Source organism: Barbus barbus (assembly GCF_936440315.1).
Source record: "Barbus barbus genome assembly, chromosome: 26".
In the NCBI taxonomy this organism is placed as follows: domain Eukaryota; kingdom Metazoa; phylum Chordata; class Actinopteri; order Cypriniformes; family Cyprinidae; genus Barbus; species Barbus barbus.
Window position 1 is genome coordinate 23,740,446 of NC_136754.1, and position 144,179 is coordinate 23,884,624.

General features: G+C 38.1%; 3 protein-coding genes across 12 annotated transcripts; 2 read left to right on the plus strand and 1 right to left on the minus strand.

Annotated features, from left to right (window-relative positions):
- The first annotated feature begins 1,328 nt into the window (after positions 1–1,328).
- LOC306846385 (discs large homolog 1-like protein) lies at positions 1,329–103,603 on the plus strand. 8 transcript variants are annotated; one of them, XM_079379743.1, is made up of 27 exons: positions 1,466–2,062; positions 2,470–2,601; positions 10,597–10,760; positions 16,423–16,494; positions 37,965–38,132; positions 46,017–46,133; positions 64,524–64,622; positions 65,186–65,239; positions 73,261–73,311; positions 75,216–75,340; positions 78,850–79,019; positions 80,443–80,579; positions 80,663–80,807; positions 86,853–86,979; positions 89,386–89,542; positions 89,716–89,818; positions 90,400–90,514; positions 91,082–91,258; positions 91,578–91,644; positions 93,652–93,748; positions 95,263–95,304; positions 97,157–97,207; positions 97,314–97,415; positions 98,281–98,453; positions 100,156–100,265; positions 100,534–100,625; positions 101,922–103,600. In XM_079379743.1, the coding sequence occupies exons 1-27, from the start codon at positions 2,044–2,046 to the stop codon at positions 102,026–102,028; spliced, it is 2,973 nt and encodes a 990-aa protein (XP_079235869.1). In that variant the 5' UTR covers positions 1,466–2,043; the 3' UTR covers positions 102,029–103,600. The 8 variants fall into 8 exon arrangements, with proteins under 8 accessions (XP_079235868.1, XP_079235864.1, XP_079235865.1 ...); XM_079379742.1 differs by lacking the exon at positions 16,423–16,494 and having other exon boundaries at positions 1,329–2,062; positions 64,527–64,622; XM_079379738.1 differs by lacking the exons at positions 16,423–16,494; positions 46,017–46,133; positions 93,652–93,748 and adding an exon at positions 94,004–94,037 and having other exon boundaries at positions 1,329–2,062; positions 101,922–103,603.
- On the minus strand, positions 102,383–115,079 carry LOC306846401 (protein NCBP2AS2-like). Of its 2 annotated transcripts, XM_079379766.1 has the most exons (4): positions 114,965–115,079; positions 112,643–112,718; positions 111,827–112,557; positions 102,383–104,438 (listed from the first exon to the last, which is right to left on the minus strand). In XM_079379766.1, the coding sequence occupies exon 3, from the start codon at positions 112,548–112,550 to the stop codon at positions 112,236–112,238; it is 315 nt and encodes a 104-aa protein (XP_079235892.1). In that variant the 5' UTR covers positions 112,551–112,557; positions 112,643–112,718; positions 114,965–115,079; the 3' UTR covers positions 102,383–104,438; positions 111,827–112,235. The 2 variants fall into 2 exon arrangements, with proteins under 2 accessions (XP_079235892.1, XP_079235893.1); XM_079379767.1 differs by lacking the exon at positions 114,965–115,079 and having other exon boundaries at positions 111,827–112,679.
- Positions 115,080–117,357: 2,278 nt separating this feature from the next.
- tfr1a (transferrin receptor 1a) lies at positions 117,358–127,837 on the plus strand. 2 transcript variants are annotated; one of them, XM_079379768.1, is made up of 18 exons: positions 117,358–117,445; positions 119,539–119,589; positions 119,914–120,148; positions 120,295–120,469; positions 120,568–120,790; positions 121,447–121,569; positions 121,656–121,751; positions 121,839–121,978; positions 122,816–122,985; positions 123,080–123,199; positions 123,331–123,416; positions 124,098–124,161; positions 124,241–124,308; positions 124,415–124,485; positions 124,607–124,691; positions 124,791–125,018; positions 125,137–125,289; positions 125,739–127,837. In XM_079379768.1, the coding sequence occupies exons 2-18, from the start codon at positions 119,557–119,559 to the stop codon at positions 125,979–125,981; spliced, it is 2,313 nt and encodes a 770-aa protein (XP_079235894.1). In that variant the 5' UTR covers positions 117,358–117,445; positions 119,539–119,556; the 3' UTR covers positions 125,982–127,837. The 2 variants fall into 2 exon arrangements, with proteins under 2 accessions (XP_079235894.1, XP_079235895.1); XM_079379769.1 differs by having other exon boundaries at positions 117,373–117,445; positions 119,542–119,589.
- Positions 127,838–144,179: the final 16,342 nt, after the last annotated feature.

Consider the following 144,179-nt stretch of genomic DNA (forward strand, 5'->3'; position numbering starts at 1 on the left):
GGCCATCATCACATTAAGAGAATAAAATCAAATTATATGCCATGCTGCTGTACGATTATCATAATACTGAAAAGATTGATTATAATAAAATGAGCAATACTGGTAATAATGACTTCAATGCAGCAACACAAAAGCATCACATTATCATTATTGGTGACAAAGCAAAAACAGCTAAACAAAACAGTCACAAATGATTACATGCAGCACTAACAGCCCAGAGAAAATCCTACACCATTTCAGTTTTATTTCCCTTGTTGTTGACAAAATTTTGTGTCATTACGCTTACCAACACTGCTGCCAAAATCCTGATTTATGCCAAGATTAATTGTGAGCAATTTGTCCAGAGATGACAGCAAAAACAGCTGCTATAATCACTGTTCGGTATGAGAGAGCCAGACGGGATGGACATGTGCTGGGAAGCGCCAATGTCATATTGCTTACAGATCCACATTCTGTCACAGAGAATATGCCCAGTCTCAAATGGTAATACATGTTGATTATATTGACACAGTTCATTAATATTAAACTAAAACAACACAATTTAAACAAATTAAATTAAGCAAATGAGACTCCCAAGAACTCATGCACGAAGAAAGCATGCACGTCTGTCACCGAGATTGATACGCTGGCCTAAAGGCAAAATCAAAATAAATACTCATAGCAAATCAATAATGTTCATAAGATACAATGCAAACCTGACTGCTCTTGTATACTGTGGCAAGGAGGAGGTAGCCTCTTCAAGATCAGAGAGGATCATTCATAAAACATGACCATCTAAAAATAAAATCCTCTTTTTACTGTGACTACTTTCCAATCTGGGCCACTGCTTTGGTTGTTTGTGTCGATATATGTCAGATTTGATTTATTTAAACCACATCAGATGCTGATTCATTAAGTGTTTGTGGTGTCAGACAACCTTAATTATGTGCTCAGGGAAGGAAAAACATTAATATGTGAGAAAATTAATACATTGACCTGGTTTAGGTTATTTCACTGTTTATTTTTGTAACGCATGCAGCATTTAGCAACAAATGCACACAAAATATAAAATATACATAATATACCAACCCCAAAATAGTTGAGCATTAAACCCCTGGATTAACTTTGTGCAGCCGCGTCTCAAGATCAGGTTCTGGGTGGCTTTACATAATGCCCCTCAGTTGAGCTTCCACGTGAACAGCTACTACAACTTCTTGCCAGCGGATTGGTAAATCAACAAAGACAAAGTCTAGGCAAAGCAATGTTAAATCATAACAAGTCCCGCATTAACTTGTAAGAGCCTATTTCGTCATATGGACCCTTGTTTATACCATTTGCCTGCTTGAGTTAGTGAGTCTCCTTTAAGATAGTGTCAAGTCTCACCTTCCCAACCCTGAGCTGAAAGGTAGCTCAGTCGCATGATTGGGCGGTCAAGGGTAGGGTCTATAATCACGTGACATTCTTCCAACCCTGGGACGCCATTTTGGAGGAAAGTTTGGAATTTCTGACACATAGGAAGAAAAAAAGAGGAGGAGATAACGAAAGAAGTTTGACGTTTAGGAAAACAATCCTCATTGCACCGAAGGCGAAGAAGAATGTAGCAAACTGCGGACGTGAGGATTTGAATCGCTTGTGTTCACACGGCAGGGAGGTGTATATTTGCATTTTGGGGAGTTTTTGGAAGCCCTCCTGCAACTGGCGGCGACATATGTTCAGTTTCCCCCCGCAGACGCGGAGCAGAGTGTGAGTCTGTGTGTCTTTGAATGGAAGCGCAGGGCTGTCAGTGGAGTAAAGCTCAAGTCTGTGTCGCGCGACTGCCAGCTTGAAGAAGTGCAGCTCTCGCTCTGCTCTAAACCCCAGCGGCTCGTTTTCATATCAGCCTCAACCATCCCCAATGTTTACCGGATAAACATTAGAGTTTCATGCCAACTGCGTCTGACTTGCTCCTCTTGGACACTCCGGACAGACTCGTGCTGGGAGAGGAGCGTTTTATTATCGCGTGCGTTGTTGATTTCTATCGCGTGCTCTGCTGGATTTGTTATCGTGCAAGAGCCCAAGCGAAACATGCCAGTAAGGAAAAAAGGTGAGATAAACGTGAGAAAACTCTCATTAAAACTCAGATATACTTTTACACAGTCTGGCATTGTAGTTGGTAACGTTAACTCACTGATTTGCGGCTTATCTGAACATTTCACACTGTAAAATGTTAAGATATTGTCGTTTACCGAGCTTTATCTCAAGGTAACTGAATGTAAAGTAGCGTTACACTAATTTTTTTTTTTTTGGAAATGAGGACTGTCATTTTTGTTTTGTCCAGTCAACACCACATAGGTTTTAAAAGTTACAGTAAAGTCATTTATGTATTATTTAAACTTTATTTACTCACAACGTCAAACGTAGAAACGAGCTTTAGATATTTCGCGTTATGCTGTCTGCTGCAGTATCGTGTTATTATGTAATTCATGAACACTTTCTGTCTGCCTGGTATAGATGCACAGAGGGCTCTTATACTGCTGGAGGAATACCGGTCAAAACTCAGTAACACTGAAGACAGACAGCTGAGAAACTCCATCCAGAGAGTCATTGACATCTTCCAGAGTAACCTCTTCCACGCGCTTATAGGTACAACAGCACTGTCCTAGTAATAATGAAAGTACTGTGTCATGCTGTCACAGCTGCTATTTATCGCCATGTCTATCTATCTATCTATCTATCTGTCTGTCTGTCTGTCTGTCTGTCTGTCTGTCTCGTATCTATCTATCTATCTATCTATCTGTCTGTCTGTCTGTCTGTCTCGTATCTATCTATCTGTCTGTCTGTCTGTCTGTCTGTCTGTCTCGTATCTATCTATCTGTCTGTCTGTCTGTCTGTCTCGTATCTATCTGTCTGTCTGTCTGTCTGTCTGTCTCTATCTGTCTGTCTGTCTGTCTCGTATCTATATGTCTGTCTATCTATCTGTCTGTCTGTCTGTCTGTCTGTCTCGTATCTATCTGTCTGTCTGTCTGTCTGTCTGTCTGTCTATCTGTAATTTAATGTTACTTTCATAGGGTGACACAAGACAAGTGACTTTGTTGTGAGCACTGTAGGAAATAATCAGTATCAGTTTTTTATTCATGGGGTGTTTGTATTCAGTCTGTGAAGGTTGTGACATTCTCCCTCCAAAAGTTTGGTGGGTGCTTGTTGTTACACAGAGGTGTTGAGTAGTAAAAGCCAATCGGGGATGTGTTACTCAAGCTATACTGATATTTAATTACCATTGCCTCAGTTTTCAGAGGGGCGAGAACTTACTGACATCTAGGTGACCATGATACTAAAGCATTTAACTTTATTTCTTGACTTTAACAGCTTTCCTGCCTATTCATATATTGTCTGAAGAGTACTTTAGTACTGTGCTGTCAATAGTAAATTTGGAATGAATGCTTTGAAGCAGTGTTCATATTTATTTTAAGTATAAACTATTATCTAACATATTATTTCAGGAAGTTGTCTGATTGAAGAGCTGCAGTATAGTGTTTCTTAGTTCTCTTAGGCCAGCCATTGCAAACTAGGTAAGAAAGGCAACCACGAGGAATGCTGAACAGCCTGTTTGAGTTTCTCAGGGGTTTGACTGGCCATGTGCCAGTGACTCTCTGTGTTTGACCCTCAAGGTGTGGAGGTTTCCTGTAATAATTTCATCCTCTGCTTCCTATTCTTTAGAAAAAAACATGGAAGCTTTTGCTTGAGTGGCTGAAACTGAAGAGTAATAGTTAAGGCATGCTTAGTTACATGTTTTAGATTTGTCTACTGAAATGGTCACATGTTTTAGGACAGAGACTTGTAAGCTTCCTCTTTGTGAATGATTTCACTCATGTGTCTTGCTTCAGTTTTAAAAGCCAACTCGATTTGTAAAAAGCAGAAAAACTTTGTAATAGATGAGGGAATGTAACAGATTGCATATCACAAGACAACAAGCTGTAAATATTTGCTTACATTGTCCAGGCAGAAGTGCTACGCAGTAATGTTATGCGTGTCTCAACACTGTTCTCAGAAAACCATCTTACTCTGAGCTGCCGTGATGAATGTTTGTGCTCAGTATTGCTAAGTTCATAAACCATACATGTGTAATCACTCTCATGCATAGCGTCATTCACGTTCACACAGTTACGTGCAGAAATACCTCTTCTCATATATGTCCTACATGCACGTGTTCTTAAGAGCGCCGACTAATGAAAAATGCTTTGGAGTGACCGTTTCCAATTTGACTTTTCTTCAGATATGTATTCTAAAGGACAAACAAAGTGTAATCCGTCTGTTGACATGATTACCCTAGTCCTAATCCGTAGGCTGATGATTTATGATGGTTTCTCTGAGAGAGAGCATCACTGCAGTCTCTGTGCATGTATCTCAACGATTAGAGACCTAAGATCGCTCCCTGGATGCCAGAGAAGAAGAGTTAACCGGAGTAGGGCAGGTCTCCTCCTGAATGCAAAATGTGGGTCACAAGATAGACCAGGTTTACCCTTGACAGAACCCACCTGCCTCATGAGTTCCTAGGTAATTGTTTTGAAAATGAGATTCAGAGTAAGAGTAAGATTAAATGACATTATCTAAAGTAGATAATGGCCAGGTTTTATTCACACACAGAAGAACCTTTTTTTAAAAAGCTCTTAGTGCTTCATAAAGAGCTGGAGTGGTGAATTTGATATCTCACTGACAGGCCGATATCTTTTTCCTAAACTTTAGAGGTCTTGTCTGAAACAGAATATGTAATGGATTAAAATAACTTCCTCAAGTACATAGGAAGCATCTCCTAAAGCACATTATAATTTTTGCGAGCATCAATCCAGCTGAGCTATATTATATATTTTTTATTATTTCCTCATGTGCTTATTGTGGTGCTGTATTGTAATTTCCGAAGCTGATCATCACAATCATTTTATTAATTATCTACAGAAAGCATTAGCATTCCAAAGTCTCTAAATGAGCCATCAGATAATGAAGATGTGTCAGAGTTAAAGAGACTCGGCAGACTTGGTGAACTGCGGAAATTCTATCCTGTGGCTGCAGAGGTCTGTTAATCGGACGTCAATACAGCACTCTGTTTAAGGGCTGCTTTACCACAGATCTCATTCCACAGGGAGAAAAGTGAACATGAGACTCAGAGAAACCTGGGAATCGGCTCTGTTTTGACTGGTTCAACAGAGAAGTCTCCGATGAACTGTAACAGTCGTCTCCACTATAGCAAGTATGGGGAAGGGGTGGCGGAAGTCGTGGCCTAATGGTTAGAGAGTCGGACTCGTAATCGAAAGGTTGCGGGTTCGAGTCCCCGGCCGGCAGGGATTGTAGGTGGGGGGAGTGAATGTCCAGCGCTCTCTCCACCCTCAATACCACGACTGAGGTGCCCTTGAGCAAGGCACCGAACCCCCAACTGCTCCCCGGGCGCTGCAGCATGGCTGCCCACTGCTCCGGGTGTGTGTTCACGGTGTGTGTGTGTGTGTGTGTGTGTGTGTGCATTTGTTCACTACTCACTGCTGTGTGTGTGCACTTGGATGGGTTAAACGCAGAGCACCAATTTCGAGTATGGGTCACCATACTTGACAATACGTCACGACTTTATAATTACTTTATAATTTTATAGCAAATTTAAGGAAATTAAGTCTTTTTTGAATCCACTTTTTTATATTCAGTTTTGTTAAACTTTAGTTGTAAAAGATCATATAGAGTTCTAATCTAGTTCTCTAATAGTTGTAAATTCTAATCTCTATCAGATTTATTTGTGATGGTTCCATTGATCATTGTGGACCTTATAAATGATTTTAAATTACTATATTGTCTGATACAGCTTGTGTTTTCTGATGACTCTGAACAGTGCACCTGGACACATTTGGGCTGTTGATATACAGATTTTGTGTGAAACAGGACCCTTTGTATTATGTTTCATTGTAGTACTACTAAAATAGGCAGAGATTAAAAGAGCTCCATTTTTATCATGCACATTGCGTACTCGCAGAGCATGGATGGGGTCACTGAACTGACATGAATAAACAGAACCCCTCATAAACCCATGACACTGGTATTATACTAAGGGCAAAATAAAACATTCAGTATTAACCTCTTAATAGCTGATTCTAAAACAGTGATTAAAACTGTGTACCTCACTCAGAATTGCATGCTTATTAGTCATTTTTCAGTCATAACTTCATCTGATGCCAGACTGATTTGCCCCAGAGACCAGATTAAAGATCAAACTTAAAGCTCCCTTACTTTCTTTCATCATATGCATGTTTTGTCCTGGCTGACCAAAAGTTTGAGGATGACCATGTTGTTGTCTGTACTGCTTACATAGGCGGAGCCACGGGGACTTGGGGCACAAATGCCCCTGCACCAACAAATTATATCTATTACGTCAGTCGCTAACAAAGTAAAAATTAATAAAGTGTCAATTGCAGCATTAAATTAAGATCTGCTTATGTTGCACCGTATTTCATTTTAGGTATTTTTACAGTGTTGCGCATTATAACCAATCACACACGATTCTGTTGAGTTTAGGAATGCAAATGGCCAATCAGAGGCGTACAGATGAGTCATCACCAAATCTCATCAGTTTTGTTGAATGCACATGCGTTTGCTGACTGAATTCCATCCTGACTCTTGTGAATTCTCTCATCATAAACAACAAAGCGCAGATGTACGTATAATATAAGAGATTAATTTCACAGAGTAGACAGCTTCAGTGATTATAATGATATTTTTTTTGAGAGTGCTTAAACTGACAATATATCAAAGTTAGTGATAATTGGTGTTATATTAAGTTAGTGATGTTTGGATTATTATTCATTATTAATGGAGGCCGTCTGCAGTTTTATACGCTGATTGGGATTGGGATTTCTGTGTCTGGTTGTGGCTTGTGGAATATACAGAAGGTAATGTGCTCTGGATATTTGTGTCACACAACTCATTCAGATGAACAATTCATATATGTGATTATAATAATGACATTACGTGCATTATTTAGGGGATGAATTAATTAAGATGATGATCATACCTCACACGGCTGCTCCAGTGGCCTTTGTGAGTAGTTCTGTGAATCTCAGACTCTCCTATCCAGATGAAATTCGATTTCTCAATTTTCCCCTGTAGTTACTTAGAAAACAGTTTGTATTTAGCCCTTTAGTTTGATGTTGATATCATACAACATTTGATTTGCAGTTAAAATTGCAAAGTACATTTGAGAAATATGAATTCATCAGACCTCCTCAAGGAAAAATATGAAGTGTTGATTGCCACCAGATGCATTGAGAGAACTTTTGCTGGTCGGCATTAACATCATTATGGAAAAGAATTCTGATCATATATAGTGCAGGAGCAGTAGATCAGATTTATGTCCGTTTGCAGAGACTGAATTATGTGCCCAAGTGTAATGAATGTGTACCAAGTTTAAATACCCCACAAGTGATTGTTAGCAAACATACAAAATGTGTCAGTTATGCTTGTTCAGCAACTGTACGTAAATGATTTGCTTGCAAATGAGGGTCTTTCACCATCTGCTTCCTGAAGTTATGAAATATTTTGCTCAGATAATGCAGCTGACTCCGCTAGAGTGCTGTAAACGCACACTCTTAGATGATGCATTTTTTATTTGTTTGATGCATGATGATTCAGCACTTGAAAAGTATGCTGTCTGTAGGACCTTTGATTTATTTTGTCCCAGATTGTTTTCAATATCCCTAAAAGGGGCAACTATCCTGGGGGATAGAAACATTTGAGAAGCTGTGGGGAGAAGCAGTGAAAATGTAGGTCTTATTTCTTGGTTTCATTTTGAAAGGGTATTTGTTGTGAATATGTAGATGAGGTGACTTTTGTTTCTATATTCTTTGTTTAGCTCACAGGAAGCATTTAATACTGCATGGCCACCTGTAGTGGGAAATCTACAACCCTCCAATAAAAGTTGATCTAATTCACATGTTGGAGGGAAGCTGTTATTCAGTATTAGGTTACATTGGAATTTTATGAATTAAATGTTTAATTTTTTTGTAATCTGTTTTTGGGGTATAAATCAAGATATAATATATATTAGACTGATTTTTTGGGAACAAGATAGCACAGTTTGTTCTCATTTTTTACACTACTTTTGGACAGGTTGGTTGCAAATTTCGAGCTGCTCTTGACATCTTGTTCTACCATTTTTATTTTTTTTTCCTAACACTTTAAAGAGTTGTCACATAACCAGCAGTTACCTGCTGTCAGATGTCACTACATGTTATAAACAAGACATGCTTTGGAATAATGTCAGTCACTGGCACACAAATACAAATGTCAGTTTCTTAATGTTAGAAGTTTCCATTTCCAGGTAGTCAGAGTCAGAAAAAGACCTGTGATCTGTGATCACTTGAATGGTTTTTCAAAACCCAAACAAAGAATCAAACAAATCAAAACATTATTTTCAATAATGTGAAGTGAAGGCCCTTGTATTTCACCTGAATAACTTTAGTTTTCAGTAAACAGACTCAGTATTTGTTTTATTTTGGGAGTAGCTGCCTGACTGAGAGGTCATTCAGATGTTAAATGGTTGGATTCTGTGACAAACTCTATAGCTTCTCTAAGGCTTACAGGGGAACTGACAAGTGAAAGAACAGCGATTAATCTCAAGAAATAAATCCTGGATTAGTTTACTCAATCAGAACTTTCGTGTCTGTGGGACAAAAGTTTTATTTTATTTTTGGCCAACCTTAAAGGTGGAGTATGCAGTTTCTGCATTAGTAGTGTCACAGCATTTTTTCACAGCATGCCCCTTTTGTGCTTCGCATGTCTATAAAGACATGTCTTAACAGGTAAAAGTAGGCTACTTTCAATAAAAAGGTCCAACAACATATTAGAAAATTATTTAACTTGAAGTTGAGCTTGCCTGTCGAGAAGAAATGCTGCAAGTTTGTCGTATCAGTTGAAACCCAAACATTCCACTTAAATTCCTCCATCTTGTAAAAACACTGCCAGTGTTTACCCTTGTTTTACCCCATTGTCTATCTCTGTGTATTTTGGCAAGTCTTCGAATTTTGACTTGCACTTTTGTACTGGTATCTGAATTGCTTTCTCCACACTGGCTAAACACCCTCTCGCTATTGGGTGCGTGGAGGTAAGTAGCAGATACATATAAGGACAGGCGGTTTAGACATTTTACCATTGCATTTGGACGAAGACTTTAAGGTCCTGAGACTTCCACAGAAGCTATTGCTATGCAGATTTTGAACCAGTATAACAAAAAAAATGTTTAAGAAAAGCATTACATATAGGGCTGCACAATAAATCGCATGTGATATCCAATGCACATCTTGTCAGTAAACACAGAGCGTTGTTCACTGACACTGAGCTTGTCAGCGAACAACGCTCTGTCATCAACTGACAAGATGCGCATTGGATATCACATGCGATTTATCGGACAGCCCCTACATACCCTAACATTGCGTAAAATATGCTCAGCTCCAAGCCTGCAGTGGTTTTTCAGAGGGGTTGTGAAGTCGCTGGACTAAGTATTTCAAAGGGAAACCAGAGATGAGGGAAACACCCCCACCAGCATGCGTTATAAAAATATTTATTCTCATTGCTGTGTAGCTCCATGTGATCCAGCATGTATTTTCAGACCTGTTACCCAATCTCTGACATGCATAGAAGAGCTATATCCCTCTGCTATTTTCTCTCTCGGCCGAGTGTCGAACAGCATAGCCAACCCCAGCGAGCCATTCTCTTAAATAGTCATTTCCCCTCTACTTGTGGAAGAGACTAGTTCCCTATTTTATTTTAAACTGCACACATGCCTTTTGTGTGGATTGCTACTGTTTGTTTGATTTTAAAGTGGTTTGAGCTTATGTCTTATATGCCATGTACATACATAAATATGCACTGTGTTTACTCGTTAGTGGGTGGTGGCTTTCAAATAAGAGCAATAAATGTTCAGAATAAAAAGTTCCTGTGGGGTCCATCTGTTGTTTTTGCTTGCTGACCCTTGTATCATTACGATTATAACCTGATGAATGTTGTAACAGCTGTCAATGACCTTTAAATCTCCCATGACCTCTATCTTCAGTCCACACTCTTTTTTGTAATCTTTAAACTGATGTTCACTCTAAGATGTGTATTTATAGATGCTTGTCATTGGCTACTAAATCACATCAGTAAAGATACCCTGATCATTATTGTTCATTTAATGACCTTCAAAACACTTCCATCTATCTATCTATCTATCTTGCAAATACAGTGCCCCACTAAAAGACATTTGGACACTTAATACACAATTAAAAATGTAAGAGTTTTTGGGGCACTTTCCGGTTGTCAAACGTTAGTGAAACACATTCCTAGTTAACGTGATGAACTACACCTGTGGCTGCAATGCCCTTTGTGAACTTGAATGGAAATGACTCCATGGATCCACAAAATCTCAGTGGTGCTGGTTGTTTGAATTAATAGCAAAAATTCCTTTTTGAAATGAAATTGTGTATGCAGTGAAATTCATACATTTATATGTGGCCTAAGTGTCTACATATTTTGTGGGGCCACTGTATCTTGCTTATCCTTTTGTTTTTAGTAAGCTCACTCAGATATGGGTATTACAGAAAAAAGGAAACAAATCTTTTCTTTTAACAGATATCCAGGAATTTTATGAAGTGTCCTTATTGGATAATCAGCGATGTGGGAAATCAGTGAAAGAGCCCGTTGCAATACCCCCAGTGAACCTGTGGGATTTTTCCAGCATTCAAAGCACAACGGTGACTTCAGACACCCTGCCCAGCCTTAGCACCAGCATAGAGGTAAGTGTTTTAGGTCAGATTGGCGCTTTGTTTAAAACTTTGTATGTCATTTGTTGTCTGAAAACACATTTCTAGCATCTCACAAACATCTCGGTGTAAACACATTTTAATGTTATTTTAAGAAATTCAGAAAATGGCATGCTGCTTGTTTTTCACAAGTCATGAAACAATCATGCCACAACATGGTCATTTATTTATATAGGCTAGTATTCAGATTACAAAGCAACAACCAAACATGGCTTACTGTTGATTGACATGTTTATTGGGAATTAATGGCAGTCTTACAAACTTTATTTGTAATGTTCTGAATGGGGAATGGGCACATGCTTTTACAGTCACACCCCTCTATGTAATCATCAGTCAGGCTTTCTGAGAATTTGACGTCCTGCTTTGCATGCTATCACAATTATCATTGATACTAAAACGTACTCTAATCCATCTTAAAAGGGTCTGCCGGTATGACACTTTCACAGAAACTGTCAGAAAAGACACTCTGTCTTCCTGGATTCAGGGAGAGCAAATTGGTTTCAGTAACTGTGCGTGACGTGGTTGAAAACAAATACGACGAATGAGTCTTCACGCTCCGTGGCTCTAACTCAGGGGTCACCAACGTAGTGCCCGCGAGCACCTGGTAGCCCGCATGGAGTCTCTGAGTTGCCCGCCAGCCTGAATTAGCGCCGGGCGATAAACGATATCATATCGAGATTATGATAACAATTATGTTAATAATGATGATAAGCTGGACATTTTTACTCAATATGGATTAATGTAACATCATATCACACACCATAAATGAATGCTTCAGCAGCCAGTCAGTGCATGTCGCTAATAAGTCTGTTCTGTGTGTCTCTGTGTCTCTGTGTGGAGTAGTTTCGTCTGATACACAAACTCAAACACACATGACTCGCGGTGTTTTCAGCATCTGTGTCTCAATATATGAGGACATGAACACACTTCATCTCCAGAGCTGCTCTGAGAATCACTTCACCAGCTTCATGCAGTTTCATTTGAGAAAAATTACCATCAAATACATGCTGAAACTAAAACTGAAAGACCTTCACGACAATCCGCCAAAATAAAAGCCCAGTTTAACTTTTGTATAGGTTATATATTATATATTTGACTTTTGTAATATATTTTGACCGATTATATTACTACTGTATACTAAAATGCAAGTAATAATAATAATATTAATAATATAATTAAGGAATATCATACAACCAAGTTATTTTTTTTATTATTATTAATTTATACAGTTCCGTTGTGCAGCATCTTATCTGATAAAATGAAAATGCTTTTTTTTTTTTTTGTACTGAATCATAAAACACAGAATCCATAAAAAATCAAAAGGAAAACACATCATTTAGGGAAAAATGAAATGTATTTACTGGGGCCCTAAATTAAAAAGTAGGTCCTCTGTGGAATTTAATTGTGAACAAAGTTATGTTTACCTTCATTGTCAAGGTCTAACAAACGTGGAAAGCATTTCCTTCCCCATTAATGGTAAATTAATATCATGATTAATATTGTATTACATGGAAAAAAAATGATTGTGATATCATTTTCACAATCATCAGGATAAATATTTTCCTGGATTGATAAAACATTGACAATGCTTGTGAGAAAACAGTAATGTCATGTATGTATGTATATGTGACAATGATAAATAAAATGATATTTATTTATTTATTTGGAGTATATTAAACAAGTGAGACCATTTTATCCCTTGAGGGAGCCCTCACTCACAAAAAGGTTGGTGACCCCTGCTCTAACTGCAGTCGCTGTGCATGCTGTTTGTGCACTTGAATACTTTAGTAGCAGATGTTCTCTTTCCCTGATGCAGAGGAACAGAATACTGTACTTATGCAGAATATCCTGAAAGAAAGCAATTTTCAGTCATTAAATGACCTCTTAAAAGCATAACAAGATAGATAAGTTGGTACAGAATTGTGACTAAACTGAACAAGCAGTAAAAATCTATTTTTTAAATGTAGGAGTAGATGTATGGAGACCTTCAGACTTTTGCTGCTTGATGTTTGTTTAAAGTGTCATGAAAACTATTTCAGCACCGGTCATTTCTCACCACAGTTATGAAAAATGTGGAAAACAGTGGACGTGGTAAGCTGCGAATGGGAGAGAAGACAACACAACAGTTTTCTCTTCCAGTCAGTTTTACTTCGCTTTCAGTTAAAAGTATAAAAGATTCTTACAAATGCGTAATGCACGCAGAAACAAAATGAACAAACTTGTTATGCATAGTTTTGTAAGTTCACAAGTCATTATGCTCCAATAATTTTATATCTGTAATTTAATGGTAAATGGCAAATATCACTAGTAAACAGTATTTTTTGTGCATTTCTAATCAAACTGCAATTTTATGCACAAAATTTGAAAATATGAAGTGTATAAAATATAAATTTTTATTAGGGCTGGGTAAAAAAAATATTGATTTCAATCGATTCTCATTTTTACGAAACAATATCTATTCTTAAATTATTCTTAATCTGTTCAGTTAATGAACAGAACATTATAGCGCACCTCCAATCCAATAAATGGCAAAAAGCTTTATGCTTTGTTACTTTTGATATGAAACAAAGTCTCGAAGATTTCAAATTCTGTCCATTTTATTACAATATTCATTCAAACAAATGGCGTTTGGGTACTGTTTACTGTGGAGTGACAGATCACTGTAGCACCTCAGTTCAAGAGAAGCAGCAGCGAAATCCTTATCCTGTTTCATGTAATCACTCCATCAGTGTTTCAACCGCGCAAAGACATCCGTGTAATGGCTTGTAAACAATGTCAGGCAACGTCACATTTACCGCCGAAACAAAAAACATGTTTTGTGACCGTAAACCCATTAGTCAGCTAGAAACATGAACTCTAGAACAGCCACCATTTAAATTTCAAAAAAACTAATTGGAGTAGAAATAGTATGTAATTGTAACGTTATTATCATAAGAACTTCATTGAGTGTAATTTAAGCGTTTGTATACAAATCCGTTCATTTTAATCTTCAATATTATAGTAATGTAGAACCAACTGACTCTCATGTATATTTTACAGCATTATTTAGTTGAGAGATTTTTTTTTCTTGAGAAAATTTGGCATGTACTGTACCTCATATATATCCAAAACAATCCTGAATCGAATCAAATTGGGAATCGTATCGAATCGCAAGCTTGAGAATGGGAATCGAATCGTGAAATTTGTGTCAAAACCCAGCCCTAATTTTTATACAATGTAATTGCGTTTTTAGGACACTTGCTAGCCGTGAAACTAGCTTTCTAGCCATGAATGTGTATTCCAAAAATGTTTCAAGTGTCATCCCACCACAAAATGCTTTGAAACACTGCAATGACAGAATTCTCATGTGAAGTATGTCCATTGTTGTACGTTGCTAGTAGACAAAATACTGACAGTGAGAAATGCACAGGACCACAAGTGCCCATAGTTGAAGAAACATTCCTGTATGACTGAATGTTTGTTATGGAATTTTAGTTTACTTGCTGGACAGATAAGCTTTGGAATTCTAAGGTAACTCCAAAAGTTTTACCCTGTAAGTTTTACTAAAGTTTACTAAATGTTTTGCGATACAATAATGTCTAACAGAATTGTGAATAAACTAAATAGATTAATAAAAACAAAACATGCTTTGTACCCACTTTCTCATATTTCTCGAAAACTGCATGAATTAATCACTTGCAATAATGAAATTGAGGTTGGATAGTGACTTGTCAGACCACTATCTTACTAGTGTCTTGCAAAAATCTGGTTGATTTTACAAAATAAAACTGGCACCTGTTGTTGTCAGAAGAATTATGTAAAAATGTAAAACAGCTTTACAGAACAACCTGTAAATATTTACAGCTTAAAAATGTAAAATGAAAAAATTTATAATCACACTGCTACTAAACTGTTTTGTACCTTTAACATACTGACAACCACCATAGTAACACAGGTGGGAATGGGAAAGCCACGTGAAGAATCAAAGTTCATCACAAGTAGCTTTTCCACAAGCTGAAGTAAATACTAATATAGAAGGTGCACTGTGTCATACACACCGATACAAATCAACATCATAGTAAAGCTGCGGTCATGCTAGACTTTGAGCACACTACATTTCTACTGACACCACAACAGTCTTAATATGGGCACTCTTTGTCACCAGAGTTCACCAAACTTGAACATTGGAACACACTAAATTCGTGTGAGCTTGCGTTTCCTGTCTCTTATGTCTGCATGCGTATGAATGGACGTCAGTGGAATGAAAAGTGTAGCATGACTGACCCTTAAAGATATAGTTCACCCAAAATATAAAATTTTACTCACCCTCAGTAAAGACGTTTTTAGCTGAAACCACGGTCCTTGGTGATTCATAAAATGCAAGCGGTTGTTTGCCTGATGGTTAATAATGTTGTGAATTATGTTCCGTTTCTTGAACAGAGCAACCGCTTCAGAAGACCTTAATATATCATTGTTTTAATGTTGAGTTCTTTGATGTGCTTTTTTTATTCTCAAATACGGTCAGATGCTGACTTGCATTTTATGAATCACCAAGGAACATGGTTTCAGCTAAAAATCTTCCTTATTGTTCTACTGAAGAAAAAAGTCACCTACATTTTGGATGGCCTGACGGTGAGTCAATTAACAACTAATTTTCATTATTGGGACAACTATCACTTTAACACACGACATAAAATAATGCAGTCAGCATGAATTTTACAACAAAAGATGAAACATGGAACCCTAATGCACATAACTGATAAGAAGAAGCTAAGCTAAGAGGAAATATTTATTTCATTGAAAAATATAAAATGTGAAGTGTCACAGGGAATTCTGTAAGTGTTAATTATTATTATTTTTTTCATTGTAGGACATTCACTGCTTTTTCATTGTAGGACATTTTACTTTAAAATCTCATTAAATTTCCTTTTAGATCTATTACATTTTTCCACCATATATGAAAACATTCAAACAGCAATTAGACTTAGATGTGTGAACCATGTTGATGTAATATGTATGTTTGTAGCTGGACCAGTCTATTTTTTTTGTTTTTTTGAAGGCAGTTGTCACAATACCACCACCTGCCTGCAGTGTGTAGACATGTACAACATGAACAGACACTTTTGAATATATTTATAAAAGAACAGAATGTTCTTTTTTTTTTTTGCAAAGCAGCATTGGCTCCACACATTAGCTTAGTTTGAAAAAGGACCTTTACCGATCGACTGATGTTTCACTAACAACAATATAACATTTTCAGAATGATCTGTGTCACAAGACAAAATGTTGTTTATTTTTCTGTGGGTGAGTTAGTCATTAAACTGGTCTGATTCTATAAACTGGTACATCTTTATATCACTTGGAAATCTGAGCCCAAAAGAAGTGACTTGGAATGATCTGTCATACCATTAATGCAGTAGTCACTTATTTAGGTTTATTCTCATTTGTCTTCCACTGTAATTTACAGTACTCTCTAATATTTTGTTTTGTATAAACAAAATATTAGTTGCTGCTTTTTTCAGGCTTTTGAACTTCATATTAGTGGAATATAGGTAATTTTAAATAAACTTGCCTAACTTGCCCCTCTGCTATGTATTTCAATGTCCTTTTTCTTTTCCCTCTTGTTTGTTTCTGTTAATAAAATGGCCACTCTCAGGACTCTCCCCTCCTAAATGAAATTCTTCATGTGCTTGCTAAAGCGAAATCCTCCCCCAGTGAGCTGGACCAAGTAAGTATCATACCGGCACGGGTCTGGTGGGTTGGGCATCCCCCATGGCCGCATGTCTGGGCCGCTCATTTCCTCCTACTCTGTTCCCCAAGCCTTGTCGATGGGGTTTACTCCAAGAATAGAGGGACTTATGTGTCATTGCGCTTCATTCATTTAGGCTCGCCTTATCGATGGGAAAACGTTTGGTGGCCAAAAGCTGTGGGTGGCATTTTCACAATTTTGAAACGCAAAATGTGTTACATGCATTGAATTCTTAATCTCTGAAATGTGACATTTGTTTCTGAATGTAATCAGCCTGATACAGCTGATAACTTTTTATAATTTCTGGAATTGGACTTAAAAATATAATTGTGAAAATGTCAGTTTGGTGTTTTGGTTTCAAAATCTCCCTTTACCAATGTGTATTTAAATCTCTTATCAAAGGGCTGTTTTTTTTTTTTTTTTATATATATATACCGAAACCTGTGTATTTTGCATTGTTGACATTTTGCCTTTTGTGTAGAATAATTATACCTTGATGTCCTTGTCAAACTAAATTTCACTGTTGACCCAAACTGTGATGACACATTTCTGTTGCAATAATTAACATTGCAAAGTTTTAGTAGTAAACGCTAATATAGCTGAGCTTGAGAATGACGTATCAGAAATGTAAAGAGCTTTATCCAAGTATGTTTACACACACACACAGTGAATTTGTCTTTGGTGACAGGAGCTTCTAGGTGTATGGAATTTAAGCGATTATATGAAATCAAATATTGCACTAATAAATAAAATATTAAAAAGATGATTAAAAAAAATTCATGGAATTGTAATTCCATTTTCATTGGCAATTTCCAAAGTAGTATTTTTTAAGGTCTCTCATGTACCCCATATATCCCATTAAATGTTATTATGCAGAAGTTCACTTTCATGTTCCAAATTTGAAATTGTGAAAAGGGTTCATTATGGAAAAACCCAGGTCACAGGAGATTGTGGGGACTGTGGAAGATAAGGGATTCAGTTTAAGGTTATTAAAAACATAGCTTGTAAAAATAAGATAAAACTTAAAGGTGCACCATGCAGAATATTCAGAAAAAATAACTGTAGATCTATACAAAAATAATCCCTCTCAATCATTACTTGGTGGTATTTGTGTCTGCAGAGACGATGTCCTGTGTCTGTGTAGCCACCAGCCAATAACGATGCACAGCACGGGGGAGTGCCGGACTTTATCGTGAAGTTATCATTTATTTTAAATCCTGAAGCTTTGCTAATTTCTCCTGTCTCAACACAAAAACAATTAGTTTGTTTTTATTGGTTTATTGACTTTATGTAACTCGACTGATTACTAGGCATTGTAATTACATGTTTATGATGACGTAATAATTGTTTATTAGTGAGCTAGACAACTGATCTTTTATAAGAGATCAGTGAGCTAGACTAAAGATGGCTAAACTGCTTGCAAATTACAGCCAGTCATATAATTAGGGTAACTTTTCATTTATATAAAAAAAAGGCTATTTATGCATAATAAACGTGATGTTTTCGAAATGCATCATCACTCCTCTTCCCACAGTTTTGTGAGTCGGTTGGGCCATGTGTTCTAGTAACTATCACGTCAGGGGTTGGGTGTGTGGCTTCTGACAGTGTTATACCAGTGAAAGAAGTATTAGGTCTCTTAAAATTATTTCCAAATTTTAAGGCATTTTCAAACAACATAGGCGTTTTTCAACCTCGTTAACTGATTTGCTGAAATTGACCCTTTGCAAAAACCCACCCTCCTTAGTTACTGTTGCTATGTCCGAAGCCTTGTACTAAGCCATGCCGCTCTTACACTACACATCATGTTCTCATGCAGTAAAAATACATTGTGGAGCAAAGAGGGAACTGACAACACGCAGACAGACAAGACAAAGCAAGTTACTTCTGGTATGAAACAAGGTCTTTGTTTTCAAATTTAGTCTTTTTTTTTTTTTTTTTTTTTTTTAAGAAATTCAAACAATAAATACCGATTGTTGGCTCTTTAATGTGTTATAACAGATCGCTGTATTGTACGGTGGCCGAGAGAGCTCAGTGCGCTGCCAATAGAAAAATTAAAGGAACACTCCACTTTTTTTTGAAAATAGGCTCATTTTCCAACTCCCCAAGAGTTAAACAGTTGAGTTTGACCATTTTCGAATCCATTCAGGCGATCTCTGGGTCTGGCGGTAGCACTTTTAGCGTAGCTTAGATCATTGCCGTACCATGGGTGCAGCAGGCGCAATATTACTCAGCACCTGAAAGTAGTCCTCAGCTATATCATAACTAGTTACCTAGCTGGGGACTACTTTCAGGCACTGCATAATATCATTGCACCTGCTGCACCCATGGTACTGCAGCAAAGTTCCTTGATTATTACGCCAGAATGAGAGTATACTTCCTAGCCATATCAGCCTGGAAACTTTTCATTTTCTGCCAGTTCAAGCAGCACGCGAACTTTTTTTATATTTACTTAGTCCCCCTGTGGTAAAAATCAAGTTTTTAATGTTGTTTATTTGTCTATGTGGTGTTTTTAATATGCCTTTAGACAAACCATGTGCCAATCCATTAATCAACACCATTGCTGAGTATTTTCTCCTTAAAACTGTAGTTTCCCAAAGGCTGACCCAGAAACGCGGTTTGAAACAGCCCTCGGTTTGCTATGCCACAAAATTCAATAACCAATCACGTCAAGGGATAGATTCCTAGCATGCAAAATAGTCACTATCACTATAGAAAAATAAATTAGATCAAAAACCCATGAAGCCGTGGTTTAATGTGAATTTAGAACCGCTAACTTGCGTTATAACCCACGGCAATAGTGTAAAAGTAGCTCGGAGTCAGACCCACCTCTCCCGCATCGGCGTCTGCACTTCACATGCGTATGCACGCGGGCATGAATTGGAATCACAAACGGTTGAATTCAGTCTTAAAGGCATTTTAGGACACAACATCGTCAAGTGCCATTAGTGGATCAGTCTGAATTTTATGAAGCCACAAGAATACTTTTTGTACGCAAAGAAAATAAAAATAATGACATTTATTCAACAATTTGTCTCTTCTCTGGCTGCATCCGAAAACTGAATTCTGCTGCCTTCGGAGGCAACATTCAAAGGCATCAAGGCACGTCCGTTTGAAGGCAGCATTGATGTATCCCTCGCTGCCTTTGATATCCCACAATCCTGTGTGTTCCATTCCGTGACGGTTGAGCTAAAGAAATAAAGATGGCGTCTGAAAGTTGCGTTTGGTAGTTAGTGTAAATGTATATTTCTGATTAACTTTTTGCACTTTTGAAGTTATTTCTAGCGAGAAATTTGTATAGTAATTAAATATTTTAGCTATCACCAAAACTCGTTCTATTTTGTTGTAGATCATTAAACCGTTACTCTGCCTCAGAAGCCTGTCCGAAATCAGTTTCGTGAGGTGCCTTCTTGCAAAAACGCAGCCTGCAAAGTCATTGCCTCATAAGGCAGTAAGACAGCAAGTCAGCTGCCTAATTTTTCAGATGCAGCCTCTGTCTGTCTGTGTCAGCGTAGCGCCATTTTGAAAAACGTATCGTACGTTTATTTACGCTGATTTGAACGGAAACTGCGTATCCATGCGTTACTGATGACAGAGAATAGCGTACACACTTTGTGTCCATCGGATGCTTTTCAAAATGACGCTACGCTGAGACAAAGAGGAGACGAATTGTTGGATAAATGTCGTTACTTTTATTTTCTTTGCGTACAAAAAGTATTCTCGTCACTTCATAAAATTCAGACTGAACCAGTAATGGCAGATGGACTATTTTGACGATGTTTTTTATAGTTTTATGGACCTTGACAGTGTAATTTACTATGTAGTCAATGGGACAGTCACAAGCCTCCGGTTTTCATCCAAAATATCTTAAATTGTGTTCCGAGGACAAACAAAGCTTTTACGGGTTTGGAACGACACGGGGGTAAGTGAATATTGACGACAATTTTCGTTTTGGTGTGGAGTAACCCTTTAAAACGAAGACTAAAATGTTTCCATGTCTTTATGAACAGATTTTCAGAATGCATTTTCCCCAGTTTTATGGAAATAAGGCATGCAGCATTATTTTTTTATTTCTTGATTTCTCATGATCTAGGCATAACAAAGTAGTTGCAATCATGAGAAATCAAGAAAGAAAATAACAATTCATGACACCTTTGAGCTTCTGTTTGTTGATTGTTTTTTTTTGAATACTTGGGAAACGCACTTTACCTGCAGAGGCCAAGTTTGAATGTTGTGCTTGCAAACAGCAATTGAAAATTTCTGCATAGTGCAACTTTTAAATGCACAAAACTAAATCACTCCAATTATGAGCAACAAAGCTAAGTGCCCTGAGTGTTGATGCAACACTCGCTTAGATGTCAGACATCTTATTCTTATAAACGGTATGATTTGTTATACGGTAATAAAATATAATATTCTATTATACTGTTAGCAAATACAACATGTGCTTTTCACTTTTGTGAATCTCAATATTTTATATTTAACCCATAGACACTGAAGTTACTTTGGATGTTAAAATGTTTAAAAATGTTAAGAATAAGATTCTGACACTTGTTTTTTTGGACTTGGTAACATCAGCATTCATCTCGCAAGTCAGAGGAAAAGTGAGCTATTTCTAAGTAATTTGTTTCCCTCCCCAGCCAAGTTCTGGCTTCAACATGAACACCAGCACTATTTTGTTAGAAATCGGGTAAGAGATGTTTATTACCCAGTGTTCTTTTTGTTTCCTTTGATCCAAAACCCTTTATGCAACTGCAGCATGCACTAGTACAGAGGCTGCTTCTGAAGGGAAGGGCTAATCACTGTGCGCATCAAATATTTATTCTTACACTGCATTTCAGGACAATCTACAGTATGAGCTATATAAAGGCTGCTTTTACACTGTCAGCTCAGTGTTAAAACGTGTGTGAGGTGACTGATGGTGGGGCTGCATCTACTGGGAACATACTTGAGATCTGCCAAAACACTTTCTCTGTGGGGTGTCTGGATTTCTCTCCTGTATGAGATGTCACTTTCAAATCTGCACTTTTCAGTCTTTACAGAATATGAGACACTCTGTTTTGAATGAAATATTGCAGTATAATTTTATGTTCATGAATATAGCATGATAAAGTTCAGGTAAATTCATTAAGTTATCCTGAAAAGTCTTCTCCGTTCCAGCAATGCCATTAATCAGACTATAGTGACAGCTATGAAAAATGTTTGCTCTAATATGAGTTATTACCCTCCCGAGATCCATGCAGATCCATGAAAAGGCCTTATAACGTTTTTTTGCTTGCTAATGTGGTCTTTCACAAATTGGCCTAAAAAGTCAAATCTGGATCGCAACGCACATGCGGCACTAGATGTCTTTTTCGATTTTATCAGGTGCTGATTGAGCTATAATTAAAGCTGTCACGGACCACTGAATATTGTTATCTTTATTAGACATCGCGAAAACCCACCATTTGTTTTTAGATAATGACCATTTTCCTGTCGTGGTTTAGTCTTTGCGCAGAATCCATAAATGCGTGCACGGACTTCCAGAAAGTGTGAGGCTGTCTCCAGCGCTTCAATTTAAACAGATTTGATGGTCGCGAAGAAGTAAATGCATTTACTCGAAGTGAGATGCTTGGAGCAGCAGCGAGAGAGTAAAGCGGCGTGGTGTGATGCAGCGCGCTCTCTCGTTTGCGCTTTCGGGATCATTTGGAGACGTGCGCATCTCTCTCTCCCTCTATGTGAACTTCACTGACATGGCCAACATGGAGAACAAATACAAACACGTGGATCGCTCTTGTTTTACTCTCGGTTCTTAAGGAGTAGCTTTGAGCTCCGCATTTATGAACGGATTCAGTGTGGTTCTCGTTAAAGACGAGAATTGCGAAATGACATGCTGAAAGGCGCGAGGTCTCTGTCCGATATGAGAGAATGGACTGCATTTGTATTGTTACGACCAAGGTAAGCGCACAGATTAACGGTGAATTACTGCGACCATCTGAATGAAGGCATCTACCGCATTTTATTGTTATTTATAATTCGGTTTATTGCTGTGTACACACTATAATAGCCATACTTTGCTAATACGTGGTTATGGCAGTTTTATGATCTTAACTTGTCCAGTTTGAGCACTCTTAAATGCATTAAATTTGAGACATTGTTACCAACTTTCTTTGTTGTTGAAAGTCAATAAATCTCTGCTCACAAGACAATACAGTGTGATAATGGAAGTTTATAGTAATTTGTCATTTGATTTCTTTTGATGGTATTGTTTTAACCAACATTGTACTTAAACATTCAAGATCGTGGAGACAAAATCAAATGATAAGTTTTAGAATATGCCATTGAAAACCTATATTGATTTACTGTTCAGTGTCCCTGCTTGCTCCTGTCTGGTTATCTGGGTTTTCTCACCTTGTGGTTTCTTGGAAACTTATGGGTTGAGGCTATGTGCTATTTAAACTCATTTATTTGTTTCATAGCATCCCCATATTTTCAGCCTCAGTGGTCTGCTCACGTTTTATTTTTCATTTATTATATTTATTTATTATGGATACTACCAATACCAACAGTTTTAGGGATGTGCTGTCATTATATTACCCCTGTGATGTCACGACACTTTCATGGTTTCTCACTGTACTGTAGTCAAGTTCTTTTATTGCAGTACTTAATGTCATATCTGTTATATGACTAAACAGCAATGCTGAATTGCTCATTTTTTGCTGTTTTGTTTGAGAGAAAGAAAGATGGCAGCAGGACGTCTGGACAACATCTGGCATTCTGTACGCAAGTCTTTTCCACCCTGCTTTAATGCTGTTTATCTCAAGGGCTTTGCTGTCATTTATCTTGACCTTCAGGAGGCTGACATTCTGTCTTTGATCTCTGGTACTGTCTCTCATAACTGTGGGCTGAAGTGATACCTATTGTTTGATTTATATTGGCCTATGACTCAAACTAATTTATCAAAACAGTATATGAGTAGTATTTTTTTTGCTCCATTCTGTAATAATATTCTTTTTTATTGTATGTTAAACTGATTTGAGCCAATGTATATTATATTTAAAAAATGAAAAGTAATGTTTGAAAATACTGCTAGGCAGCATGCTGAACATTGTGTGTCACTGTAACTTATGTCTTGGGAAACAGGGCAATATGAGGCGGTCATTGTGACTGGACCAGAGCAGATATATTATCACCCATAGTTTGAGATTAGTAACTTCAAGAAATTTCAAAGAAAATGTACCATTGTCAGTGTCAATATATGAAGCACAGCTCACAAAAAAGTCACTTTCATATCAAGCAGCTTTCTGTTGGTAAGCTTATCTGCGTGACCAACTTAAACCTGTTGTGAAGACTTCATAGGGAACTCGTTTGCCCTCATTTGAAATTTTCAGTTGTGTGGATTTCGATTGAAATGGCTAAATTTCGCCCATGAAAATTCACCAAATAATGGTAAATCTGACTGCACCTATGAAATTTGTGATCATTGCTGACTGACTGCTCCCAGTTGCTGCTTTTCTTCTGTTTTGCAGAAATGTAACAATTTTTACAAGAAATCCAGACTGTAATCTGGACCTTTGATGACTAGGTAAAATAAGTTGGATTGCAAGCTACAGCAGTTTATGCTTAGTTTATGAGCAGTTTGGCTCAGCCTGGAGTAATGTTTTGCACTGAACTGAACTCACAAACTGCTGTTTATTTAATTTCTGAAGAGTTTATGGTTCTTTTTTTTTTTTTTTTTAGTTGCAGCATATGCTTACATTTCTGATCCCTAAATATAGACTACTCAAATGACATTTCTAAGTAAACCGATGAATAACCTATGAGCTTCTGTTGTCAGAAATGTTGCAGATGAGGCTATTTCTGCTCAAGAGAACGGGGTTTGTGTCCCTGTTTGGGAATTCTCAAAGAGTTCTCGCTTTCTATCTCTTCTCCTTTCTTCCCAACCTCTGACACACTCCGCCCCTTGTTCAGAGGGCCTGGTTTTGAGGCGTCACAGAGGATGGGCTCCAGTTGTGTGCAGTGACTGCATGTTTTTTGCATGCATGACTGCTCTTGCTCATGTCTCCTCTGGTCTGTGCCAGCCTCAGGGCATATCAGACTTGCAGTTAAAAGCACATAGATTTCCATGTGGACTTTGCATCGACTTCACCCAGGACCAGGAGACAAAGTCAGGAAGAAGCTCTTTTTCTATACACTCTTGGTTTTCTCACAAAAGTTTATTATATTATTAGAGTTGAGTATCATTTTACTCCCTAAACTACTCTCTTAAACATTTTCATTGCTTGCCCATCACATTACTGACCCTACCATCCACGTGATATTTGCTTGTCAACATTATGCACTCTGAAACATTTAAATCAGGGTTTACAGTTTGCTTTTAATAGTTTCCAGGCCTGCTAAACTCAGCAGTGCCACAGAGCTCTGAAATAAAAACTAGCCATAGACTGGCCTAAGGGATTAAACAGGCACAAGTAATTCAGCTCATTTGTGCTTTTGTATGCACGGTTTAAATCTGGTTTAGTGGGGCTGTGTGGGAGTCACTGTAGCGTAGCCTGCATCAAATGTCACATTATCTCAATCCATGCAAATAAATGACTCATTGGCTTTTATGTGGACTGTTCTCCTCTGGGCATTACAGTCTGCGCTAATCACTTCCTCCAAATATACAACATCTTTGATGTCAATCTACCATGACTAGTTCTTGATAATGTCTTGAGAGGTCTCACAGCATTAATATATTGAAATAAACGATGGAAGCTCCATTGTTATCTAAATGTGAAGTGCCGTACTGTATCATGTGTCCTGTTTCTCAGGTCCCTGTTACTCTTGTCATTTTTATGCATGGTGGTGATGTCAAGCTTTTTCTTTCTTCTTGTACTTTTATGCTGAATTATGCATTTAGTGGCTCTGCAATATCAGGCTGGAACACAGTTTCTCCTCTTCTAAAAATACATTGGTTGTTTTTTGGTGCCAAGAACCTACTGGTCAGATCTGATGGTGTAATGCCTCTGTGTACTAACAGGTTAGGCTGTTGAAGTAATTATAAAAATGTAGTTCACAAAACCACATTCTGATGTGTGTTTTCTTCACATCAGCTGTTAGTCCATATGGACCCACAGCTCTCAGTGGAGATGTGGTGTAGGGTGACGAAAAGCACCTACTCTATTGATAAAGCCCTAAATTCACTCATAGCGGGTTCTTTGGATTTTGAGTCTGTTTTCTTTTGGATGCAACAATCACTCTTAATACCTTTCATTAGTAAATGTATTTTTGTTTAATGTCTCAAAGTAGAGGTTGACCGATAGTGGATTTTAGTGATGGTGATGACTAGATTGGACTGCAATATCTCTGTGATTTTGAGAAACACAGCCCATATCTGATAGCACAAAGATCATTTATATGAGTATACTCCTCAAAGTTGAGACAACTTTTAGCAAACTTAAAATATCATTTAAAAGTTTTTTTAGTTTTTTTTATTCCTTTTATTTAACCAGGGGGTCATATTGAGACTATAGTCTCTTTTTCAAATGGTCCCTGGCCAAGAAAGGCAACACTTAAAAATAGAAATAGAGAAAGAGAAACCTCATCTACAACAAATAAAGCATACCACATTATGCAATAACATAACAGCACCACAAAAACAATACCACAACACCTAACAAGAACAAAAATTAAATACAATAACAAACAAAATATAACAAAAATATATCATATAACCAAGACATCATACAACAAGCAATATAAGAAGCCACAGGCAGAATACAAAAACAAAACGGTAACCTATATACAATCACGCTTATATCTGAAGGTTTCTGTGACATAATTTAAAATCATTAAGTGTGATAAAAGTGCTTAGCTTCAACTGTTTCTGCAGAGCATTCCAGGTTGAAGGGGCATTGTAACGGAAGGCAATTTTACCAAATTCAGATTTTACAGCAGGTACAGTAAAAAGAATTCTATTTTTAGACCTAAGATTGTACCTATTGTTTTCTACAAAAGAGAAGACTGATAAATAAGAGGGTAATAATCCTATCACTGCCTTATGAATAAAAGTAAGCCAGTGATGCTGTCTACAAATTGAAAGTGGAGGTCAATCTGATAAACTGTATAAACTACAGTGATGTGTAGAATACTCAGCCTTAATAACAAAGCGCAAGGCAGAATGGTAAACAGAATCCAGTGAGCGTAATACAGACTTTGCTGTATGCATATAAAGAATATCTCCATAGTCTACATCAGACAAAAAGGTAGCAGCAACAAGTTCCTTTCTTTAAAATTAAAACAAGCCTTATTTATATAATAAAAACTTAATTTCTTTTTTACCAAGTTGTCTACATGGGGTTTAAATGAGAGCTTTTCATCTAATAAAAAACCCAAGTAATTATATCATGACACTCTCTCAATTTCCTGGTCTTATAGAGTAACAATTTGAGGCAAATCCTGTACAAATTTCTTTGTTCTGCCGAACACAAATCTTGAAGAAAGTTTGTAACCAGGCTGTATTGGGGCACCATTGACTTCTAAATACTATGGTAGTCAATGTTGCCCCCGAACTGCTCTGTTTCCCACATTCTTCAGAATATCTTCCTTTGTGTTCAGCAGAACAAAGACATTCATACAGGTTTAAATTTAAACTTGAGGGTGAGTAAATGATGACAATTTTCATTTTTGGGTGAACTATCCCTTTAAGTTAAATATGCTGAATATATAGGCTATTGTACAAATAGTAATAATGCTATAGACTGCGAATAAGATTGCAGTTTCACATTTTGCATAGCATAGTGAATTATGTTTTAACATGCAATGATACAAAGTAAAACTAAACGATATTTGTAATGAAGAAAAAATATTTAGACAAATAAGAAAGAATATTTGTCCTGTGCATTTCTGGCCCGCACAGTCTTAGGCTCAATCTCCACGATGTTCTCGTTGTGAATGCAATTTCTTACATGTTAGAATGAATAAATTTTTAAATTGTTAAGCATGAAACAGATCCCAGCAGTATAAACATACACAGTCTGTAAGTCATCAGCAACGAGGTAAATATGTGTGCCAGTGTGTATTTGATTTCATATGTAACGTCCGTAACGCATTTTTATGGTGGATAAGAGCAAAGAATGGAGATGAATTGTCGATCATAATTGGCATGGCCATAAGTTAGCTTTGTACAGAAAGTTTAAAGTTAATTGCATTAATAATTACTATAAAATATAAACTTAATCGTTAAAATATTATGGACGTGACAGCGCTTAAGCGTCCTGACCTCATAAATCTAGCCCTTATAAATCCAAAAATCATTGCTGTTTAGACAAAGTGCGTTTATTTACTTTTCAGACAGGCCTCCCTCTTTCTACAAAATACTTACTGTTGACATAAATAAAAAAATGGGCAGTCTTTGATCTCTCATTTGAAAACATGAAATACAGACTAGTGAATGTAATTTTACTTTAGGTGCACCCCTCATATATGGTGGATAAACATAGCGATTTCCTTCAAATTTATATTAAAGCACATTAATGCAGTAAAATACAGACCTAAATGCACAAGTTAAACAGGGTTTTATTCTTTTGGTAAAAACTTTTTCAAGGTAAGGATGACTTTTACATGGAATTGTCCTATATTAACATTATATCAGTTAAAACCGTAAAACCTAAAATGTTTTTTATGGTAAAATTCCGGCAACCACAGCTGCCGGGTTTTTTTTTACCGTAAATTTGACTATTTTTTTTTTTTCAGTGAATATTAGCAGTTACACCGTCTGTATTAAAAAAATATATGAAATTAAAAACTATTAAAAAGTTGAACTGAATGCATTTTATTTTTTATTTTTAGTAGTGTGGCTACTAGGGTAACAATATTAATATAGTTTGTTGTGAACACATCTGAAAATGAAATAAACAGCACAAAGTGAGCTGCTGCAGGAAAAATGCCCCAAATGTGAGACGTGCTTTATAATAGGAGTTTCAAAATGAATCCGCGTACAGTTTAAAGCGACTTGTCGTCCTGACAGATGGGTGTGCCGCTTAATGCATTTAAGATGTGTTTTCCTCAGTGCGTAACTTACATATACTGTTTTTATCCTTATCTGTAAATTAGAAAGTCTTACAGATATGTTTTGCTAAATTATTTTGCATCCTAAAGTGGAAGAACTTTAAATCTCTTTCCCCATTTACAGCAGCACAATAAACTGCAGTATGAAGAGTTGCAGCTGGTTGCAACAGTGATTACAGACTTCATTTAGAGACCGTTTGTACAGTAAAGTGTTTATAAAAAAAGAAAAAAGTTTTTGACTTAAAAACTTTCTCGCACTGTTTGAATATGGCAAGATCATCCATTTGTGTTCATAAGATAGTGTGCTAGACATAAAAGAAGACAAATTTTGTAGCCTAGTCTACAGTGGGTTAGCAGTGTGCATGGTCTGCTTGATTAAATTCTTAAATGACATGCTAGTTTGGTCACTGTGTTCATTTGCATTCACTCTCCTGTATTTTTTATGGCATTACATACTGAAAATCTTTAGTTGTTGAATAAAATGAATTGAAGGCATGTCCAGCTTCTTGTAAAGGTGTGTATGTGTGTGTTTGTACTGCACAAGCTTGTTTCTAATAGTAAACTAAGAGTAGATCATCTACTTTTATTGCTTAAAGTTAGATGGAATCTCTTATTGTCATCTGATAAATAATGCTCACCTCTGTGCAGCAGGTGCAATAGAGCGTATGAAACTCAGATTCTTGAGCTATGGATACAGTCCACAAGGTGGAGCTGTGTGCATTTATTTCATGCTCCCCAAAGGCAACATACTTGTCTGCCAATCACTGCATCGTGTTCAGGTGGAGATTTGCAATTAAGATAATTACTTGGTTAGATTGGTGGAGTGTTTTACTGACCTTTTAAAAAAATAGGGACCTGATTAATAGAATTTTTTTTTTTTTTTTTTTTTTTTGTATAGAGGGTGAATATTAAGCTTGCTGTGTCACAGTGTTGGGCTAGTAGTGAGAATTGTGCTAAATTATATTTCACTGGAAGTGCTTACATGCTCATTAGAGGCTAAAACCATGAAATGATTCACTGTAATTGTTTGTAGTAAAGCAGAGTCCCCTGAAACGGTCTGAACAATCTGTACCTCAATTCGTAGCTGAAATGAAGAGTTGTATGTTAGTAACCAGCTGCCCAAATAAAATATTATCAAGTATTATGGTTAGTTCCATAGTCATAAAATACAGTAATCATACAAGTTTTTATTTCAGGGGTTTAGGTGGTTCTTTTTCAGTCATCGCAGGTGGTAGCTTTTTAAATATGCTTAAAATAGAAGTCAAGAGACCGTAGAGTTCTGTAGTCACTGAAGAGATGATGATATTTTCAGGCTATCTCAGATCAGGTCGTTCTAAAGCTGCTCAGCTATCTCCTTATTAGTAGTTATTGAGCTCTAGTAATTTTCTCTCCCTCTCTGCTGTCAGAAACCTCTGACCACACAGAACCACCCACCAGAAGTCCTTTCATTCATCTAAATCAACTAAACCTGCTCTCAGAGACAGAGCTCTTCCAGAGCAGCCAGTACTATATCAATCTGCAATTTGGAATAAGCCATTAATGATGGAGGAAAGTGTCAAAGTCCTTCTTTTCCCTGAGACTCATGTGCCTTGAGTAATGTAAATTACCCAGAAATTCTTTGGAGCCACAGAAATGGCATTCTAAAATAAGACTAATTACATCCATAACTTTGTGCTGTTCAGAAAGCAGTGTGTCATATGCGTCCCCATGACGCAGCATACGAGCATTTGGGTGATCGGTAACCCTGAATGGAGTTTGCCAGCATTAGTCGTGTTGCACGTTGAGTGACGCATACATATAACGAGAACAGCAGCATCTGAGTCACAGTTGGACAGTAAGGCATGCTGACAACCGAAGTAACAAAATGGGGGTAATTGACGCTAGTAATACTACTGGCTTGGAGCCGTTTGACATTTGCACAATTTGTAGATATGCATGAGAGAAGAATCTCATCTTAGGGAAATAGAAAGAATTTTACAACAAAATGTGCTGCTGCTTATTACAATATTATTTTGCCTTGATTTTATACCAGGATTGCTGCACTAACAGGATATAGCACATGTATGCACACGTTACGTACGAACAGGATCTCATTAGCGTTAAGGATTAGATTAGTGTGTATGGCAGCATTTTGCTACATCCCTTTTAGCTTGACTGCTGATTTAAAATTTTCCTGAAGCAAAGTCATGGGAGAGATCTTTGTCATTGCAGACCATCCCCCATGTTGCTGCCTCTTATTGCCCAGTGACCTGAGTGGTTCGTCCAGTGTGAATGTTCCCATGGACATCTTAATCAAATGGGGAAAAAATAGACTACAGTAAAGCTCAAGTAGCTCTCTGTGTGGCCCTGTCACAGTCCACTTTCTCCATCGTATGGATTCCGTCCAGAAATGGCACCTTTCTCAGAAGGTCACAGCCAGACTGTCCAGTCAGCTGCCAATGACATTCTGTCGTCTTATTGGCCAGTCCCTGAGCTCCCCCTCCCCCTGCACTTTTTCTCTCCTCCATGTAAACGTGCAGGAAGCCACTCCAGTAATGCTCCTCCTCCTCTATGCAAGACTGTGCTCCCTGAGGATGTTCATTTGCTGTTCCTCTCACTGGTAACTGCTTTAGCTTTTTTCCTTCCCCTCAATCTATCTGGTGACGTAGAGCACCCACGCTGAGGATGAGACAGAGAGAGACTCAACCCAACTCCTGGCTGACGAAGCCCATGTGACAAACACCACACGCTGCAACAGCTTTACCGTCCCCTCCCTTCCTCCCCTCACATCTCTCCTCCTCTTCCCTCGTTCTCCTCACAACTCACTGCGTTGTGCTCACTGTGCCGTTCTTCACCTCTCTTTTGGGAACGACGTGGTTGTCTGGTGTCTTGTGTGATGGAGAAGATTTAACTCAAAGAGCCGAAAGCTTGCACTTTCTTTCATGCAGCATGGCTCCTGCGAGGCCTCTGTGTAAACATCTCCACCATGACTGACAGCTGAGAGGTCGCTGGTCAAGAAGGAGAACGACGGAGCGAGGAAGAGCGGTAGGAAGGTAGAAAGACCGATTCTTCCTTCAAGCAAGTGAAGCAGAAGAAGATCGGCACTGAGAAACAGCGGAATACTGAAGCTGTGGTGACAGAGAAGGGGGCGTGTGGAAAACTCGCTGGATGAAGGAAGCAGACTGGCTGTCCCTTCCCTGGCGTGATGGAGTGAGACGAGGAATGAGGGTGGATGGTGAGAGCGGGCAGCAGCAGCAGCAGTGGAGGAGCAGGAGGAGGAGGAGGTGCGGGGGGAGGTGGTGGAGCAGGAGGTGGCCGTAGAGGCAGGAGCAAGTATCGCTCGCGGAGGCGAGTCTCCGGCTCTTCGCTGGCTGAGCGGCTCAGCTGTCATAGTGGCGAGAAAATGTCACCCAGCATTAAGAAGTTGGACTGTTTCTCGCCCATGTTGTGCCACTGCAAAGTGGCCTGTACGAACAGCACCATCTCGCTCATGTTTGGATGCAAGGTGGGTCGTGGAGCTCTCTGCTCAGTTTCTCTAGTTTGCTTTGTGTCAGAGCTAGAGGACAGACTGTGAGAATCTGTCCAGCATGTGCATCCAGGTGTTGCTGCCAAAATTTTCTTCTGTACAGCTGCCAGACAAATCTGAGGAGTACAGTCTCGAAGGCACTTACAGTCAACTTGAGTCCAAAGTAGGGATATTCTCACAGAGTGCTGACATAAAACACGTCCATGTTTCCAACATGAAGATGGGTAAAATGTATATGAATGTATAGGGGAAGGTGCAAACATTGGATCCTTACTTTTAAGTTACTTTTAGGTTACTTTTTTTAACCTCTTCCTTCATTTATATGAAAAGTCAAGTGTAGAAATCAAAGTGGGATCAGAGCATGACCCAGGTTGCACCCGGATCCCGGCGATCAAACAGCTCTTATGTGTGTACATACACCATAGATAGACCTTATTGTGTTCACTAGTTTATATTAACACGAGCTCATAAAAGCTGCATGCATAATAATTATAAAACAACTGTCAAATTTTGTTCAAACTAGTTTTAGATAAAATGTTCCATGTCACATCTCAGGACGTATAAACTTTCTGAAGGTATTCTATGATAGCTGCCAGCCTGTTTACAACTGCTTGACTGCTGGTATTAGGGCTGTCGATACACATGCCAGGGGTGTCTTTCCTCTATTCACAGCTCTTTCTCTTTTAATCAGTCGTTGGCTTATCTCTGCTCTTACTGTAGTTAACACGCTGTCCACAAGTAATCACTCTCTATACACTGATGGAGATTGCACAGATTTCATTGTATTAGCTCAGGGTAAAGCCTGCGTGTGCTTAATGAGAGCTTGTCACAGTAATGCGTTAGCTCTGACATTATCCGAGCACAAGAGCCTCCTTATCAAACACTTACATTATCTCATGAATAGAACTTCATTTTTATACTGAATTGCTTGTTACAGCATGATTGTGAAATTGTAGGATGAACTATTATTTTTGTAAATGTTTCAGAAAAGCTGAATGTAATGAATTGATTTTGTCTCAATTGTTCTGTCTCAATGCTTTTTTTTTTTTTTCTTTCAATCAAGCCCCCCCATGGAGGGATAATTAATTTAAATGATCATGTAATCACTCAGTGAACAGAATTCTTTGGAGTAGTTTAACCAGCGACCTTTGGCCTCTGGCATGATTACTGCCTGTATGGGTGCCGTATGGCATCAATGCCACCATGGCATTAACTTCTCAAATCCTTGATGCAAAGCCCATAGGATTACATGTCATCTGCTCTGCTCAGGATTGACGTTCAATTGGAATTCATTGTCAACTGGTATTTATTTTTCTTTGAGTGAAAACCTGAAGTACTGCAAGATCATTGTGAACTTTAGCCATTCTTGAAAGCTCTGTATTTTAATATAAAACATTTTATATAATGGTGCTGAAACTGGTGTAACATATCAACTAATATGATTAGCTTCTATAGATGATTAGAAGATAATTTGGAGGATTTAAGTGCTTGTAAATATTATATTGGTTTAAACATGGAAAAGTTGTTTTGAGGTCATCTTTAAGCAATGACTCTTTTAAATGACCTAAGCTATTCCTCTGATTAAACTGGAGGGAAAACAGCAGTGTGACAGTGATGTATGAGGGAGCCTATGCTGGCCGTTGGACTGCTGCTCCTGTAAATACTAATTTCTTAGTCAATCGTCTTTTGTTCCATTACACGCTGGCTGAATGCACAGCTTCTATTTTTAGTTTCTTAAGAAAACATGGAAGGTTATGATGGCTTCTTGTCTCTATCGCTCTCTATTTCTACCATGATCCATTTTTGTAATAATGGCAAGTCAAGCTATCTATCCAAATTTGTCAGGGGCACAACACCTCACATTCGCAGTTAAACCAGAGAAACCCATACAATTGCCACTATCTCTGTGTTCTGTAGAGTCCAGTTTCTCTGGTCTACTGCTCACAAATTCTTCTTGCAATCTAAGGCCTTAGATATATACAGGCTGGCACATTCGGCAGAACTCAGATTGGACTAGAATGATCGAAACTAGTCATTTCTCTGTACTCAGTGTCATTTTCTTGATGACAGGAAGGGCAGCGTATGAGAGAATAGTGGCTGAGCAGCGGAGCTTATGCTGCTCTCTAGACCGTCAGATTGACCGCACAGTTTTAGCATCTGATCACACAGATGGGATGATTGCCCAAATGCCATGTCATGTCTCCCCAGATTTTGTTGTTAGAACCATTTCCAGTGATTCTCCTAAAGCACTGGAGCCAACAAAGATTTAGTTACAGGGAATGTAAAGCATCGCTTTACAACATTGCCATACGGTCACCATGTAATACCAGCAGGACAGCACTTATCCTGCCGGTTAATGCATTTAGACAAATGTAGAGCTAAAGTGCATTATGTAATTGTTACAAGAAATTATACATAATTCTCCTGATTATGTGATTATTGTGGTATTTATTTTTTATCAGTAGAATATGACAGTGCGTTCACAGAACATTTGAAATATGAACATTTAAAATTTTACATCATGCAGATTCAAATGGATCAAATCTGCCCCCTTATTGTTCTGGTATTGGCACTGGGTGCTTTCCTATATTTTTGAGGAGGAAAGAAGAGTGTCTGCTGGATTTTTTAAATCCTAAACCTTTAAGGATGAGTTTATGATCTAGTGAGTGGGATGTTGCCAGTAAAATTTTGACGATCTCTGAAGCACATGTAAACATGTTCTGACACTAACTGCTAACTCACAAACTGATAAGTGATGTAAGCCACTTGGTCTGAAAAGAAACTGAAGATCCTTAAGTTATTTGTCTATATGTCTTTGTGAATTACAACCTTAAAAATATTTCTTAAAAATCATTTGTTCTCAAATCAGACTGTTCTTCAATCTCAAATGAAGTTTTCAGTTTTTGTTGCATATAAACAATTTGAGATGTATATGCAGTATTTTTATATTTTACATTGTATTTATTATTTTTGTATATTATAATTACAATTGTCATACCTCACCCTGATCCAAATTGAATATATTTTCCATTTTCTTTTGTTTTAAAACCTGCTTTCCTGTTTGTTTGTTGTTGTTTTTTTTTCAGAATTATATGGTTGTTGTTTTTTTTATTCAGTTCTACTTAGAAGTATTTGCTAGCATCACTATTACTATTGCTCATACGTAGGGTTAAGGATTTGCGCAACTCCCTAATCTAAAGTATTAAACATTGGCACATAACTTGTCTCACTTAGTGCCACTTTAATGAAGGATACAATATTTTTTGTTGTTTCATCACATGAAATTTAAACCTGTGGGTAAAGCATTTCATCTTACTGACAAATTGCCACGTAAAGCAGGTTATTGCAGTGTGTGTTCTTATTTAAAGCTGTGAATATTGGCAAAATGTGCAGAGGTGGAAACTGGAGTCAGATTGGATCCCAGTTTGCAGAGGTGAAGTATCCGGTGTATCCCAGGAAAGCTCCAGATTGAATAGTGAGCTGCTTACCTCAGCCGCAGAGGACCATGACTCAATAGTGAGTGGTCGTGGTTGCCAGGAGATCCTCCTCCTCATTCTCTCATCAGGGAAGACTGTGAGCTCTCCTCTTCTATCATGTGCTTCCGCCCACATGCTCTACACATTGAGCACCTACAAATCAGTCTTAATGATAGCAATTCTTTATGCTGGTCTTGCTGATATTTCCATTTATGGATGTTGGAGGAAAATTACTTAACATGGCGGTATTGTTAGGGAAAGACTTGTGGCCAAATGCACAAAGAAAAAGCTACGTCTTTGGACACCTGTGACTTTTGAATGCTGACAAGGCTTAGTCACAGTGTCTTCTATAATTGGATTGCTTACAGTCAGTTCAACGAAACACTGCAGTTATAGGTAGTTAAGCAGTGTGTTTAGAAGAACTGTTTAGAAATTTCATCCTAAATAGCTTAATATGTTGCTGCCAAATTATAAAGTAACTTGCACTTAAACTCAAATGTAAATATTCATGTATTTCATGTAAATCTTACAATTTTCTGGAATGTATATACATACATACTTACTGTAATTTTGAAAGTACTTTTATCAAAACAAGCGCAATTACGTCCTTTGAAACGTTTTGATACCAGGAACCCCCTTCCTAAAATATAAAGGCAACTAAGTATTTTATGCACAGAAAATAATGTATACTCAAAACATGATAACATAAAGATATTAAATAATGTTCCATAAATATGCAAAATAAATAATCTTACAAATTTAGAGCTTTAAAATATAAAAAAATAATTATGTGGAACCCAAAGCGCCCTCTTGTGGTCCCATGGGGTCCTTGAACTCTGGTTTGAAAATCTGTTGTTATTTCTGGATACTCTCCCAGGCATATGTTCATTTCAGTTAAAATCTCTAAAAAATGGACGACACATTTCATTTCTTGATATAATGTCTTTATTTGGGATTGAGCCTTTGACCATGAGGGAGGAACTAATATATGTACACATTTTGCACAGGTAAGTGATAGCAGAGGAAATTATGTAAGAATGACGATAGGCCTAACTGTCTGATGGACAGATGCTTTTTAATAAGCAAATGCAATGATTATGTAGAGTGAGAGTTAAGATGGTTATCTAGGTCGACCTCAAAGCCCATTATTACATTTTCCAAAACATTGTGGATGTATAATATTTCTTGTATATTTGCGTAATGGGAAGAAAACCAAACACTTTTCAGTGTCAATTCCTAATTGTTTTTTTTACGCAAATGCATAAATCTAAGTGGGTAAACCAGTACAAATGAGCCATGTGTTTTAAGCTTTAAAAAGGTCAACCACTGAATCGCTGGCTTACCTATAGTGAGAAGTAGTCTGTATCTGATAAACCTGTTGGCATAGCAACTGTGGCCATCCTCCGCCTGTGTGGAAACCGCTCATCAGCTACCTTTCTGTGTAAGCATGTACCACTGTTTATTTTAGAGGAAGAGAAACCCATTCATAGTGAACTAAAACATAAACCTCCAGTCTTTTTTAACGTCTTACACATTTCATGTTTATGATTGTTTATACACATCTCAGATATCTAAGCTGTTCTAAAACTTAAGCCCCTTTCACACTGCACGTTGGTCCCGGAAAATTGCCGGAGTGCCTTCTGTGTGAATGCAAACACGTCCCGGGATTAATTCCGGGATCGATCCCGGGTTGGGGACCTATTAACATTGCCAGGTTCAGTCCCGGAACGAGCTCTGTGTGAACAAAAGCCAGAACCAATGCCGTAAAGGCTGATGACACGCGTTATCATGCAACTCTTTTACTGGGTGTTTTGAAGGCAGAACAACACGACGAAACGACGAAAAATATGTAAACTGGAAAGAAGCAGTGATCAGGCAGCTCCTCACTTTCTGCGCTGAAGCTGAAATCGTTCGGCAGTTTAGTTGTTTACCGGTTGTGTGTGAATGCACGCACAGATTCATGAAAATCACTGGCAGCGTGAATGAACCAAATCAACGAACCCGGGATGATTCCTTGAACACATGAAAGAGGCTTACGTGAGATGCCTTGCTGCTTACTTTGTAGAGTTCGAAGGCAGCATCCTAACAATCCCCAAACTATTTTTGTTGTTACTTCTGGGTATTGAATGAAATAAGCTTAGAATATTTGTCTTGTTCAATATTTTTTAATTATTTTTTGTCAATGTATTTTGGGATTGCCTTCTCTGAAAAGGCCAAAATGGTCTTTGGAGACAGCATAATTAAGTAACCTACCTGACATGTGGCTTAAAAGTCTGCCTCTGTAGGAAGGTCATTTGGTTTTGGAATATAGGCATATAGTGGAATATAGTGACAAACCAAGCAGTTGTCAAAGGGAAACTAAAACCTCAAAAGGTCTCAAATCTCCTTACAACATGGTATTCATCTCATCTTATCTGACTAGTCTCTGTTGTTTTCTGCAGAAGTACAGACACCATGATGAAGACACAGGATCTCCACAGGAGCAGAGCTCGCCCCAGTTCACTGATGAGGCTCCTGGACCAGAGCTGGTCCAAGTGGCTGAGAAGAACCTCTCCCAGATTGAGAACGTCCATGGTTATGTGGCACATGCACATATCTCCCCAATGAAGGTAGGTCCTGGTTTTGGAATCTAGACTTCCTGATCGGTTCACATATTTTAACATTTGCTGTGTTGTCAATCACCTTGTTGTCCAAATTCTACCCATACAGTTTGTTATAACTGTGTGTGCCTCAGTCTTTACACACACAACACACAAACACACCCTTTAAGATTTTAGAATGATTTCCCCTCCTTGAATTATTTCAAGAAAACAGTCAGCCATAAGAATCGCTTTTGAATAGCTCACTTTTTTTCAAAGGCTTAACGTTTATTAGAGTTATACATAAAACATGGGACATGTATTTAATGCTCTTAGATGAGCGGCTTTGAAATTTATATTGTTAGTTAACGGCATGTACTCATCATTTACTCACCCTGTTGTTCCAAACCTGTATGGATGACTTAATTCTCAAGTTCTCAAGCTACAAAATGAAGAAGAAAAAAGGCAAAAAAGTGGTCCATATTACCTGAGCACTATATTCCAGCTCTTCTGATATCAGAAAAAGACTGAAATGTAGTTTGTTGTTCATTTGAAAGGTTTTGCACAGTATATGGGTGAGTAAATAAAAGGGGGCGGGGGAGGGAATTGATCGTTCGCAGGGAGCTTGATTGACAGGCGATCTGACCAATCAGAACACTGATATTATGTGTCGCCGCTGCTATCCGCTATCTTGCCTGACATCTACGGCCGGTCTCCATAGAAATCCATGCTAAAACGGGTAAAAAAAAGATCGAATTGAAACTTTTTCAATATAACCAAGTATAAAAATGAGCGCAGGGTTGCTGTGCTGTTGTTTGCTGCCACATTAATGGTAATAATTTCAGGAATTCCTTTAAAGTTCTTGTTTTGCGTTCCAGAAAACCTGTCATGTTCGACTCTGTATGCATGGCTTGCAGCGCTTAAGTTAAAATACTGAGTGTTAAATAATAAAATAATGTTAAAACGTGCTCTTATCATTCTGTGGACAAAATCCCATGAACTTCGCCCCGAATTGGAGCTGTATGCACATGTGCGTGTCGCTTAACCTTGCGTCGCTCCATGTCATCTTCCCACTCAGTAAACTATGACAGGTCCTTTACTGCAAAAAGATGGTCTCTGCGACACTCTAAATTGATAAAACTATGGCACCATGTGCCTTTTTTAAAGGATTGGTTGACTTTTTATTTTTTTATTTTTTTTCTAGGCTTGATTGTTTATGGGGTGCAGTCTAACATGTTAATGCTTAGTTTTTTTTAAAAACGCATTATTTTTCACATAATTTACCTTTATTCCACACCGCTCTGTCCCTTCTCCTATAAACGCGCTGATCATTTTCTGCTTTTATGAAGCCCCTCCCTCAGAAATATGCAATGGGCTCAGTTTGGTTAGCTGGTCCAGTGTGTTGTGATTGGCTAAACCGTCTCTAGTGCACGTCTAAACGTCCCGCCCCCCCACCTCAGCGGCATGTGTTCCGGTTGTATTGTAAACAGTGGCGTCATCAATATTGCTTATCAATTTGAGCCCGATTGAGACCCAGAGAATATTAGTGAATAGAACCTGTGCAAGCATGGCTCTTAATGGTATGTTTTCTGTTTGTTGTTGTCTCATACTTTTAGATATGCTGTTAATTGTAAATGCTACTGCTTCTGTTAGCTTTTAAAAATGGTTTTATTCTGATTAAAGCTTTACTACATTATGGCAACCAGACGTGCATCCTTTTATAACGCTTCTCATAGCTATGTGAAAATAAATGTATAAATGGAACAGTTCATTGTTGGAGCTGAGCTGATGATCTGAATGAGAGAGAGAGATGCAGAGCGTGTGCAGAGCAGGGGGATGCGAGGAACATGATTAAGAACCGCCTACTTTAGAACATTGATTTTGAAACTTGTGAATCCATTAGAATCGTTAGAAGACAGAATCGCGATTCATATATGAATAGATTTTACATGCACCCCTAGTTTTCTTCCTCGTCTCTAAAGCAGCACAGCATGGCCTCGCCCCCTTTGCTGCATGTTCCCGGGGGCGGGGTTTGTCTGATGTCACAAACCCGGGAAGTAACTCGTTGTAGTCCCTACGAGCCGTTTTTGTAGGAATTAAACTGCCAGAATTTTAAAAGACGATATCTCTATTTGCATTGAACTTTCAGCGCTGCAAATGTGCAGATATTGTTTATGCTCAAACAGCAACATTATACACTAACTAACGTTAAAAAAGTGAAATTGCAATCAACCACCCCTTTAAACCTTTTTCATATGTTTCACGTTATATTGTTGTTTCAGAAAATATGTAAATGCGCATGCCCAGTAGCCACAGCTGTATCCCTTCTAGCATTAACCCCAAATCAGACAGGAGAGTAGATTAACTGAAATAAAATACTTTGATGTTTATTCATGTTCATTTGCTTTACGTAAATATGAAAAGACGATCTGTTCACGTGTGTGAACTGAGACAATACAGTGATCTGTCACGAGTCACACACTAAAGAGCCACAAAACTTGAATTTCTTTAAAAATGACAAAATTTGAAAGCTGAGACTTTGTTTCATACCAGACGTAACCTCCTATGTCTTGCCTATCGGCCTGTTGTCAGATTCCTCTTTGCTCTGTGATGTATTTTTCACAGCGTGAGAACATGGTGTATTGTGAGAGCGGAATTGTTTGTCGGGGATGGCAAAAGAAGGGAGCGTAGGTCTTTGCGAACGGTCAGTTGACCATCAGCACTGAGTGCTATTTAGAACTTCTGGATAAAGATAAGCCAGTTTGTAATCTTCTGGTGAAACTCATTTTATATGTGTTATATATAGGTAGAGACTCTCACAGAAACTTCTCCTGCCTCATTCTTATCAGAAACTGAGAAACAAAATAATTGCAACACCGTAAATAATGATTGCAGGATTAAAATACAGTTTCATGTTATCAAAAAACATATTTTATATGCTGAGTCTGGTAATCCCAGGAAAGTACCTAGACAATGCTGACAAACAAACACTATCATGACTGTTTAGGCAGTTAGGCTAATCTCTTAAACAACACCGTAATGTTATGTTCTTACCTTCATAGCCATTAACACAATTGTTAATTTTTAAAGCCTTTATTATTTCTCAACTCTACAGCTGTGCAGTAAAATTCACTCTATTAAAGGTTCACTTTTCATTCATGAAGACGACATGAAGAAATGTGCCAAAAATATGTCTCTTGGTGAAAAATAAAGACTTTTTAAGATGAAATGAAATTACCGTTATAACCAGGAGATGGCAGCAGAGGATCAATAATTGACTGCAGCTGCCATTTCAGCTCCCTATTTTCACGTCTTGCTTTTTGATTTATTATAAAATAAATATAACAAATGTAATACTTTATCGCACTGAATTGTAAAGTAGAGCAGGAAGTCACTTGTCATTTAAAAAAAAAATAAGGCCAGATAATGCTGAATTATTTAAATACCTATAGTTAAATACAAATTAAATAAGTTGGTTTAACAATTAAATAATGCATTCAATATTTTGACATGTTTAGATTTAATTTAATAACTACATCGTTTAAGTTTTATCCAACACAGACTTGTTGCTGTCGTAGTTTTGTTAGTTTGAATCGGGTGTGTCTCACTCGTCCTGAAAAGTGAAGCTGCGAGCTCTTTGAGCGCCCCCTGGTGGCTGGCTGCAGGACAGGTCATAAACCCCGCCCTATCCATGTAAACGAATGGGACTTCAGTCAAAATAAAAAATAAATAAATTACACTTCCAATACAATTTTCCGAAATATAGATTTGGTCATTTAAGGTAGCTGTTATCACGCTGATATATGTTCAGTTGTTCGTTTTTGTGATGAGCTTGATTTTAGCTAGTAATTTGATGCTATAAAAACGGGGCGTGTCATTATGGTTGACTGGCTCTGTGGGAGTTTGATACCGCGACTCCACCTCACGACTCTACTGCATAGACTCTGGCTCCAAACGAATCTCTACTGCGCAGACTCTGGCTCCAAACGAATCTCTACTGCGCAGACTCGGGCTCCAAACGAATCTCTACTGCGCAGACTCGGGCTCCAAATGACATCATTTACTCAAGATGACAGCAGCCATCCTGATATGCATTCGCTTCACTTTTCTATAGTGGATGGAAGTGGAGATGCGTCGTCCATCTTTTTTTTTTTTTAACAGTCTATGGTCTGAATTTAGTCTGAATAACTTAATGAACAGCTCTATTTTGACATCAGCTCGTCAGATGATCCATTCCGTTGCCACTGTCAATCATAGCAATGACTCACACTATGGTTTAAAGGATTCACTCGTGTAAATTTTACACTCGCGTTTGTTATTCCTGAAACCGTATACGTGGATGTTAGTTCCTCTTAGACAAACAAAACTTTTCTCCAAATTGTGTATGGATTATGTAGAGAAACCGAGCAAAGGGCGTTCCCCTTACGGCACAGTACAGTTGACCGGAAATGACTAAGCTGGCTTATCTAAAACCAGGACGTAATCGTGCATGTGATAAACTGAGTTACATATGAATCGCAATTGACCTATCGGTTAGTTACTGTTGTGAACTCGGACAAACAAACAGAGTTGCTAACTGTCTTACAATGACAGCTGTCAGTGTGAAAACCCTTGTCCTTATATCTGTCTGAAAAATTTTGGACACAGAAGAACCAGCATTCAAGTGGTACTTAAATATGCCATGGAGGGATATATAAAAGATTTTAAAATAAATATTGTGGGTATTAATTTGGAAGCGAAGGTTTAGAGATCACAATGCAAGCGGGAAAAGTCTCATATTATGGTTGTCACGATTGCAGATGAAAAAATCCTGCATCAACACTGTTCATGTACCGCAGGGTAAGATTATATTAATTTACATTTAACCAGTTTAATATGAAGAGACAGTGATATGTAGACCTTCGTTTATGTTTTTGCTCTACACTGTACAAGACGCGAGAACAGTTCGCTATTTAGGTTTGTACGTTCGCATGGACTCACTAACTTTAACGTTAGCTAGTTTTAGCCAGAGATACCTTGCTGAAATGCAAGATGACATTAACGCTCTGCTTGAGCAGATGAAAATTGTAACTTTATGAGAGTATGACAACAAGAAAAGGAATGTTTTGTCTTCATTGGGATTGGGGTTGAATGCTTGGGGACATTTTGCTCTGTTTAGTTTGGGTTTAGGAAATAGAATAAAATAAAAATCTTCTAATGTTTCTCTATAGCGCTGAAACCTAAAGATGTCCGAGTTCCGCTCCCTGTGTAACTGATACTCGACTGCCATTGGCTAGTCTGGGTTCGAGGGGAGGGGCTTACCAATAGGTCAATTTTATCTTTTACCGATTCGCATAGATTCACAAATTTCAAGAATCAATTTTCTCATGTTTTATCTAGTGATTTCAATTTCTTTCACTTTGCGGTAGTTCTTAAAGTTATTAACATGTTACAGTGATTAAGAAACATGCCAGGTGAAACACCGTTTCTGTGTGCTAAGTGGTAGGCAGCATGGTAACTGTGTCCAGAGGTGGAAAGTAGTTATGTATGTGTGAACATTTACAAGCGCTCGTCCTGTTCCTGTTGTGCTCCAGTGCTCTCTTCTGCCTTTCGATTTATGATCCCACAGTTCCCCCTCAGTCCTGATCAGAGTCTAAGCCAGAAGCATGCACACAACAAACCACAGATGAGAAATAACACCTGCCACTTCTCATAACCTTTACTGCTCACACTTAAACTGGCACCTTTTCATTCCCTCAGCCCCTTCACAACCTGCCATCCATCTCAGACACACCCTTACAATACAGTTATGGCCCAGGCTTATCTGTAAATCACCTCCGCATCTCCTCAGAGACCCTCTAAACAGCACCCAACCCACACCCATATGAGGCCCACTGTATATGCAGATATTTCTGGTATTTCTGCTGTAATCATGACAAAGCTGCTTGTATTCAAACTTTTTATTCATATATTCAATTAATTAAAGTGATTAATTTAATATATTAACCATGATTGACTTTGCAATTCAAGAAGTTCTGTTCAATTTTCCAGAAATCTATGTTCTTCAATTAAAATTAAGGCTAAATAAAAAGTCAGTCTGAGAAAATAAATATCAGAGAATATTATTTAGTTAGATTATTGAAATATATTAATAACTTATTAATTTGCATACTTTGTTATCCTGCGGCTCCCTTGGAAATTTGCTTAGGCCCCATAGTTAGTCCTGGCCCATTGGTTGAGAAACACTGCTTTAAACGGTGCTCCTACCCTGTACTGTCTATTAATATTGTAACCACTGCAAACATTGTGGTGAATGTGTCTACTGAATAGGGCTAAATTGATTAGTTGACATTATTTACAATGTCGACAAAAAAAAAAAAGTTGACACTTTTGTTGTTGATAAATAGTTGATAGATCTCTATGACCCGATGTAAGGGCCTGCGGATTGACGAGTCTGGTGCTGTAGCACGAAACTGTAATTCAGGCCACGCCACCCAGCTGCAATCCAATTGAAGACATGCTTTCAAAAACGTTCATCCACAAAATCAGAGCCATGTGATTTCAATCAAAATGGAGAAATATGCAGAAGAAAAAAAACACAAAACAATAAAATAGACCGTTGCCACACCTTATGACTGTGTTAAGGTATGTAAGGTATGTATCTCATTCTTAAATATAATAATTTCAGATTAGTTCAGGTTTTAAAATGTCATGTGATGCAGTTCCCCATTTGTAAATAATTATTAATTCATGATAGTGGTAAAATATATTCTTAAACTATATTAAGGTGCAGTAAAGGCACAAAAATGGTATAAAAGTTTTTCTAAACCATATGAAATACAAAGAGTACATTTCTAAACATTGGCACTCATTCTGAACATTTTTTAAATATTTAAAAAAAAAATCATATTGTGGACGCTCTAAGGTATTATTGCCCCTGTAATGTATCATATAACAATTTGGTAAAGCTACTTTGTGAGGAGCACATTTAGGGGTTAGTTCATCTGTGGTGCATTCCATTGCCACCTTGTGTTATGTAGTAGTCATTGCAATTGTACATGCTGTTTCTAGTCGTGACGATATCAATATAAATACCTTTGCTATGTGTTCATGCATTAAAGCATTGGTCTCAAACTCAATTCCTGGAGGGCCACAGCTCTGCACAGTTTAGCTCCAACCCTAATCAAACACACCTGATCCAGCTAATCAAGCTCTTCAGGATCACTAGAAACTTCCAAGCAGGTGGGATTTGGCGCTGGTTGGAGCTAAACTCTGCAGAGCTGTGGCCCTCCGGGAATTCAGTTTGAGACCACTGCATTAAAGGGGTAGTTCTCCCCCAAAAATGAAAATGGTCATTTAGTTAAGTTGTTCCAAACTTGTGTGAATTTATTACTTTTGCTGAACATAAAATAGGATATTTTAAGAAATATATTTTGAAGAAAGTGGGGAACCCAGATTATTTATTTATTTTGTTTGTGAACTGTTCTGAACTGTTCTTAATGGTTTTCATGGAGATAGGAGTGATATTGGCATGGTCCATTTAGGGTATAGGCTGACATTCTGTCCCAAGAGTCTTTTCATAAATTAATGTAAAGTATACTTTTGTCTTCTGTCTTTGATCATATATGTATATGGTCTATGTTTCATCAACTCGAGCATCCTTATCATTCCACTCTCTGTTTTGATGACTCTCAGGCTTTGTCTCAAAACCTAGTGAGCTTGCCTAGTCTAGGGACCACATTTTTGGGTATCATAGGCCTTCAAACATGCATGATGCCTCAAAATTCTTGTCAAGGTGAACATTTCACTAGCTATAGATCCTTACTTCCCATTTGTTCTATTGTCTGTCTCTCTTTATCTTCTCATGATAATGTAATGTTGGCACTTTCAATTCAAGCTTGTATTATAATACAGTGAGTTCATGCCCCTCTGTAGGTTGAGTCACTGGAATGCATCTTCGATGGGCCATCCACTGTAGTGAACGAGGAGAGTCCTCCGCCTCCTACTACTCCTCTCTCCAACCCGTACCCTCAAAGTCCTGTGACCGTCCAGGTAACAGTCTCTCGTCTGACTTGGCAAGCATCTTTATGTGCTTCTGATGTAGTACCGGCAGCTTGCCAATTCTGTGTTTGTCATATGGCTGTCAGTCATGTGCGGTCTGGTGTCGGTCATCTCCATTTGATCAGCGTGACTGGTCGATGCAGCTTTTCATCGTTTCATGACGATTTGAATACATTTGATCAGACAGGCTTAATGCTGTCACTAGAAGGTACAGTACAGCTCTTGCATTGTACCCATCATTGTCCTTCCTATTTGTATTTATGCAATATTTTGTTTTGATAGGTGCATGGGCCTGCTAGAATCTACACACATGGGTTCTAGTTAAATGGTAGACTTGTGTTTTTAAATGCAACAGTTGTTTGGCTTCATATGCTGCAACGATAGCTTTGCTGTTGCATTTGTTATCTGTTTGTTGCATGCCGTCATGCATGGAAGCACCTTTGCTTCCACAACGCATGGCCAATGTTTTTTCGAGCTTCAGGATCTTGTGCTGAAGATTTCGATTAAAGCCTGATTTCTGCATGAAATTTCCTTGTTACTGACTTTTCTGGCCTTGGGATTTATGAGGTGGATGTGCTTATTCAGGCCTGAAAACAGTTTGCATTTTTTTTTGCCACACGCCCATCTAAGAAATGAGGCAGTGTTGGTATGGGTTTGAGGTGAGGCTGTGTCCTTCAGTCACTTTTCTCATACAAATCATGAGCCTTGAGCTGCCTCCCATTTCCCGTCAGTGACGTCAGTCCTGATATATCTCTCCATGTGGCAAAGTTGAATGGCTTGATCGCACATTCAAGGAAGCATCAGGAGAGCACAACGAATGCAAAGAGGTCAAGGTGCCAGAGCGCTGTCTCCTACAACCCAGGAATTTCCACAGGCTCAAGGAAGGATGTTACCCTGCCTCATCTCCAAGACAACGTGAGGAAAACATCGTCTTCTCTTTTATGACAATGTAGCAATTGGACACTGCAGCCGTTTGTCAGAGAGGCACATCATTGGAGTGTAACGTCTGCATCGGAAGCCTCTGGACTAATTTCTTTCAGGCAATCAGAGAGGAGCGCAGTCAGTGCTAGCCAAGTCAAGCACCCAGTCTCACTCTCTCAGCTTCCTGCTGACTCATTTTGAGCTGGAAGAAACGAACGCAGGCACCTGCAGCCGTCTGCACTGAGCTCGCATCCCACCACTGCTCAGCCGCGATCGCATCAGCGTGCCAGGAACTGCATCAGCCACAGCAGTGAGAGAGAGAGAGAGAAGGTGAAACGAGTAGCGTTACAGGGGGCTGCACAGATTGTGAAGCGCTTTATTTCTGCTGCAGTTTGTGTACGTCAGGCAGCCTGTTTTTTTTTTTGTTTTTTTTTCTCTCTTGCCCTACGTTCTGCTCTTTGTAGCTACCTGCACTGTATGTTTTTGTCACCGGCACGCACTATGTGCATACACTGGCTTTGAGATGCCTGCGTAAGAAGAGGTGGAGGGGGGCAGGTCAGAGTCGGGAAACGAGTTCTATTTCACCGAAGCGTGAACCCCTCACACGCACACTCCAGCCTCAGCCCACAATGCTCAACTCGGTGTGGTATGCTAAAAAGATGGGTCGCCGGATCATGGGTACCCTAAGGAGAACCAAGAGGCGACGTCTGCACTTGTTGGTAGGTCTGGAACTCCGCAACAAGAAAATGCTGCGTGTCAATCACTGCAGTGAATACAGAACTTGCTCTCGGTAAAGCAAATGCTTAAACTTAGTTTTCGATGTTGACGCAAGTTACTTGATTTGCTTTGTATAAAACCATGTATTATTCATCATTTTCAACTGCATTAATCTGATTCATAAGTAAAATGTCCTTCCACTCAAAAGACTGAATGGACTATATAATCACGCCTAAGATTGAGAAACTAGGTGCATTAACAAAACAGAGGTGCGTCATTTTTTTGTTAGTACGTCATGGAGTCTCAAAGGCACTGATTAACAGACCGTCTTGTAAGGCCACAGTAAAGTCATTTGTTTTGTTGCGTGAAATATGAGCATTGTTCTGCATTACATTGTAGCAGTAACCTGCGTGAGTGTGTGATGTCTGGCACGTCATTGTGTTTCAATGAGAAAATGTGAAAGCACATATCTCTTCCCTCTGCTGCCTGGCAACCTGCGTGCCTCTGTCATGCAGCAGTGCTTGCAGTGTCTTACACACACACACACACGCGCGCGCACACGCATGCGCTGCACAAAATGTGTACGTTCCAACCATGAATGGCAGCAATGCTTTACCACTGATCTGATCATGGTTGTTAAACACATTGGAAAGCTCATTTAACTGGTCAGATTTACTGTTATGGTCCCTAGTTGTCAAATGATGCATGTAATTTGTCATCAAAGGCATGTTACATGTTTAAATACCCACATGATATCTTGGGCCGTACCTATTGCTGGGTTGTTAGAAGCTACTGTTTGCTTTTTTTGTGTATATATTCCAGTCCTGTATCAAGACAGATACTTTGCAATTGGCCTCTTTAGTTATTTAAATAATGTAACTGCTGCATTATCTGGATAATAAAGCCTGCAGATAACAAGTCATTGCTCAGGTTGAAGACGTGAGTAAATGTAACCTTAATGGGGTTTGAAAGAGGATATATTAAACATTTAGAAAAAGGGTAATAAACAATCCCAGTGTTTGGCTGTCCACAGATGTTTTGTTAGCATTAGGCCTCTGTGGAATCTGCCCACAGAATTACTTACAAAGCTCAACAAATATCCACATAATTGGGACATGTGTCGGGCTGGTTATCGATACAGACTTCCCTGTTTGATTCTGATTTATAAGCTCTCTGTTTGATGTGATTTTATTTATTTCAGATTCATTAGGAATATTGCAGTTTTCTTATTTATGTAAACTATTCAGGGAAATATAATATAGGTGTAGCATTTCAATAACCAACTTTATTTACTCATAAATAATCATTTTTCATAATCAAGAAACTGCTTGTTTAAGGTGTTTAAGATTTATCAGAGTAAATAAAACACAGATACAGAATGACCAAAACACAATGATAACAGGGAAATGAGCAAAACGATACAGCAGATATTGGTCCCTTATTCTCGATACACCTATATAAGTATATATTTATATTCAAGTTGATCATTCATTCAATGGTTCCTTCACTACATTATAGTCCAAAGCCAGTGGTTTCAACTTACATTAAAAAAAAAATAATAAACAATAAAATAAGAACTGAAAAACATGAGCAGCTAATGCAAAGATATGGTTTCTATAGTTGTTGATGGACTCTGTCTGCAGTCTGTCAGTGTGGAGGAAAACATGTTGAAAGATCTAGAAGTATCTTACTATAGTTAAAAGATCTGTGAATGGCAATTTTTAAAATGCAAGAAAAGTCTGCAGATTCTGTCTGGTGGGATCTGTATCCAGTTACTACCTGACAAATGTTGTCTTCAAAATGCTATCCTCAAATAAGGAGCTTTGATGGAGAAGCTACTGATAGGCTGCTAAAGTTCTGAATTAGGGTTGTGCCGATAGACGATAGTATCGTGTAGGCAGAGATATCGCCGAAAGCTGATGTCTTTGTCGATAGTCAAGACGATATTAGGCTCATTCTCCTATTAATGTATAAAACTATTATTATTATTAGGTGGCCTATTATTATTGGGCTAATGTTATCAAATTTCCCCGCTATTTCATCTCAGCGTCGCACATCTCACACACGCACAAATGAGGATTAGGCTTCTCCTCCTCATTGGAAATGTTTTAAAAATGGACTCTAAAACTAAGGCCACATCAAAATTGAACTTTGATTTGATTATTTTATATTTAACATGTAAGTTTTCAGTATGTTTGAAAGTATATTATTTAGGTTATTGGTGCTTAGGCTCCAGGTGCTTCTCTCTCTCTCTCTCGCTCTCTCTCTCTCTCTCTCTCTCTCACGCTCTCTCGCTCTCTCTCTCTCTCTCACGCACGCGTGGTTTAAAATCACCAAATAGTTATGAAATAGCATATGACAAGTACAGAGAGTCTCTCTCTTGCCCCTACCCACCCATGCACGATCAAATTTGGGTTGGGAACCTGTTAATTATGGATTGAGTTTATGGATCGAGTTTCTCTTTTGATTAAAGAAGTTTCATGGTCACAGTTGTGGCCAAGGTTGTCATTAGCAGCAGTTCTTTCATGTTTCCCGAACAGAACAGGCTTTTATCAGACACCGAATCAAGAGAAAAGGTGGTGACAGGAATAGCCAAGACTACATCTATGGATCCTGACCCTGCTTTCAACATCTATTGAGAAGCTGACCAGCAGTCTGACCCTGTCAATAGCCAGCCTAATTTGTGTTCCATTGTGTGGCCTATGGAAGATTTGAAAACTGATATCCAGTGTTAGTTGCCCATTGTAGCTGTAGAAAGAGTCAGTCGGTACCTTCGTGCAGTAGCTGTTACAGTTGCACCAACACATTTTTTTGTTATCTCATTCTTTTACTCTTAATGTGTTAACCTGGTCAGATCCATCCGTTACTACTACTGATGTGGATTTTCCGTGCTGCTCAGTGGTGCTTCATGCTGGTCTAAATGTCAGTTAGCAAGGTGACAGGCTTGGTTCTGAGAAACGGCTCTAAATGGGTTTTGCTGGCATCTCATTAGACATGCACACAGTGTATTCAGAGGTCATTTGGAATGTATTATTGATGTCATGCCATATCTATTGGCAATCTTTTCAGAGGGAGGAGCTTTAGCATTGTTGTTTGGGATGCCATCTTACCCTAGATCAATAGTTAAAGCTAAATCCTGACAAGCCAATTCTTCAGTTTAATTCACTGCTGTTTATGTGCAAAGGGCTTTATCTGATTACATGGAGGCATGCACGAATATCACAGTGCTCGAGCCAGCTTGGTGTTGACATACGAATGCTAATGTTTTCGTACCATCCAGTCCCTGCTGTAGGCTCTAGTGCACTAATGAATATGTCAACAGATGAAGCCACAGAGCATGTTTACTGTGGCTTCTGGTGCAAGACAGGGGACCGGAGCCTGCACGGGAAATCCTGCTGGCTCTCTTAGATGTGCGAGCAGTTGCCATGGCTTTAAGCTCCCAAGGGAGTGGAGGCAGAGCCTGGTGACAAAATCAGCCAACTCATCCGGCACCTGTGGCACATCTATGAAACTGCTGTATGGAAGAGGTGTCTTCTGAGTGCCACTGTTAAAGGTCGGGCACTGCATCCACATCAAATGGTAATCCGGACCTGGAGAATACTTCAGAATACTTCTCCACTTTTGATAATATGGGAAGGCCTTCTTGGAAGACTGGAGATTGAATGTCATTGCAGAATGAAGCATGTTTGGGCCCAGTTTTCACTTGGCCTCATTTTTTGACACTTGGAAGCATTGTTGGTGGGGCAGAGTGACATTCCCAATTGGACTTGGACAGGCAGCTGTTAATCATCTGATGGCCTTTAAATTTACTATCTTGGAAGCTCTTTGAATTGGACAGATGGTTTCAGTGGAACAAAGTAGTGCCAATTCATAATTTGTCCAGCGACTGATCGGGATCTTTCAGTTTGTATCCCCAGCATCTTGAGGCTAAAAAACAGCACCTAGCTTTGTGTAGAATATTTTTCTTTCTTCTCTTTTCTTCATTCTGTCTGGTGCGTCTGAATTGAAGCGGTGTTGGAAGGTTGTTGCTGTTTCGTGGAGTAAGTCTTGGGCAGAATGGAGTATCTAGGGTCATGACTACACAGCACACTAGAGGCTATGTCCTGATGAAATCCCCTGATATGTCTGGCACAGGAAGCCACGCTCATAATTAAGGAAGTTGTTTGGAAAAGCTCTTAGACTTTGGCTAGATTTGTTTTCCTGTCTTTGTCATCAACACACTCCTGAGAAGTGACTGGCGTGCATCCATAGTGCATTTGCAGTGATGAACTACATCTTCGGTGGAAACACCCTGTACTCCAGGGGAAGTCGAGGCAGCAGCACCAGTTCGGCCCATGGTGGCTCATCTGGACCCAAGTTCAGACAGTGGTCCATACGTAGTTCCTCTGAGGAGACTGCAAAACAGACTCCGTCCCGTTGGCACCGTGTTCTTGTTACCCTCACCCGGCTCAATACCTTCACTGATTGCATCGTATCAAGGACAAGTCAGGTAAGTTCTGCAGGCTCATACACAGGTGCCATGGGACACAAACTTCAAGTGATAATGTTAACTTTCAACTCATATGTGACAATGACAAGTTCTCTCTATCAAATTAACTTGCTTGCTATATTCAGGGTTTACTGCCAGTCTACGTTTTCAGTCATGGTTGTTACAGTTGAGCTAGCAGTTTTTGTGATTTGCATTTTTTAGTTTTTTTTCTAAACAATTCTTAAAAATACTTAAATATCAAACTTCTTAGTTTCATTGTATGGGTTCAAGTCCGAGCTCTGTGGTATGACAGTGACTTTGAAGCAAATGAGGCTCCACTTTGCAGCACCAATGTTTGTAGTGGAGAAAGTTAGTTGTCAGATGACAGGCTGTATGATTAGTTATCCTAATAATTGTTTTTAATCAGTGGGCTTTACCTTATACTGTGTGATCAGCGCATATGCTAATATGCACAGATAATGCCACTACATGTGGTAGCAGAATTTCTTGCCCAAACTCTGTTGTTCCTTCGTAATTGTAGTCAGCTGAATATGACTTGATATAATAGCAGCAGTTCAGCTGAAGGTTAGAGAGATAAATGAACAGTCGAATCCCCCTTGTACAGTCTAAAAGAAACAGATAAGTCTCTAAAACATACATGCATGTGTGAATATTATGGCATGGCCTTCAAGTAATTAATTAATTAATTTAAAAGAACTTTTCAGTTAAAATTCTTAGGGGTGGACAGTATGACCAGAGTCTTAAATATTGTAATTTATATGTATATTATTACCTGTGACAGTGATGCACGTCATCACCAAATAATTATTAGGATTGTCACTACAACAAATTGTTATAAATTGAACGGAAGATTTTGTAATCCCTCATATGGTGATATAACACATGAACAAATATCTTACCAACATACAACTACAAGTATGTCCAATTTATCTGCATGCATACAGCACATTCACATAAAATAATAAACACTAAATATAAGCAAATCTCAATTGCTTTGTTTTTATCTTTGCCAACCTATAGCCCAGTTCTATTTTTTATTTCTCAATAAAACTACTTTGAAAAACATTTGACAAATAATATTGACTTGTGAATCTCACTATAATAGTAGTAGCAGCAATAGTAATAGTAATTTATGAGTAAAAAAATAAATAAAATTCTCATTGTCATTACTGTCATTCAAAAACATTGTTTTTATTTTAAGTGATTCTTCATAGAAATAAATCATTAAGTGATAACAGTATGATGTTTAAAGTATTTATATAAAAGTAAAAATCATTGTTCAGACACAATGAGTTTCATTGCTGTATAATGTTTCTAAAATAGGTTTGATCTTTAAGCAAAATTGATTCCTTGGTGATGTTCACCTTAGTGCTATGTCATCTGAAGTGATTCCTAACAAAATCACGATCCTAGCATATGGGAAACTGTATACTTTGTTCTGTACAGGTGTTGGTATTATCTGTAGATAGTTGTGATCATCAAAGTAAAATTGTCCCAAGAACATTTTGTTGGTTTTGTGGCCAGTAGATGGCACTAGAACTGCATTGTTTCCTGAGGTGAAATGGCGTGCTGCACAGTTGATCCAAATCCTGACTACATCTTTGCAGTTTTGGATTAAAACCTCTCAGCTGCACCTATAACTAGAAGTTGGTTAAAACATGGTCTACAGAGAGCCACAGAATTATTATTAATATTACCATCTTACTATTTTTATAATATATTTTTGAAGCATTCAAAGGGTTCAAATCTGCGCTTTTCAAATTATGAATGAATAGACCCTCTTCTTCGTTCTGAAATCTAATGCTTTGTGCTTGACACTGTAATATTACATTATTAAAATGCACTGCTCATTGTATTCAAGTTCATCCCAGCTGACATGCGTACTACTCTAAATGCTGAAGCAGTGGTTGTTAACAGCTTGGTGCACTTACACTCATCAATTCAAATCCACTTATAAAATCAGCCTCTAATCCAATCACCATGAGCTGTCATGTCAACGCAGCTATTCTAGGCCATTTATCTATTCATAATATTCCCAAAGGAAAGATCCTTTGCATCTATACACTATGGCAAGCCATCTGTCACAAAAGTGGTCATATGCAATATGCATTAGTTTGTGTGGTGCTTTATATGATATCTTTTCTTATTGAGTGACCCCGATTTACCAAATTTCAAACATCAAAATCTATTCAGATTAATTAAATTATATAGAATATGTAATTCAACTTGACTATGATCTCACACAACAACACAGAAAAGATCCCCCTTAAGCGTCATGCTGACTCAAGGAATGCAAGGAGGTCAGATATTATTAATTATGTAGGTGAGGAGCTGTTTACTATATGGAGCCCCCTCACACTAGGTTACAGTTGCTCTGTGTGTTGGCGCTGTTTCAGCAGGCTGGCTTTGTATGTGAATCGGAGCTCAGCATTGATTATTCATGCCAGGAAAAAGCCACTCCGTGCCTGATGCCTTTGCCCATTGGTGCTCTCTAATTGGCATGAGAATGCAAAGAGATGAAAGGATGGGTGAATGAGAGAGATACAGAGAGCGCAAGAGGATCATCGTGCACACAATCGTGGGAGAGCCCGGGCTGAATTTCCCTCCGTTTGTTTGTTGCCAAGGCACTGCACCAAAATACAGCAGCCTTCTCACCATCGACCTGGTTGTCCTAAAATTCAACGCCGTCTCCTCACATTTAGCTCACGTGCCGACCATGACGACCTTCTACTCCAGCCATGAGTACGGATGCCAGAGAGCGGACAGCTGTGAGAGGAGGAGCACCTCTCATGTGCAGGACAACCTCAGGCAGAACCTGCCGTCCACCTCCATCCTCAAGCAAACGCATCTCCAGCAGATGGTGACCCAGGAGGGCTCCATCCACCCTATTCCTTACAACTCTTGCACCCTGCCATTAAACATAGGAAAGACCAGAACTAAGTTTCTCAATCTGCGTGACAGTGTGAAGAAGAGCCCCACTAAGAGCACGGCCAAAGTGAGCGGACCGGGGGAGAGGTTTTCTCTTTGGCCCTCTGTGTCATTTGATAAGGTAAGATAGAGCAGAGAGAGGAGCAGCTTCGCATTTAGACATTCTTTGATCATTGGCTCAGGATGCTTTTCTGCATCTTGATGTTATTAAATCGGGTTGCTCCTTTAGACTCATGACTGGTGTGCTCTGTCACATTTTGTTTATCTTGATGACATATCTCTTTCACTGGTTGTGTGGAAATTGTGGTCTTCAAATGGATATTTTCGCTCATTAGTGTCTGTCTTTCATCGACAATACTGGACGTGGTGTTTGTCATCACATTAGTGTTTCAGAGTGCCTCTGTTTTGTTACTGCATTTCTCTCCATTTCTGCATCACTTATATTGTCTTAGCATATTGGATTGTTGTGTCTTACATATTCATCTTTTTTTCCTTTTCGAAAGTCAGTTATTGTCAGGTCGATGCCAAGCTTTTTATCTGCTAATGTGTTGTTCTGTTCCATGTTAAAATCATTTAGAGCAATTAATCCCACAATTAAAGGTCTATAGAGGAACGTTTAAGTGGGACTCCAGTCAATGCTATTGACAAGCTCTAATTTTAGTTTCTGTGCAAGACCGTATGTTTGGGGTTTAGGCTCCACAACATTTTAAAGTCCCATCAATATTGTCTAAAATAAAGTAAACCCATTGTATGTGTGTTTTTATACACTACAGATCAAAAAATTCGGGGTTGATAATTTTTTTTAAAAGAAGCCTCTTATGATATAAGGCTGAAATAAAAAACAGTAGTATGTGAAATATTACAATTTGAAATAACGTTTCTATTTTAATATTTTAAAATGTAATTTATTCTGTGATGGAAAAGTTTAATTTTCAGCAGCCATTAGTTTTTGTCGTATGATCCTACAGATGTCATTATAATATGATGATTTAGTGCTGAAGTAACATTTATTATTATTCAGAACAGTTGTACAGAAAAAAAGGCTTACTGACCAAACATTTGTACTGAGTGTGTGTAATAAAATGTAGTTATGTAAATGCATATTTGTTGACTAAGGCCATGTTCACACAGCAGCAGAACACGGTTGTCAGTCCTGTAATTGAGTCCTTAATATGGTTATGTTCACATGCAGTACGGTTATCTAGGGGCATGACAACCACATTCTGTAACCGAACTCGCACCTGTAAATTTTCAGGACTCACAACCGTTTTCTCAAAACGCGCTGTGTGAACGGTACAGGACTGGAGAGCTAGTTGTCTGTCCTGTCATGTCATACAGCACACGAGAGAGCCGCTCTGCTGCACAAACACGCGTCTACCATGTGTTACGAGTTTTCATGTGTGATTTCGATAACTTACAGTGACGGAGAAATGAGCTGTGTGTCATCTGAAAGTTTTAGATCCCATCGGTTTTGTGTTCTGTGCGCGATTTCAAATTCTCCGCTCTCCACCCAAATATAAAAGCTGCTGTTGGTTAATGATGATTTTACGATGAACTCGCGCCTCTATTGGACTCTTGTCATGTCAGAAAGTGATAAGACAGTTTTATGGATGTCGCCATCTTTGATTTTACTTTGGTCACTGTCACTATGGTTGCTGGTAAGGAAAACGGGCTTGACTCTCATTGCTCGTTCATACAGACAGTATTCTAAACACAACTGTAAGCTTCTGTGTGAACGAGACATTTCGAGACTCACACCTGTGGAAAAAAATAAAAATAAAAAGTGGTTGTCAATCCCAAAAACTGACAGCGTGAACGTAGCCTAACTGGGATGTCTCAGATTCCAGAGAGACACATTACATTTATTGTTAAACTGCTGCTCAATCAATTGTACCTATAGGCCTACTTTTTGTTAATAACTGTATTTGTGACTATGAAACAATTAAAACTTATTAAGAATGTTTTAAAATATTATAGATTATTACAATAATGGGAAAACTTAATTATCAAATGTAGAATATTATTTATGTATTTATTGAAAGCTGCATTCAAAATCCATTTGTCTCAAAAACGGGGCATGTGTCCCCATAGTTTAAACGGCCATGATTCCTCTGATTAAATATCAACATACCTGTCCAAGCACTAGAGGAGTTACTCTTGTACAATCACATGCTTAGATGTTGTTGTTCTGCATAAAATGGAATCACTGTTTCAGATCTGTCCAAAGAGATTCATTGAGCCTGTCCAAGCTGTTTTCCATGGTAAAATGTCAGTGTATTTTACTGAGATTTAAAATATATATATATATATATATATATATATATATATATATATATATATATATATATATATATATATATATATATATATATATATATATATATAAATCCTGTATGGCCACACTTCAAAGCTTGGATGAGTGAAATACTTTCAAGCTTTCTTTCTAGATGGAGAGTTAAACAATGTGAAATCATTGGCTGAGTATCGCCTGTGGTGTGCAAGTGTTGTGTCAGAGAAAGCCAAACTCCTCCAAGCCATTCCCCAGGCTGGATGTCAGAGTGTGGCGTGGACTACTGCCATCATAGTGTTACAATGTGTGTTTTCTCACCCATGAATATGTAGAGAAAGTTCATCCCTCTGCTTGTCATCACAGCTCAGAAAACAAGTAGCACAAGCCTCAATAACAGTCCCAGTAACACTCCACAAACTTATGCACACTTATAATACACAAATGCAGTCGCTTAGCAAACAAATGCCCCTTGTAACCTACTTAACATGCGTTCCTCTGGTACTGTGGTGTTAACCTGTGGTGTTAACAAACCCACTCTGCTGCCCTGTGTTTCACGGAAACCTGGCTGAATGGCGACATACCGGACAGCGTATTAAATCTGCCTAATTATCAGCTGATCAGAGCAGATCGCGACGCAGAATCAACGAGCAAATCGCGCAGCGGCGGGACGTGCTTTTACATCAATGAGAGGTGGTGTACAGATGTAACTGTTAAAGATGTGCTGTTCAGATCTAGAAACGCTCTTCATTAACTGCAAGCTGTTCTATTCGCCGCGGGAGTTCTGCTCGTTCATTCTCGTGAGTGTTTACATTCCACCGCAAGCGCACATGAGCACAGCTTTACAGAAACTCGCTGATCTGATCACAGACACAGAACAACAACACCCAAACTCTGTTTTAATCATTCTCGGGGACTTTAATAAAGCAAATCTCTCCCGCGAACTGCCAAAATACAGACAGCACATCACATGTCCCACCAGAGACAGTAATATATTGGATCACTGTTACACAACAATAAAGGATGCATACCACTCGGTTCCACGAGCGGCTTTAGGACTCTCTGATCACTGTTTGGTTCATCTTATTCCATCCTACAGGCAGAAACTTAAATCTGCAAAGCCTGTATTAAGATCACTTAAAAGATGGACTAACGAAACAGAGCGGGATCTACAAGCCTGTTTCGACCTCACTGATTGGACTGTTTTTGAAGCTGCTGCCACCGATCTAGACGAGCTCACAGAGACTGTAACATCATATATCAGTTTCTGTGAGGATATGTGCATTCCTACCAGGACTCATCTAATCTACAACAATGACAAACCATGGTTCACTGCAAAACTCAGACAGCTCCGTCAGGCCAAAGAAGATGCTTACAGAAAGGGGGATAAAGTCTTGTACAAACAGGCCAAATACACACTGGAAAAGGAGATCGGAGTGGCAAAGAGGAATTATTCTGACAAGCTCAGGAAACGATTATCTTCCAGTGATCCTGCTTCAGTGTGGATAGGAATGAAGGATATCACCAGTTATAAGTCACCATCCCCCAGCACTCTGGAGAATCAACACCTGTCAGACGACTTGAACGACTTTTATTGTCGTTTTGAAAGATCGCCCCACACCCGCCCTGAACACCTCTCCACACAACCATTCACACCTCCAGCAACCCCTCTCTCCCCCACACCAACAATTCAAATCAGCGAAGAATATGTGTGCCAGGTCTTCAGGAAGAACAAAAGAAGGAAAGCACCAGGCCCCAGACGGTGTGTCACCAGCTTGCCTAAAAATCTGTGCTGATCAGCTGGCCCCCATCTTCACACAGATCTTCAACAGATTACTGGAGCTGTGCGAAGTCCCCTCATGCTTCAAACGCTCCACCATCATCCCCGTCCCAAAGAAGCCCAAAATTACTGGACTTAATGACTACAGACCTGTGGCACTAACGTCTGTAGCCATGAAATCATTTGAAAGAACTGCTTTTGGCTTATCTGAAGGACATCACTGGACCCTTACTGGACCCCCTGCAGTTTGCCTACAGAGCAAACAGTCTGCCAGTGGATCAACAGCTTCCTGACAGACAGACAGCAGTTAGTAAAGGTTGGTAAATTCACATCCAGCACTCATACCATCAGCACTGGAGCTCCTCAGGGCTGCGTTCTCTCCCCACTGCTCTTCTCCCTCTACACCAACGACTGCACTTCTAAAGACCCCTCTGTCAAGCTCCTGAAGTTCGCAGACGACACCACACTGATCGGCCTCATCCAGGACGGTGACGAATCTGCTTACAGACAGGAGGTTAAGGAGCTGGCTGTCTGGTGCAGTCTTAATAATCTGGAGCTTAACACGCTCAAAACTGTGGAGATGATAGTGGACTTCAGGAGAAACCCCCCTGCTCTCCCCCCACTCACCATCATGAACAGCACTGTGACTGCAGTGGAGTCATTCAGATTCCTGGGCACCACCATCTCTCAGGACCTGAAGTGGGATATTCACATATACTCCATTGTCAGGAAGGCCCAGCAGAGGCTGTACTTTCTTTGCCAGCTGAAGAAGTTCAACCTGCTACAGGAGCTGTTGAAACAGTTCTACTCCGTCATCATTGAATGCATCCTCTGCACTTCAATAACTGTCTGGTTCAGCTCAGCTACCAAATCTGACCTCAGAAGACTACGGAGGGTAGTCCGGACTGCTGAGCGAATCATTGGTACAACCCTCCCCACTCTCCAAGAACTATACTTATCCAGAGTGAGCAAAAAGGCTGGTAAAATCACTCTGGACCCCTCACATCCAGCACACAACCTCTTTGAACTGTTACCGTCTGGTCGACGCTACAGAGCTCTGTGCACCAGAACGACCAGACACAGGAACAGTTTCTTCCCTCAGTCAATACATCTCATGAACACTCAGCAATAAACGTGGAACACACAACTAATGCATTATCCATTCACCACACTCACTAATTTTATCTTTATTTTCTCATTTCTAATTTGCACATACTTGACCTGTACATACATAGTTGTCTATATTATATATTGTGTTTTTGCTGCTTTGTACATTGCCTTTTGGTTATTTGTTGTTATGGCTTTTATTATCTGTGTCCTGTCCTGTTACTGTCTTTCTGTTGCACTGTGGAGCTTCTGTCACTACAACAAATTCCTTGTATGTGTAAACATACTTGGCCAATAAAGCTCATTCTGATTCTGATTTCAATTCTAATCTCTAATTGTCATACCATTCGAATTTCATAAGAAATTCTTTTAACTCAAAAAACAAACTATGCTCCCTTCGAATTGGCTGTCTTTTTAAAATACAAATCTTGTGTAATCCCAGGCTATCTCTAATCAGAAGCACATTTACAACTGGAATATAATTTCATTTCATTCACATATGTTTCATATAATCCTTTCTGTATTACAATCCGCCATCAAAATGATTTTTTGACATTTAATTATTCTAGCTGCTGTGAGAAAAGACTATAAACGATGCATCACCTGCAGGATCCTCACATGCAATTAGCCTAGAAGCCGGGACAATTTGTTTACAGACGTGATGTAATGACGCAGCAACATGCTCGAATTTCCCATGAAAACCTACCCATACCACTCAAATTAGAAAACATTATTATAAGCTTACCGTGGTGAATCAGGCTAAAGTAAGGCGATAGTTTTGAACACTGGCTGGTTATGTACTTGCTCAAATATTGAATTTGGATCATTTTGAACCCCAAAAAAGTTACGGACTGCAGCTTTAACTAACTTTTACCTAAAGGTCATTGCACACCAAGTCCGAAATTCTCGTCCGAAATTTTCACACATTGAAAAATAAGTACGACCTCATGCTATCAATCAAGGGTTTGATTTTCTGCGTTGTTTGCATCCGTAGCAAGCATTTTGAGAGGTGTTTTGACAATTCAGAGCCACCATACAAGCGAACGCCAAAATCCAGAATGACGATTGTCAAGTTCATCCACTTCGTCTCTCAGCACAAAGCACTGTTAAGATCCTTGCACACTGAGTTCACAGAAATTGGTAGTAGTCTTTTTAATATGTGGCTCTAGTATTACAAGCAAAGCATCAAACTATACCACTGACATCCTGAAGAAAACTTTGTATTGCCCGTGATAATCCCACTGCTCCTTAATAAGGAGAGGGAACTCTCCTTCCTCTCTATATCTCAGGATTGGATGGACCCAATATTTCCTTTCTTTTTCTCTTTTTAAAGGGGTCATCGGATGCAAAATTCACTTTACAAGTTGTTTGAACATAAATGTGTGTTGGAAATGTGTGTACACATCCATCCTATAATGATAAAAATGCACCCAGTGTTTTTTTTTTTAAATCCCCTTTCTCAAATCAGGCTCCTCTGAGACTCCTGACGTAGTTCTGTACATGCCCCTCCCACGATAGTTGATTGACAAGACCGTCTTACCTGTGCAGGGGAAGACAAGATGTCTCAGATTAAGCGATTGAAGTGTTTAGTTGTTGGGTATAATAATGAATATAGCAGTCATCATTTACTCCTGACATCTGAGCCGCTGAAGAGGCAGAGGATTGAAGGGCTGAAGAGGCATTACTTTCGCTTTGAGTGCGCCGATCCCCGATCTACATAAATGTGTCAATGTTCGCACAAATTATTTGAGCTGCATCGGACTCAGTGTGTAAGGTTTTCGTGCGTGATGAATTTTTAGGTCAACAAATATGAAAAAACGCATATGAAAATAATCTCCAATTATACTGTGGAAGCAGAGGTTGCATTAGACTTTAACATTGTCCGTAATTTTGACGGACAGTGTCGTAAAAATGTTGTCATAATCTATTAATACCAGTCATTTTAATTTTAATTTTCAATTATAATAAAACATTTAATTGCTTTTATTTTGTACATGTTTTCATTTTTAATAATAAACGTAGAGGATGAGCATATAGGCTTATGCATTTATTTATGATGAGTACAGATAAACAAAGACTGCATCACTTTTCATGTTCAACAACACACCTGCAGTAACAGCAGAGGCCACTAAAAACAACAAAAACAAAAAACTATTTCTTTATTTTAATAGGTTATCATTTTTATGAATCAATATCTATTCTTAAATCCCAAGATTTACTTTTGTTACTTTTGATATGAAACAAAGTCTCAGATTTTAAATTCTGTCCATTTTATTACTAGTTATTTATTTACTAGTGTTTACTCGCCTGTGCGTGAATCAAAGGAATAGCAAAGAATTTTGACAGTTTTAATTTTGTTCTGGAGCTGATGATTGTCTATAATGCACATAATACGCACGCATAATTGTCTGTATTATATATTGTGTTTTTGCTGTTTTGTACATTGCCTATTTGGATTAGGGATGTAACGGTATGAAAATTTCTTATCACGATTATAGTGACCAAAATTATCACGGTTCTCAGTATTATCACGGTATTGTTAAAATGTGCTGGAACTGTTCAAAAAGCACTGACACATAAATCACTTCACCAAGTTTTATACTTAAAAATCAACAAACAGTAAATAAAATGTCTTTTTGTTTGCATAATCACTAAAACAATAACATTACCAATGAGGTCTGGATTTTAAATGACAACTTGACTGACACCAGTTTAATAGCATGTTCAAATAAATAATGTAAATGTTCATATAAAGCTTTGAAAAAGTTTCATATACAGGTAAACCTCATATTTCAGCCTTTAAATAAAGAAAAGTGTTAAGTCAAAATGATAATTGATTAATAAATGATTATATGTATTTTATCTGCTCCATAAATATTTATATATAGCTTATCTGAATTGTTTAAATGTGTAGAAGCCACATAAGCTTGTTTTTCATCAACTGGTCAAAATGTACTGCAGGGCATGCAAATTTGGTCCGTTTTTGGCCAGACAGAAACTGCACACAGACTGAATTTAAATATAAGTCTCTGTAAATCCACTCACTGACAGCAAGTGGCGCTTTATATGGAAAAGCTGAATTACAGTGGATTCCCGTGAGCTCCGTGGACAAAGCAGTATTGCAATTAAGAACACTTCCTTTAGGTATTGGTACATGGAGCGAAGATGAAAACAAAATGCCATCGAATCGTTTCTGAAGGCAGTCAGAACCTTCAGAGGTGCATTCATATAATTAATTCATTGATATATTCATTTGCTCTCTTTTAAACCCTCCCAGCTTTTCCGCCCTATTTTCACTCAAAACAAAACTACTCTGACGCTGTGCGCACGTGAGACAGTTACTTAAAACTCTCCTTTATGCTGGACAGTATTTATTTAACGTGAGTTGTTCAGATCGCGGTAATCAAAGTTTTAATGATAATTAAAATATGAAACGATAATACTAACCGTGGGGAATTTTATCATGATTTATCGTCAAACCGGTAATCATTACATCTCTAATTTGGATATTTGTATATTATTCTTTTATTATCTGTGTCCTGTCCTGTTGTTGTCTTTCTGTTGCACTGTGGAGCTTCTGTCACTACAACAAATTCCTTGTATGTGTAAACATACTTGGCCAATAAAGCTCATTCTGATTCTGATCCCACGCTCTGCTGCCACACTGGAGCACACTCGCCACCAACTGGACAGGGGTGGAAATTACAGTTATAAATTACAATAGATCATCCTCAGTGTAATCTGTTGACAGCCTTCAGATTAATTGACAGCTTTCAGATTTTCCCATCATCGCTTAACGTGACCTCTGTGTGGAAGTTGCATTGCGCAGTCTAGCCACAGATATATGCGGCCAGTTTGTTTTCATAACTGTACCATGTGCAGCTATGTGGATTATGGTCTCATTATCATTCACATGCTCATTTCCATTCTCTCCTTCCATTCTCCAATAATCACAAACGGAGCATCTTGTAGCTCCCCACTGTGACCCCCCTTCCCACCCCTCCTCGGATTTGCTTCAATCTTGCTCACACACTCATACAGACACCCACTTGCACCCATCCCTCATGGTAATTCCAATGCAGTGCTGTGCAATGTTATGTTGTTGTGTATGTATATGTGACCTGACCTCTTCCCTTCCATGCTATTGTTCAGCAGACAGATGCTGTCCCACCCTCCACTCTCATAATCCCTGTGATCCCAATCTCCACTGTCCCTGCGGAGCCCGCTGTCATCTCTTCATCAACGTCACAGGTCTTTTTTTTCTTTCTCTATTTTCCCTCTACACCCCCTCCCTCCCTTATTTTTTTGCTCTCTTCCTGTTGGTCATTTTTCTTGATCCCTGCCATTCCACTGCTCGTTGATGGGCCTGAAGGATTATCAGCCCCAGAGTCGGGTAAAGTACCACGGCTCCCCTTGACTAATAGCATCTGCGTGTAAACCAGTCGGAGGAAGTGGAAAGCCCCACAGAAAAACAGACAGAGAAATTGAGCAAGCAAGCGAGAGAGAGTGGATTTAATTTTAGGCTACTTTTGTCTCGTAATAGCATTCATGCTTCAGTATTGCATGTTCTGCAGTATAAAATGCCATGTACGTACGTATGCTGGCAGCGCTGTGTTAATCTGGTGTGAGTGCCAGTGATGGTATATGTAACGTCATGAGGAGAGTAAGTGAACATACCTTTGCCTATCTAGAATGATGCTTAACAAGGCTTTTTCTAGTTACCTTATCTGCTAAACACAAGGAATGGAATGGAAATGGATGGAACGGGAAAAGTGCTGAAATGCATGCCTTAACTGGACTCTTTTCTCTTGCAGGCAAATCCTCCCCCTGTCGTCGTAAATACAGAGAGCTTGGATTCAGCTCCATATGTAAGTGTTCTTTTCACTTTTTTAAACTTTTTTTTAATTTTTACATTTTGGAATTCTGAATTCCCTTAGAGCAGCATGCATCGGTTTAGGTGATGCCAACAGAAAAATGCAATAGTGTGAGATTTGTTTGTGGCAGTTTGAATTCAACATGAAATGTCGTTTTCTTTTTTACTTATGTAATGTCATGTATTTTCAAGTGAAACTGCATATTTAACAAGAAAAACAATTATAGATGGCACTTTAAATCTTTGGAACTGGATTGAGAAAAGTAGGCATTATATGCCAGAAAGGAGGATTGAATGTGATGCCTAAATACAAGAAGTGTGTACGACTTGAAGCTGCACAGACCGATCGGTGCATGACGTCAAAGTACCACGAGAGCTAATAACCTTTTTGTAGTGGTATCTTAGTAGTTCCTTATTTTATAGTAATATTGTGAAATATTAGGATTTAAAATAACTTTCTATTGTTTTATAGTAGTACCCTGTTTACGTCCTTAAGATATTACTACTCTGTTACTAATATGCACATTTTAAGGGTAAATAAGATACAGAAATAAGATAAGAGATAAGAGACAACAAAATAAGAGTTGTCCCATTAAGGGCACTGCCATAGTCACAGACTGTTGTACCACTAAAAGTAAAATTGTTGCACATTTTTTTTCTTACAATGTACCTATTTAGGCTTTGGATTATATTATCCAGTAACCTATGTGGCATAGGTGACTTGAGCAGAAAGTCGCTTCAGAGTCCGAGTAAAGAATTTCATTTTGTTGAAAGACTATGAAGTCAAAAATTGGATAATGTTCACTGGTATCATAGGTGCTTTAAGCATGGAAATTATTGTAAATGTTCATTAAGGAAGTCAATATTTTAAACACATGTTGACAAGATTCAGTCATGTTTTTCACTGCACTGCTTGCACCAGGGTACCTCTGGACCTCATGTTAGCGTAGAGTCTGGGATAGAATTTGTGAGGCCCATTAGTCAAGGGTGGTGTTCATTCAGCACTGTAGTGAAATGACATCTCTTGGGTTTGTTTTCCGCTTCATTTCTCTTGAGTCTGCATGTGGAGTAGTGAGGTCAGTAGTCTTGATTGTGCCACTCAGGAGCACTACGTATGTTTTTCTTATCAAGCACCACACATTCAACCTTCACTTCAGCATTTGTGTTGTATCAGCAGTGTCGCAGGTTTTGGGTAGCATACGGGACTCTCAAAGGACTCGCCGCCGTTTTGTCTTATGTGATTGGGGACTGTAATTGAATTGTTTGGGGTCATTAAGATTTTTCTCAAAGTTTGGGGTTGTTAAGATTTGTTATTTTTTTCAATATTTGTTATTTCAATATATTTAAAAATATAATTTATTCTTGTGATGGCAAAGCTGAATTCCCAACAGCCATTACTCTATTTGTCAGTGTTACATGATCCTTCAGAAATCATTTTAATATGCTGATTTCATGCTCTGTATTTACTGTATAGTTATGAAATATACTATATACACATGGTAACCCAAAAGGTGTGCATTGTACAAACAGTTAAGTCCTATATCTTAAGTACTAAATATACTCAAAAATCTACCATTTGCAAAACTACTAATTATAAATTAGTAGAAATCACTGAGTGGCATCCTATGTCCTTGCTCATTAACTCTGTTCAGGACTGTGTGGCACTGTCCATGGAGACCAAACCAGACGGAGCCAGCTACAGTGCTAATGAATACGTAGGCCCAATCTCTCTATGCATTACATAATCAAAGCGGAGTTATTCTGCAAAATTGCTTTGACTGCAGTCACATATTACACCATCATTGGATAGACACTGCAGTTTAAGGGTCATCTTTGTCTTTTTTATTGTTTTGTGTCATAAGGTTTAAATCGAAGGAGAATTTATTTCAGAGCTCAGAAGGCGACTTCAAGTTTGGTTCTAACAATGAAAATCAACAGCAGTTTGTGAGCACTATTCATTTATAGAACACCTTTAAGCTTATCTTAAAGCAGGGCTGTGCGATATGACGATATATATCGTATGGACAAAATAAAAAGTCTATCATTTCATATTATGTGCTATTGCGCTTGTTTATTTCGTGGTGTCGCAACATACATTGTTTACAGTAAGACTTTTTCATCATTTGGATGTCTGCAGTCTTTACACACCACCACGGGGCGTGAAGCGGAGACAGAACCAGGTAGAGAACAACACCAGCCAGGACAAAGTGAGGAGGTCGTTCATAAACGAGGGACTACATCTGTAGCATGGACACGCGGTTTTTTTAAAACAACCAATTTTAAGCCGTTGCAACACAAACAACAGAGCTATATGCACGTGCCGTCTCTGTCCGAGAGGAGCGCACATTTTTTGCCGCTTTATTGGCTTTGAATGATTACAGAAACACACTTATATGTGTCAGAATCCTCGTCTTTGCAAGTATCCTCATAAACACAGTGATTTAGGTCTTGAGAGAGTAAACAGCTGAAAAAGAAAACGCATATGTAACAGTATATTGGATCCAGACTTCGGTCTTAAAGGGGAAGCTGTCCAATATTCGTTTTGTCTGCCATTCATATTAATCAAACAACAATGCTCTTGAGTCTTGACTAAATCACTTTTGTTACTTTAATAAGAAGAAATTAAAAATAATAATAATGATGCATTTATGTATAGAATCTATACTTAATACATGTTAATTCTATCTATCTATCTATCTATCTATCTATCTATCTATCTATCTATCTATCTATCTATCTATCTATCTATCTATCTATCTATCTATCTATCTATCTATCTATCTATCTATCTATCTATCTATCTATCTATATAATTAACACAGTGAAGACTAATTAATTTACACAATGTATGTATCATGTCTTATTTATTGTAGTTTTTTGTCCTATTGCTTGCAATTAGTTTCTTATCCTTATTTCATCACTATTTATCTTCAGTGAGCTTGAGTATTTTTTTCTCTATTTAGGCTTGTATTAGTTTGATATTGACATTGGTGACAAGGATTATGAAAATTCTATGGTATCAAAGATCTTAATGTCATAACCTTTTTAAAAGAAATAACTATCTTGATATACTGTATATTGTTATCGTGATATAAAATTAGTCATATCGTGATAAAAGATTTTGGTCATATCGCCAACCCCTACCTTAAAGCATATAAAAACTCGGTGTACACTTCAGTATCTGGGCTCATGGTGTTCTGGACACCAATAAAAGATGAATCACACGGTACTACAACAAATCATGATGTCAGATTTAACAGAATTGCACTAAAGAAATCCCATCAAGGTTAATATTGTTAGCTGTATTTGCATTCTGATGGACCACTTTGAGTTTTAGCTGCGTTTGCTTGTACGGGTCTCAGCTGCTCATCATCTGCTTTTCGGGGCAGTTTAACACTAGAACCGCCACGGGGTAAATTTTACCCGTGGCTGTTTTTCAAATGTGCATAACAGATTTTCAACAAAACATTCAAGTCTCCCAGTCATTGACTTTTACTAAAATGATGTAATTTACAATCCAATGTTGTTAAAAATTATTTAGATAAATCCAGATAAAAAAACAGGACATTTTATACCTATAAGCGCCGCGCGGGTCAAATTTACCCGGGGTTTATTCTTATGTTTCAGTGTTTGCTGTTATGCCATGCCACCGATTTCATTTAATAGCTCTCTGCTTCGACAGTCTCATCAGTCACACGTACTTACCAAGATCTATCTGTCTATTTAAATTATTATTAAACTGTCTCACAACAAGGTTATTATAGTTTTGAATTTTTAAATTAGTTTTATTTTAATATCGTTTTCAAATTTGCTATGAAATTCAGTTTAGTTTTTATTAGTTTCAGTAAAGTAGTAAAGTAACAAAATTACTTTTGAAAGGAGTAATTAGTAATATATTATCATTATCAGTCACCAATGGCCATGCATAACAAAGACAAGAGTTTTGTAGTTTCACACAAGTACATGTTTACGATGTAAACTCAATTATATCTGTAAAATATTATGTCTGTGCACTTACTCAGTTTGATTCTCGATCGCACTGAAACCTGAACGACACCTGCGTTTCCCTTTGCGAGGTGCTGATGAAGTCGCGCATGATGCAGCCACATGCCTAAAAAAAAAAAACATGTTAGCAAAATCCAAAGCAAACCGATGGCCAACTGATGGATACAATGGGTGTCTATATCTGCCGATGGCCCAAAACACGGACAAATATCTGTTGATGGGCTGTAAACCACGCGTATTTACAGCTTTTCAAACATTTACACCAGAGACATTTGTGAACGCCACCCACCGGACATATACTAGCACGTAGCAAACATTTACACCTAAGAACAGATATTTGTAAACATGTTATGTTGAAACTACCCCACACTGGGCGAAATACATTACAAACACAAAGATATTCAGAGCAGATATTCCAAAAATTAGGCATGATAGTATTTTAGCATGACAATGTTATAAGCTAGCCAATACTGAACGGAATATATTACAAATTTATGGCATTGACCGGGGAGCAGGGGCGTGTGCAAAGCCGAAACTATTTACCATGTGAATCGCGCGGGGGGTGTGGCAGTCTCAGCTGATTACCGGTAATGAGGTGAGACAAGGTAGACTGTACCTCTCCTTACATTCATACAGATTACATAAACTGAGAATATTTGTTTTGTATTTGAATAACACCATTTAAAAATAGACATTCTAAGCTTTCTGCAGACATGTGTTTCATGTTTGTGTGACAGGTATTCGATAAGTTACAGTTAAGTTTTCAGACGCATTTCAGAATAGACTCATCAAAGAGATAGAAGGCACAACGCGCATCCTGTTTTTTTTTTTTTTTTTGCGAAAAGCACAACATTTTGTTTTTATTGTAAGCGTACCCGAAAAAAAATAGATACTTCAAAGTTTCAATTGATGTATAACACTTATCTGTATGACCAAAATCGACGGAGTATTTTAAGTGTCTTTTGCGCTGATAAGAAAAAAAAATTGCTCGTCTCGCCGGCGATACAGCCGACCCCAAAGGGTTAAAGGCTCACATTTGAATATGTTATTTTCTTTATTTATGAAGAATTATAAGCGTGTGTTTAGCCTATGCATATTTATTTGTTCGAAAGTTTGGCAGTGATCACAAGATGCTAGGGCAAGTTTTGTATTGTTTACAGAGAGGTGCTTTCTCATCTTTTTTTTCTGTTAATTATCATGTTGCATGTCTGTTTTTCTTCAAAGCACCAACTTGCCTAAGGTTGGTTTGATTGCTTGTGTTACATGAGAAAATTTGAAAAAGTTTGCCTTTCTGATGTTGTAGATTAATGCGGGTCCGGTTCGGGTCGCGACTCTCGATCTTTATGTCAAACGGTTCTGGTCTGGTAGGCTACAGAAATAGATTAAAGCTGCTCTCGGATAACGGGTCGGGTGTTCTGTTAAGTACTGCTGGTGCACGTTTACCAAACAGGACCCGTGCAGGACTCCGCTTTAAACCGCTCTGCGTCTATCAGTCAGATAACCCCATGCGTGTGATGCACCATTTACAGGCATTTCCCTAAACCGCCACACAGCTCGTATATTTTTCAGCCAAGGGGTGAGAACGTAATGATTACGAAAACGATTATTTATTTTTGTTCATTATTTTTTCAGTTAGTTTTTCAATAGTTGTTAGTTTCGTTTTAGTTTTTCAAAGATTTTGACATTTTTATTTTATTTCAGTTTACGAAATAGTTTTTTCATCAATCGTTTTTGTCTTAGTTTTAGTTTTCATTTACGAAAATAACCTCGTCTCAGAACAAATTCATCTTGATGATGCCATCGTTCTGTTAGACTGTCTCACAAATTAATTAGGTTGAATAGCTGTCAGCTGTTAAATTTAAGTACACAATTAGATAATACCAATTAAGGTCAACCAATTACCAAACAATGCTTAATTTTGTTCAGTATGTGGTGTAAAAAGTTTGCATTAGCAATTAAATAAAAAACACGTAATGCTGAGTTCACACTTCACGATTTTCAAACTCATCGGATCGCTGTTGTTTTCACACTGCATGACTATCTGGGGTAGCATTCAGTCGCTGCTGTTTTCACATTGCACGATGGATCGGTGACGGGGGGTTTCACATTGCACGATTTCACAGTAGGAAGAATTGCCGACAACTCTGTCTGATCTGCAAACTACGTTTCACAACAAAACACACGCGAGAAGTGATAAAGAAATAAGCGAGAACCCGCGTGCATCAGACTGGAGTTCTCGAGCGAGACTGGAAGTATTAACAAAACACCCCGCAAATTGTCTGTGCGCTGATTTCCAGCTACAAAAAAAACAACAACAAAAAAAACCAGATTATCAGATTATGCAGGGAACAGGGATTGTGTGTTCTGCAAAGAGAGGTAAATAATAATTTTGCAGTAATGCTGATGTTGCAGCTGGTCAAGCAAATGTTTGTGCTTGTTTCTGTATGATATAATTGTACATATACATATATGTACAGTATTAAAATACTGATATTCTGATCTATAACTCCTCCCCGAACTTCCCTCTGCCCTGTATCTTTGTCTCTCATTGGCTGAAGGTCATCGCCGATGTAGTTTTCAGTCAGAAATCATTGCACACAGCGTGATTGCTAATCGTCTTTAGCATGCCAAATATTTTGCGGGCATCGGCGACGTGTTTTATAATATATTTAAAAATATATTAACTGCTTCACTGATTTCTGGTTGATTGTTTTTAAATGTATATATATTGGCAGATATTGGATATATAATTGTGCATGTTTATTTTAGTTTACTCGCCAGACTATTTACATTCCAAAACAAATCAGCCACAGCTTTTTACAAAGATGCATTAATTTGTTACATGATCTGAAAGCATAACTTCAATTATAATCAGTTTTACAAAATATCAGTCGGAGTATTTTATATGATAAAACTTGCAATTAGAACTGAAACCTGGCAACCATGTTTGAATGAAAATGAATGCATATTTGTCATATTAAACAGAACTTTATGGACAAAAATATTGACTAGTGGTGGTGCTTCATACATTGTTGGCCATTCAGATTTTCTGTAAAAAAACATACTGATATGATGATAATACTACTACAACTAATAACATTATAAAATGTGCAAAGGTGTGATGAGCTGCTGGCTTAAGAAATATTAATCACTTTGTCTGTGTTTGCTTAAACCGATTTGCTGAAATCAAAATGTGGCAACAATAGGTTGGTGCGAGCAATGAAATTGCCACTTGCTCATTATTCTTGCCCACTATGGATAGGGTGGTTCATACGGGACACATCCTGGCCAGGATTTTAACATTGCCTAAAACATCCAAAGTAGTTTGACCAATAACATGCAGGTATTGTACGTAATTGACCAATCGTGTCGCTGCGTGTGAGAACGTGAGATCTACAGAGAACGATCAAAGCGATGCGAATATGTGCACGTGCTTGTTCGTTTGTTTGACTTGAAGCGTCACTGCGCACCAATCAAAAAGACACCAAGGTAGGCGCGAGAGCGATTCAAAAGCATAAGGAGCCCATCTGCTCTGCTCTCTATAGCTCTCATGAATGTCACACGATGATCTACCTGCACAGTGCAAACAGCCAAACTTGGATATTTTAGACAATATAGAAATTCTTGCAAGGACGCGTCCTGTAAAAATGGCCCGTATGGTCACCCTAACTATGGAAGGAACTGACAGTTGTTTGTTTTTGTTCTTAAAGAATAAAAATAATATTTTACATGTAGTGTGTTGATTTTCGTGGTATGTAAGACTTTCTCCTTGTGTGTGTGAAAGAAACAGAGTGCTATAAGACAAGTGATGATAAGTCAGCTGCCTATGCACTAGAGTTTAGTTGGTCTGTTTGCATTTAAGTTTTACCTGAATGGACACTGTATCTCATTGCTTTTCTTTATACCCAACATACGAATGTCTTCTACACTCATTCATTTTTCTGCTAAAGATAATGAATTGTTAAGTATTGAAATATGTAAATAGTCTCTGACATGTTGTTTTGTTCACAGGTTAATGGTACTGAGGCTGACTTTGAGTATGAGGAGATTACACTGGAAAGGGTGAGTGGAATGACAAGTGATGCTGTTCTTTCTTTTGTTCTCTACATTGATTTATTTGTGGTAGCCTGCCACAATATCAAAACTGACCGCCACAAATAACATTAGATTTTCCAAAAGGCTTTGACTTGGTTGAATAAATATGAGCACTGAACGTTTCAAAATCAAAATGCGGTGTGGGTGTTTTTACATCACTGTGTAAGGAAACTGTCTTCATAAAATTTTCGATGTCATTTTCATTTAATCTTGCCTGTAATGCCTGATAAAACTGTCTTTGTGAGATCAACGCTGCTTTGTGTACAGCCTTTACCGGGGCAAACCTTAATCTCTGCTGCTCCAAAAGCACCTCCTGCTGGCAGAGAATGAATTTGCATTTTCAATAAGACTGTCTGATTTATGCAGAAAACATATTTTGCTTGTTACCAGAAATCTACTCTAGAGGGGTGCTGTTGTTATTGATTCTTTGCAGAAGTCTACCGGAAGTTAAGTTTGGGCCACAAAAGCGCGCATGCACTGTAACGTTTGTTTATGTCGTTAGCGTTGAAACCGTCTAGGCAGAGACTTTATTTTATCCATTGTAAATTAATTGGACTGTGAAAAGTAGCCAGTTTTACAGATTGCTGGAAGAGAGAGAAGTTTATGACAAAAACGGCATGTCAGCATTCATTTTAATATAATTTTACAAAGACAGACAGATTTATTTCTTTAAGGAGGTCATGAAATGGAGAATCAAAATTTGATTTAGTATTGACTAATGACAATTTTCTTTGCCTACAGGGCAATAATAAACTGCAGATTAGAGCTTAGCAGTGTGTATCTGAATCTTTTTTGTATTTTCACAGATCTCTGTTATTTTTCCTCTGAACAGCTTGTGTATAACACTGACCCATTGCTAAAATACAAGCAGCCACACAGCCAAATCTTTAAATACTTCACTGCAGCGACTCCATTTACCAGCTCAAAGGCTGTCAACTAAAATGCAATACATCAGAGCCGTCAGCGCTTGAGAAAGCATGAGAAACGCTCTTCTGCCTAACCAACTCACTCTATCTTTACAGACTTACCAGGGAGGAAATCAGAGCACCATCTTGCCTTCCACAGTCAAGTCTTAATCCCTGACTCTGCCTAAGGCCCCAGCCTTTTTGTGACCCAGTTCAGCACTGCTCTGTAGTGCACATTTATTAACTCTGCATAAATAAACAATGCTCCTCCACAAGCTGTTGTCAGCCCAGCGTAAAGCCTGCTTCTTATTTGCAATAATGTAATAACTCATTGCAATCCATAACTGAAGACTAAAGGTGGTTTATAGTCTGTGCATCGTTTCTTCATGCTCTTTGTCTTGCTTGTTGGCTTATAGAAATTAGTATGTGTTGCTATATTCACTTTATAAGAGCATTCACCTAAATGTATTTTGATTACCACTGTAAAAGATTGTCGGATAATTACAGTTGTATTAGTACTATTACAAATGTTGCTCGGTGCATTGTTAGTGATGTGGGTTGACTCTAACTGTGGAAAGAGCTATTTCTCTGTCTAGGGCTGCAACAACTAATCAGTAAAACCAATGCAAATCGATATGAAGCCAGCTGACAGAACTGAACAAGCTGTAGCACTCTATTTTGTAGCATTTATTTTAAACCTACCAACAGTTAAATTGATTATTTCTTAGATTTTATAATTATTGCCTTAATAAATGAAGTATGAGACATTTTGCAATGCATTCTAATCATATATATGAATTTTCATTTTGGAATTGTGAATTCAAATACAGAAAGGACACTGCCGTTTGCCATATCACATCGCCAGTTGAATTTGAACCTGCTCAAATAGTCATTGACTAAAGCGTTTTAATTGATGTTCTTCCTGACTGTAACCCAGACTCAGCTTTTCTTTCACCTGCTGTTTAGGGGAATTCAGGCCTGGGCTTCAGTATCGCCGGTGGCACAGATAACCCTCACATTGGTGAAGACCCCAGCATTTTCATTACCAAAGTCATTCCAGGGGGTGCTGCCGCTCAGGACGGGAGATTGCGGTAATGCTCCGGTTCTCATCTGTTTCCTGTTCTCTTCCTGTTGCTGTTCATATACTGCATAACTTTATCATACTATTAATGTATAAAAATTTAAAAGCGACTTCATTGAAGTTACATTTAAATTACTTCAAATTAAATGTGACTTCATTGCAAGATATGAGATTTCAATATGAGATTGAATTGTATTGACCATTGAGCATAGTAATAGATTTCCTCCTCATGCATTGTTGTTTGTGTTAGGATGGATTTGTCCTGTTTTGAATTGGTGTTACTAAGTGATAGAGCCCTTCAGTGTCTCAGTGCTGTCAGAGGCTCATTAAAGCAGCACTACTGAGGTCCTGACACAATCACACTGACAGCTCCACACACACACACACAGAGAGAGAGGGAGAATATAAAGAGCCCTATCATCGGCTGTTTGCATTAGGCATGATGACATTTATAGTTTTTTATTTCTTAGTGCCCAGTAAGAGCTGTCACTGACAAATGAATTGTAGTCTAGGTAAGTACTCTATTCTTGTGTGAAGGTGCTAAGATGCTGTGTTGAAGCCAATGTTGCTGTCAGACTGGTCTGGATGCGCAAACAGAACTCTTTTGATAGCGTTACAGGCCACAATTACATGCACATTTTTAAACCAATTATGCTCAAGACAACGTGGTCATGTAAATGGGCAAAATAATTTTCCTTTATTAGCAGTCATAAATGGCTTAACAGGTTAAGTAAATAATTGATGAATATGTATAATAATGCATATATTTAGTTTTTTTTCTGTCTGAATGGCTTTTCTGATGTAAATGAAATGTTACATGACTCTAAGGGAAACGGGTCAATTTAGCTCAAAGGAAATTAATTATGATATTTATAGGGAATTTTGACACAGAACAACTCTTTTTAAGGCTGATCGACTGAATCGGCTAGCTATTAATTTATTAGCCATAACTGTCAGTTCTGCAACTGATATTAATATCAGAGTATACTGAAAAACACTATTTATTAGCATGGTAACAAGATCAGCAGTTTAAGACATGAAATTAACTTAAGTAAGCACAAAACACAAGATACTACTTTTCAATACGAGCAAGACTTTATTGGAGAAATCTAAGACATATAAACTAATCTAAAACATAAACGCATGCACTGGAAACACAGAAAGTGTGGAAAGAATGTGAAAAAATGTGAAATCCCCAGTTTATAACAATATGTGCAATTGCTTAGACCTGAACAACCATCAATCATTTAATTTTTTTGTTTTTCTATGAGGCTATGAAACTTTATATTAAATGCACCAGTTCAGAATCTGGAGGTTATAAAAGAAGGCAGGCAAGTGGGCCAAGAAGCCCAAAATCCCAAAAAGGTGACAAAGGCAAGCTTGAACAAACAAAAACAATTGAATACACAGAATTGTTCATGTCATCGGGTTTTAAACTTGGCTGTTAGACACATCCCTAATGGTGTTAGCTTGGGGTGTTGCTATGTTTCTCCTCATAATTATCTTACTCACGTGGTCCAAATTTTCCCACTCTTGCAGAATGTAATTTAGACATGATTTCTATAAGAAGAATATAATACATTTTACCAAGAATTGATTGATAGAAATATTTTAAGCACAAATTATCAAACACACACATACCAAACTCGAATATAAACCTATAAACAATTCAATAGTTATGCAATAGGACTTAAACTATGAGTGATTAAAACACGATCAATGTGTCACATGTCAAATGTGTGGGTTACATATATAATATGAAGTTATGCAATGGTATAGGGATGCCATGATACCAAAATCGATGATACCACTAAAAGTACACAATACTTGATACCACAGGAAAAAATAACAATAATGGCCTTCAAATAACATGCACGCACTCGCACATACACACACACACCTATACTCTGAATTCAAGCATTAGTTTAAATTCACTGACATACTGGCAGGCTGAAAATATTTTTTTAAACCATTAACATAAACGACAGTTACTTAAAGTCGTGACGTATTGTCAAGTATGGTGACCCATACTCGAAATTGGTGCTCTGCGTTTAACCCATCCAAGTGCACACACACAGCAGTGAGTAGTGAACAAATGCACACACACACACACACACTGTGAACACACACCCGGAGCAGTGGGCAGCCATGCTGCGGCGCCCGGGGAGCAGTTGGGGGTTCGATGCCTTGCTCAAGGGCACCTCAGTCGTGGTATTGAGGGTGCCCTTGAGCGCTGTACATTCACTCCCCCCACCTACAATCCCTGCCGGCCGGGGACTCGAACCCGCAACCTTTTGCTTATGAGTCCGACTCTCTAACCATTAGGCCACGACTTCCCCTAGTCATAAACTAGTAATATTAGCCAATAATGTTAATAAGGATAATCTCCGTACGGATGCACAACGATTGAACAAGCTGTAAGCTGTCAGACAGTCAGTGTGTGTGATCATGCACAGCGCTCGTGCTTTCAGAGCTGCGCGCTCTCATTTAAATCTCACACAATCATATTCATACATCGTCGCCATCTTCCATGTGCTGGCCTTTAGGCATTTTTTCTTTTTTTTACCCTTTGAGGACCGACTGAAACCCTTCCAGGTGTATGCTCTGCCTGCCCCTGTCAGTTCCAGAAGAATTGCAGCTTCGCTAGTCGTTACCTTCGGTACCATCGGTACTTAAGCTACCGAAGAAAAACAAGTACCGGCAGGATTTTAAAATGCTTATACCGACTTGGTACCATAGTATCGGCATCATTTTAGGATGATTTGATGCATTCATTATATGTAAAGGCAGTCTCTGTGCTGTTCTGTGAGTGCTGAGGATTTAGGTCTTAGGAGTCTGGTCTCTGTCCTGTATGGGGGAAACAAATCTAGGGAAGTCTTAAATCATGATTTTACTCATGATGGTCATGATGTTTTGTCTCTCTGACCCTCCCTGATTTGACAACCTTCCTTGTTTAAGCTGTGAAAGAGTTGGTTGGTTAGGTAGCTTCAGACTTGTTGGCTTTAGGATCCTGGACAGATTTATGGTCATCCATAATATGATCCATGATATTCATTCAAGTTTTTCTTCTTTTGTAAGTAGTAGTAAAGAGTTCAACAGTTCATGCACACCCAGCCCTTTTGCTTGAACATTGAGGAGTATGTAACTTCTCCTATCCTATCTTTATACTAGTTTTAAAATTTTGGCAACCAAAAATATTTAGCCAAAACAAAATTTTTGGTTTCAGAATATTTTTGGTTGCTGAAATTTTGGTGCATCACTAGTATTAAGCTAAGTTCCATCATCTCTAGAATTTTCTGTTGATGGACAGTTTTACCTTTGTGCTTTGTTAGCTGTACTTGTAAAACAACACAGAAGGCAACTTTTTGTTGTACAATCTAACAAAGATGTAACACCCTCAGTGTCAGATCACTTCATGATTCTTGAATGATGTGCACTCTATGCAGTTAATTGAGATTGATATGTCCGCACACTGCACTGTTGCTTGTGCATGTTTGACCTGTGCTTTACTCCACACAGGGTGAATGACATGATTCTCCGAGTGAATGAGGTTGATGTTCGGGATGTGACTCACAGTAAGGCTGTGGAGGCATTGAAGGAAGCGGGTTCGTTGGTCAGACTGTATGTCAGGAGGAGAAAGTCTGCATCAGAGAAAGTCATGGAGATCAAGCTTATCAAAGGACCCAAAGGTATAGTAACACCAGCCAACTCCTCATTATTGCTGTTGATTTTTCATTGGTGCAGCTTTTGACATTTGACAGTGTACCTGTAATTTTAAAAGTCAAAAGATAAATGAGCGATTTAATACTTTGAAAAGTTATGTATGGTCAAAGTTTTAAGCGGATGTGGATAATATAGCATCTGGCATGCGGATGTTAGTTGGGATATGTGCGCGTGTGTATGATAGTGTGCGCGTGCTCTGATGCAAGACATCAACAAGCCACAATGCTTTCATAGCGAGCTAATCTGATAAGATGAGGCAGCCCGAGGCACCCACAGCTGCTGCCGACAATTTAGTGCCAGAATGAAGAAGTACCTCAAAGATATGGCAGCATTTTGGTTTTAAAAGGGATGACCACATGCAGACTGAAGTTATATGTAAATTTCAAGAGGCAACACAAAGTGGAAAGACTACAAATCTTTAGTTACCTCAAAGCGAAACATAATTTGCAGCTATGCTCGGCAGAAAACCTTCACCATTGGCTTGCCTAGGCTCTATGTATAAAGTTATAATTGTGGCTCTTGCTCTATTAAAAAAACAAATTTGATATTTTTAAACTCTAATCCTTCCCTACATTACACTGAAAAAACAAGAGTGCTGCTAAATCATTTCTTGAGATTAATATCTGATCGGAGTTAAGAGTGTATGATTGTTAAAGTCACCCTAAATCTGGAGACCATAAAAAAAGACAATTTCTATGGTCTAGCCCTGTTGAATTTTTTGTGCATATGTACACTGCCGCTCAAAAGTTTGGGATCAGTAAGATTTTTAATGTTTTTTTTAATGCTGAAAATTCTGCGCTGCATCACAGAAATAAATTCTTTTTAAAAGTATATTAAGATAGCAAACCAATATTAGAAATTGCAATAAGATTTCACAATATTACTGTTTTCTCTGTATTTCTGATCCAATAAATACAGCCTTGATGAGCAGAAGAGACTTTAAAAACATTAAAAATCTTACTGATCCCAAACTTTTGAGCGGCAGTGTATAACTATATTTATATATACATGCACAAAAATACGCAACAGGGCTATTTTAAGGCCAGCCACAGCGTTTCCACAACACTGCAAAGACCTTAAGCTGCTGTTGCCATGGATACATTCCTCTCTCCCCTTTACACACAGTTTGCAGTTATCAGTGTATCTCTCTCTTTTTTGTTTATTCAAATTCAATTCAAAAGATTACAGTATAGCATTTTATGTTGTTGTTGTGTGTGAATGTTCATTATGGCAGATGATGTTGATTATTTAGCTGCTGTTAATTTTTCTTATGATGTCTAGGTGTTTTTTGCATGATAAGATGTTTTAGGAGATGCAGCTAAATCTAAGTTTTGCTGTCACGATCAAATAATATTTTGTTGTTTTTGTCTGTATCTTGGTTTATGCCAGGTCTGGGTTTCAGTATAGCAGGGGGTGTTGGGAATCAGCACATCCCCGGGGACAATAGCATCTACGTCACTAAGATTATTGAAGGTGGAGCTGCACACAAAGATGGGAGGCTGCAGATAGGAGACAAACTTCTTGCTGTAAGGAAATAGTCTATTGCCTGTTGTTGATGACTGTGTGCTTGTTAAATAGATTAATGTCTATGTGTGTTTTGGTGTCATAGGTGAATAGCTCCTGCCTGGAGGAAGTTACCCATGAGCATGCCGTAACTGCCTTGAAAAATACCCCAGACGTGGTCTACTTGAAAGTGGCTAAACCCAATAGTGTCTTCATGAATGACAGTTTTGCCCCTCCTGACATCACCAACTGTGAGTTCCACATGGGGGGAGTATTGGGGGGGGTGTGTGTAAGATAAAGTGTCTTACTTGTACAGACTGCTGCAGTGTGTGAAGCCCATGCCCGGCAGTGGTCGTATTGATCTGTCCTCTGTTCGTAGCCCTGCCAGCAGGAGCACTAATAGGCCACAGAGGAGAGGACTAAGCTACTATCGCTTGCACTTGTCTGAACGTTATGAGTGAAATAAGTATTTGATCCCCTATCAATCAGCAAGATTTCTGGCTCCCAGGTGTCTTTTAAAAGGAGTGCTCCTAATCTCAGCTTGTTACCTGTATAAAAGACACCTGTCCACAGAAGCAATCAATCAATCAGATTCCAAACTCTCCACCATGGCCAAGACCAAAGAGCTGTCCAAGGATGTCAGGGACAAGATTGTAGACCTACACAAGGCTGGAATGGGCTACAAGACCATCACCTAGCAGCTTGGTGAGAAGGTGACAACATATGATACGATTATTCGCAAATGGAAGAAACACAAAATAACTGTCAATCTCCCTCGGACTGGGGCTCCATGCAAGATCTCAGCTCGTGGAGTTTCAATGATCATGAGAACGGTGAGGAATCAGCCCAGAACTACACGGGAGGATCTTGTCAATGATCTCAAGGCAGCTGGGACCATAGTCACCAAGAAAACAATTGGTAACACACTACACCGTGAAGAACTGAAATCCTGCAGCGTCCGCAAGGTCCCCCTGCTCAAGAAAGCATATGTATAGGCCCGTCTGAAGTTTGCCAATGATTCAGAGGAGAACTGGATGAAAGTGTTGTGGTCAGATGAGACCAAAATCTAGCTCTTTGGCATGAACTCAACTAGGCGTGTTTGGAGGAGGAGGAATGCTGCCTATGACCTCAAGAGCACCATCCCCACCATCAAACATGGAGGTGAAAACATTATGCTTTGGGGGTGTTTTTCTGCTAAGGGGACAGGACAACTGCACCGCATCAAAGGGACAATGGACGGGGCTATGTATCCTCAGGGCCAGGGCATTGAAAATGGGTCGTGGATGGGTATTCCAGCATAACAATGACCCAAAACACACGGCCAAGGCAACAAAGGAGTGGCTCAAGAAGAAGCACATTAAGGTCCTGGAGTGGCCTAGCCAGTCTCCAGACCTTAATCCCATAGAAAATCTGTGGAGGGAGCTGAAGATTCGAGTTGCCAAACGTCAGCCTCGAAACCTTAATGACTTGGAGAGGATCTGCAAAGAGGAGTGGGATAAAATCCCTCCTGAGATGTGTGCAAACCTAGTGGCCAACTACAAGAAGCGTCTGACCTCTGTGATTGCCAACAAGTGTTTTGCCACCAAGTACTAAGTCATGTTTTGCGAAGGGGTCAAATACTTATTTCACTCATTAAATTAATGAATTTATAACTTTTTTGAAATGGGTTTTTCCAGATTTTTTAGTTGTTATTCTCTCTCTCACTGTTCAAATAAACCTGATTGATCGTTTCTTTGTCAGTGGGCAAATGTACAAAATCAGCAGGGGATCAAATAATTTTTTCCCCCATTGTATCTTAATAGCACTGAAAAAACAGTGGTGGCAAGATGGTTACAGATGTCATAGACATGGTGTTCATAGGAATGCGTCAGACAATGACAAGAAAATTAAACAATTTCGCTGTTGAAACATATCTAAACAGCCCTTATCTGAAGTGCTGTTCATGTGGATGTCAAAGCACTGCAGGATGCTTGTTTTGAGAGCCTGATGCAAGTCATGTGAAAGGGACTTTAGCTTTGTACTGTAGCTTCAAAGCCCTTAGTACTGTGGGGACTACAGCTTTTGACCTACAACATTTAGACTTTTGAAGGCAGAATAATTTCCTAGTAAGCTCAAGTCTGTTAGAGAAAGTTACCTTAAAGTTATTGTACATTTACATAATCAACCACCCTCATTCTCCACTGCTAAGCTCTTCAAAGGCTTTTAACCCCAGACACACAGTAACACACTTACAGACACAACACCACACCACCAAATCAGACACGCTTTCGTCATAAAAAGCTCTTGATCTCTCTGCCCCTTCTGATGCACCACACATAACTCCCTTAAGACACTCCTTTTTAATCCTTAAACAAGATGCTTGCCATGTACCCCAGTATAATGATGGATGACTCCTGTCTCAAAGTCAAAGCCTGCACAACTCTGCTATTAGCTCTGATCCCCCCTTTGTATGGGGCAATTAGACAAAACCACCCCGTATCGGTCACAATTTATGACCGGCTAGACAAAGAAATCAGTTTAAAATCACTAGAACAGAGTTCAGGTTTGGTGAACTCTGACCTGCAAATTATTTTTACATTATGGATGCTCAAAGTCTAGTGTGACTTTATAAGATCACAAATTTTGGTATTGATCAGTATGAAATGGAAATTGACGCTATCTATTTTCTAAATCCATCTTGATGGATCTTATGGGAAAAATTAATTAATTCATGTTTTTTTTAGTTTTTTTTTTTTTTGTAAAAGCTTACATTCATATGAGGTTTCATCCAATCAACAACAGTAGGTTAGAACCACATCCCAGCTCTACGTTTTTTCTTTGATAATTAGTTTTACTCAGAATCATAATAGGAAAGAAATGATCTGTCATTACCATTACATTGCGACTTTAGGACAGGATATTACATTTATCGTTTGCAGAGGCAACCCCACCATTAATTACAAACATTCATTGTTTCATTCAGTGGTAAAACGTGTTGATAGAAAATAGTTAAATAATTAAAAACAACTTTACCCAAATTGTTCATTTTATATTTTATGCCTGTTAGAGTATTGTTCTTCTGATGTTGTATTGACATTCTCCTATGCATATTTGTTTGATGCACAGATTTACTGCTTTTGTAGCACATTTCAAATCAGTCACTAAGGAGGTTTCTTTCAAGTTCTGATTCTTGTAAAGACAGCAAGGCAGTTTATTGGGTTGTGGAAGATAGTTAGGATAGATTTTGATGCTAGCACCATTCCTGAGACCCATCTATACCGTAATAGTGGAGCCAGCAGACAAGGTTGCTTTTCTCTACTGGACTTGAAAGACAAATCACAAATTCAATCATGGCTGGGATCACATGGTCATGTCTGTATTGCTAATCCAAGCAGCAATATCTTAATGCATAGAAGGCAGCATGTGGAACGATGGTACTCGGGCCTTAGAAAGCGAACCTCAGTCGGAGCTAATGAATGAGAAATCATTTTAAATGTGCACAATTATTCAGCAGCCTGACTCAGAATGGAAGTAACGCTGTTTATAGCTTGTGGATAGTGTTCAAGTGCTGTACCCTTTTTTTTTTCTTGCGTGCTTTTTGGGCACACTGATCTGCTTGATTTGGTTAGTGTATTGCAGAGGGGGAGCCTTCGTGTCAGTAGATAATATTTTTGTCCCCATGGAGAGCCATAAAGCATGCATTTTACCATCTGTTGGGCTTTTTTTTTATTATTGTGCCACTCTTTTCCACTCTGCTTCGCCTGAGGGTAAAACAAGGTTTCTGCAGCTAAGCCTCTTGTTCTGTTATATGCTGTAGTGCAGTGTTGTAGAGAGAATACTATTGCCACTGTTGGGCCCAAATATACATCTCCCAACCATCAGAGAGCTCATATCAGAGGACAAATTGTAGAATAAGACCTGAATGGATGCACAGATAGTTAGTAAAGTGGGTGTAAAGCAGCTCTAAAGAAGTTAACAGTGTTGTTAATCAGCTTAGTTTAGTTTAATAGCATTCATATCATTCATAATTTAATATCAGTCATGGGGAATGTATATATTGATTATTAGGGGTGTAACAGTACCCGTATCGAACCGTTTCGGTATGGGTCTTTCGGTTCGTTACACACGTGTACCAAACAAATACAGTATTTATTTTATTTTTTCAGGAAATTCAAATAATAAATGGCGTTTTGACAATCTTTGATGCGGCATGACGAATCACTGTATAAACGCCTTGGAGAGCCGCTTCTGGGACAGTTTCAGAAACGTACTGGTATAAACCCAACACAAGCATTGACTAGAGCAGCCGCGATCAGCTCCGGTTCCTGTGTCTGAGTCGTGACGCTCCGCAGACTTGTGCAGTGTAAATGGCCAGAGCGGAGCGCGAGTGAACTAGTTTTAACGCGAATAAACATGACTGAACATCTCATGCCTCATGTAATTGTTCAATCAGTGTTTTAACCGCAGAAAGACATCAACAAAACAGCATGGAAATAAAAGTAGCATTTAATTTACCTCAGCAAGTCATCAGTGTCCACAGCTCGTGAGTTCACTAGAGAAATATAGTCTAGAGAGGAGCATTTCGTGAAATATTACACCATATACTCATTATATTTTACTAAACCTGTTAGTCTTAATTATTTAATGTATGTTTAAATTAATCTATGAAACATGCTATGACAGCCAGTGTGTTATATTTTAACAAATAGCCTAGAAAATGTATTATTTATAAGTTAATTTAAAAAGTGCATTATGTGTAGTTTAAATGTTTGCATACAATTTTATTATTATTATTATTTTTTTATATATATAAAGTTGAGTGTTGGTCATCTATTTAAAAATAAATAGCAATTACATTTTAAGTTTGGGTTAAGTTGTTAGGCCTAATTGTAACCTTATAATGTAAAAGGGCTCCCTGTAGTTTTAAGCATAAGCTGAGGTAGAATTTTATCTCTAAGAACATTTAAACTGAATGTATTTAAAGAGAGCAACTTGTTCAGTAAACCACTGTTTATATAAAATAAAAAAAAGTTTAGTTTTTCCCCCTGCTGTACCGAAATCTTACCGAACCGTGACTTTAAAACCGAGGTATGTTCTGAACTGTCATGTGTACCATTACATCCCTATTGATTATGTAATATATTTTATAGATTTATGTATATTTTATATATAGTTATATATATTTTTATTTTATTTTATTATTATTTTTTTATGTATAGTAATAGATCAACATATCTACCAAGTGCTTTGCTATTGGGTAACCGGACACTTTGGGGAATTTCATGTAAATATTTTATAAAATAAGTACTCCTTTTATTTCAGCAATTGTGTATTATATTATATTACACTTTTTCTATATTGTATTTATTTTTCTGTGTTAAACGTAGTCCTTTCTTTCACAAATGCATTGTGGTCTTGAATCTTGCTCTCTGAGAGCACATATCTGGTCTCATCCCACTAAAGATTTGCATTTGTCAATTTTATTTAACTTCTGTATTTTCTTAAATCGGTGGGTATAGAGTATTTACAGAGTTAACTTTTAATTTTAGTTACTTTTTCTTATTTGTAAGTCGCTTTGGATAAAAGCGTCTGCTAAATGACTAAAAGTAAAGTAAAGATGTCGAATCTCATCAAGGGTAAGGGCAGTGTTTCATGAAGTGGACACTATAGGGAAGATAAGAGTTTTGTTTCACCATATCACCATTGCAACAGTTATCACTATTAAGCATGCATTCCACACTGGTGACATTACAACGGCAACTGCAGATGGCAAATACTGACAGACATAAAAGCTCTTTTGGATAGATGGGGAAAATCATTCAATACTTATACTACCTATTTTCCCCATTTTACCATAAGTTTGTGAATTATGCAAGTATGGATCATGCTTCCAGTCAACAGAGCTTGTATGATGATGCACCGATACCCAGGAAGCCTTTTGTCATGAGCTCAGCTAACTGTCTGCTTCAAATGAGACCTTTACAGAGAGACAAGGACGGGTAAAATAAGGATAGTTTAGGCTCAGTTTCACACTGACCCCCAGGTCTCTTTCCCCCACATGGATATCTTTGTAAGCGGAGCCGCAGTGGAGGCCCAGGTGCTAAAAGCTCATCCCAGGGTATCATTTACTGTCAGCGTGTGCCTGTTTCTCATAGGGATGCAAACTGAATAGCATATAACTGTGCATGTCTGGAGGATTAGGTAAAAAGAGATCTTGGAACTCTTTGGTGCTAGCTTTTAGGTAATGCAGTTCAAGATGTTTGAGACTTGTTTCTGTGACCTGTTTTAATGTTTGTGTCTGTTTTCCTCTTTCCCAGCCTATTCACAACACATGGAAAACCATATCAACCCTACAAGCTATCTGAGCCAGCCGCTGCCTCCGGTGCATTCCGGACGCTACTCCCCAACCCTGAAAACCACGGTGGGGGATGATGATGTAACCAGGTATTGTCAAAAATAGTCTACATAAATCTACGATGATGCTCATACTCAAGTTTTTTGCCATAATGCAATGAGAAACGATGCAATGCTGTCTATGTATATAGATCAACGTCTTACTCTTTTACAGTTTTAATAAACAAAACTGATCATAGTCCTTATTACGGCTGGGTATTGATACAGATTTCCTGATTTAATTCTGATCTTTAACTAAAGAGTAGTTTGTGAGTCTTATTCAGTGATTAATTTAAGGGATTTATTTAATTTTTTTTCAGACTGCATTGGTAGTGCTGTGTATTATTTTGTGCAACTCAACAGAAAGGTGTTTTCCTGCCATTATTTTGTGGTATACTTAGTATCATTAGATGAATACCGGATTAATCTTGTACTTATAAGCCTAATGTTTGAGTTCAACAAAAGGGGAGCTTCAAGCTGTTCATGATTATTTTTATAATGTGATGCCAGAGCAAGTCAGTGCTCTGAGTCTCACGTGTGATGTTCAGGATGATATCATGACCTGTTTAGTAGATGAGATGCTCTGAACTTTTTTGATATAGTTCATTGGAGTAACGAATTGCTATTTTTACTCAGGTCAGTTGGCCCAATCTGCAATGCCTCACTGAGGGAGTTGTCAATTGTGAGGGCAAATGGCAGTTCCCCTTTCAACATGCCATCCATGTCTGAGAAACATATGTGATGATTTTACAAGGTTATATCTATTTTAATTTTAGAATTGGCCCACTTAAGAGCGCACAATAAAAAATCAGACTGGTTGCAAAAAAGCGTGTGGTTATACCGTTTATCCAGATGTAACACCAGACGCTTAGACAGATAGAGAAATCTGACCCAAAACGACACATCATTGCCGATTTAGCAATTTGATAAGCTCCAAATTTAGCCCATACACGTCATGTGTGGGTTCATTTTCATAAAGACCGCAGCGCATCATCAAGCCTCTTAGCCAGCTTGCCAGAAAATGAATAAACAAAATCCAGCAGAACAAACAATTCTATTAATCTGACCATTTAGGTGCACAGGAGGATTTGAAGTTTAGTGCAACAATCAAACATACAGTAAACATACAGCCTGAAAGGAGCATGTGGCCCGTACTAGATGTCATTGTGTTCACTGTTGATTTTTATAGCAATGCCTTATTTAATAGGCAAGAGATGATGTGATAAAATGGTGTTTGATTTTAGAGTATCAGTATTGTAAGTTAGCCACAGGGATGTTTTGTGGCTGTGTGTAGTAGAACTAGACCAGCAGTGCCTCCAAGAGGTCATTTATATACAGTGACGTGAAAGTTTGGGAGCCCCTTGCAGAATCTGTGAAAATGTGAATCATTTTAACAAAATAAGAGAGAGCATACAAAATTCATGTTATTTTTTATTTAGTACTGTCCTGAGTAAGACATTTTACATAACAGATGTTTACAAATAGTCCACAAGACAAAAAAATAGCTGAAATTATTAAAATAACTTCCTTCAAAAGTTTGGGAACCCTTTGTATTAAATACTGTATGTGGTTACCTGGATGATCTATGACTGTTTTTGTGTTTCTTTGTTTTCTGATGGTTGTTCACGAGTCCCTTGTTTGTTCTGAACCGTTAAACTGAGCACTGTTCTTCAGAAAAATCCTCCATGTCCTGCAGATTCTTCAGTTTTCCAAAACTGTAAACTATAAAACTTTTGAACAGGATGTCGTCCAAATTTTTCTTATTTTGCTGAAATATAATTATAGGGATACTTCAATGTTTCCCAGAAGACAAATTAAGTACATTTTACCTTGATCTTTAAATTCAGAAAGTTTTCACCCCCCGGCTCTTAATGCATTATCTTTCCTTCCGGAGCATCAGTGAATGTTTGAACCTTTTATTTATGTGTGTGTGTGTGTGTGTATATATATGTATGTGTGTGTATATATATATATATATATATATATATATATATATATATATATATATATATATATATATATATATATATATATATATATACCTGTGTGGAGAATATATATATAGTAATGCACTTACGGAATTGGGTGTACAGATACAATGTGTTCATGCCACCTGAAAGCAGAAATGTGATTCTCATATATTACACTGTTAAATATTTTAACAGAAAACAGTTCTTTTAAATGAAAAAATTACATCAATTACCGCATAAGAGACTTTTTTTCACAGGTGTCCTTGTTATTAAATGTGATCTTACAAGCTAATATGTCTAACTCTTATAGAATGTTGCTGTATGACATGTACAATACAGAGATCACAGCATATTTTCTTGATTTAGGACAATGTAATAATTTTTGCTATTTCAGACAAAAATTAACAGCTTGTATATGATGCTGTGAGTCTGTAGTTTTTTTTAATGTGGTTGTATAAGGACATGTTTCTATTTTTTGCTTATGCAGGGAACCCAGGAAGGTGGTGCTGCATCGAGGCTCTACAGGGCTTGGCTTCAACATAGTGGGTGGAGAGGACGGAGAGGGCATATTTATTTCCTTCATCCTGGCTGGAGGCCCTGCAGACCTGTGTGGAGAATTGAGGAAAGGAGACCGCTTGGTGTCTGTGAGTATTACAGTGGGCACTGAAACCTTGCCCTGTCACACTGAAGATGAGCATCTAATCAGGAGTTTTTCTTAAAGTATTCAGCAGACACAATGAGCTCAGTGCTAAACAGTGTGCAGACCACTATCATACTGCTTATCCTATTGATATAAAAATGGCTGTACCTTTCTTAGGTGAATGGAATAGACCTACGCGGTGCCACTCATGAACAGGCCGCGGCAGCCCTGAAGAACGCCGGACAAACAGTCACCATCGTTGCCCAGTACAGACCAGAGGGTGAGTCTTACTTAATGAAAAACAGTGCCATGTCAATCATTTTGACCAGTACTCCAGTTGTATAGCCTTCTATTGCCATTAGGTCAGATCAATCAGGACTCATAAAAATTCAAATGTGAATATTGAGTCATCCAGGTCTGACTGTTCAACCTGTCCTACAGACCATTATTATACTCTTAACAATGATGGTACATTTCTGATGCTTTGTCTTTCACTCCGCTTGATAAACACAGACTCGAAATAGGCTCACATTCTTAAAGTGTTGATTCTGACATTTTGAATTTCTTCTTAGAGTGAATAGTTCTGCATCATTTACATTTGTATGGCATTTACGCCATGTGAACATTTTGGAAAAGAATGAAAAAGAAGGCTTCCATTATAGGGCATAAATTGGTGTCCAATTGCTACTTATCATGACAATGCTATTTGTATGAATATTTGTATAACTTTGATCATGTGCTTTATTGCTAACATTGTTTTTATGCACAAATATTCAGCAACACTCTTTTTACATAAGTCTTTTATTCTCTCTCATACACACAATGCCTTATGGGGGTGATATTTTTGGCCTTGTGTTTCAGAGTACAGCCGTTTTGAAGCCAAGATCCATGACCTAAGAGAGCAGATGATGAACAGCAGCATCAGCTCAGGCTCAGGGTCTCTGAGGACCAGTCAAAAGAGATCACTATACGTCAGGTACTGGACAAATATCTACAATATTCTACAAGGAACTGAAAAACTGCATATAAAGTCACTATGAAATCAATTAATTTACTTGATTCTTTTTTTTTTTTATAATATTAACTTCCCCTCGCCCTCGCAATGATGTCCCTTTTCTGATGATATGTGTACCGGCGCAAGAGCTGGGCAGTAAAACCTCCTCTCCAGCAACCTGTCTCTCACATGAGATCACAGCAATTAGCTAACAACAACGATCCAACTGTCCAGTCGATTCCTGATGGATGAAATCAAGCCCTATATTTTTACTTGATTTTACTTATTCAGGAAACTCTTTCACATGGATATAGGTCACTGTATGGAAGAAAAGACAATCACAATTTCCATTTCATGCCAACTTCAAATGCAGTTTTTTTTTTACTAAATTGCATATTTGGAATAAGATATCTTATATTTGCAGTTTACACACGTCTATCAAAATGGTTTAGCAATTTTTGACGCTTCTGGTCAGACTTTACCATATGCTCTCAGATAAAGGAGCAAGTATCTTTTTTCCTTTGGTCTTACTTTGACTGTTTTCTGCAGGGCACTGTTTGATTATGATAAAACTAAGGATTCTGGGCTTCCCAGCCAAGGCCTGAACTTCAAATTTGGGGACATACTGCACGTGGTGAATGCTTCGGATGATGAGTGGTGGCAGGCACGGCAGGTCACTGCTCAAGGAGAGGTGGAGGAAATGGGCGTTATCCCCAGCAAGAGAAGGTGAGAGATTGAAGCTTATAAAATTACAAAAATTATTAAAATTGTTAGCAAGTACAAGTCTGGTACGTTTACTTGAATGCAGGTCATGCTGACTTTTGTTTTTGTATTAAATAGTATAAATATGTCCCCCAGCACCACTCCAGAATTCTTTGACCGGACCTGAGTTTGTCATCATGTTTGCTTAGCTGATAGGTTACTCTCAGGAGCGTCAAGTGCATGTCTTAGAAATGTTTCCGATGAAGGAGAATTAAATGCAGTGTAACTGATTAATAGTGAATAACAGATAATGTAATACGTGGTCCTTATGTTTTCCCTCAAGAGTGGAGAAGAAGGAGAGAGCAAGGTTAAAGACAGTTAAGTTCAACTCCAAGTCGCGAGAAAAAGGGGTGAGTGAATCTTTTTATACTTGAATACCTACAAAAATTTGAACAATACTCTGTTCCAAAACCAAGTGAGTTGCTTTGCTACTAGCTACTAGCTACATGTCTTTTAAGACCACATTCTGACTGAATTGGATTTGCAACACTTTGCATTGTCAGCCCCTGTCGTGCACACACAAATACTCACAAGTAAATTTGGATTTTAAAGGGTTACTCCACCCCAAAATGAAAGTTTTGTCATTGATCACTTACCCCATGTCAATCCAAAGCTGTAAAAGCTTAGTTTGTCTTCTGAACATAATTTAAGATATTTTGGATGAAAACCGGGAGGCTTGTGACTGTCCCATTGACTGCCAAACAATTAACACTGTCAAGGCCCAGAAAAGTATGAAAGACATCGTCAGAATAGTCCTTCTGCCATCAGTGGTTCAACTGTAATGTTATGAAGCTACGAGAATACTTTTTGTACGCAAAAAAAAAACAAAAATAACGACTTTATTCAACAATTCGTCTCCTCTGCGTCAGCGTAGCACCATTTTGGAGAGTATCCGCTGGACGCAAACTGTTAAAAAAGAAAACATTTGTTTTCAGGATTTTTTGATGAACAGAGCTTTTTGTGAAATATAAATATTTAGTAACACTATAAATGATCATTTAATGCATCATCACTAAATAAAGACGGTCGTTTCTTTAAAAAAAAAAATAATAATCTTACTGACCCCAACCATCTGATTAATTGGCATGCTGCCTTAGATTTTGGCCAAAACGAGGCATCCTAGAAAGCAGCATTTTATAATATGCTTGCTTCCTTCCTAATGGAACAACCTTTTCATAAGGAGTATGATGTTTTAAATGCTTTAGAAGAAGGCAACTCACTAGGGATTGGAACAAAGCTCCTATAGTGTGTTGCTTATACTGTGTATCTAGAATGGCATTGAAATGCATATCAAATTGCTACACAAGTTAGTATTTTCTAATGTTCCTACCTCTGTGAAAGTTTGACCATTTGATATTAACTCACAATTAATAATGCTCAGTGCATTCATTGGAATGTATTATTCTGATACTAATCAGTCTGCCATATGAATGGTCCAGTCTAAATTAACAGCATGCGTAGCTGCAAGTGTCGCAGGCCCAAAAACGCATATAACAGTACCGTAATACATCTATAACTCATTTATGAGGCATAGAAGTCAAAACACCAGATTATCTAACAGCCCGACAAAACATGCATGATAGGAAAACGAAGGACAAATACGCTTGCCATTGATGTCGGACTGTTCGTCCTTCTGTATGCCACACCTCCTCCTCTCCTGTCCTTCATCTTCACACTTTCCTCTTTTTACGTACCTTGCAATGCTCTCCAATAATCCATAGTGCTGCAGTGTAAACCAGCCATGCTTATAACTGATCACTGCATAAGAATGAAAATGCACCTGTAGTCTTGGTGCTGCGTCAATGCCGAAGAAAAAAGCCATACAGTTATGCTTAAATAATTTTACACACAGGCTGTTTCTACAGCAAAGTATTTCATACTATATTCACCTGCCCTTTAACGAAAGAAAAGGAAATCAGGCCAACTTTTTGTTTTGTTGAGTGTTGCTGCTGATAAGGAAAGCAGCCACAACCAAAGCAGTTATAGGCCTCCACATGCTTCTGGCACACTCACAATGCTTCTTACACTCACAATGCTTCTGCATGCAAATCTGTCCGTCTGCTTCTCTTGTGTTTGAGATTTCCTGCTGCTAGCTGTTTTTTGAGTCTATGACTCAAATCCATTTATTTGTCCACTTCAGTTCTTCATGCATTTCATATACAATTCTGACTTTGTGACATCCTCCATCAATTGAGTTAACACCTATAAATTGTATCAATGGCATTTGATTAAGCCATCAGAGGTCCACAAAGTCAAGAGAGAACAATCATCTTTTATTTTTCCATATGGACATTAGACAGCCCTCTTCCCCTTCCCTTCTTTTCTGTTGCCCTCCCTTTCCTTCTCTTCCTCAACAGTCCCTCAATGACAAGCGTAAAAAGAATCTGTTTTCCCGCAAGTTCCCTTTCTACAAGAACAAGGAGGCGAGTGAGCAGGAAACAAGCGATGTGGACCGTAAGTACAGAAATCAGCACTCCAGCTCAATGCTGGGCAAGAATAGGGCAGCAGGTCATAAGGACAGAGGTGGGCACTGCTCCACTGGACACAGCAGTCATCAGAGCCTACTATAGATATAGCAACACCAGTGGACAGAGACAGCTTGGTGCCTGCTGTGTTCAGTGACTGGACCAGGCCTTAGAGTGTCTCAGTAACTCTTGTACTCTTGTGGTTGTTGTCTCTCTTGTTGCTCCCTTCCTGACCGATCCACAGGACAACCCAGATGACATGCTATCCAAAGGCCAGAGTAAGTTCCTCATGTAGATGCCCACTCGGTCACCTCTGGACCGGACCTCCAGTCTATCTCTCTTCTTCTCACATATTTCATTCCTCGCTCTCATAATTCATAGAGTACCAGACAAAGTGTTTTCACTTTCTGTTGTTGATGGTGGAGGTGAAACGTTGTCTTTTTTTCTCACTGTGCTCTATGGAATCTCCTCTCATTCAGTACCTACATATTTTATTTTCTCTTGATGAGAAAATCTGTTAATTTGATAATTATTTGCCATTATACTCTAGATCAAACTATTATCTAATTACAGTTTACTGTGTTTACTGTTAACTCCTCAAATGCCACAAAAGGCCATTGGGTTGACAAGAGCAGTTTTTTTCTGGTTGACATGTTTTATATTGGCAGTGGCCATCATCCAGTAGTTTTTATTAACTCTATAAAACCAAACTGATATGGGCAAAAGCATCGAAGACACCTTCAGAATTAATCACAAATACTTTGTTCACCCAAAAATTAAAATTCTATCATCATTTACATACCCTCATGTCAAGACTTTTATCTTTGGACCAAAAAAAAAATATATTTTCTTCTCAAGTCTTCTGAAGAGAGACAGTCACTTTATATCAGGGGTCTCCACTGTAAGCTGCAGACTTCAGTTCCAACCCTGCTCCAACACAACTGCCTGTAATTTTCAAGTTACCTTGAAGACCTTGATAGTTTAGTCATTTTTAAACATTACAACAGACCTCTTTATACACTGAAAAATAAAATATGGCAAACTAGCTAAAAATATTTAGGTTCTATTACATTAACATTTAATTAGAGTACTTTTAGATGTACAACCTGAAGAGATACATGAATCAATGGCTGATAGTAGAAAAAAATGGTGACTAATCTCATTAATTCTGACCAGTCTTTAGAAAGCAGAATGAAACTGCAATTATGTAGATGTAGCTTATTTGGAATTCTTCTTATTATTTATTTTACTATGACCCGTGCTAGGTAACTTTGTCAGCTATTAAGAGCACAGTAGCATATGACCTCAAAACTACCAGATGTGGACTACAAGCCACAAAACTCATCTCAGAAGGTGTGCCGTGTCCCTTAGTGGTGTGAATATTTCTCCACTATGGTGAGATACAGGAGTGGTGTTTCTCGCTTATTTGAAGTCACCTCATGCATCATCGTGTGCTCCTATTCTTGGTTTTCATCATCCATTCCCCCTCTGTTATGATTTCAGAGCATGTCACCTCTAATGCCAGTGATAGTGAGAGTAGTTACCGTAAGTTCTTCCTTCCATGGTTGCCTTCATTCGTCTTTCTCGTCTGCTTTTCTTTCACATATTTAACACTTATTCTATCTCCTATCCTCTCTGCAATGCATTAACGTGTATGGGAGATCCAGTTTAGAATGCAACATGATAAATCAATTACCAATGTTAATAAATTACCGAGCAATACTATTGTGGATTTATCAAGAGTTTACATTGCTGAATGCCTGCCCCCTCAACTGAGCAGCACTGCAGTGAGACAGGCTGGGTAATGTTCCAGAAGCCACACCGATACAATACCAAAATCAATCAGTGAGCCCTCTGCCAGCCTCTGGCTCAGTCTCCATAGCAACAGTGCACCCCCCCATCACTTCCCAGCCCTTGCCCTCTCTCTGTCAGAGACAGTCAAAGTCACAGTGGTGCTATATCAAAGCCACTCTAAAGATATATATACTGTCTCACGGGGGGCAGATATTACACACCGACTGTGCATTAGTGCAGGGCATTACCAGCTACTGCATGATACGGTACACTTTGTGTTACTATACTATACGTTGCAACATTGCAAGGGCACAAGAGACCTGAATCTGTGGGATCAAGTTTTTGTCCACTAACATTTGAAAATGATATGAATGCAGACATAAACAATTAAAACATTTTTAGCTTCTTCAACATTTTCACTGGTCCTGCTACATCCCTGTTCAAAGGTTTGGAGTCACGGGTCAGTAATATTTTTTTTTCAGTAAGAATGTTTAAGGACACATTAAATGAAACAAAACTCATAAAAAAAAATTCAAGTGACATTAAAGACATTTATTATGTTACGATTTTAACTATTTAAAATAAATGCTTTTCTTTTGAACTTTCTATTGATCAAAGAATCCTGGAAAAAATGTATCATGGCTGCCGCAAACAATATTAAGCAGCTCAACAGCTTTTAACTTTATTAATCAGAAAGATTACCTGAGCATCGAATCAGCATGTTAGAATGATTTCTGAAGGATCATGTGACACACATGTGAAGACAGGAGTAATGGCTGCTGAAAATGCAGCTTTGCTTTCACAGGAATAAATTACATTTTAAAATATTAACAAACTTTTTCAATTCAAAATATTATTGTTTTTACTGTATTTTCAATCTAATAAATGCAGCCTTAGTGAACATAAGAGACTTACCAACCCCAAACGGTTGAATGGCAGTGTTAAAATAAAATTAATTGAATACATTTAATTTTGTAGCCATTTTCAAATTAATATGCTTTAATTTTAATTACTTGAACATATATGGAACTTGTATAGCTATAGTGCAATGTAGCTCCATAATACACATTTTTGCTGGAGACATAGTTTGCGTGTTTTCCTTTGTGATCTCTCATACATGTGAAAAACTAACAAAACAGCCAGTTAATTCTATTTCTTTGGAATAAATGCTTAATATTTTGTATTTTAAGTACACAGTATGCTACACTTTGATGCAGTAAACAGCACTTGCATGTCACAGGCCCTGAATTTGAAGAACAGTGTTCATTAATTTGCAGCACGTTTCTGCCTCTAACTCATAGTGCACACGCGGGCAGTCAGCCTTAGGCAATCAGGCCTACTGAGATCCACAGTCTCATACCAACCATGACAGAGAACTCCATTGCTATTCACTATATTCATATGTGTGGCATACAGGACCTCTAGTGGCCACAAGTGGATCTCGCATTGCTGTCTGCAATTTCACACATTTAATAATAATGCATGAGCAGAAAGCATTGCATCGATTTCAGGGTCTTAATATGCTTGACTGGATGTGATAACATAAAATGACATTGTACAAAAATATTTTTTCTAAGCTTAACTTTGTGTGTTCTTATATCAGGTGGTCAAGAGGAATATGTGCTGTCTTATGAGCCAGTCTGTCAGCAGGAAGGTAAAATGCTAATGATTGTCTGTATCAGCAAGATTTCATCTAACAAGTCACATCAATGATTCTTTTTAGGAGAATGTAATTGATTTCATGAATGGTCTTTCAACAGTGAACTACTCACGACCAGTGATTATCTTGGGTCCGATGAAAGACAGAGTAAACGATGACCTGATTTCGGAATTCCCTGACAAATTTGGTTCCTGTGTTCCTCGTAAGTATCTGTACACTGTATGAACTGATTAGATAACATGCTGAGGGAGGGACACATTATTACAGTTCCTACAGGGGAAATTACAGTGTAGTTGCAAGCATGTCAAATAAAAAGGCATTTAAGGCTGCATTGACATGAATAGATGAATTATTCCAGTAAGATATATATTCACTGTATTATTTGCAGGGGTCTGTTTGATAGGGCTGCAAAATGAATCTGACTATATGGTTTAGTGAGGTTATTAAACTGTGAATAACTGAAAAGTTGGTCCTGTGCCCTCCAAAATATAATAGACTCAGACTATTAATGGTGTGGTTTAAATAAAATGTGCATTTAGAATACAGAAACAGCCCATGTTCTCTTTATTTTAAAAATTTCACAGTTCCAAATATTTTTAAATGTTATGTTCAAACAAACAGGTTTGTAAGCATGTTTGTTGAACAGCCGATAGTAGATAAGAGAAGAAATCCCATGTACTGATAGCTATAGCTTACAAAAAAGTAAGTGGTTCTTAATCAGGCGGCCAAAGCAAAATACCACTTAAAAAGATTTAAAATAAGGCCAAAAAAAAGCATTAAAATAAGCCAAATCCAGATATGAATTTTTCTAGTTATGACAAGCTCTGAAAAATTTAATCGGGGAGAGATTGTGAGGTAAAAAATATTTTCAAAAATCCTTCTCCTAATTCTTATTCAGTAAATCTTGGAAAAACTGGAAAAGACACAGGGCAGAATAAACATAGATGCAGCAGCTATCAGGATTTAATGTTTTATGCATGTAAATACACATATACATATTGTATTTGAAACTGCAATGGCTTTAGTACAGAAATTAAGCCTGTAGCATATGCTGCTCTCTGTCTCAGATACAACAAGGCCGAAGCGAGATTATGAAGTGGACGGGAGAGACTACCACTTTGTTGTGTCCAGAGAGCAGATGGAGAGAGATATACAGGAGCACAAGTTCATCGAGGCAGGCCAGTACAACAGTCACCTGTATGGAACCAGTGTGCAGTCTGTCAAAGAGGTGGCGGAAAAGGTGAGATCCAGATTTATTTCTCACCATAAGAAATGTATTGTATTAGCAACACTAGGTCTCAGTGTTTCCCCTTCCATTATATTTTAAGGGGGTACCCCCCTGCCTGAAGGTCAAGTTAATTTTATTTTCTCCAGATCACAACAGAAGTCATTTAAAGTTACCTTTCCTATAAAACAGGTCTATACCTTGTTCTTTTATCAAACAAACTAAATAGCCTTATGCTATTTATCTTATTTACACGACGGCATGTCATTTCTGTCTCTGTTACATGGTCGCGCTCTCTGTATCCCGCACAGCGGAGTTCCGCCCCGATGCACGCACACACACACAAACATCCGCGCGCACACAATTGAGCACACTCCCACTCCCACTAGTATTTGTAGTAATGTAAAGGTAAAGGTATTCACGTCAACCCATCAAAATAAAAGTTCAGTTTAACTTGAAGACATTGCGGCAGAAATATATTACTATTGTTCTGTAGTATGTCCGTAACAGGTTACTACTAAAATGATTAAAACCTTATTTTTAAGGAATAATCATACAATATTTCTTCAATGTTTCAATTGTAATATTAAATCCCCTTTATTTCCATATATATATCCTAGAGTGCTCAAAATTGTGAATATGAATGGGAATATACTTCAGAGATATTTTACTCTTAAGAATTTCTAGGGGTGCCAATAATTGTGTCCAACGTGTGTTTGAGAAAAACATTTATTTCATAATGATATTTCCCCCCATTTTAAATTCTTATTATCCAATGAAAGGTTAGCTTTTTGTGATTTTTTTTTTTAATAAAAGATCAAAAGGATTAACAAAGCAGGTTAATTTTCACAGTCTTCTTTGATCATATTTACCAAGGGTTCCAATAATTCTGACCACAACTGTGTATATATATATATATATATATATATAATAATAATAATAATAATAATAATAATAATAATAATAATAATAATAATAATTATTATTATTATTATTATTATTATTATTATTTTTTTTTTTTTTTTTTTTTTTTTTTTTTTTTTTAATTTTCATTAATTAAAAGACAATTAATTAAATGACATTAATTAGACAATTTTCATTGTCTTCATTTGTAAGCTGCTTTGGATAAAAGCGTCTGCTAAATGACTAAATGTAAAAGATAAATTAAATGACTTTTTTTATGCCTTAAAAATGTAAAAACACATTTCTGAGGAAAAACATCATAAGGCTATTGTAAGAATAAATTAATCTTGTTTTTATGCTTTCAAATAATTAGACATGCTAAAACAGAATTTGGTAACAATAAAAATCAAACGTTTCATAGGGCCCTATACATGTAATTTGTGTTAAACTTTTAATAACTTGATGTTAAATTGTTTAAGTTTCATGATTTTAATTAATTAGACATGCTTTTTGATTAATAAAACTTAATTTAACTATTAAAAATGAGTCTAGAAAAATTTAAATGGAATTTTTTTTTACCTCCACCCAAAGCTGTAAGTCTAGGGGAAACACTGAGTCTACAAACATTACATTTACAAGGCAAAATGATTTGAATAACAAGCTGTTATTGAGGAAAGGAGCTAAGTATTGTTCCAGGAGAAATAGGCACGATAAGCATGATACACCTGCACAACTGCTGACAATACAGGACTATAATGCATAACATGCAGCCTTATTGCTTACTGTATGGAAACACTGTCTTTGCTCTCCTCAGGGCAAACATTGCATTCTAGATGTATCAGGCAACGCCATAAAGAGACTGCAAGTTGCTGTGCTTTACCCCATCGCTATTTTCATCAAACCAAAATCAATGGAGAACATCATGTGAGTAAAAGACAAGGAATCCAACTAGTATTTACAAAGATCATTGTCTATTAAAAACAATGTCACGGTATCAATGATCAGTGTGCCGTATTTGCCAGTGTGTCATATTACGGAAACTGTACCCAGTCAAACTCTTTGGGGTGCAGTAAAAAAAAATAATAATTCTCAAAATAGTTTAGTATGCAAGAATCGCTAATAATGTTTTTTTTTTTTCTGTCCCCAGTGAGCACTATAATATAAAAAGTATGCTGTAATGCTCTTTCCTCAGGGAGATGAATAAAAGACTGACAGAGGAACAAGGCAGGAAGACATTCGACAGAGCCATGAAGCTGGAACAGGAGTTCATGGAGCACTTCACAGGTCTGTGTGTGGCTCTCATATAGGCATCAAGACAGCTAACCCCAACTCACATTTCTGATTTTACAATACATTATATATTTAGCAATGGCAAGGTCAGGGTTTTCCCCCAGGAAACACACAAACTAATAGAATGTAGTTTTATATATATATATACTGTATAGAGAGCGAGAGAGTGTTGTGGTCAGAATTATTAGGCTCCTTGGTAAATATGAGCAAAGAGGGCTGTGAAAAATCTGTATTGTTTATCCTTTTGGTCTGTTATTCAAAATATTCACAGAAATTTCATTTGACCATGGTGGAATCTTCATTTTGTGCTTAGTGACCCATTTTTGTGTTGATTTTGATGTTGATCCAACCATCCATCCAATTATAAGATTTCTAGCAGAGAAAATCTTTTTTTTTTTTTTTTTTCATTGACTTTCTGATCCTAAGATCCTTGGAGAATCTTTGATCACTCAAACGATCCTCCTTGCCATGTTTTAAGACATAAACACATGAACCAGTTCCAGGTTGATTTTTAACATCTCCAGTTGGAACTTATTCATTTTTGTAGAACTGCATATAGCTGATCTGAACTGACTTGAGCTAAATAATAAAACTACTGTACTGTCTGTTAGAGCTGCTTTACTGCAGAATGTGAACCGTTTCCATAGAAAAGTTTCCAGAATTGCTTCTGCTATTTCCTGTTTATCTCTGTGATGCTGGTTTGACACAGTCTGTATTGTATAGGGCACTAAGGAAATAAAGGTGACTTGGCTATTGCCCTGATGGTGAACATGGAAATTTTCTGTTTTAGCTATTTTCTTAAAGCCATGTTTTATTTTGTGAAGCTCAACCATTTTTGCTTCACATCAGAACTATTTCTTTGGTTGTACTCATTGTGATGGATGATGGGAATTGGAACTTTGTGTTACCTTATATTTATACGCCTGTCAAACAGGAGTATTACATATTTTGTATTTGTAAACAATAATTTAGACGATCAAATCTTGGGCTGTCTATATCAGTGGCTTTCAAACCTGTCCTGGAGGACCCCTAGCCCTGCACATTTTGTATGTCTCCCTCGTCTAACAAACCTGATTCCACTCATCAGCTTGTTAGTTTAGACTGCAAGAACTAAATTGGGTATGTCTGATTAGGGAGACATACAAAATGTGCAGGGCTAGGGGTCCTCCGGGACAGGTTTGAAAACCACTGGTCTATATGACTGCTGGCAGTTTGTTTGTGTCTTTTCTATATTAGTTATTTTATTCTTGTCACTGCTGTCTCCTCACTGTGATCATCTCTGCATTGCAGCTCTTGTTCAGGGGGACACTTTGGAAGAGATCTACGATCAAGTCAAGCAGATAATTGAGGAACAGTCTGGGCCATACATATGGGTACAGTCCAAGGAGAAACTATGAACGCCTTCAGGAGTTTATCATCCCCTTTCTCTGCCTGGTTTATTTATTGATTTTGTATTTTTTCTTTTTGGTAATCTCAGCTGGGCTTCTCCAGCTGACAGCATTCATTCAACAGATTAATTCCTTAATCCAGCATACTGTTCAGTCCTATATCTTCACCTCCTACTTCTAGTTCCTCAGTAGCTATTTCAAGAGAAGATGATCTGTCCTCCTCAGATCTTTACTGCTTCCATGCTTACAGAAAGCAAAGCTATGCCAGACCAGCATCTGTTTACCAGGGGGTTGGAAACGGTACAGTTCCTTAATGTTTAAGGGAGGTTACTTTGTAAGGACAAAGACGGCAATCTGGATTTTCTGACAAGTCTCTTTTTTTATTTTACCCATTCTATTGTGTTTTTTTTGTTTTGTTGGTAACATGGAGCTCAAGTCTCAGGCATCGGATTCATTAAAATGGTGAGAAACACACAAAAAAGCAAAACTTTGCACGTTGTAGCTTCTAAGACCAGGTGTTCTTCAGCCCTTCTTTCTCATTGTTCATTTCCACCATAGTCCCGTATGTTCCACACGTTGATTTTCTTCTTTTACTTCTCCCTTGACTGTTGTACTGGCATGCTTATTGTTCTCCTCATTCTGGAGCCATTGTGTTTAGATGATGTCCCGCTGCACAGATGTGAGACGTGTGCCGCCACTGTTAGAATGTCGGAGTCTACTATCAGTGTCTTACACAGAGTATGTGTTTTCAACACTTTGATTTACATTTAGGAAAGTCTGCTATTTGTAAGGAACTGATATTTTTAAGAGGCAATAAAATGCCACCGCATATCTGGAAGAAATTTATTGTACAATGAGATCTTAACAGATATTTAACCCTCCATAAACTGCCTATTTTGTTATAATAAATTCTATATTGAGCTTTACTTAAGCACTATTATGATGGGAGTTATTTTCTTGACATTGTAAAATGTATATTAGAGCAAGAGATTTAAAAAAAAAATGAAATAGTGTGAATATATATTTTCCCCTTTTTCTGTTACCACCCTTTATTTTCCTAAACTGAAACAAATGACAATATGCAGGGCAGTGAGGGGAATGCGGAGAAAACAGAGCCTAGTGGATGATCAACGTGCTATTTGAAGCTAGTTCTGTCTCTTCCTCCCCCCTGCCCACCATTTCAACATCATCTGCTCCAAGTGTGCTACATAGGAGTCATTGTGTGGAGAAGAACGTTCTATCCGTCCCCCTCTCAGACACAAACCGTCTCAGCCGGAAGAAGAGCTTCACAGGGCTGACGAAGCTTTAGCGCAGGACTGATGTTATCCAGCTAGAAGCTCCACAGAGACTTTTTTTCTAAACCCGTCCCGGAGAGGGGGTCTTGCCTGCTCTTCCTATGACATGATTGTTTTGTATACTAAGACTGCTTGTTCTACCACCTCACCACCTCTGCTTTTTGGGGACATTTTGGGACTGGAAAAAAAGAAACATGTAAATAACCTACTGATCTGATTCATTCCATTGATCAAAACGAACAAGAGAATGGCTAATTCAAGAAAAATAAAAAAATCTTTCTCATACAGCACAGTGCTGGTGTGCGTATTTCTTCAGATGGAGGGCTTAAGGATGTTTATAAGGTGTGATATTGGCACACATTATTCTGTCTAGCTGTACACATCAGTGCACTTCTGAAAATTGTCATGTTGATTGTGTTATTTTGTGAGGCCTTATGGCACCTTAAAAGAATAGTTGACTCAAAAACCTAAAATTCTGTCTTTTGCTCATCCTCATATCATTCCAAACCTGTATGATTTACTTTCATCTGTGGAACATTAAAGATAAGTTTAGAATTTTTGGAGAACGGAATGCTGTATAAAGGAAGTCAGTGCTCATTAAAGCGGTTACTGACATTCTTCAAATTATTTTACTTTCAGAAAAGAGCAAGTAATACAGGTTTGGATTGACATGAGGGTGAATAAATGATGACAGAACTTTCCAACATGATATTTTGTAACCATTTCGTGTTGAATTAATGGGTAATTCAGGCCCATATGAATCAATATGTATTCATGCCACCTCATAAAATAGTTTCTTTCTCATGGTTACATTTTTGGGTTGGAATTTTTATTTTTGGTTGGGAAAAAAATGTTTACAGCATTTTCAACCTTGATAGTAATTCACAAAACATAGTTAAGAACAGTAAAACGTCCCAGTACTTGTTTTTACAAAATACCAACACTAATGGAAAGCTTCTTGTCCAATCAAATAGTTTAAACATGTTTCACTCCACTTATTACTTTGACAGCACATGCAGTTATTCTTCCAGCACTTTTTTATTTATTATTTCTTTATGTATTATGGAAACCTGTTTTCGCTTCAGAGTAAAAACTAAAAAGAGGAGCATAGTTAAAAGTCGCATCTAAGCATGTGTATTGCTAATTATTATATAAGAATTGTGGGATTGGTATTTTAATTAACTATGAGATCCTAGGTTAATCTACATGACTTTGTTTGGTTTGAGGATTCAGTAACATTTATTTATTACTTTGAGAAAGTGTTATTGATTTATTTGTAACTAATTCATGTCTTTTGTTTGTGTATCTTAAAGGTTATCAACCTATTCTGTTCCATCCCAATCTATCAAACCATCTTTAAGAAAATAAAACATAGAAAAGTGAACAGATTTGAGTTGTCCTTTGCGTCCATCAGAGATTAAGCCGTTTTCAAGTTTGGGCAGAGCTGTGGTCAGTCAGAAAACACGCAGAACTTGACAGTTGATAACCAGCGTGGCAGTGAGAACAAGGATCAAAGGCCTGAAGTCAAGCTGTCGACGCAAAGGAATAATTGACTGGAAACTCTTCACCATGGCAAAGGAAACTCTTGGGAAAACAGTCAAGCAACTGAAGCAAGAGCGGACTTTAGCTAAATGTGCTTTCACCAAACAAGCAAACTACCTGGGCAAAGCTGCAGATGGTATGATGAAGGATGAACTACAAGAGGAGTTCAGCAAGCTCAGTTCCCTGGCAAGGTATGTCAGCGATTCAAATGATGACTACAGGGCTGGCCTACTGGCAGATGCTGAAGTGGGAACTGAGGAGGGTGAAGAAGTCAAGCTCGACAAGCACCAGCAGGCTGAGCTTGAAAGGACAATGGAAGAGTGCGACACAAGACTGGGGGACATCCGTGAAGCAGTCCAATCCAAACTCTGGCCAAGATATGGTAAAGAGGAGGTAGACTCTGCAATCCAAGAAGCGGAAAAAGCCTGTGACAGAGCCCAAGCAACCCCCATTACTGCTATCAATAGAGACGGCTATGAACTACAGCTGGAAAGAGCGAAGAGGCTAATCCATGATGCAACTGTAAGCCTGAAAGACTGGGAAAGATGGATCCCACATGATCAGACAGCACACCTGAAAGGCAGATTAAAAGACCTGAGAACATTCGGCAGCAACCTCGATGCCAGAAGAGCAGAATTCCTCACCGCGCAAAAAATTGCAGAAGAGGAAAGAAGAGGACCAGAGCCTCAACCGACGGCAGTTCCACAACCAGTGGTGAGGATAAAGCCGACCAGTCTACCTAAATTCACTGGGTTTAGAAGGAATTTTCACAGATGGAGGAGAGACTGGGAAAGCCTGCAAAAGCAGGGAGAGCCGACTGGCTCAGTGGAAGTGAAGAAGTTCCAACTCCTTGACAGTGTGGACGAGAGAATATGTAGAGACCTGCGCCTGTCAACATACAACAGTGCTGAAGACATATTTAGAGTACTTCAAAACAGATATGGAAACAAGCCAACAATTGCCTTGGAGATAATTGAGGACCTAGAGAGGATCCCTCCTTTAAAGTCACACCAGCCAAGGAAGGTAATTGACCTAATTCAAGCTGTGGAAAAGGCCCTGAATGACCTCACGGAGCTCGAAAGCACTGGAGCCATAAAGAATCCACTTATGATCAGATCCATAGAGAGCAAGCTGCCAGATAATATGAAGAGGGACTGGCTGACATTCATGGTCAATCCAAGAAATGGAGTCACACCTGACAATCACTTTGACATCCTTCTTACATTCTTAAAGACACAAGAGGATATTTTAGAGAAACTAGACCAACTGGGTGTAGGTGAAAAACCTGAAAAGAAAGCTACGTACCTGGAGAAGAGGTATGCCTCCACAAAGTCCACGAGGATAGGGGGATGTGTTGTCTGTGGAGAGGAAAAGCACCGTGAGAAGATCTTCTTTTGTAAGCAGTTCAAAGAACTAAAGCCTGGTGAGAAGCTGAATGCTGTCGAAAGGCTGGGAGCATGCAGAAGATGCCTCAGATGTCATGCAGAGGATGATGAATGTACGGACACTTACCTGTGCAGGAACAGAGACTGCAAAAGAGGAAGCTCTTCAGATCACCATTTCTTTCTCTGCCTGAAAGGAGGATTCAAGGGGAAAGAATCTGTTAAAGTGGGAAAACCCAGCACCAGGAGGCAAACATTCACAGAGGAGCAAGAGAAATTGATATCTGCACTCACCCCAGACATGGCAGAAAAATTCAGGAGAGCCTTCACCAACATGGCTGCGAAATCTCACTGCACTGGAAAAAGCCTTCCTGGAGTGATGGACTCAAGCACACGTGAGTTACCAGTTATTCTTATGCTTCTCGAAGTAACCACCAACGCAGGACAGAAAATTGGAACTCTCATTGACTTAGCATCAGATACCAACTACATCACTCATATAGCTGCCAGGAGACTGAAGCTTCAAAGTGAAAAGATCACGCTTGTCATCCATGGAGTTGGAGGCATGGCCATGAAAGTAAAGACCAAAAGATACTTACTCAAGGTAAGAGTCAAGACACCTAGAGGCACGGAGAAAGCTCATGAGCTGATCTGTTATGGGTTAGATGAAATTGCAAAAGTTCACAGAGTAATCAAAGCACAGCAACTCATGAAGATCTTCCCCGACACCAACCTGGAAGATCTTCACAGACCAGAACATGTTGAGCTTCTCATAAGCCACCGTGAAGGAAGACTCGCTCCACAGAGAGTAAAGGTAGTAGGAGATCTTGTCCTGTGGGAAAGCCCTTTAGGAAAGACCGTTGGCGGAGCACATCCAGACCTCTGTGAAGGAGTGGACATGGCCCTGCACAATTCTGAGACTCACTTTGCACGATCGATGAGAATCACAGCAGTGAAGTATCAAGAAATTGCTGAGATGCAAGAATCTAGAGCTGAAACCAGAAGCACTGTTGTTGGCAGAGAGTTCTTGGACTGGTGGAGGTGGGACAGCATTGGTGCGGCCTGCGAGCCCATGTGTGGAGGATGCCGCTGTGGTAACTGTCAACCAGGAGGCAAAGACATGACTCTGAGCGAAGAAAGAGAGCTTGAGATGATCAGGCAAGGCCTCAGCTATGTGAAGTCAGATGCGCATAGTCAGGAGCCTCACTGGGACACAAAATACCCCTGGATTGAAGATCCAAGTTCCTTGCCCAACAACAGAAACGCGGTGGAGGCCACGTTTCTGAGGACAGAGAAACAGCTCAAAAAAGAACCAGAGTGGAGGGCGGCATACACAAGTCAAGTCCATGAGATGGTGGAAAGGAAAGCAGCAAAGAAACTCACTAGAGAGACCATTGCTGACTGGAAAGGACCAGTATGGTACGTCAGTCACTTGGTGGCGCCAAACCCTCACTCTGTCACAACACCTGTTCGACTGGTATGGAACAGCAGCCAGAAGTTTAGAGGAATCAGCATGAATGACCTTCTCCTGAAAGGGCCTGATGTACTGAATCCCATCCGAGCAGTGCTACTAAGGTTCAGGAGAGGAGTCCATGCTGCCCTCGGCGACATCAAGAAGATGTACAATTCTGTGTGGCTTGAAGACCTGGAGATGCACCTCCATAGATTTCTCTGGAGAAACAATGAAGATGGAGAAATTGAGGAATATGCCATCACCAGAGTCAACATTGGCGATCGACCAGCAGGGTGCATCGCACAACTGGCCATGAGAGAGACAGCAAAGCTGCCCATGTTCACTCATCTGGAGGAGGAGCGGAGAGTCCTTGAAGAGGATTCCTATGTAGATGACATCCTGACATCCCATAATGACCTGGAAAAGCTAGACAAAACCACCAAAAAAGTCGAAGAAATTCTGAAGGCAGGTGGATTCTTCCTCAAGCCGTGGGTCCGGTCAGGCCAAAGTGGGAGGCAGACGTCTACATCAGAACATCCAGCATCGTCAGATCAAGTCTTCATTCTCCCCAACCAAATGAGAGAAGGAGACAACAAAGCCCTTGGAGTTGGTTACCTGGTCGAACCAGACAAACTGTACCTCATGACCTCGATCAACTTCTCAAAGAGAAAAAATAAGATGAGAATCAGCCAAAATCTTGTCGAAGAAGAGGTGAGAAAAAAAACTCCAAACCCACTGACTAGAAGACAACTGCTTAGCCAAGTAGCTAGTTTGTATGACCCAATAGGCCTTGCAACACCTGCCAAACAGAAAGGAGCCATTCTAGTCAGAAAGGCATTTCAAGAAGCTGGAGGCAAAACTCTAACACGAGACACATGGGACACACCTCTGTCTGAAAGACTTAGAGAAGAAGCCATCCACCTGTTTGAGGAATACACACGCCTCAACCAAATTACCTTCCATAGGAGCCTCACACCAATCAAAAGGATTGGAGAACCCTGGGGAATAACATTCTCAGATGGGAGCGACCAGAGCTATGGAGCTGTTGCATACTTCAGGTGGGAGACCGAGCAAGGAATCCTGGTCCGGCTTGTGGAGTCCAAAGCCAAGCTCACACCACTTGACCAAAAGGGAGAACCAGTGAAGGCTGAGGTCTGTGGTGCTGTCTTCGCTGCAAGACTCAGGAAATACATTGAAAAGCACAGTCGGATGCAAGTTGAACGTTGGCTCCATCTGCTGGACAGTCAAACTGTGCTGGGTGCAATCCAAAGGGACAGTTATGGGTACCAGACCTTTTTTGCAAACAGAGTGGGAGAGATCCAGAAGTCCACATCAGTTGAAGACTGGAGGTGGATTCCAGGTGAGCAAAACATTGCGGACCTCACAACAAGAGGAGCAACTCCAGAAGACCTCAAAGAGAACTCTGTGTGGCAAAATGGCCCAGAGTTTCTAAAACGACCTGTAGAGGAGTGGCCGACAAAGTCAGCCAAAGATGTCGCTGCAGATGCCAAAGAAGGTATAAACAAACTCCAAAGGAAATGTTTTACAGCAGCACTGACCCGAGCACAGGTGAAAAAAAAACAATATGCTCCACCTGCCACTGCAATGCCAATGTCTCCAACCTCTGACCAAAACAAGGACCTGCAAAGCAGCCCTAGCGTGAGAGGGCACCAAATCCAGGTCCGGAGGCCAACTTCTGGTTATTCAGTGAGGAAAATCCTTGAGATCAGGAAGTTCAGCAGTTTAACCAGGTTGATTAGAGTCATTGCCTGGGTGTGGAGAGCTGCCACAAAGTGGAAAGAAATGCTGGCCAAAACTTCAACCACGAGCAAGCCAAAGAGGAAGGAGATTCCTTCAGCTCTTGAGATCAAGTCCAGAGTCAAGGAAGCTACGCTTACCATCATGGAGTGTGAAGATGCGCTCAGGGATCTCTTCCTTGCGGCTCAAGAAGAGGTAACCTTGCCAAACACCACACTCAGCAGGCTTGTTGTGGTCAGAGATGAAAACACTGGACTTTTGCTCTGTGGAGGAAGATTCCAAATCTTTAATGAAGAAAAAACTGCGGTACCAATCTTGCCCTGCACATCATGGGTATCCACTCTTCTAGCTCAAGAGGCCCACCAGGCAAATCATGAAGAAATTGCAGGCACACTCCTCCGGATGAGAAGGAAAGCATGGGTGGTAAGAGGCCGGAAACTAGCTCAGAAGATCGTTGACAACTGTGTAACATGCAGGAGACTCAAGGCCCAAAGATGCCAACAGATCATGAGTGACCTTCCATCGGAGCGAATAACGCCCGCCAATCCATTTGAGTACACAACAGTGGACTTATTTGGACCTTACGAAGTGAAGGATGAGGTGAGAAAGAAGGTGAAACTCAAAGTGTGGGGAATTGTCTTCTGTTGCATGGCGTCCAGAGCTATGCACACAGACCTCGTCAGTGACCAGTCAGCTGAAGGCTTCCTGTTAGCCTACCAACGATTCACAGCACTGAGAGGACATCCGAGGAAATTGTGGTCGGATCCTGGAAAGAACTTTGTCGGAGCCAGACCTGCCCTCAAAGAGCTCTACATGTTTCTGGACCGACTGGAAAAATCAAAGCTCGAAAATGAAGTCTCCAAGCACGGCACAGAATGGAGCTGGAAGATCCATCCAGCAGACTCACCTCACAGAAACGGAGCTGCTGAAGCTGCTGTCCGGACTGTGAAGCGGGCTTTGCACAATCTGGGGGGTAATGGAGTCTTCACATGGGGTGAGTTTCAAACTTTCCTTTATATGGCTTCCAACCTCGCTAATGAACGCCCTATTGATGCCAGGACTCAGAGCCGGGAGGACTGTGTAGGATACATCAGCCCAAATTCCCTTCTGCTCGGAAGAACTGGACCCAGAGGAGATCCAGGGACCTTTGACTTTGAAGGCTACTCTTACAAGAGATTAAGAATCATCCAAACAGAAGTTGACCGGTTCTGGAGGAAATGGAGCCAGTTAGCCGGACCAAACCTGTTTGTCCGGACCAAGTGGCACACCGCTCACAGGAATGTGGCAATTGGAGATATCATCTGGCTGGCTGACCAGAACGCCTTGAGAAGTCAGTTCAGGCTTGCCAGAGTCATTGATGTCAACACTGACAGGAAGGGAATTGTGAGGGATGTATATCTCCGATCCTTCCCCAGCTACCCAGTCGCAAATGTGAAGCCCACTCAGAAAAGGGAAAAACACTCAACCAAGATACCTGCAACAGTTCTTCACCGGGATGTCAGACGGATAGTTGTCCTGCTTCCAGTTGAAGAGCAGCAACAGGATCAAAAATGGAGTAACTAAATTCAAGACATCACAGTACTGATGTGACCTCCTTGGGTTGAAGAACCAGGAGGTCAAGTGGGAGGTGTTGTGTCAATTCATGGTTATAAGTTGTACTGAGCACTCCAGCCTAGATTCACCCAGAACACTCAGAGCACTCCCAACCTGCAGGGGGCAACCAACGGAGTTGGTGGAACCAACTTCTCAGGAAGTGCTCTTGGGACCATATTTACCTGCGCACCCACAGGGAGTGCATGGCATTGAAATGTTTGGTAAGAGCTCAGTTGGCCCTCTCACCCGTTCCTGAAGAAATACTGTGACCACAGCTCCTGATCATCCAAAGACGCAACTGGTAGGACAGAATGTGATTGAATGTGTTGAGGTCATGCTTCTATATGACTTTTGCTTGTCTGTAATGTTTAATTTAAGTTAAATAGTTGAGACTTTATTACGTAAACGTCAAACTTGGAAGTAATGTTACTCTAAGCATGTGTATTGCTAATTATTATATAAGAATTGTGGGATTGGTATTTTAATTAACTATGAGATCCTAGGTTAATCTACATGACTTTGTTTGGTTTGAGGATTCAGTAACATTTATTTATTACTTTGAGAAAGTGTTATTGATTTATTTGTAACTAATTCATGTCTTTTGTTTGTGTATCTTAAAGGTTATCAACCTATTCTGTTCCATCCCAATCTATCAAACCATCTTTAAGAAAATAAAACATAGAAAAGTGAACAGATTTGAGTTGTCCTTTGCGTCCATCAGAGATTAAGCCGTTTTCAAGTTTGGGCAGAGCTGTGGTCAGTCAGAAAACACGCAGAACTTGACAGTGAGATTATTACTGTAAAGCAGACATATTATAGTAGCAAACTACATTTACTTTTTCAGCTATATTTTTGATGGTCATATACTATGCTTATGTCACATAAACATATCTGCAGTACAGTCACGCTGGAGCTCAACATTTTTGTAGGTTTAAAATTTTTGATTTAATAACCTGGCTTCAAATGTTGTCAGTAAGGTGGCATAACTAATCGCAAATAATTTATTTGACAACGCAAGGCACTTAAGTTACATGCAGTCATTCAAGCAGCATTAACAAATATAGATTTACAGTGATATTTAATTTAGTTTATTGAGGGCCGTAAAACCACAGTCTTACAGTAATGAAGTCTTTAATAACGCTGTCCTCGTATTCACAGGTGGAATCGTAATAATCTATTAATATAAGGTTCAGTCACTTTCTGTCTTTTATCTGTCTGTTCGCGTCTCTCATTCCCTCTTTCACTTCCTTCACAAACGTCTGCCGCAGTCTAGTAGCTCTCCGACCCAACTCCTCCACATCCCTGGGCATCTTCGACGTCTCCTCGCGTATCTGGCGAGCAGTCTCGGATCTGAGCAGCTTGGTCGAGGCGTGTTTCCCGGCGATCTGTGCTTTAGTGATGGCGAAGGCCGTGATCTGCGCCGCGCGTCTGATAGCTCGAGACTCCGAGAGCTTCTCCACCACTTGAGCGTTATTTATCAAAGCATGAAAGATCTGTCGCAGCACCATTTTGAACCTGTCACAAATATCTACGTTAGATTTCACTGATATTAATCAGGTTTACAATTGGCATATATTTCCTTAGGTAAATAATACATTACCTTCCAAGGTCCCCAATCGACTACTCTGCACGCTACTGAGCGGGTCTTTTCGACGGTGCCCTCACCACAGTGACCTCTACAGACGTGGAGAGTAATGCATTTTAATTTAAAGAAGAGTTTCTAAGCGTGTCAGTGCAGGTTGTGCTCTAAACAATATCTTCAATATTTTAATCGTTCTCTGTCTCACCGTTCATCGTGAATGATGACTGTACTGTACAATGATTAGAACTTTGATCGATAAACTATGGGCCAATACATAGGTTATACACACACACATACACTGATGGCCAAAATTATTAGAACTGTAGTATTTTCAAGTCAGTGATTTCGATCTTTTGCTGTTGTATGTCAGTAGGAAATATCAGTTTGTATTTGCAAACATTAATTTTGCCATTAATAATAATGTTTGCACAAGGAGTCTGACACAGAGATCTGATCTCACCATCATCATCCAGTCTGAATGACATGAAGAAACAAACTGAGCCAGACTAAATCCAGAAGAACTGTGGCAACGTCTCCAAGATGCTTCAAAATGAATGTTTGGAAATGTAAATTGTTATTTCCTATTGACACACTACAGCAAAAGATAGAAATAACTGACTTAAACCCATTTTTAACACACACACACACATATATATATTAGCAATTCATTACAATTATTGTGAACACCGAGCATTTCATTTGGTATTGGAGGACCACACTTTAATTGATAAAAAGCTGTCTTTGTGATCTCGGTCTGTAGAAAGCTGATAGTGTATCTCCTACAAACACTTGTCAGCACGACGCACACACGTCCAAGTATGCTTCACTTCTAATGGGAATTGCATCATCCTTGGGGGTGTCTTTTTACGTTGAGGTGGGCCAAATTAATGCACGTTCTTCTTCAGCATTGACGGAAGCCGAGTTTATCTTCCATCTTTATTTTTAGGTTTTCACCTCATGACATTTCTTGTGCAGTTGTCCTTAAATTATAACCTGTTTATATAAAAGTCATTCCTCTCACTGTTTTCTTCATGCTCAGTGCTCTTCATGCCTTTTTTCACTGCTTTTATGAAAATATCCACCAGATGATTTGTGTGGAGCACAAAAGAAGATATTTTTTTTCTCATACAGTGAAACTCAATTGGGCACAATGTTGTTTTTGAAGAAAAAATAAATAAAATTACAAATAATTTCAATTTGTGTTTGCTACTTTGTGTTTGATTTTTTTTATTTATTTTTTACCTTTTTTTATTTTTTATGGAAATAACTATGCCTTGGGAGAATATAAAATAAATTGATTGCAACCACTTACCTTAAAAAAATGTGTAAATTTAATTATTCTTTTTTTTCAGGGTGCCATTTTTTTATAAAGTCATAAAAGTATCTCTCTTTGCTTATTTTATTTTATTATCTCCGAGTGCAATTTTTTTTTAAATGTACTTTTAAGATTTGAAGTACAAGTGCATCAGTCTGATCACCTAAGTAATAACATATTGTCCTCAACAAGGTTTGAGTTAGCATTGAGCATCACGGGTTTAAGGGGTTAAGGGTTTGTTCAAATCCCTAACATTGTAGCAACAGTATTAGTGAAATCACCTCTGCTAACACTGCTCTTGAAGAAAATTGGCAGTTAACACTGAAAATATTAAGATAATAATAATAAGCCACAATAGTTTATTGAACAGATGGCGTAGCTAGATGGGAGTAAAAAAACGAGTGTACATGTGCAAGGAAAACAAAGTCAGAGTGTGACTGAAGGTGCACTTCTGCCTACTTCAGCTGCCACAGCCAAACAGGAAAACCTTTAAATAAGAATAATTTGACCACTGAACAATGCTGTATTCACATACTCACATGCACTTTCCATTAAACTCCATGAACTCCATGTGAAGCTACAGCATGTCATTGTGGTCTCACATTTACTGTAACAATAACACTTTCTGCTGTGAGTGAAACACTCATATGGCTTCACCTCTGACCAAACCAAACATAAAGAAATTGAAATGTTCTTAACAACAAAATATCGCTTAATGAAATCGCTCCTATCAGATATCACGCTGACTGAGCTGTTTCTTCAAGTCCATAATCTTTTTTTTCACAGAATAAGGTGATAATGTAAAGATAGTCTCAAAGAATTATGCACTTAAACGTCCCACACTTTAATTTGTCACTTGTAGGCCCTAAAGATCCTGTCATTATTCATTCACTTTCTTCTGTGGAGCACAAAAGAAATATTTTGAAGAATGTAGCAGTGGCTCTTTTTCATGAAATTACTAGAGCTTTCAAAGTTCAAAAAGGACACAAAAGCACCATAAAATAAATGAATTTTCATTTTCGTACCTACATGTAAGCGTAGTTTTTAGTCAGACCTGCATTGTTCTTTGCTCCATCTGCTAATGCTGTTTAAATAATAGATTAGATTGCAATTTGAGAAAACTGCAGTTGAGGTGGTCAGATCAAGGGGTCAGAGAAGGGCAAAGCAGATATCTTCCATTACTCTCTCTCTCTCTCTGATCTCATTCTCGTTGTGTGCCAGACCTCTCCCCCTGCATGTGGGACCCTGATAACAGGATCTTCTGAGAAAGTGAGGAAGTCCTTTCAGGCCTTGGGTGTGTGCCTCACCAGAAAGACGCGCAAAAGGATTGTGTGCAAAAACATGTGTGCAGCTGCTGTTGGAAAAGTTAATACTTGAGGTGTGCGGCCATGGTGGGTATCTGAAGCTGAAGGTCAGCTGTGTGTGGTGCTCATATCCAGTACACAAAGGCCTTGAAAACAGTCCACCACAGCTGTGTATCACATGCAGGACAAGAGACGACAGTCTGACTGCTTGCCTTTAACTAGCCGCATATCATACAGTAAAAAAAAGTGTTATTTATGGCTTAGTTAAGAAATAGTGGCTTCTCAGAGCAAGTAAGCTGTCATACATGAAAATAATATATAATTACGCTGAATTTATTAATTTTTTCATATACAAAAATTACATTTTTGCATAAACTATTCCTTTAATAAAGAACAAGAGACATAAAGATGTATAAAACGTTATAGTTATATATTTGATTGATTTCTCCCCGATAATCTTAATTCTTTCAAATGCTGCATGCATTGAAAATGAATACTTCCTCATAATTACTGTTTGTTTCAGGACCTGCGAGTGATGAGGGATGAAAACCGTTTATGTGTTGCTCTGCACGTCCAGGATTGGTGGGCAGATGTTTATATGATCAGTGGATGAGGGTGAGATTGTTATGAGTTTTTCTGACTGAAATCCTGCTTCAATACTCTCACGTATTCTGCAGCAGTGTTTACTATCAAACAGAGCAGTGGGAGTATTTGTTTTTGAGAATGTATCTATTGATCTGCTTGTCTAACGACAGACATGGAATTACAGTAGTACCGTGAGAGCATCAGTAGTGCTTGTGTGGACATGATTTTTTTTCTTTATGGGAAAAGGTGAAGAAATGAGAAACACAAACCAGCTTGGTGTTGAACAGCAGGGCAGTATGCAGTCTGTATTTCAGTGATTTACTGAAACTAATTCAGAGTCTGGGTGAAAGAAAAGACCAAGGCAATGAAGCTTTGAAACACATAACAAAGAAAATAAAGCACTCTGAAAGCTCACCAAACATTTACAGCTTTCTTGCATTTCACTGAAAAAGCACATGACAAAATCTCCGTGATTATCATCATGAAGGAAAAAAAAGAAGTTTGTGCACGGGTTGTTTATAAAAGCTGGAAGAAATAGCTTAGCTGAGCACCAGAAATGGAGGGATTCACTCTAAACCACAGCAATAGTTCATTATAGAGGCATAAATCATAAAGAAATCTGCTTTGGTGTCTTGCAAAAATGGATTTTACCTAGCAACAAACGAGACCTATGAAACATAAGTCACTCTAAACAATAATCAATCGATAATAGAATTATTGATATGCACAAAAATAAATGCACACAAATCAATAAAGAAAAATGCGGCTGCAGATCTCATATTATCATCGTGCCCTTGAGCTAGACCTAATAACATCATGGTGACTGTTCCTGGCATAAGATGCTTTCAGAGTCAGAGAACGAAGCCTCTCCAACATGTGGACACACAGTTAAAACTAAATCTGAATTACCATATTATTCACAGTATTTTCACAGGTGCTGCTAAATTTTGAAGAAAACCCACATTGGTGTGTCCTTTACTTTCCTGAGCTCCTCCTGGAAAATGTCTGCAGGTTAGATTACTTTGGCCCACATGTTCTTCTTCTGCCTGCTCAGTTACAGATGTTGGTGTGCGAGTCTGCTGAGCAGGCACTTTGAAAATAAAGCAATCTTTTCATTCACACTTAAAAATTAGAATATTTAAGTTTTTATTTTTATTTTTTTTATTGGGGTAGAAGATACCCCCCCCCCCCCCCCCTCCCCCCAACACACACTTTACATACCCTGCCTGTTACATATAGTAAATTGTAATTTATTTGTATAAAAACGCAGTGCACAATAATAACCAATTTTGCCAGTATTAATGTAGTAGGCTGTTTAGCTTAACTATACCACATTTTATTCTAAATACTCTCAGAATGTAAATGCAAATTCGATATTAGGCTAAATTTAAAACTAAGTATTTAATACAAAGCAAATTTTCGTCGCACTTGAACTGATGTTCATACTTAATAAATAATTTCCTAATATAGAAAACAGGAAGTGACACCAAAGCACCCGCCTGGCCGCCTCCCTCAATAGGAGCACTTCACAATCTCTCAGGGTCTCCAAGGTTATTATGTGTATGTGCAGCGCTCGCGGAGGTCGTGACTTTCTCCTTCAGTAAGGCAGGAGCTTTGGTAAGATCTTCATACACTTCATGGTCTGCTAATATAAATGCATTGGCTTCTGAATGCTGACTGCTGGCCATTTCTACGTTAAGAGTAGCGGTGCTTTGCTTTCTGAACCACTTTAGTTAGGATTATTCCTCACAGCTTGTTTAATAAGTGAAATGATAATAATAATCGCTTTTAATTCGTATGGCAGCGTCTTGTACAGAGCAGGTGCGGACTAGATTTAGATTTATTTGACTCCAGTGAGATGCACGTGCTCTGCTGACCTTCACGCAGATTCTGTCAAACTGATATTAGATAGTGATCGTTTCACTTGAACAATTAGATTAATAAAGTACTTTTTTGTGATAATTTAAATGACATCGAATGTTTTTAGTTTCAATATTAATACAATTTCAGTGTAACTGAAAAAAAAAAAAGTAATAATTGAAGTGATATCGCTGTGTTTCAAGTTAAGTTTTCAAATAATTGTTTTAGTAGCTATAACTAAATCGATTTTTTTTTGCATTGTGATTTTCTTCAGGGTCAGATCTCTACTCTTGTCCTTCCCAAGTCCTTTTGAGTTGTGCGTGTCACCTGTTACCATGCTCATCTAAATGAATTATCACTACTAGTTTGAAAGGCACAATATTTACATTGAAGGAGTTTTTTTATTATCAAAATTGATTGTTGCTTGCAAATAAAAATGTGCAGTTGTTATTTAATGAAACTACTCAAAATAGTTTAGATGTTGAGTTACCTAGCAGATCATTTTACCGTGTTTTCACACTGTGACCATCACATGATTTGCTACAAGTTTTAATCCTCTTTGCCAGTTCTGTAAAGATTAATCAACAATGTCTGGAATTCTTGGGAATGTAGATTATGAACCAAAATAGTTTGATGGCCAGAAAAATAGAGTTGTACATTTATAACGTTCATCTAGTACAGAGGTTATTTTTAATTGTGAGTAAATGGCACAAGGTTATTTCATCCATTTACTTCTCAGAAAAAAATATTCAAGAGACGGTGGCACAGAGTCACATGATTAAGTAGCTTTAGATAGTAATTTAAATTCTGGGTGTATTGCATGAATGGATTAAACCAGCACTTTATGAAATCATTTGGGATTTTAAAGCCACTCATGGAGTTTTTTTTTTTTCTTTCTTCCCCATAATAATAATAAAAAATGACTGGCTTGACCTTGGTTCTTGAACTTAAGCTTACTTTCTCTCCTAGTGTAATTGTTTTAGGCTGATAACAGTTTCCTTTGTCTAGAGGTTTATTTGGCTCTCATTGCTCCCATTATAAAATGTAGAAGTAAATAGGTAAGCACTATTGCTTGCATACCTATAGAATTACTCAGACAAGGAATGAAGATTAGTGGGCCATCCTTAAGGAGCCCAGCAGACTGTGCAGTTTCTTAGGAAAAGACAGTAAGGGGTTACATGTCAGGCCCCAACGGACTTGAGGATTGGTTTGATCTGATTGTGTGCAAGTTCTTTCCCGGTAGGGTGTAGCCCGAATTCATTTTCCTATCTCTAGCTTGCATGTGTCCAAGCTAGTTAGCAGAGCACATTTGGTGCATTTCTTCAGTGTGACTTTTTTTAATGTGTACTTTAATGCCTTTAGTTATTGTGGAACAAATTTAAAATGTAGTGTTTGTTACCCTTTTTGGTATTCAATTTTTGAATGAGACTGCAGGCAAGATAAACATAAATCCTTGAGACAGTGTTTTTCTCTTGTGCTTTGGATTATTTAACTTGTAACCTTCAACCTAATAAATTTAGTTCTTATCTCTTTCAGTCCATAGTCATGTTTTTCAAACTTTATAATTTCATTATATATCACATATCCATATATATCATAGGCCTATATATATATATATATATATATATAATATGCGCATGTCCTTGTATAACATGATTACTATCAAGATAAATGTTTGTAGATACATTTTTTAATCTACATTTTAAAAAATCTACATTATAATTTTTTCTACAAAAAATAATCTTCATGCAGTTCAATAATCTTCATTTCATTTATAGACGGTTCATAGTGACCACATTTATCATGCCCCAAAAATATGACCAATACGAACAATTCTCATTTTCTTGCAGCAGTTATTTGAGGCCACGATGGATCAAGCCAGGACAACAATTTCAAAAATCGTAAGACATACTTTTCATACATATTTAATCATCTGAACCAATCATTAACCATTTGAGAGGTAACAAAGAAAGCACATTTTTTGACAAGATCTGTGACTGTTGAGATTTAAATGTTTCTTTTCAGCTGAGAAGATTTTTAGGCACTTTAACTGAAACCTTCTTAATTTGTTGCTTGTCAATTTGTTGTTTTTACCATTTGTGCTGAAATCCTTCAATATTCAAGAGAAAACCTGAAACTCATGACTTTAAACGACCAGCCTTTTAACAGTGAAGAGAACCCAGGACAGTATTTTATCATGGTGTCTTGTAACTGTATTTTTCCAGTTCAATGGGGAGCCGCGCTCCTACACTCGCTTTAACCTGACCCAGAACATGGAGGGTGACAACAGCCACGTGGAGATGAAGCTCTCATCTGACATGGATGATGAAGTGGAGGCTAACGGTGTTGGGGAAAACACAAACCAACATAATAATCCATATTACCCCAGCAAACTGAACCAGCGTTCTCCCAAAACCATCTGTGTATATGTCATTGGCATTCTGTTCCTTTTCATTATTGGTAAATCAATATGCTGGTATATATTCAAGCTTATTATGTGGCCCTCTGGAATTTGTTTATTCTGATTGGTCAAATGTTTTTGTACAATGACCACTAAACTGTAATAATTTCTGTGCACAAAAACAACTCGTATATTTGTCTTTCAGGATACCTTATTGGTTACCTGTCTAATAGAAGCACAGAAAAAACAGAAATCAAGTCAGATTGTCCGGTATTTAATGAGATTGCCCCAGTTGAAGCAGTTTATTCGTTGGACTGGAGTGATCTCAGGGCATTGCTGAAAAAGAAACTGACAACCGACAACATTAACAGCAACCTCAAGTAAATACACACAACTGCACTATTGCTTTTTCCATACTGTAAGTTGAGCAGGTATTCAAATTAAAGATGTTTTGTATTTCTGTTTTTCCTCCTCGTAGGGAATTCTCTAGCGCCAGTCACCAGGCAGGAAGCACAGGAGATGAGGCACTTGCTAATAAAATCATGGGGAAATTCAAAACTTTTGGAATGAATACCTGGACTGATGAGCACTATGTGAAAGTCCATGAGCCTGGTTCCTCAAATAACAGAGTCCTGTTCCGTGGTAACGTTGTGGGAACAACAGAGGGCTATTTGGCATACAGTGCACTTAAAACAGTGCAGGTTAGTTTTGAAAGTGAATGTATGTTGACAACCAACTGACAAAAAAAAAAAACCCAAAATGAAAAGTTTCTACTTATTTTAGGTTAACATATTAAGGTTCTGCAATATATAAATATATTGTGGAAACTTAAATTGCTGTAGAGCTGCTTTGCAACGATTTGTATCGTAAAAAGCGCTATACAAATAAACTTGAATTGAATTTAATTTTCTCACCCTCATGCCTTCCCAGATTTAGGACTTTCTTTCTTAAGTGAAACAGAAATGAATGGAAACCTTGAAGTTGAAGCTTCAAAACAACACGTTACTTCCCAAAATTACTAGTTGTTCATGTTGTGAAACTCATGTGAGAAGCGAGGAGCATCATATCACAAGTTTATATCACAATGTGCTGAAAAAAAAAGTTACAAATATTAATGGTCATGTTGTTTTTCTTAGTTTTTGATGCGTCAACTTTGAGGGCCCATCCACTTGCATTATATGGACTAACAGAGATGGATTATTTTTTTCAAAAAAATTCTGTGTTCTCCACTGAAAAAAAGAACTTCATACTTCTGGGATTAAAATGTGAATATAATTGAGATACAAGTAGAAATAGAAGTTTTGGGTGTATAATGACACATTTCAGCCTGTTCCGTATGATTTATTCTGTTGTATAGGGTGCAGCTCTGTATGCCCATTATGGACGAGCAGAAGACTTCAGGCGCCTGCAAGAGCTAAGTGTTGACATAAATGGAAAGGTCGTCTTGGTTAGAGCTGGATTCTCAAGTTTTGCTGAAAAGGTTGGTTCTCTCACATGCTCATATTTTAAGACCGTTATTATTGATATTTACTTATTTATCCTTTTGTTTGCATTTGCTTAATAAAGGTTGCTAATGCTGCTAGCTTGAATGCTAGTGCTGTGCTAATTTATCCAGATCCCATTAACTACAATATTAAAGACGACACTGCTCTTTTTGGCCATGTAAGTTGTGGAACCTTTCTTTTATCAGGATATTTGTGCATTTAGAAGTTCATGTAAAGCTGATCTTTTAAAACGCTCTTTTCATAGGTCCATCTCGGCACTGGTGATCCCTACACTCCAGGATTCCCTTCCTTCAATCATACCCAGTTCCCCCCGGCTCAGTCCTCTGGCTTGCCCAGCATTCCAGCCCAAACTATAACCATAAGACAGGCTACTGAGATCATGAGGTGCAGTTGTGATTGCCATTCATTTCCTATCAAAATGAATGGTAGTAAATAGCATTTATGATGGTAAATGCTATTACTATCACTGTTGCCGTTACTGATATGTCCCTATTTGACTTGTAGAGTTGTTACTGAAATCCGAATTCAGCTAAAAGGCACATCACGATCAATCATGACTGATCATTGTTTACATTAATGGTCAGTGTACTTATGCACATCCTTAGTAATATATATGTATCTAGAGCTTTAATGCTTAATAGAGTTGTAATGCTTAATATTTGAATAGAACTATATTGAACATCTTACCATTTGGCATTTAAGACAAATTGGAGGTTATCATAACTTTAAGAAGTTATTTACAATTATTTTAAGAATTTTTTTAGGAATTTAAATTTATGTTTTGTCTTTAGAACAATTTTAGAAAATATATATGACCATTCTTAAGAAATGTTTTTGGGAATGCAAAATATTCTTAGCTTTATTTAGTTATAAAATAATGAGAAAAAGGCAGACTTTTATTCTTAAGAATGTAAATGTAAATCAAGAGCCTCAGAGTGTAATATGGGCTTAATGTTGGGCTTTTGACTTGAGCCAGCAACAACCTACAACAGCAACCACGCAAGACATCTATCTGTCAACCCCATGCAAAAATGCACTTAAAAACACTCAGTCTTGGAACTCACCCAGATCACCCTAGCATCCTGGCAGGAACTTTTGCATCTGCAAGCACCACTCACGTTTTAATCAGAAGATTCAGACAATTCAATAGTCCTGTCAATGAGGTTTGTCAATATTTCCTGTATTTACGTGTCACATTTGTTTGCCCCTGTCCTCAAACAGTAAGTTAGGTGGTCGGCCTTCCCCTGATAGCTGGAGTGATGGGATGCTTCGGGATACCATGTACAAACTCGGCGATGATGGCGACATTATTACAGTGGAAGTAAAGAATGTCCTTATTCAGAAAAAAATCCACAATGTGTTTGGAGTCATTAAAGGTTATACAGATACAGGTACTATATTCTGCTTTAAACAGCTGTGTACATCAAACAATTAATTAGTCCCGGTCACTGATCACTTAATTTTGGTTTTCGTCCTGTGCTTTAGATCGTTATATGGTGATTGGCGCCCAGCGAGATGCATGGGGCCCTGGATTTTCCAGAAGCACAGTTGGCACTAGTTTACTGGTGGAGTTGGCCAGAACTATCACAGATATGATCAAGAATGGTACATTAAGTACAAGCAGTGATGCCTTTTTAAATGCATAGATAAATGTCATTATATAATGAATTATACATGTTAACTTTTAATTAAGAATAAATTTGTTGATTTCAAGTGCATCTTTCTTTTCTTCCAAGATGGATTCAAGCCAAAGAGGAGCATAATTTTTGCTAGCTGGAGTGCTGGTGAATTTGGGAGTGTTGGGGCCACTGAGTGGTTGGAGGTATGAATGCATCTTTGCCTGCCTTCTGTTAAACAATAACCATTTTAAATATGGGAGTAAATACTCTGTGTTTGTATGATACAACAACAAATGGGTAGTTGACAAATAAAAACTGGACTGTCCTATGGTGTGACATAGAAAACTTAACATACAAATAACTTGAGAAAAATGTATCTACATTCTTAGTTACAAATAGCATGAGAGAGGTTTATCTTCAATGTTAGAGTATTTTTATTTATTTATTTTTTTTACATTTTTCAGTCACACCATAGGACACATTGGTAGGTCAACTACCCATATAATAATAACAACACAAATAAAAGTAAACAACAATAACAAGAATTATGAATGTCTTTACTGTATTTAATTGCAGTGGTTATTGCATTTTTAATGGAGTACTAATTAAAAATAGTAATTGAAACACTGGGGATTGTTCAACTATAAACTGTTGCATTCACATTGTACTGTAGTTATATCATCTTGGAAATATTACATTTTGTGCAAAATATCTCATTTGGGATCTAATAAAAACGGAATATACAGAATATATCTGTGCGCAATACACATACTGTACTATATACTGCAGAAACAGTAAGAGTACTGTAGTATGTTAGTATGCAGATTAAAACATTCAGCAGTTACTCGAAGTCTGTGAATATATTTGTGTTTTTGTAACCTCAGGGCTACCTGACCTCCCTGAATTTGAAAATGTTTTCTTACATCAGCCTTGATGAAGTTATTTCAGGTTTGTAAAGAGTCATTTTCTTGAAGAATTAAAGAACTTTGCTCTTGAGGTGATGCTGATCGTCTGACATTCTCTTTAGGTTTTGACACTTTCAAAGCAGCTGCCAGTCCACTGCTGTATGACTTACTGGAGAGCACTATGAAACAGGTGCTGTATCACAAATGCTAAATCTTCAGCTTCAATTTTCTTATAATCTGCAAAAAAAGCTGTTTTGTTTGTCCTGAAAAGAGAAATAACCTTTTCCCCCATACAGGTCTCATCTCCAGTTGATGGAACCAAATCCTTGCATGAACAGTTTGCTGGATCCAACTGGGAGAAGTCTGTGTAAGTTCGTCCCTCACTGCCTATATGCTCCACAGTTTGATTGTAATTTCATGTGGTGAAGGACCATATATATCTCCTGTAGAATATCCATGTAAAAAAACATTTTTATTTTTTTCCACAGAATGGAGCCTATGGGTTTGTGTCACTCTACTTATCCATTCCAGACCTTCTCAGGCATCCCGTCACTCTCGTTTCGATTTACTTCGGTAAGTATCGAGGTTTAACTGAAGCTGTCAAAATAAATTCAGGTGCAGTTTGTTTCATGATGAAAGACAGGAAATAATCATGTTCCTGATGTGTTTCAGAGTACAAAGTCATACCCTTTTGGCACTTTTGAGGATACAGATCAAAATCTGGAACTGTACACTTCCTACAACACCCTGAAACTTGCCAAGACAGCAGGTGAGGTGGTTGGACTGGTTTCGATTCGGCTGGTACACGACCACTTGCTCAAGCTGAACGTGGCAAAGTATACCAACGTCATCCGCAACTATGTGTCCCAAATCAGGTCTAAAGTTGAATCACGCCAAATGGTGAGTCTGTGTGGTTATGTCTTTTTGCGACTCCCAAAGAACTTAAGCTTGATGTTTGATGAATTTCTGTAAAGGCTACAGGGAGAAGTAATTAACTTTCTGCATTTTTCTTTTGAAGTTGGGCCGCCTTCCTTCCACTATGACGATGCAGTGGCTTCTCTCAGCTCATGGGTCATACGATCGTGCTGCCAGCGCTCTTGTTTCCGCCATCCGGAACAGTGATCTTGATGACATGGAGCAGTGTCGCATCATCAACAATCGCATTATGAGGGTAAAAAAAATTGTCAAGCTGTTTCATTCTTATTTCCTGTTGAAAAAGGATATTGAGATGGAATATATCAAAGGGCTTTTTTAAATATCCAATAGCCAATAGGGACAATTTATTGGAAAAAATTTGAACATGATAAATCATCAATATTTCTGTTTCGCTTTCTCAGAACAGAAAGATACATTTTCAATGCATATAATTGCTAATTGTGTTAGATACATATTAAATGTATCTAATGGCTAAGCATGTCAACTTCTGGGGTGCAACAGCAAAGGACATCAAAGCTAGTAGACATGGGCTAAAAGCAGCAAAATGCCAGCCTTAAAATACTTGGAAAGGTTTTTCATATTGCATTCTTGGGATATATGACCTTAGAAACAGCAGAAGCTGTAGTTTGTCTGTATTTCTGCGGTTTTACACTGTGTATGTTAACATGATGTGTCTGTTTGAAGGTGGAAGGCAGTTTTCTTTCTCCCTTTGTGTCTCCGCGGGAAAATCTATTCCGGCACATTCTGCTGGGCTCTGGATCACATACTCTGGCAGCTCTGGTGGATCACCTTGACGCCATTAAAGGAGGGCTTGAATCTGCTGACATTGACCAATTCAAGAATCAGTTTGCTCTTGCCACTTGGACCATCCAGGGCTGTGCCAATGCATTGGCAGGGGAAGTATGGGATATGGATAATGAAATTTAGACAAGCGGATTTAGCTCACCTCTTTAGCTGTGTGATAGTTGTGAACCATCTCTCAAGGAAAAAAAGGAAAATTAAAGCAGAAAATGATTTTGGTGCTCTATTAACGTGAATTTAGGATAAGTGGTTTACATCAGTATTTACAGCAGTAGTTCATCCAAAAATTTAACATTGTGTCATCATTTACTCCCCTTCATGTCATTCCAGACCCCTTCTGTGAAACACAAAAGGAGATATTTAAAGAATGTTCTAGTCAATCTTTTCCATGAAATTACTGGAGCAAATTTAAAAAAAGACACAAGGGCATAAACTATTATAAAAGTAGCTTATATCACTTCGTCCTCTGAATCCACAGATCAAAATTCATAAGGGGTTTGATTGACATCAAGGTAGGTAACCCAGAATTTCTATTCTTGGAGGACGTTTTTCTTTGAGATCTAGTTTAGATTATATAAATTCGGAAAGTGTTACTGGTTTGTTATTTTCAAAATTTTCAGACTCCTTTTAGGAACTTCTTGCATAATACCTGAACAGTCTGGATTTAGAGTTAGACAATCAGCCACTGACATTTTAATGTTTGTACCCTAATTTACCTGTGATCATAAAACACCTTGTGAAGCACAGTATTTTGCCAATTTTCAGGTTGGATACACTTTTCAGGGGCTCCTCAGATCAATTCTGTCAAATAATAGAAAGAGGCTTTCCTATGTGGCTCTGAAATTCTATTTATTAGTTTTTTTATTTATCAGTGACAGGGATCACTATAAATAGCATTTTGTAATGCCTTTTTTAACAAATGTATAATTATCGGAAGCAGTGCCTTCCATAATTATGACAGTTATACTGTCGAAATGTAAAAGCAGCATCTGCTATGGCGATAACCTTGTTTTCAAAAGCTATGACCACAGACTACATTGTATTTCTTAAATGATAATTAAAAATCAGCAAGTTACTGGTATGTATCAGTCTTTGGCATCCTCCTTTTGAATCAATGTTATACCTGATCCAGAATCATTATCGGGAGCAGTGCCTTCCATAATGCGAAGATGATGGTAGTTTTTGCCTACCGATGTGTTGATATCGAGGGCAGTGCCCCTCATATTTCACTGTGATGTGGATGTAATTATTGGGAACGGTGTTTCCCATGATGATGTACAAAATCATCTATATTCACACACTCTTACCATATTAGTTATCTGTTGTAAATCATGTAATCTGTCAGTTTTTCATACACAATGAAGTGCTGTTATCTTTAGCCTTGGATTAATCAAATATGGAGTGGGTGAGGATCACCGCAGAAATGAAAAACTATAGAATCATTCTCTGTAAGATCCTGTCATGGGCTTCTAAAAGATTCTGTTCTGTTCTCTTATTCGGTTTTCATAGTTCTTTTGTTTCTGGTGTATTATTATTTGTGCCTTGTAGATTATGATAAAGCCTCTAAAATATTTTTCTTTTTCCTCTTCTTTGTTCTTTTCTTTGTTTGTATTTAACTTCTCTCTTGCTGTTTTACTTGCAAATCAAAGTGAGATTAAATTACAAAACTATTCAGCTAATTGGTTTTAATGTTCACCTTTTGATGCCAGTATCATCTGTTTATCATTATACCATGGTTGTCAGAAGACGTGTCAACACGTGGAAGAGGTGAACATGGAGATTAAAGAGTATTCTATACTCTATTAGTAATGACTTGCAGTTTCATGACTGTCCATGTATTTCCATATCTTAAAACATGTTTTTGAGAATGCTGTCAGTAGTAGTTTTGTTGTAGACATAATTGGTTTATGGCATTACATGTGCACTGATTCTCAGTTTTATGACAAGTCTGCAAGTGATTAATAAAAAGTTTGAACAACTCATTTAAACTGTGAAGTCTCTGCTGTGACCTGAGTTTTTTTTTTTTTTTTTTTTTTTAAGTTACCTAACTGGCGTAAAGTACAGTGAAATTCTCATCCAAGATTGCTGATTAAATGATACTAAAATTATGTTCTATTTATCACTTATTGAACCTCAAATGTGACTCAATTAAGCCAATTTTAAGACTATTTGTAATCATAGCTTTTATGTATAATGGCATGCCACAATAATAAAACAAATGCATTGCACTAATAATTTAAATATGTTTTTGCTTAAAAATGACTCAAAATAAACTGGCATGATTTCAAAAATAGATGATATGATGATAAAAAAAAAAAGATAAAATGATCATTTAGAGGCTACTTTCTAAGCAAATATGTACAAATAGTAGACAGTGACACCCGTAGACGTCCTAGGTCATGTCTATGATTTTAAAATATGCACACACGATGTTTCCTTGTGCTATTATATAATCGTGAGACAGTATTTGGGTGTCCCAGGGACTTGTTTGCAATTCTTCATATAACCACATGGCAGAGCTAGAGTACTTTGCAGAATGACTGCCATAATTAAGGGAGAGGATCTGTAAACTTAGCTCGCATCTTACCAGCTGTCGAATTGATTTTTCTCCTTTCTTTAAACAGCCAGATGGCGATAGGCTTCATAATAATAGGTACGTTTCAAAAGCAAAATACGTCTTCCCCTAAGCCTGCAGAAATATACTATATTAAATACAAACTTAAAACCATATCAGTTATTTGGCGTTAAAAATATAGAATAGAGTTTAAAATTAAGTTTAGAGTTATCTGATGTGATCGTTTATTGCCGTCAAAATGAAAGTGTCCTGTCTCTTTAAGAGTGGGTTGTCAATAGAAGCACGAGCGAGATTGAGAAATGACGGCAGAGTCCTGCTCTAAGTTCATTTAGCGACAGAAACGCGAGGCAGAAATGAGTGAGAACGCGACAGCGGTTATAGAGCAAAGCATATTACTCACTAAAACTAATTTATAAAACTTCAGAACTCCGTTGAATTTTGCCGTATACACCCAGGACCAACACAGAGTGAAGTTTTGTTCAGTCACCAGACACCTGGCGTTATCGAGTGAACAGGTAGGACTTATCACGTACTATTGTAACACCTTACCTGTCACTGCTGTAAAAATAAGTTTCACAAGGCGTGGAATTTAACAGATCAACACAAATTAATAGAAGCAAATCAACGTTTCCTCATATCTCGGTCCTCGAGCTGATTTCAAGATTTCACCTGCATGTTAGGAAAGTCAGTGGCAGGAATTTGGCTCCTTAAAGGCTTAAAAAATTAATTCAGTGGTGTCTTTATGTGTTCGTATGATTAAGATTTGACAAAATGCGTTAAATTTTCTTATTTTCAATATGCGTATATGATACTTTGAGAGGCTTATTCACCATATTAAAAGTGTAACTCATCGTGTAAGTTAACAGTTAATTGTGGACCTTATGTGAGATTTTTCTCTATTTTTTCTCTAAAAATGTCTCATTTCTGGATGAGGAGTGTAAGGCTAAAATCAAAATTGAACTAACTTACATTAAACCACGTGGTTTATGCTGGCGCCACTTTCCAAAAATGAGACTGAATCCTTTCCCAATCCCAGCTGCAGCACACAGTTCTGGATGAAACGGTCTCCACTTCAGATGTCAGAGACTTTTAGTCTGTTTTTCATACCATCCTTTAATCCTTGTTGCATCTTCATTAATTTGTGACGTTAAAAGCACCAGCCATTGTTATTTGCATTACTGCCTCTTATTGTGAGCAAAGAAAGACTCACTTGTGATAGATGCTGAACTACAGTCGTGCAGGACAAAAGGTTGATTCAGATGGAGAATGCATGGCTGCTTTAGAGCTCAGGGTCACACGTATAACTGCAGCTGTTGCTCTTAACCTACATTGCAGCAGCATGTAAATGTGAGTGGGTTGCGTAATGACTGGCATAAAAAGGGTCATTATTTGTATTATGGCAGCAGAGTGTGACTCATCCAGACCTGCAGGTAGGGGTGTGTTTTTCTAAGAGAGGAAGATGCCTGCTGCAGACCTTCAGTGTGTTTGCAAGGTGATGAATGGTTTGAGTCCGTCTGTGCAGTTAGTTTCTCGTTTGTGTGCTTGTAGTGTAGGGTGCTGCCTTTCCTACTAGTGCTCAGTGTGTAAAAGATGAAGACTTGTTCAATAAGTGCTGCCTCTAGGCCCTGTATCTTGGTCTAGTTGTGATAAGTATCCCTGCATGTAAAGGCAAGCCAGGCCACAAAACCCACTGCTGCTCGGCTCTTCTTTTTTACTTGTGAAGAAACAAGCTGACTGAAGAGATACATCCTCTCGCCCCAAGGAAGATTTGTTCTACGATACCTGCAGATCAGCCTTCTGATTACATCTAAATTTAACCATTCCCTCAGTGTCATTACTAGTATCTTACACTTTTGACCAGCTCGTTCTATGTTGTACCTTTGACTTCACTGAGCACCAGATGTTAAAGGAGTCATGAACTGAGAAATCAAAATTCCCTTCATCTTTTGATATATAAGAGGTCATTGTGCTATAAAAACATTCTGTAAGTTTCAGAACTCAAAACTTTGTTAGTCTAAAAACAGCTTGTATTGAAGCTAATCTGCCAAAACTGATGTAATACTGTAGCTAAACACTGCCTCCGCAGAAGAAAATCAACGTCTGCTTCTACATCACTGCCTGTTTAGCCACGCCCACCGATTCATGCGTGAAGTAGGTAAATGACAAGGGTGATAAACGCAGGTTTACGCAGAAACCAAATGATAAACTTTAGCTATTTGATCAACTTTATTTTTAATGATGTGCCAGGCCGCCTTAATAAGAGCTTGGTCCTTTGTTCACTTCATTTTGCCATGGATTCGTTTACAAACAAGGTGCAATTCAGCGCAGGATTGTCCGAAGGATTGATGATGTTGTGATAACTATATTGGATCTGATGTCGCACCACAAAAGTGCGAGTAGCTGGTTTCATTACATGAGCACTAATGATCTGTCTGCTATTACAGGTCGTTTACAGAGTACAGCATTTTTAGCAAATATCAAAGCAGCATCCGTCTGTGAAGGAGACGGCTTTCAAGCATACACAACTGTTAGCCAATCATAGCATTAGGCATTTACTTCTGAATCTACAATCCACCACACGCCTATTCAAGCATAGCGTTCCAATGAGGGGATCAAAACAGGTCAGAAAATATCCTATTACTGTATTTTGATGTAAACGTCTTGCTAACATTATAAGTGTACCTCAGAGAAAAGTACAAAATAATAAAAAAGGGCAGTTCATGACCCCTTTAAAGTATCAAAAGACAGTCACCAAGAGAGAAGCTTGAAAAATTGATTGAGAAATTCAAGAAGCAAACTGATAACTAGTGGTTGACCAATGTATCACAAAGGCCGATGCATTTGAGGTGGGACTTCTACTTCTATTTTGATGGCGCTGAGAGCGGCAGCGCCTGAGCACACAGTGATCCCCTTCTCCCTCTATTTTGCTGTCATCGTTAAAGGGGTCATTGGATGTACCGCTCCCACGATAGATGATTGACAGGGCCGGCTTACCTTAGACCTCCCCTGCGTGAGCTGAGAGCTGTCCGCCATTGTGTCTACTCCGTTGCAGGGGAAGAAAAGAATGTCTCCAATTAAGTGATTGAGGCGTTTAGTTGTTGGATGTAATAATGAGTATAGCAGTCGTCATTTACTCCTGACATCTGATGCAGAGGTTTAACATTACTTTTGTTTTGTAGGGAATGTGTTGATCCCCGATCTACATAAGTGCGCCTATGCTCATGTGAATCATTCGTAATCCATCTACAGAAGAAGTGAGGATAAGGGTTTTTACGAATCTCTGCAAATCGCCTTTTGTAATAATGTGCTAGTTAGCCAGTTTCGCGCCTAAAGTAAACAGTATTGCTCATCACCCCATGGAAGAGAGAGGCGGGTCAGCAGAGCTCATTTACATTTAAAGCAACATGGACTAGAATGGCTTGATGAAAACAGAGCTGATTTTGACAGGGTGAAGGTGTTTTCACTACCATTGAGAAATTTGAACCAAAGTATGTTATAGACTTTTCATTAAGACCCTAAAGAATCATATCAACTTAAAAATGGGCATCCGATGACCCCCTTTAACAGTTCTGTCTAATGCGGATAGGAGACTGTCTAAAAATCAGATTGAACGGTTGAACAAAGGAATTAAAATGTATACAAAAAGTATTATAACGATTGCTTTTATATTATTAGTATAATAAAAGAGTCAACTTTATTTTTAATGATGTGATCTTCTCCTAAAAGAGTTTATACTACTGTTTTGGCTATTAAAATAGTTCAGTTTTGTGTGTAATGGCAAAATTATTATATTTCGTTTAGTTTTTTTATTAAGTTAATTTAGAAAAACGTTTGGAGCATTTTTGATCGTTAAATAGCCTATAAGTTATTTTTTTTTTTAAAGTAACGACCAAGCGGCCAGCTGGATGAGCTGATCATAGCCTATGTTTGATCAATTTAGCGACTTGCCTAAAATAAAACCTATAGATATACTAAAACAGTTCAAGTATATAACAATGTTTAAACGTTAAAAAAAAAAAAAAAACATGTTAAAAACATGATGCGCTTTCTGCCGTCTTGAACAGGAGCGCTTCACAAAAATGAACCGAAACTGAGCGAATACATGCCTCACAGACATGATAAATATATCTATAGAAAGCTTTAAATTATCACTTAACGAAATAAAAAAAATTGAAAACAAAAACTCTTTCATAATCAATAAAGACGCATTCTCTCTAAAGGCACGTCTAATGAGGAGACGGTGAGTCAGGATCAGCAACTTCATCCTTGCGGACTTCACACGGACTCAGAAAACATTAGTTTATTAGTAAATAGTTAAAATATCTCCTTACTATTTCCTGCAGACACATTCATGGTTATGTTTGCTGGGATTTTGCAGCAAGCTTTAGACTATTGCGTGCATTTGAACGCAGAAGTATTCAACTGTGCTGAAGTCACTTGCGCACCTGCTGCTGCGGGAAACTAAACGCCATCGAGCTGCTCTCAGTCGCGGCAGCGTGGTCTCGTGTTGTTTCCACCAGCACTGCAATTTTTTTCATCGCTAATCAATAGATGTCTACAATATAAAATAAGGAGAAACCCAAAACAGGCCCGAGGCCCGGCCCGCGTCTGAACTATGACGTGGAAATTGGCCCGAAGCCCAGCCCTAGAGGTGTTAAAAAGTCGGGGCCCATCGGGCCCAGGCCGAAATCCCAGGCCGAAATGCAGGGCTCTACATCCAGCTGTGAGATCTTATAAAGTGTGCATTTGTATCCTGCTTGGCTGCGTGTGCTCTGTGTGATGGCCGGTCCATGAGTTTAGAGTGCGGACAGGAGGAGAGTTCAGCTGCACTGGAGATGTGCGATCGACTCGTGATTTCAAATTATGCTGCGCTTTATGCATTTGCCCACTGTCATATTCATGTCATTTTCACTGTGTGCTGTATGTAAAATGAGTGTTACCATGGCTTTATTTGAAAAAATATGATTCCCAATGCACATAAACTTCCCAGAATACTAAGTGACCTGTTGGTTAGTGTTTACTTCCTTTTTAATTGTATTTTTATTAAATATTTATTTATTTGTGAAAAAAACATTGTCATCTAAAGTGTTTTTTTACACTTATTTTTATCCATTTTCAAATTTCTTAAATATTAATTAAAATAAATTAAATTTTTAATTTACACAGAATAAACGGCTTGCATGAGTAGTTGGCGCTGCAGAAAATCGCATTCAGCCCTTCAGCAAATTTTTGCATGCGTGTGTACAGTGCATTACTATAGTGAAGCATTTAGACCAGTCAATTTCAAAGCAGTTAGTACTCTTACTGCTCATTGACTTGTGCACAGAATCCAGTACAGATCAATGCCTTACTGGATGTATTGGCTCATTGTGATGAGTGTGACTGTTTTTCTGCCTCTGAGTCTGAAGTGGTGATTTATTCACCACCGGTTTTATATATCATGTTTAATATTGGGGCTTTGCCCATGATGTAATTGTGGTGATAACATTTAGCAGTGCCCACTCCTAGCTCTCAGCCACCACAATGCTTACTCCTTGTGGTACACTTTTTTTTTTGCTAGTGGTCTGCTTGAGTGTTAATATGAATCTTTTCAATAGTGTTGTCCTCTTGTGGAGAGTAATGTCTCTTCCAAGAACATTTTTTCCAATCCTGCTTTCACTTGATCTTTATTTTCATAGATCATATTCAGTTGTGGGCTCTGAACACTGCCAGTGGACATGACATATGTTGTGTGGTACTGGCCAGTAATGTCAGGGCATGAAAGATAATGAGGTGCTATCCAGTTTTTCCAAACCAGGACCCTTTTCTCCCACAGCCCTGTGGCCTTTCGAGTTAAGATTTGAAAACCCAGTTTGTTTGGGATTAGAAAAACTTATTAGATATGGGATGATGTATAGGGTGTTTTTGGGTAATGCTTGTTTTGTGCAAAGGTTATTTTATTTATGATTATATGGGCAGTACTGCAGTAAGTTAAATTTGATGTAATTTAGACTAATTCTCATAGAGGTTATCATCTCCAGTTTCAAATGTTCATTACAACCACAAAGCTGAAATTATGTCTTTAAGGTGTAATTAGTTTAACAAGACCTCTAATTGCAACCTATAGTGCAGATGTTGTATTTAGGAAGTAGAACATCTGCTGACTAATTAATTCACCTCAATTTGTTCTTTTGTATTTTTTTTTTTTTTTTTTGTCTGTTAATTAAGGATGAGCTTGGTGTGTATTACTAACCAAAACTATGAGGTGGGTGTTGCTTTTAGAAAATGTGTTGTGCTTCCAAATAGAGATGAATGTCCTGTTGCACTGAGGCAATGCTTTGATTTGTCACTTTACACTTGAATGGGTTGTCATGTCACTTTTTGACTGATTGATCATGGGGATACATCTGTATTGTGAATGGAAGTGTTTTTCTTTTTTTCCTCTTTGTATCATCAGCAGTGTAACCAGGATGTTGAATAAGCTTTTTCTTATTTTATCAGATTAGTCCACAGTTACCCTGATTAAATTCAGGTGATGATATGGTAGCAGGAGAAAAACTTCCAGTCTGTTGACTGGCTACTCAACTATAAAACTAGGGTTCCTGCTTCTTTTCTTTCTTCTTAAATTGTTCAAATAAATGTAGGTGATAAAGGTAATAATTATCTTAAATGGTTTATCAAAATTAATTTTATCATTTTAAGAGGTCTTAAGATTTCCTATCCAGGAATGGAAAAACAGGATTTGTGATATGACCTAATGTGATTATTAAACATCAAAAAGCTATAACTCAATGGAATGTGATTGATCGATAATTTGTTTAATCCATGTTTTTTATTTTTTTTTATTTTCTGATATCTAAACATTTTTTTCTATAACTTGATATCAGTTTTGTAATATTGGATCCACAGATAAGTATTGGGCTTTGAAAATTGTGCACAAGTAGGGCCCTGTGATTTCCTCATTATGGAAAAATAAGGAATGGAATGCAGCCATAAAAATGAAAGTTACTGTATGTTATGATATGTTATGGAATTTGTCAAATTTTGAATCAATAAATCAAAAGCAAGTCAGTACACTTAAATCAAACGGCAACATGGACTATTGTCTGTCAATATTAAACTGCAAAAAAACTATTTACATTTTACATTTACTTATTTACTTTTTCTATGTAGTGTCCTTGTTGTTAACTGATTATAAGTATGTGAATATTATTTTGTCTAAACTGGACCTAAAGGTTGATGTAGGTATAGATTTATTAGTCTGTTACAGTAGTTTTCCATTAACTGACATATGAAAGCGGGCTAAGGAGAGTGGTCCTCTCCTCTCTTGTAAATGATGAAAAGAATTACTCGGCACCAGTCCTTATGATTCAGCGCTGATGTCAGGTGTGTACTGTGTGAACATGGTCCTCCAAAAGGAGTTGATTAATTTCCTGCTGTCCCACGCGGTCTCGAAGCAGTCAGCGCTTACCTGCCCATTGTTCATGATACAGTTACAGAATCAGCATTCACTCTGTGTTTGCTTAAGGACTTGTAGTTAATTTTTCAGATACATGAGCACCCTGTCAACCAACTCCCTGCCTGTGGCTCTGTTCCTCCTTATTTGTCTGCACTTCTCAATAGTTTCAAACACTGTATCTAACATGGCTGTTGAGGCTGTTGTTCAAGTTGGCTGACTTGAATGATTCAATTGTGACTGTTTAGTCTGTTTCTGAAAATTAAAATGATTTAAATTAGATTTTTGAAAGTGTTAATTTATAGGGCCAAGTCTAAGGCTGCAACATCGATAACAATCGATAATGAAAATCATCAACAACTAATGTCATTATCAATTAGTCTCGTCTGCCCACCGTGCATAGAAATCTTCCACCAGTCACGTCAAATTATACCACTGATTAATGCATTTCTATGGGCGAAATTAATCGAAATAAATATAATAGTGGAAGAAACAGAGTGAGCTGCTTTGGGTAAGGTGCGAGGTCCAAGCTGCCCAAAACACGAATGCTTGAATTGCTTTTAAACTTCGAAAGAATGCAATAGCGTAATGTTTAACATGGCTCGTCCTGTCAGGCTCTTTGACAGATGCGTGTTTAATGTGTGATAGGATTTCTCAGTGCAAAACTTTCATTTTACCGTTATATCCTTATCTGTAAATTTTACATGCAAGTGTTTCATGTTTTGCATGAAAACTCGTCCTGACAGTCTGCGTTAAACTGAATGAGCGGTGGTACTTCAAACAGACTGAACGCAAATTATGCAGCGCAAAAATATTCATTTTGCTGATTGCTGTTATTGGATGTTAAATTTTGATTTAAATGTCAACATGTAATCCAAGCATTTTATGATAGTAACTGGGATAACAGTGTGTAATTGAAATTTAAGATGTTCCTTACATTTAAAGAATAAAGAAATGACAGTAACAGATTAATGTATTCAGAGTGAATGTGTGTATTCATGCAGAACATTCCTCTCATCTGTTAACACTGAGTTTATTTTTCTTTATTATCTACATTATTATCTCCATTTCTAGTGTAGGGATTTAAACTGCCCTTTGTCCATTTGTCTATTTAAACTCTCCATTTAAACTGTGCTTTATAACTCTTTTTGCACATTATAATAGCATAGGTATATTCACCATATGGTATTTTTTATTGCATTCAGTTGGCACGTTCGAAGGACAGCATTGGGCAGCATGTGGAATAGTGTATTTTGTCAATAAAAAAAGAAAGGCTTTTTATCCGATTAATCAAAAATAATCAGCCAACTAATAACTTATCAAAATAATCGTTAGTTACAGCCCTAGCTGAGTCTTATGGGCCATGATTTACGAGCACAGTATACTGGCATGATGCAATTTCGGTACCTGATCTGGATGAAAATATACTACAATTAATCACAGTTCAGCACCTACAGCAGTATGACATGAAGCATAAAAGTTAATGTGATATTCTTTAAATGGGTCAGTGACATTTAGGAGTGTCCACCATACAGAAAATGACTTTTTTTTTTTTTTATAATCTAGTGTAAAACTTTGAATCAACATTTAATCAAATCATTGAATCAGTTTTATAAATTGTAAAAACATGTACTTTGAGTGAGAAGACATTTAGGTGAGATGATTGCAATTAAAATATATATTAATATCCTAATATATTAATATCCCTAACAACTAATAAATAATTTACTTGCTTGACTCAAAGGTCTTCTCTTCAATGTAATCTTCCTCCACAAATTTTTCACTCCAGATTAGTGGACATTGGTGTGCTCTTTCTTTTCAGTGCCACTAACCGTGTAAGTGATCGAGGTGCTTTGTTGTTGGATGTAATAATGAATATAGCAGTTGTCATTTACTCCCGACATCTGAGCCGCTGAAGACGCAGAGGATTAGCGCCAACAACATCCCCAATCTGCCTAAATGCATCTATGTTCACGCGAATCATTCGTGATCCATCTACAGAAGAAGTGAGTGTGTTTTTTTTTTTTTTTTTGGGGGATCTTTGCAAATCTCCTTTCCTAATAATGTGCTAGTTAGGCTGTTTCATGGCTAAAGTAAACAGTACTGCTAGACACTCCACAGAAGAGAGGGGCGGGTCAGCAGAGCTCATTAGCATTTAAAGCAACATGGACTAGGATGGCTTGCTAAAAGCAGAGCTGATTTTCACAGGTTAAAAAGTGTTTTTTTACACTACCATTGAGAAATTTTAACCAAAGTATGTTATAGACTTTTAATTAAGACCCTGAAGAGTCATATCAACTTGTGCAAAATGGGCATCCGATGATCCCTTTAAAAATAAAGGTGCTTTAAAGGTTCTTCACAGCGATGCCATAGAAGAACCATTTTTGGTTCCACAAAGTACGATTCAATCAAAGGTTCTTTAAAGAACCATCTCTTTCTTACCTTTTTATAATCTGAAGAACCTTCTTCTGCCACAAAGACCCTTTTGTGAAGAGCTTTTTTAATTGCTATATTCGGCTGAATAATTTTGGTTGCCAAACATCTGTCATTTTGATGGACAGTGTTTACAAATGTTATCATTACACAGCAGTGTTCATGTCTGAGAGAAGAGAGAGAGAAAGCGCAGGTGGTAGTATCGGTGTATACTGTGGAAAAAATGAGTGTTGAAACCATTGTAGATATTTCAGTATTGAAAATTTTTTAATTCTGACAACATTACAGGTGTTCATGATATTAACCATTTTGTGAAGTCCTGGTAATGACATTTCCACGGGAATGCAAGTACAAAGAGAAATTCATAAGAAACACCCCCATCTTCAGCCCTACTCTAAAGTAGGATTTTACCCATTTTAATATAGTAAAATAAAAATTTCACGGGAAAAGGAAAATCTATTTGTCTGTTAATGTTTTTTACTTATTTAAAATCAGATATTGCAGTGAAAAATCTGTCAGTTGTTATTTTTTCATTACTGTTTGTTTCTTTAAAACAGATTGATCTTGCCATGAAAATAACCATAGAAGTCTCTATGGTATAGTGCAGGGATCCTCAAATCTGGACCATTTCTGCAGAGTTTAGCTCTAACCCTAATCAAACACACCTGAGCATACTAATCAGAGTCTTCAAGATCATTAGAAAATCACAGGTAGGTGAGTTTGATCAGGGTTGGAGCTAAACTCTGCAGCAGATTGGACCTCCAGGGTAAGATTTGAGGAACCCTGGTATAGTGAATGACTGCTGTTATTGTGGCACATTGAATGCAGATTGCAGAGCACCATGGCACCGTGCCCTCACCGTGGTGCCATGATGTCAATGGCACTCAGTGCTTTGAAATGCGCACAGGCACGCAATCCCTATGTGTTGTCATTTTGTCCAGAAGTTGTGCTCTGTCATGAGTTGGAACCAATAGTGGAACCAACATCGCCTACAGTGAGATGCTTAGTGATAGTTTGGTAAGACAGTTTCCTCCCACAACGCTCCAAACACAGCCCTTTCTCTGAACTCTTATTGCGTAATGTTTGTGTTTCGGCTAGAAGATTCAGTCATCTGCTGTCAGTCCCCACAACTGGCTACCCAGAACTGCAGAGGAAATGTACCACTGTGTATATTTGTGTGTGGACAAAAGTGTTCTTTGTGTGCAGGAGAGTAGAATGGGGTGGTGTGTCTGAACTGCCTGTTCCTTGCTGTAGGTGGAGGTTTGGTGGCCATGTGAATCAGACTGATTCAAGGCATGGCGCCTGGTGACATTCCTAAACTTCCCACTGGTGACTGGGCATAGACTCCACCCACTGACCACTAGCCCTCCCAACCATGCCAATGCCTGCCTGCTATGTCATGCCTGACATCATAGAAACACATACAACATATAGTACACCTTTATGCCAGACTACACAGTGATTTTTAGGAGTTCCTCCTTTTAATCCATGTGCAGGGCTCCAGACTAGCTATTTTTACCAGGAGCACTGTAGCCCCTGATTGAAATTTTTGGGGGCACAAGCAGAAAATTTAGGGATTTAACATCTTAAATCAGCCTGCAGTGCAATCGTTCACATATTTTCCCCATTTTAACTGTATTACTGACAAATGCTTTGATAATAAATAGACTTAACTCATAGAGATTACAATGTGCAGTATTCTTTTAGTTTCAGAGAGGTATGACAAATATATTTGAGATGATAAAATTACTATTGTTTTGCATTAAGTGCAGTTACTCATAATATTACATGTTCATTTCTTGTTTATTTCATGTTTATACACATTTGACAGTAAAACACTAAGCTTGAGTTGGGAAGCGTGTAAAATGTATTTTATTAACAACAGTAACGTGCAAAATCAAATTTTTAAGTAGTGTGTGTATATATATATATATATATATATATATATATATATATATATATATATATATATATATATATATATATATATATATATATATATATATATATATTTTATTATTATTAGTGTACCCTTATTAAATGTACCATTATTCTTCTATAGTTTTATAGGAAACTGACCAACAACTTAAGTGATTGTGTGATTTAGTCGCAAAAATTGAAGAAAAGTTTGTTTTTCAAAGCACTCTGTGACGTTTTTTACTTCATAAACAAAAAAAGAGTGAAACTCTGACAAAATCTGATTTCTTGATGATTTGATATTAGTGATTTTATAATTATTTTATAATTTCAAAATATAAAGGAAAAAGTATAAATGAATCACTAATAATCCAATAAGTGATCCTCTGCTGGCTTCTAGAGGTTATAATGTTGATTTAATGTATTTTTTAATTTTGCATAAGTGTTTGGTCACCACAGTATATTTTGGTCATCCCACACATACAAATGGCATCATTTAGGAGCTTTAAAGTGCTGAAAACAGTTGTGTGAAATGCTTGTAAGTCATTGAAAATTGCTTGAATTTCTCTCTCAAAAGGCTGTACAAAAACTGAAATGAATAAAGTAATAACATACGACTTTTTCTGCCACAACACCATGGTTACAGTTAGCGTTACTGCTTCTGGTTTTCTGTTTATAACAGAGATTTCTGTGCAGAATTTGAATGCTTCTCAGTAAATGTCACAGCAACTTTTATTCATTCTGTGGCTATTTCAAACACGTTTCACTGGATCTCTCAGCACTTTTGCATCTGTGCAGTAACAGTGCCGCGAAATCAACTTTGGTTCCCGAGCCGTTCTGAGCTCAGACTAGTTTGTTTGTTTCGTAGACCGAGCTGTTAAACTGCGCAGCTCAAACGAGTAGCAGGATTTTATTATGCTTTGTTTCGTTTGCCGTTTGATGTTTCTCATATGCAACAGAAATGGCAGCGCGAGTTGAACAACACAGTGGTTGCGCCAGTGCGACCGCGCACGATCTACTCTCACCGGCAGAAAAAATGGTCGCAAAATGCTGGATACAAATCGATACTGTTTTTACAAGTTAGGCTTCATAAGTCATACTGTAGATGTCTATATTTGTTGAAACTATAATTTTTATTTTCTGTTTGTTCTGAGCTAGAATTAAATAACATTTATTTTTAAACCCTATATATATATATTCTTAGTCTTCGGAACAAAATCTGAGAGCTGTCTTACCCTCTAAAGACAGCAAGGGTCCTACCATGTTCAAGGTCCAGAAAGGTACCACGAACATCGACAAAATAGATACTATATATAATAAATAAATAATTTTAAATACTTACTTTTGTGTAAAAATAAAACTAAATTAATGACTTTATTCAACAATTCTCCTCTTTTGCGTCACCCTAGTACCACGATGCATGCATTGTTTACGTGCATTTTGCTTATGAGTTGCTAATGTCATTGCGTTGGAAATGGTATCACCCCCTTGGAATTTCATGTAAGTGTAATATCTTTTGTCAATGTGTTTGATGTATTGTGTGTAGGGCTGGGTATCGTTCAAAAATTTTCGATATCGATACCGATAACTTGAGTTCGATACCGGTTCCTGAACGATACTTTTTTCGATACCATTAATAAGATTACATTATCTTAAAAAACTATTTTTTTAGCTTGTTGATATTTATACAGACTCAAAGCCTCATCTCCTGAGCCACTGCACAAAAGGAACAAAATATATCCAACACAATAAATAAATAATTTTAATAAAGTTCAAATAGTTTTCAGTTTACACATCTGTTAGGCTACATTTACATTAGTGCGTGTTCATTTTAAAACACAAAGCTCAGACAGAATCATCATTTCTAGGTTGTTAAAGACTTCAAGAAATTTTAAATCTTCATCCACTTTCATAAGTGTTTTATTTTCTTTCACCACATGTTTTATTGTTATTAAATTCTGGTGTAGTATGTCTAATTATTTGAATGCATAATAACAACTTAGTTTATTTAAATTTATTCTTAAAATAGCCTAATGAAATGTTTTATTTTTCCTCAGAAATTCTGTGTTCTGTATCTGGTTTTCAAATGAAGACATAAAACATTAATTTAATTTCTCTTTAAATTGTTGAAATCAAAGTTTATTTATTTTGGCAAACAAAGGGGGGTTACTATTAAAATTAAAACCTGGAATAACTGTTGTGTGATCATTACTAAAAAAAAAAAAAAAGTTTTAATTTAAATAGTAGCCTAGTATTAGCAGTGCTGTCTGCTGAACAATATTAATATATTTCTGCAGCAGTCTTCCAAGTTAAACCGAACTTTTATTTTGACGGGTTGTCTGGAATACCTTTACAGTTCTGTGTGTATATGATATGACGCTAGTTTTACTCGAATCAAACGGTAAAATGCTCATGAAGTGACTCTCAGAGCAGGTCTGGACTGGAGATGTTGTTCATGTGTTTGTCCTCATTTAGAGAGGCGGCAGACGCTGAAATCACCGCGAGCGTCACGCGCGCTTCAGTCTGTGTATAATAAACAAACCGCGCGATTTAAAGAGCGGACTGCTCCGTGCTCTTTCGAAACGCTCTCGCGGATGTCAAACACTGATCAATCAGCGCGTTGCCGCTTCTAGTCAAACACACATAGTGCTGCAGGATTATTGGCTCACTGACGGTGATGAGATTAACCCCTTAGGTATCGAAATTTGGTACCGAACGACAAGACGTTTTTCGATACTCGGTAGTATCGAGGCAATTCGGTCGGTGCCTAAAAAGTATCGAACTCGATACCCAGCCCTAATTGTGTGTTCAATGTGCTCATTTAGGTTACTTTATCATGAGTTTTATGTAGGGATGCTATACCATTTATTCTGATTTGATTATCGGCTGATTCCAATCCGATACCAGTGCAGGTGTTTTTTTTTTATTTTATTTTTTTTAATTAAATGTAGAATTTCTATACTCTGTGTGTTGACCTGATTGTCATTCTTTTGTGTGTTAAACACAATCTACTGAAGACAACTTCATGTTAATGAAAAATAACAAATGAAAAAATATATAATCCTTTTATATATAATATATTATCCTGTTATATTATATATTACACATACGTATGTGTGTATGTATGTGTATGTATATATAAATAAAATAAATCCTATTATAAACTAGGTTAGTGGATAATTTAGCCGCAAAAGTTATTCTAGATAAATCATGAGTGCACAATTTTATAAAATCTAAACATTTAGTGAAATAACATTTTAGTTAGTGGGGAACAAATTAAAGGGAATAAGTGTAGGACTAAATCTGGTAAAATGTTACACATTGCTCTTTTTATTGTTGTAAAATACATTAATGAAAACAAGTAATTGTATTTATATATTAATATAAACTATAAAATTAAAATGCATTTAAATGTATAGCACAGGAAGGCAGCAACATATGATAGATTGGAGTCCTCTCTATCATATGTTGCTGCCTCCATTACTGTGCTATACATTAGATTATTAATAGCCTTTTCTGTTCTATCATAGGACAGAACAAGAAAAGCTATAGATAATCTTTCATTGCGCAAAAGTATTATAAGAAGAAAGCTCTAATACAGATAAACTGTATAAAACTCTAATAAAGTGCTTATGCGCATCCCATGTGCAGAATGATGCACTTGAAGCAACACTGAGTCACAGCGCTTCGCATAGAGAAGTTCAAAGCACAAAGGAAAGAGATATTGATTTATTAAATCTGTGCGGTAGTTTATTATGCCTTTTCTTTTAACAGTCTTAAACTTCAGTTACTGTGCGCTCTTGGAGAGAGTTTCATCGTCTTGACTGCCGTAACCGAACGCGACACACAGTTTGAGCACTGAATGGAGGATGACAGACAGCCGTAGCGGAGAGAAGTTAATGACTTAAATATTCATCTGTACCTCACATTAAACTATGAAACGGCTTCATGTTTTTGTGCTTTC

What these genes read in the sequence shown, in the direction of transcription:
- tfr1a (XM_079379768.1), top strand. Translation starts at nt 119,557, where the DNA reads ATGGATCAAGCCAGGACAACAATTTCAAAAATC. An exon ending in TCCAACTGGGAGAAGTCTGT is followed by an intron (nt 124,486 to 124,606) that starts GTAAGTTCGTCC and finishes TTTTTTCCACAG; the next exon opens with AATGGAGCCTATGGGTTTGT. An exon ending in AAGTTGAATCACGCCAAATG is followed by an intron (nt 125,019 to 125,136) that starts GTGAGTCTGTGT and finishes TTTCTTTTGAAG; the next exon opens with TTGGGCCGCCTTCCTTCCAC.
- LOC306846401 (XM_079379766.1), bottom strand. Translation starts at nt 112,550, where the DNA reads ATGGTGCTGCGACAGATCTTTCATGCTTTGATAAATAACGCTCAAGTG.
- LOC306846385 (XM_079379743.1), top strand. An exon ending in CCTCTTCCACGCGCTTATAG is followed by an intron (nt 2,602 to 10,596) that starts GTACAACAGCAC and finishes TTCTTTTAACAG; the next exon opens with ATATCCAGGAATTTTATGAA. An exon ending in GCTCAGGACGGGAGATTGCG is followed by an intron (nt 75,341 to 78,849) that starts GTAATGCTCCGG and finishes TACTCCACACAG; the next exon opens with GGTGAATGACATGATTCTCC.